The sequence below is a fragment of the Lutjanus erythropterus genome, chromosome 16 (genome assembly GCF_056507025.1).
Source record: "Lutjanus erythropterus isolate fLutEry1 chromosome 16, fLutEry1.hap2, whole genome shotgun sequence".
Classification (NCBI taxonomy): Eukaryota; Metazoa; Chordata; class Actinopteri; order Lutjaniformes; family Lutjanidae; genus Lutjanus; species Lutjanus erythropterus.
In genome coordinates this window covers 26,712,692-26,819,482 of record NC_139332.1, presented here as the reverse complement: position 1 = coordinate 26,819,482, position 106,791 = coordinate 26,712,692, and the positions used below count along the sequence as shown (strand labels likewise).

The window sequence follows — 106,791 nt, the reverse complement described above, 5'->3', positions numbered from 1 at the left end:
TGCTAACGTTCACTACACCAACCCAGCTGCTAACATTATCTACACGGTCCAACCAGTAAGATTATCTACACAAAACATCCTCTAAAGTTAGCACCTCAGAACAACAGCTAACATTAGCTACACAGACCAACCACTAACGTTCACTACACAGACCAACTCCTTACATTCATTACATAGACCAACTGCTAATGTGAGCTACATAGACCAACTGCAAACATTAGCTACACAAACAAAGCACCAATGTTTGCTACACAGACCTACCACTATTGTTAGCTACATAAAACTACCAGTAGCATTAGCTACACAGAACTATCGCTAATGTTAGCTTCACAGCACAACTGCTAGCATTAGCAACACAGAACAACCACTAGCATTAGCTACACAAACAACCACTAACATCTACACAGAACTATAGATAATGTTAGCTCCACAGCACAACCGCTAACATTAGCAACACAGAACAACCGCTAACATTAGCTACACACACGACCACTGACATTAGCTACACAGAACAACCACTAATGTTAGCTACACAAAACAACTGCTAACATCAGCTACCAACCACTTATGTACTACAGAGATATCCAATTAGCTAAAATTACTACTAATACCACTACTACAACTACTATTAGTGTTACGACTGAATAATATTTTGGACTGTAGGTGGTGATGCTGGTGATCAGGATGATGTTTGGGTAAAAACAGAAGCCCCAGAATAAGTTTATGGCAGAATACATTTTTAAAGTAACCCTCCCACTGGATACAACTAAAACAGCTTTTGTGTTTTTGTTCTCTTCTTTCATTACTTTCACCTTCCACTCTTTCCTCTCTTTCATTATACTCTTGAGTGAAATATAGTTGCTCCCTGTGGAGAAGCTGTTTTTTTTTTTATATATAGACAGACTGATGGGACTGTGTGAAGAAGCGATGCCCGTGACCACAGTGAGACTTCTCTCCCTCCAGCTCCCAATCACAAAATCTCATTAAAAATCCTTTGGGCTCACACAGGCTGGCACTTACAAGCAATCTAAGTGTTTTTATTATTCACCGCATTCCTCTCTGTGCTCTCCAGGGAGACGACAAAGAAAGGAATTTGCAATGACTTTAAAAAGGGTTCTCATTTAAACCAAACTGCAGACAGACACAGTAAATCAGGACATGTCAGGTCCATCTTCTCTGTTTATCTGCCCTGCAAAGCCAGAGAGCAGAAAAGACAGAAACACAGAAGTCGAGAAAAACAAGTCTGAAGTTTTCAAGCCGATAGAAAAGTGTGATACCTTCATTTTATATAATTTTAGACAGATTATTCTATCCAAAACAATAATTTACATTCAACCTACATATTACCTCAACTGCCATGCAGTACTTATAGGTACAGTGATGCTTTGAGCTACTGCTAACATCATGCTAACATGCTCACACTGAGCTAGCAAGCTGATACTGAGCACATACAACATGTTCATCATCTTAGTTTAGCGTGATAGCCTGTCAATTAGCACAAAGTACAGCTGAGGCTGATGGACATGTCATAAACTTTCTAGATAATAATCATAAACCTCTTGGGAAAAAAAGAATTTGGCCTGTTAATAGTGCCAATTGAAAAACCACAAGTGTCAATGACTACTCAGAATCTCAGGGAATTACCAAAGGTGTTAGCATTCGTCCTCTGGGAAGTTTATCTTTAATATAAATATATAGCCTACATTAATTTTACAGTTTAATATAGTTAAATATGTGACCTAAATATAGATTAACCACATTTAATTGACTTCCACCAGAGTTCAAAGCTGAGATGGCAAATACTTTTTTGTTTTGTTTGTTTGTTTGTTTTTGCCATTCTTTATGGATTTTCCAACTAATTTACTAAGATGTTCATTTGTTACTGACATTTTTCAATTACAGATTAGGAAAAAATCAATTAGTACATTTTTAAATCTATCTCACCAGCTAGTTTTCACTTGACATAACTAGCTCACTTTGTTTATTTAGGTGTTGTTCTATCTGTAGGGCATCTGGTGACTCTAAATAACTGAGAAATTTAGCTTGTGGTTGATTAATGCTCTTACTGCTGTTTGGCTAGCTAGTTAACTTTAGCAGGAGATTAGCTGAGTTTGTTTCTTAATCACATAGCATTGGCTAACCAGCCAAAGTACTAAGATGCTGACCAATAAAAATTATATTTTAGTTACAGATAGGAAAAATCAATATTTATTTTTAGCTTTAGCTAAGGGTAGCCATGACTACCGCACCAACTAACTTTCACATCTTGTGGCTTCAAGCAAGTGCGAAAAGCTTTTGGCTGATTAATGCTCGTGACTCAGGGAGAGATTAGTGAAACGAGAACTTATTTTAGTCCTTTTGGAGGAAATTGTCTTGGTTTGTTTCTCTGTTGTGGTTTCATTTTCCTACTTCCTCATTTAGTTTATATTCAATAGCTAACTAAATTACTAAAATGTTGGCCCATTTTCCATTAAGAGCCAGGGAGTGAATCAATACTTTGAGTTAAGCTTTAGCTAAGGCTAGCCATGGCTATCTCACCGGCTAGCTATCCCTTGACTTAGCTCCCTTTGTTTGTCTGTTTCTCCTTTTGTAGGACATCTTGTGGCTGGTATATCAATTAAACATAAGTGCTAGGGGATAGATTAAAATAGACTATTGAAATTTAATATTCTATTAAAATATATTATTCCTCAACTAGTTTAGTTGTTGTTTTGGCTTTCTAGGTCAGTAATAATGGCATGTCAGTACAACTTGTGGCTCCAAACAAGTGAGAAAAATAGCTTTTGGCTGATTAATGCTTGTGACCTGCGGAGACATTGGTGAATCAATGAGTTATTTTGGTCCTGGCAGCTCTAATAAATCCTTTCAGGCCAGAACACAGAGTCCTGCACTGCACAGCAGCAGAAGCTTCTGTGTATGTGTCTGTCACCAGGGGCAGCGTGCCAAACATCTCATAAATGGCCGTCTTTGGTTTACCACAATTGCACGACTACGCAAGGTGCTGCAGAGTCAGAGAGCTGAAGCTGCGTTTTGTTCAATCCCCTGGAGCAGTTGTCTCCACGCTCCCCGATGAGATACTGTCTGTCTGGGCGAGCTGAGAAACAGCAAACAGGTGTTGGACTGCTGAGATGGAAATTTGTGGTGATATACAAGAACAGCAGCAGCAATCACAAAGTCAGCTGCTCACCTGTCTGTGGAGTGAACAAACAGTGAAAGGTCATCACAGAGGTAATGTGCAATAACTACAGCCAACAGCTGCTGCACGTACAGAGGTGGGAAGTAACCGAGTACAAATACTTTGTTACTGTACTTAAGTAGAGGTATCAGGGATTTGTACTTTACTTGAGTAGTTATTTTAATGTAAAATTTGTACTTTTGCTTCCTACATTTTGACACAACTATCTGTACTTTCTACTCCTTACTACATTTTCAAAACAGACACGTTACTTATTATTTTATTATTTCACGTCATTGTGCGCTGCCTCAACACTGATTTCCACCTAAATGGATGAGACAAGAACACATAGAAAAGATGATTCCTTGGTTCATCCATCACACAACAGACATAACAATACAAAAACAATGTAAAAAACGTCACAAGATGTATCAAGACGTAACAAAATGGAAACGATATAACGAGACGAAATCCATCTCACAGGACACACAAAGACAGGAAAGACATAAAACATATAATAAGACAAAAACAACATGACAAGATGAAACAAGATGAAAACATCTCATAAGAAAAAGCAAGATAAAAGGTGTAATAAGATGAAAATGACAAAAAATAGCATAACATGACAAAAATTATGTAACAAGACAAAAATTACGTAGATTACGTAACAAGTCGTAAAAGACTTGAGAAGCTAAAAACAATATAGCAAGATACAACCAGACATGAGAAAACAAAAACAACGTAAAAAATGTAACAAGATAAAAACCATCTATTAAGACTATTTAAGACTTTTTACGTAAAAAATGTGACAAGACAAAAAACCTGACAAGCGGAAAACAATACAGTAAAATATAACCTGACGTAAGAAGACAGAAACAACATAAAAAAAAAAACGTAACAACAAGATGTAATAAAACATATCAAGACACAGATGAAAACCACCTACCACGACCAAAATGTTGTAAAAAAAAATAAACATAAACAGATGAAAGTGACAAAAAAGATGTAACAAGACATAAAGAATAAAGGTAAAAACAATGTAAAAGACATAACAAGACAAATCAAGATGTAACAAGATGAAAATGAAGTAACAAGACAAAACACGAAGACTCGACTGTGGACAAAGCTGAGGTTCAGTTAGCTTTGCAGCTCTGTATTTTTTCACTTTTACTTGAGTAAAGAAGATGAGTCAGTAGTCCTTTTTTAGTTGTGACAAAGTAAAACTTACTTATAAATTTGAGAGAAGTAAAAAAATTTTGTCAATCAAAAGTATTTTAGTATTAACTCCATGTCAGATAAACACTTAATAAAACTATCGAAGCAGTCTTTACTGAAACATGCAACGTTTTGTCAGAAATAAAACATATTAAATTATCAACTCAGATGTTACTATAGTGTTTGGTTCAGTGTACGTTAAAAGTAATGAATCCTTTTAAATCAGTATGATTTTATGCCCTTTATGAAGAAAAATTTGATTCAAAATATAATTAATCTAAAAAATTACACTTAAAGATTTTGTTTTGTTTTGAATTTATAATTTCTATTAATTAAATTGTGAAAATTAAAAGTAGTAATATTATTAGCAAGAGGAAAAAAAAACAAAAAAAAACCCACTTCTATTGTAAGATATTAGACTTTGAACCGGTTCTGTTGAACGGCCCTGAAAGGTCACCGTGGAGGTAACATGCATTACCTTCAGCCAACAGCAGGAGCAGAGAGCTCAGTGAGGCTCTCACTGCATTTATAAAGAGACTACTGGAGAGTCGATGTCATTTCCTTGGCTTACCACAATCATTTCCTGCAAAGTATTTGCAGGCTCTGAAATTACAGCTTCGTAGCTCAGCGGGGCCTCCATCTCTCTCTGCAAAAAAAAAAAAAAAAAAAAAAAAAAAAAAAGGCCCCAGCTGCAGGCAGAAACGCACTGAGCCAGATCTGAGGGAGAGGTGGCATCATTAGTATGAATAAAACTACGACTGAAGGTTTGCCTCAAAGTCAATTTACTGTAAGGGTGGTTTCTTAATTTTCTACATCTGTTTCCATTAGATGATGGATGGAGGATATTCTGGATAAGTGGATTCTCAACATTTGAGTCATACCACAGTGAAATGTATCAATTACTGCACTTTAAATATTTCTTCTTCGCATTTAATTAGATTTATGTTCTTGCAGCGCTGGAAGTTCTCAGATCTGAACTTAACTTTGCACTTGATTAAAGGCACAGAGGTTTCTAATTCCAAATCTATTTTTTTATACAAATAAAAGAACTCGGAATGCGGAATGTACCATTTCAGACCAACATGTATTATTGGATTCTAATTGTTGTGTTTTTTTTGAAGTGAAGTTGTATGAGACACATCCATAGTCAACAAACAGTTGTTTATTTACACATCCAGCAGTTTTACAGCATTATTTTTCATTTTAAGTCATGATTCTCGTGGATATTCACTGTCATTTTTGGTCTCCACCAAATCCTGAGGGAATGTCTGGCTCTTTAAAGGGATAGTTCAGATTATTTGAAGTGAGGTTGGCAGTCAGCATACCACCAGTTTGGGGAAGCAGCAGCAGTACTTGCATAGGAAGCTGAGCAATGTACTGCTGTGGACAGAGTCAGTAGCAAAATGTATTTTGGCTACCTAAAAACTCAGTATCAGTTTAAGTGTATGCTATATTTAGAATATTTTCACTGCTTTACTTTGCCTTCGGACATCCTTTTCTGATGAGAAACCGTCATTATACAAGCACAGTAGTGCTTTCTCCAAACCAACCAAACTCCATTGCCAAAAAAAGCAATTTTACCATGCAGAACACATAAGTTGCTGGCCTACAGTTGCCTCGATCTGTTAGTATGTTTGTGTTATTGTTTGACTTTGGTGAATCCAAAGTAACATTTTTAAACACCATAGTCACACAATAAACCAAACAAACTGATAGATCGAGGCAACAGTAGACCAGGTAAAGGTAAGGAGGGTAAGGTAAACTGCAAGGTAAAATTAACATTTTTGGCAATGGAGTCTGGTTGGTTTAAATAACTGCAGTTTCCTGTTGGAAAAGTCTATCTGATGATAAGGTAAAGCCATCAAAATATTCTAAATATAGCGTACACTGAAAAGGATGTTGATTTTTTTTTTAGGTGTACCTTATTTAAGCGGCTAAAATACATTTTGCTGCTGACCCTGTCCACAACAGTACATTGCTTTGCTTCCTTCACTCCTGCTGCATCTCCAAGCTGAGGGCGTGTCGACTGCCATCTGTCAGCTCATCAACTATGGATAAGTATCTCATACAAGCCTACTTCAAATAATCCAGATTATCCCTTTAATGTTGCAGGTGGTAGAAACATGTAGTTGTCATATACATGTAGTGCAGTAAAAAGTATTTCCCACAGAAATGTAGTAGAGTACACGTATAAAGTAGCAGATAAAGGCATCAAAATTTTACTTAAGTTCAGTACTTTATTAAATGTATTTAGTTTTTTTGTTCTCAAACACAATATTAAGTTATTACCGTGGATACAGCATAGGTTTGTGTTGCAGTCATGAGTGAAATGATCATTTGAGTTTCAAAAAGAGCTGACTGACACATAAAACGGTCTAAAAACCACAAGCTGCAGGGAAATTCAATCCATTTGAACTTTAAAAAGTGTCAGAAGTTTATTTAACTTACTGCTTTACACTTGAGTTTCTCACACTTTGCCAACTTTCCAACAATAAATCCGCATTTCTGCTTCAGACCTCACTGTGCTACTGCGTATGTCTGCAGACACAATAATTGCATCCTCGCTTTGCATTAAGCCCGAGCGCTTTAGGAATACGCTAATGACCCTCGAGGCTGAAACAGATTAAGACTAAAATGGTGTTTTAAAGATACACAGACTGAATTAGATTATACATACAGTAGATTAATTCACTGCATTGAGTTCTGGGACATTAATTCATGGCTGCAGAGCTGCAAAACTGCAGAGAGAGAGATTTCACTGCAGTCAGGAAGACACGTGTTTTCATGTCAGTATTTGTTTATTTTTGGTATTTTATTTTTATATGTTTTTGCATCTGTTTTGGTTCGTGAATTCCAGTGAAAAACAAAGCAGCTGCTCTGTGTGTTGCACAGTATTAAAGAAACTTCATGAACCCTCCGCTGATCAAAACTGAGAATAATATAAACTATTATTACTGCATTACAGTATGTTCCTTTTTATTTATAGCAGTTTCCTTTTTGTTGTCGCTTCTGATTGTCATCAAAGGTCAATGCAGACTGCTCTGTTTGCACACCGGCCCAAAATACAGCTTAATTTTGATCTAACAAACAAAAAGATCCAGGTGAAAAGACTTTACTATTTATCCACATGGATTCAGAATCAAATACTGAATAGACTGTAGAGATAAAAGAGATGAAACATGTACCATCCTGCTCAACTGTTCAGTTTTCCTCAAAGCTGTGAGACTGTAGTTTGTTACGGTGCTGTTTTCTATCGGTGCCACACTGCCACCTTGTGTTCAAACTGTAGAATAACAGAAAACACTGAAAATACACCTGTGAGGTTCGTGGACTTCACAAAGCTAAAAGACCAAGACTGCAGGACAGCAGTGTGGTGCACAAAGTCTGTCTGGAGGAACACGTCTCACCATGTCTCACCATGTCTCACCATGTCTCACCATGTCTCACCAGCTCCCAGTCGTCGAGGACATATTCAGCATATTTATATCTATTAATTAAGTAAAAGTAACTGCACCACAGTGTAGAAATACTCTGTTACAAGTCCTGAATTCACTTATCAGAATCAGAATCAGAAATCACAAATTCTTTATTCATCCCTGGGGGAAAATTGTTGATGTTACAGGTGCTCCCGTTCAAGAATAGAAATATATATATATAAGCATAGAGAATAAGAAGTACGTAAAAATATAGATAATCTACTACAATATAAAAGAGACACTACAACAATAACAGTAATAACAAGTGTTTATAATACGACGTAACAGAAATATAAAAATATAAAACTGCAATATGTAGAAAATATCAGATGAACAGAAATATAAGAATGCATGTAAGAATTATGTACAAAAATGCATCAAGCTATAATAATATATATGTTGCACATCTGAATTACTGCAGAGTTGTTGAACAGTCAGTAGTACATAGTTTAAGTATAAACAGAGAATAAATAATGAGGTTATACTGTAAAATGTACATGTATTATATAAAAGTATTTGCATCAACATATAGCTATAGTAACATAAGTAAATGTACTCATTATGCTATAAAACTAATGTTATGTTACTGGATAATAATTATTGATGCATCATTGATAACATTATTCTAATGTTGCAGCTGGTAAAGGAGCTTTATATACTGCAGGGTAGCCTCAGGAAGAAATAAAGTTTTATCTTAACCTATAATGATTAATTCTGCTACTTCCCTGTGGTGTTTCTGGTAAAAGGTTGTCAGGAGATATTGACTTTGTGGGAGTGAGACTCAACAATCGAACATATCATCAACCTGTAATTGTCTGAAGTCTCCTGTCACAGGCTGGATTTGCTCAAACCTGCGAACCAGGGCTGCGTATAAAATCAGATTTCCCAAATGGATTTGATTTGATTCACAAGGTTCTGATTTGATTCAATACTGATTTGGTTTGGGATATTTCAGTTACCATACCAATTTTGTTTGGAAATAAAAGAGATTCTCAGATAACTTATGCTGTAGCTTGTGCAAGGACCTCTAACCTGGTGCATTATTAAAAATATTCATATTTTTGATATTCTGATTTTAAAAATGTAAATCAGTAACGTAAGATAAAATTCACAATATTAAAGTAATATCACTTGATTACTTTTTGTTACTTTACCTCAGTATAGAATATGGTGAAACTGTTTAGCCTAATATATTGTTTTTAGAGATGCATGATGATAATTTTCATCATCGATTAATGGGTTGATTATTTTCTCTAATCGGTTAGTTGTTTGGTCCATGAAATGTCAGAAAAAGGCAAAAAAAAAAAAAAAAAAAAAAAAAAAAAAAAATCTAATCTAATAAAAAAAAGATTAAAAAAAAAAAAAGATTAGCCCCATTATTTAATTTCTTCATCACATTTAATCAGATGTTATTGTGCTGCAAACAACCAACGTCATGTTTCCTGACAGAATAAAACAGAGGGGAGACAAATTAAAGGAAAACACAAAAAAACATTTCATGTTTCAAATTGTCATCTCTCTGACTGAGCTTCAATTTCAATAAAATCCTTTTAATTTTCTAAAACGGCTTGTTTTCATGCCAGCGTTTGTTGAAACGGCAGCCTCCCGTCATGTTGTCGTCTGTTAGCCTCCCGCTGACTTTTCCATCAGAGGACACACGTCAACAAACAGCAACAGATCACAGCCACATGTGCAGAGAAGCAATTAGTCTCTCTCCAACTTTTTTTTATTTCTTTATCTAAAAAGCAAACTATTCAGTCGGGGTGCAATTTATTTTGAAAGTAATGCAATTACAATTTCAGTATTAAGCACTCTATCCAAATTCAAAACCATTCTTCAAACAAGAGCTGAACAATTAATCAAAAGTTTATCAATATCTCAGTAGTCTACTGCAGTTTACAAATCACAGGATGCACAATATTTGTCAAAGGCAAATACGGGTCAAAATACCATTTTAAATTTAATACTGTGGTGCTGCAGAGGAGTCCTGGTCAACACATCACGCTCTAGACATCAGAAAACATCTTTATTTAGTACAGATCCCTGAAAAAAAATAACACATCATAATTGTTCTGAGATTGAGAATAATGTTGTAAATACTATCCCTTCCTCTAATAACCCAAATCATGTTGCAAATGCAATGTCAGTCAATATCAATAATTGTAATTAGATATTTCTTTAAAAGTCATTCAACTCTACTTTTTGACTTTTCTTCACTGTGGTTGGCATGTTGGTTGTTTGGGCTGAAAAAACAGAAATGATCCAGCAGTCGAATCTGCACAAATGATGCAAAAAAAAAAAAAAAGTGCTTTGCTTTGTGCCTGAACGCAGCTCAACAATTATTTTAATCAATTAATCTGCTGATTGTGTTTTCAATCAATAATTTGATTGAGAGCACAGGAAAGCACATCACACCTTCACGCTGCAGCCAGATGTGTCATCAAATGTTTCATTTCATCCAGCTAACAGGAAAAAACCCACTGACACTCAACTGATTTGACTGAATTTACAATTGACTGATTCATGGTTATTTCTGTGTGTATATACAGAATAAAGTTAAACTGTGCAAGATCAGTATTTTCTATATGCAGTTTATGCAAACGCAGTCTGTTTCTTGTTTTTATGTACATATTGGGAGGAAATTTTGTATATTTCCTCTTGTTTATGTTGCTTGTTTACTTATTTATTGTTGTTATTCATGCGTCCTGCTGCTCTAACACTGCAAATTTCCCTGTTGTGAGACTGATAAAGGATTATTTTACCTCATCAGAGTATTCTGTGTGTTTATAACACCGGTAACCTACAGCTAATATAAAAGAGTACCTTAAACGATCAATCACATTTGGCTTCTTCATCAAAAACAAACAGGTCGGGGTTCAACGTGTTTATGACATTATTTATTTGAAGAAGAAAAAAAAATCACTGTTGATAAAAAGGTGCAAGAGTTACATGAGTTTAACCTGGAGGGAGAATATTCCATAAATATCAATGTCTAGGCCGTGGTCAGCTTTGATTCGCTCCGTAATGGAAACCGAGCTGCTGTCAGCTTTACAAAAGGAGGTCATGTAACGAACAGTGGATGCCGTGCAGACAGGCACTGGTACAGACAGAGGCACAGGGAGCGGGAGAGAGAGACACCACTCGGGCAGCAGAGATCAGCTAATAATTCATGTGTAGAGCTGCTTCTGAACACCAACAGTCCTCCAAACTTTCTCCTGACTCTTCAAGTATAAATCTATATTTAAAAAAAAAAAAAAAAGAGGGTGAAGGAGAAGTTACAAGAAAACAAAGGTCACATTTTACACCACTGGAATGAAGCCGTGTCATTTGTCATCTTCATCGGAGGCTTTTTGGGCATTTTACCTACTGGATGGTAGTCCATAATACAAAGAGTAAATATTGTGCAAGAAACAACAAAATGACAGCGTTAACATTCCTCTCATTGCACTTTGTTAAAGAAAATAAAATTGTCAGCTGTACAAATCACTGTTTCAGTTTATCTTCAGTTGTTGAAATGATGACAAGCTCATTTTTTAACATTTATCTGCCTACTTTGGTCACAGCAGGACTTATTTCTGTTAAAAACACAAGATTTAAACAGATTTAATCTGTTTGCGTGAGGTGGCAGGAAGCAGCGTACTATTGCTACTGCTCAGTACATCTACATAATCAAACATAAAGAAATGGACAGTAATGTACGTCAATGGCTTTTCCCTTTGAAACCAGGAGATCTGCCTGGTCAGTTTAAAGTGTCCTGGTGAGGAGGAGGGCTGACGAGAGTGTCCACGAGGTCCTGGTGTAGTGTCGAGCGCGGGGTCGGTGGGAGTTATCTCTGCTGAGGGCTGACGAGAGGTTTTCGTGAGTGGATGTGAAGGGTGCACAGTGGCTCGCTGGGTGATGCGTCTATGAAGTGCCTTCTGGAGAGGCGACTCTTTGGCGTGCAGGCCTCGGCCGAGTTCGTGTCGGGGCGTTAGCTGTGCGTTCGCTCTTTGATTCGGACGGCTGCGTTTCGGCCTGCGGGGTGCCGGCGTCCCCAACGAGCTCACGCAGGAACTTGAACTTGGACAGGAAGAGCTGCCAGACTACATACCAACCTGAGGGGTGAAGACGGGAAAATATATATTAAATAAACATAATTAACTGTTCTTAAAGCCCATGTCAAAGAACATGAAAATTGTTTCATTGTCTCAAGACAGCAAAGCTCACTTTCTCCTACTAACAGGTTAACAATTTAGTTAATGAGAAAACAAACCACCATTTAAAAGTTCATTTTCTCATAATAGCAAGTTAATTTATCTCCTCATCTCAAGAAAACAAAAGGCAGATTTCTTGAGATACAAAATTTATCATGTGAAGACAAAACCTGAAGTAACTCATGGTGATAATGTGTTAATTTATCTTGAGATAATCAGCTAATATTACAAGAAAACAAAAGATGGTTTCCCAGGCATAGACGATGTTTCAATGTCAGATTAAATGTCACTTTTGGGTTCCAACCAGCTGTTTATTCTAATAAAAACAGAAATAAATAAACTAAAAAATAAAGTGTTCTTAAAACCAACACAAAGGTATGCATGTGTCTCTCTAAAAAAAAAATAAATAAATAAAAGCCCTTAAGCCCTTTTCCTTTTTTGAAAGTATTTCCAAAGATCACTGAGCTGCTGTACTGGTGATCGTTTTACACTGGGGCAATAAATGTTTTATTAAATTTATGTCATGTTTAATCTGGGGTTGCAATGTCTATGAAATGTCTGAAAAACCGCGATGAACATGTCACTATTGTCACTATTTTGTAAGTCCCAGGTGATATCTTTAAATGTCAAAGACATTCTGTTTGAATGACAGGTGAATAGGTGATGAAAAGCAGGAAATCTCCACATTAGGGAGGCTGAACAGGCTCTGCAGTTCTCACTGTTGAGCCCTAAAATAGCCCCAAAGTATCGAGATATTAATTAGAAAACATTTCATCCAGCTCTATTCTCCATCTTTTTGTGCTATGCCTAATTTACTGGAGCTAATTAAGTGTAGCCAGACGAAGGAGAGATGGGAAACGTACAGTGCTGGGACTGAGTGAACATACACCTGCAGACTGGAGGAGCAGTAAAGGAGCAGCCATGTTTATGTTCAGACATCTGCCAGACTCCTCCTCTGTGTGAGATAAATATAGAAACTCCTCACTGAAATCGAAACTTCACGGTCAGAGTCATTCAATACACTCTGACCTGCCACACAAGGCCACTTTAAAGGAATAGCTGCACATTTTGTAGATAGATGGTTCAAATATTCCTATAGGAGAGTCTACGGTAATTTCACACCAAATTATTCAGCCAGTTTATCAGATACTTGCCGACTCCTATTAGCTAGAATTTAATTAAGTGACCTCAGTTGGCCTTATTGATCCTCAGTCTGCTGACAAACAGCTGCATAAGGGCTCAGTGTTTCTCAAAGTATTTACACAGTGTACCACATCAGAAAATATTAGGCTCTCAAAATACCACCATTATGACTGATGTTAAAGTACAGTAGCGTAGACTGACCCTATTTAGCTACAGATGGTTCAAGAGCCAGGTTTATTACAGCTAATGATCAATTATTTATTGACATTATGCAAAAAGAGAAAAGAAAAAGAAACAAATATCTGAATTAGAGTGAGGGAAAAACAAAGTGAAATAAATAAAACAGCTCTAACTGTATTTAGACAAAAATTACAAAAATAATGAGGCCAAATGTAAATGCACAAGTAGATAAAACAACACAGGCACAAAACAGTGTACAGTAATTAGTCTTCAGCAGTGTTGTGTATTAACACATCACTCAGTAATATAATACTGTAATGTTATTACTTTACTCCGTAATGAGCAGTGTAAGCAAATACCATTTCCAAAACAGTAATTATATTAGAGGTACTAATCAAAGTAACTCACAGCAGACATTAGGGCTGAATGATTTTGAAAAAATATCTAACTTTGATTACTTTAACTGATAATGCAATATGCTCTGCGATAATCGAGGGAATGATAACTTTTACATAGTTATTCTCATTTTCAGTGACAAACATCAAAATGGTTATGTGTGATTTTTGCAGGGATCTGCACCGAGCAAAGGTGTTTTCTTAAGTCTGTATTTTAAGAGATTCCACAGTGAACCACTCAGGAGTACAAGAACCACCAGTGAAACCAGTACCACAGTTTGAGAATCTAGTCCGGGGATCTGCAACCTGTGGCTCCGGAGCTACATGAAGCTCTTTCACCTCTCTCTAGTGGCTCTCTTTGACTTTGCAAAATATATATATATATATATATATTTAACATTTTAATTTTCATTTTTGTAGGGCCAAGAAAAAGTTGAGACAACTCAAAATAGATGTTTAAGCTCAACACAAATGAAAAAGTTTTACCAACTACTAATCCTTTGTTATAACCACTAATCTTCTTCTTTAGATACACTAATATATCAAAGTTTGTAATCCCCCCCAAAAAATATTTAAAAATTCAAGTGAAAATGAATGATGGTTTAAATTTTAATAATTTCAAGTAAACCCATTTTATTTTCAGGCACCAAAATAATGACAAATTGGGTTCACACCTCACTGGGACTAAATTTTGGAATATATTTTTTTTTATTATTTCTAAAACTGAAATATTGAAGTTGATCTATAGAAGAAAAGTAAATTATCTCAACTAAAAATCATAGGTCGGCAAAGCTTTTTACAGTTTATTTCAAAGCATAAGAGTTTGAGTTGGGCTCAAAAAAATTTATGGCAGTATGTTGTCTTGATATTTTGAGTATCAACTGTTTTTTTACAGCAGGCCAACTGTAAAAATGTGTAACCTATACACCAAATTTGACAAAAGTTTTAATATTACGTCAGCTACAATATGTATCATAGCCTACGTCCATGACTCGGTGCCTCTTCCTCTACATTTTGATGGTGGCTAGTCTTCATAAGCTAGCTATGAATGCCAAATCTTCAGGGAAAAGAGAGAATTTGATAGTTGCGACTTCAGACTGATTTTTTTCTGCTTTTTTGGCTGTTTCGATCATAAAGACTGCAGACCCCTGATACAAGGCTTAGGGAGTAAACGAGTTATATAACTTCTGAAGGTTATTGTCTGTAAACTCACCAAACAGCATGAAGAGCAGTGCACAGACCAGTGTGGCCACAATGACCAGCAGTGTGAGCCCGACACTTTGCCACATCTTAGCCCGACACCTGACAGCTCCAACAGCATAAGGAGGAGGTGGATCAGTGTGTTTTCTCCTCCGCACCTCACAAAAATGTAGCTAGCTTCGGGTTTAGCCGCCTGGCAGCTGAGTTAAAGAGCTAGCCGAGACGACAGAGAGACGAAAACAAACAGCAGCACATTTCAAACTCACACCAGCCTGTCTGCTAGCGTGTGGCTAGCTAGCTAATTAGCTAACTAGCTGGTTCACAGACGGAGCCGCTGTAGTTTCACACGCCGAAGCATTAGCCAACCTTAGCCGGTCACAGCGGGGTAAAGTCCGTCTTCTGTGTGCTACATAACTGCAACATGTATCTGCTGATTCTCACAGACGAGACAGCGGCGGCTGACTACAGTAACTGGGTTAAGACAACAAAATCAGCGTCATGAAACACCGACTCAAACTGCACATGCGCATGTTTGGCTTGACTTCTGGGTAGTGAAGTTTCTGTTCTGTTCGTATGCTTAGAGTCACGGAACTCTCGCGAGATTTGTACGATTTGACGTTTCCTAATATACAAATGAATTATTTTATAAAGTGACAACTCTGTGATTGACATCTGGATAGGTTTAGGAACAAAAAAAATCACTTGGTTAGAGTTAGAGAAAGCTCATGAATTGGAAAATAATCACTCTCGCGAGATCTTTCGCGGATCTGGGGTTCCCTTGAAGACACGACGCAATTTTCAAATTTTCTACTTCTGCAGTTATGAAGTTGAGTTATGAAGTTGAGTACTTGAGCGAAAGTATAAATACCATTGTCTAAATGTACGCTACACAAGCAAAAGTACTAAATTAAAAATATTATTTATAGGCTACTTTATTTCTCATACTGAATTAAATGTGATGTTTTGTCAATCATTTGAATTTGTATGATGACACATGTCTGCTAATATCCTGAGTTTTGCAATGTTCAATACAGTTTAAAGGAAAAGTATTACTTTATTTTAATATTATATGATGAAAATGATGAATGCTGCTTTTTTACATTTTAAATCACATAATTAAACTGACGGGATCATTTTCATATAGATTTGTCACCATTAGATCAGAAACTGCAGCCAGTTTTCAGCAACTGAGCTATGCTATTATTTTGATTTTTTTTTTTTTTTAAACAAATGAAATAAGCTGACATCTCCCTTTTGATTAGTCTTGCAAAGCCAGAACTATAAATTGATGGAGCGCTTTGATAGATCAACAGAAGATCACCACAATCCCACAGTTCTTAGCTGTAATTGACTCCACAGTGCATGTAAGCATTATTGCATTTATTCATGAGTCCAGCAGGAGGAGTTATTATCACACATCTGTAACCCAGACAATTATTTTCAGGTAACACAACTTTTCTAACAGAGCTGATGTTTTCCTGTATTGCTGCTCATGAGCAACTCGAGACTTTCAACAAAATGATTAGATCGTCTCCTTTTCATACTGCACTAAGTGAAATAACACAGGAAGCTGCATTTTAACGGTATTAAAACAAGGCTGTGAGGCAGATAACATAGTTGAGGTGTTATCAGGAGCTGCATGTGTTCCAGAGGTGAAGCAGAAAGTAGGCTGAGGATGTCGCTTTTGTGACCCTTTTCTGACCATTTTATTCTGCTAAGGCCGCACAGGAAGTGACCTCTGACCTTTAATACATTCAAGAGAGTATAAGATGATGTATAAGAAAATGTAAATGCAATGTGAACAATGTTTTTATTTTATTTTGTTGTTAGTTTTTGTTTTTAGGTCAGTGTAGTCTCTGTTAGCAGATTTGCTTGTTTCAGTTTAGTTTTTATTGTTGTTGTTGTTGTTGTTGTTAATGTTGTTTTTCTCAGCCAGCGCTGTTCTGTAGAATTAGCGTTACATATTATCTGTGCTGTAAAATGAGATGCAGTGAAAACTGAAGGATAATAACGGTGTTTATGAATGACATTGCTTGAGGGATGCATTGTATGAGGGTTTAGTTTAAATTTGTTAAAGAAGTGGTTTGAAAAGGGTTAGAAATGAAGGACGTGTATGTACATATAAAAATGAGTGTGTGTGTGTGTATATATATATATATGTTGTTGGGGGTTTTTGTATTTTGTGAGTCAATTAAAAAAAGTTTAGTTTTATAGTTTAAAAATAATAAGTTTTAGTTTATTTTTTATTAGTTTAAATGTTAGTTTTAGTTTATTATTATTATTATTAACAGTAGTAGTAATAGTATTAAAATATGGTGGGTATGGAGGCAAGGTTTAAGATGTTCAGTATAAGTATTAAAATAAAAACTCAACACTCTGTGGAGACATTTGACTCACAGTCATGTAGAAATGTCTGTCTCAATAAACATGTAAAAGCGCCGCACAATCAAAATACTATAAAATTTACAATATGGCCATTTGCAATATCCAAAACCTTGAGGCGGCAATTGATGGAAGAAAAAATGTGTCAAAAAACAACAGTATAATGAAGTACTGTAGTGTTGCAGAGACGTCCTCGCCTACAAATCTTTTCCTCCAGATGTAGGAAAACATGTTTCATACCATAACCATACCCAAATGTTACAACGTCATGATTTTAATGTCTTTCCATGAAAACGAAAGTTGTGATGCAAAAATGATCATAATGATCTAATTGTGAATCATATCGCAATCGTAAATCGGTCAAAAATAATCACAGCGTGATTAGTTTTTTCCACATTGTTCAGCCCTAATATGGACCAGTGCCTCCTCATGCTCTGAGCAAACGGACAAAGACTAAAATACATTTCCTGGAATGTATTTTTATCTTAGTTAGTTTTGCAAAAAATATTTTTTTTGGTTAGGGTTTTTTGTAAGCTAAGCTAAACTAAGATAAAACTTCATTATTTCCGAAAGAAACTTGTTCCAAATTGCTCCAAAAATCATAGTTGCATGAGAATAAGCTAAAATACAAAAAGCAGAAGTGGAAATTACATTGAAAAGTAATATTAACAGTGTTATTGAGAAGAAATAAAAAGTCATATTGAAATATTGATAATGAATGTAAAAACAGCACATGATACTAAATGGAATACTGTACATGATAATAATGAAAAGTAATCATGCACATGATATAAAAACATGATAGTTTCCACCTAAAGTCAAAAAGAGTTTGCATTTTATTTCATGTTACGACCCCTAGCTCGTGGTGGGAAAGGGAATGCAGCATAAACCAGATGTAAGTGTTAAAAGTAAAAAATTATTTATTAACAAAAAGCTGATGAATTGACAAACAAAAGAGGGAGACAAACCTGCACAGGTGACAGGGCCGACGGGTGAAAGAAAGAAAGAAATATAACGAAAAGAGGACTCACTGAAGGGGAGCTAATAACTACCTAAAAGTGACAAAAGAAAAAAAGTAAAACCAAAACTCTATTGAACTACATCACTCAGATTAAAACATAAACACAAAGGAGAGACAGCAGCTCTATGTCTGGTGCAATCTAATAAAGATCTTTAAACCTACCAAGTGTGTGACAGTTTTATCAGTTTTTGGATCTACTTCCTGGCACAGTCCCTTTCAACAATCACTAAGTGTCTCATACAACACAGAACACTTTACTCGCACATTAAAAAACATCAAGAGGCACGTGTGTCAACCTGCACAGGTAAGAGTCACCGACCTTGAGTGACACGTTCGCTGAGCTTATATAGCTTCGGCCCCCAGCTGCATCCCAGCGATTGGTGGACAGACGCAGGACGATTCCAATCAACAGGCAGGATAGAGCAGGAGCAGGTAGTGGAGGTAGGCCTCGCCGTCTGAACTCTTTTTATGACGAATCTCAAGGTTGTAATCCTGCACGATCAGAGCCCATGGCGTGAGTTTCTAATTTGTGGTTATACACGTGGGACAGAAAGACAATGGTGTTGTGATCGGTCAGGATTACAACCGGTGAAGAACTGGAGCCTACATGCAGCTCAAAGTGCTGGGTGCATGCAGGAGCGCTAACAACAAAGCAAGCGTCTCCTTTTCAGTGGCGGAGTAGTGAAGCTGGTGCTTGAGGATGGTCAACTCCATCAGCAACCTACTGCAATAGCACGGCACCTGCACCCACGGCACTGGCATCAACCTCCATTTTGAACGGTTTGGAGGGTTCAGGAGCGACTCAGATCATCCAAGTTATGCATTACAGTTTGACAAACCTGCTAATGAGAGACTGGCGGCATCTACCTCACGAAAATCAGTGATAAACCGAGGGGAACCGTCAGATTTAGCCTCCAACAGGCACGGTGAACTCCAGGTAGCTGGGCCTGGCCAATCCATGTTGCAGAAGATACGCTGCCTCCGCTTTCATCAGTGCACATCATTGTATTTTTTCTCCACTATATTACATTACATTACATTTATGCATTTAGCAGACGCCTTTATCCAAAGCGACTTACAAAAAGAGGATTAACAATCAAGCTACACAGAAGAGGCCCTAGAAGAGTATCGCTAGATCAGGACAGGAGATGCTCTCTGAAGAGCTGGGTCTTCAGGAGCTTTTTGAAGGCAGAGAGGGACGCCCCTGCTCTGTTAGCGCTTGGTAGGTCATTCCACCAGCGTGGCACAACGCATGAAAAAAGTCTGGATTGTCCTGTGCGAGGTGCTGGGACAGCACCTTTGATGACCGGAGTTGCAGAGGGGTAACATGAGCTTTAATGAGAGCATTTAAGTAGGTAGGTGCAGAACCTTTGAGTACTTTGTAGGCTAGCATTAGTGATTTGAATTTGATGCGGGCAGCCAGGGGCAGCCGATGTAGCTCAATGAACAGAGGGGTGACATGTGCCCTTTTAGGCTGATTGTAGACCAGATGCGCCGCCGCATTCTGGATGTTGTTTAAATCACTAGACTTGATCAGTTATTTTGCAGATTCTCATTATTTATGTAAGGGGTGATGTAGAGCGAGCGGGTCACTACAGAAAAATAAACCCAGACAGGGTGATGCAGGACGTCGACGCGAAGCGGAGGCTACTTACTAAAGAAATCAAAAGTTTGACATAAAATGTTGAATTAAATATGATTTTATTGATTTAGAAAATATTTCATTGCTTTCACTTGAAAAAATGGTCTGATCGTTTCTATGGTTGGAACTCTCTCCATAGCAACAGTAACTCCATAGTGCAGATGAGCCTACGTAGCATTATAACTCATATTAAACTGAACGTTTCACAGTCATGGCCCATACTGTGTTCTGTTTAGTATTTACTTCATGTCTGTCTTCTTCTTGTGTCTTTTCACCTCTTTTTTTTTTCTCTGCACTGTTTTCCTCTCCTCTTCTTTTCTTTACTGGACTGGTCAGCCAGTAACCATGAATCCAAAGTTTCATTTTCTCCAAATATATTAAAATTTAAATATATTTTTTTTCTGATGGAGCAACAGAAAACGGTTTCTTGCTGCAGGGTGTAGACGTCTTTCTGCGGATTGATATGACAGGACATGATCCGCCAGAGTCGATCAGAGTGACACCCACAGCAACGGCAGAAATAATAGACCTTAGAATGCTGTAACTGACCAATCAGAATTGAGTATTTGACAATGGCGTGTAATAAACAAATTATAAATCATAAATACTGTAAATACATCAAGCTACCAGGCAGAATATAAAGTAGCTGAAACATCAAAGCATTAATGCATCAATAATTTTGATCCAGTAATATATATTTTGCATGAGTACTTTTGGTACTTTAGATGTGATTTGATGCTAATTACTTTTACTTTTTTTTTTTTACTCATAACAGAGTATTTCCACACTGTGCACTTACTTTTACTTTTAGGTAAAGTATCTGAGTACTTCTTCCACCCCTGCTGAACTCGCACGTCATGTCTTGACTTGTGCATACTTGCAGTTGAGTGTATCCTTTCATGTAAACCAACCTCAGTATTTGCATATTATGTGTTAAGGTGCAGACAGGGCATGAGTCACACTTCAAAAAGGAATTTTACAGATGTGTGAATAGAACAGCTTGTCCAGCCAAAGTATGTCAGCGCAGGTCTCGTATCTGTGAGCCCTGAAGCAGTCACGTTTCTGTTACAGGTTTGACACCTCCACCACACAAAAACAATAATTTTAAAATAACGAAGGGTTATGGCTACGGGAAGACGTGACAATGTTAGAGGTGTTGCTCGTAGTGACAGTGTAGAGAATCGTCACCTGAAACTGCAGCTCCCAGCTTTTTTAAGCTGAAGGCAGACACAGTTAGCAACCAGCTGGTGAAAAAAGCAGAGCATGTAGCTGCTAAAATCAAGATTAAGTTTAAAATATCATGTGTGCAGTAATTACAGTTACACCTAGAAACAGGTTTGATGTACTAACTGATAGTAACTGTGAACAACAGGACTGACATGAATATAGGATTGTTTAATGTAGTCTGATGAAAAATAATGGTTGGAATATAATCAGAATATTTTAATGACATATTTCTCTGATCTCAAAAACTGTGCTTTACCAAGCGGTAGTTATTATAAATAAGAAAATACAGGAAAGGAAAAAAAAGAAAAACACTGGAACACCAAATAAATACTGTAGAAAACCTATTCAGTTGGCAGCCCGTGTGCCGAATATGTAGGCTCCAGTTCTTCAACGGTTGTAGTCAAACAATTAAGCAGAAGGAATTTAGGAGAGTCAGACTGAGTGAAAAAAAAAATGTCAAATGCAAAATCATGCATTTAACAACAAGCTACTTCTAGTCTGGGATTACACATGGGGCATTGTTATGGACAGTATTAACTGTCTGTAATATTAACTGTAGAAAAACACTGCTACACACTTCCATGTATGCACGTGAATGTGACATGCCCCCAGTTTGGAGAAGCATCGGGAGTACTGGTGTTGAAAGGTCTCTCTCTCCAAATAAACCAGACTCCATCGGCAAAAACAGTAATTTTACCTCTCAGAACACAGCAGTTTCATGTCTACTGCTGCCTCAATATTTTAGTTTGTTTGTGTTATTATGTGACTTCAGTGTTTTAAAAGGTTAGTTCAGATTCACCAAAGTCATGTAATATCACAAATAAACTAACAGATCAAGGCAGGGATAGACCAACAACTCACATGTTCCACGAGGTAAAATTAAGGATTTTGCCAATGGAGTTTGGTTGGTTTGGAGAGAGCGATTATTTGGCTTACGTAATGGACAGAACTGAGTGTCTGATGGCAAGTTAAAGTGGTGAAAATGTTCTAAATGTAATGTACACTTAGACTTAAAATATGTTTCTATGTGTCAGCCCTGCGATGACTTCTCCCCCCGCACCCTGTCAGAATAAATGGTTACAGAAAATGGATGGATGAAATGAAAAATGCCATTTCAAAAATCCATTCCATCAAAATCCTGGAAAATTAGTTAATTTTTTCATTCGTATAAACAAAATAAAATTACGTTTCAGTCAATAATATCAGGACATCCACCTGCCAAACAACCGTCAACTAGCATCTTAGCCTTAGCTCTGAAGTTAGCAGTGCAGAGCTAAGATTTATTAGCTCGCTTGTTAGCTACAATATGGTCCATCAGCTGACTCTGCAGTGTTCGGTCCCAGTCTCGCCGTGTTCACTGAGAACTTCCACCTCAGGAAGAGTGAGAAGGTCCTCGCCATGGGTCGGGTAAAAAGGCGGGGTTGGATGTCCAATTCTTCCCCAGTGAAAAGCAAAATATAATTGTTGGTTGTTCTGTTCTGTTCTAACATGAGCATGAGCAGCAGAGAACAACAGACGTGCATACTGGCTGGAATTCACCTGAGGTTTTTCTGTCGTGAGATATAGTGATTAAAACCAGACCTGAGTAAAAGAAACAATGAATATGTAATTTGTTAAGCTATGAGTAGAGGGAAAGTCCGTGAGCCGCTGGGCTAATTTATTCACTGTGAAATGCTGCAGGCTTAAGCTAAAACCATCAAGTAGCACAAGACAAAGCTCGACAGTTATACTTCTGTTTATTTATTTATTTTTTTTAATTAAACACAAAATAAATAGCAAGTGTATCTAGTGCTTTACAAACATAATAACAATAACCATAAAAATACTAAACACATACATAGATCTTAATTGATATATAAGAAATCATTTCTACCTTAATTCAGATTAAATGTCTTCTGACATTAAACCATTATACATACATACATATGTACCTTTCAAATTCTTTTCTTGCCAGTAATAACGCCTGAGAAAAGAAACAAATGAACTCAAGACCAATTTGTTTGTTTTGTTGTTGAATTGCTGAATATGTAAATTTTGCCAAGTAGCACAAAAGTATTAAATGATGCTTTCTGATCATGCTGATTAAATGTTCTTGTTGTTGAACCATGTTTTATTTGTGTTGTGCAGACAATTTCTTGCAAACTTTATACTACAGTGTTTGCAATTATTGTATTTATTAGTTTTCTTTTATAATCAAACCAGAAAAAAATGGGTGGCAGCTGCTTCCTGTCCCCTTGTTAGACAAGCAGACTGTTCTGTTTGTTTTCCACATACTGTACCTGACCTGCTTGTATAATAATAATTATGTTTCCTCAGTTATCAAAACAAAACAAGCTGCATCAGAGAACATGATTATTGATATTTACGTGTTGGTTTCCCTGTGCCTGTAGGCTGTGAGCAACAAGAGTATAATTTTGTTTCAACATTTCTGCAGGAAATGTTCAGCATTTTTGACACTTATTTTCCTGAATTCTGGTCATTTATTCGTTTGTGCATCAACTTGTAATGGCAACATATTGACTTATGTAAAGGAAAACACAAAATTCAGGCACAGTTGTAAATCTAATGCAAGTAAAATTCAGATAGCAGGGCTTTGTCGAGGATTTTGTGGCCTTAAAGAAGATTTTGTTTCTGTCCCTGAAACACTCTAACCACTTAATCACACACACTGTCCATAACAGAATGAACACATGCACCTTGCTTGTTTTCTGAGTCACCGCTGTATAAGTAGAGTGCAGATCCCTATCAGGCAACAGATGGTGAAGCACCTACTGCAATACCACCACAACTGCTAGATAAAACCATCCTCCCTGGTATTTACACCTATGATTAGCAATAATTAAAACCAGCCTAAACTCTGCTGGAGTTGTTTTGCATCTTTTGGTAGTTTTGTGTCTCTTTGTGCTTGTTCTTTCTGTCAGAAAGGTGTCTTTACTTTTTATATGTATATCCCCAGAAATATGGATGTTTTTAATTCATTTGTTTTTTGTTAATCATCTTGAAATGAATAAAATTACCATTTAGCAGATTAAAGGGTAGCGTCTTTGTAGATATTATGCATCTTTGGGTACTTTTGGGCGTCTCTGTGGTAATTGTGTAGCTCTATATAGATGTTTTGCGTGTCTTTGTGGTGGTTTTTGGTCTCTCTAAGTGGCTGTTTTTCATATTTGGGTAGTTTTGTGTCTCTATGTGGTGATTTTGTGACATTAAATAGATATTTAGTATTTCTTTGTGGTTGTTCTTTCTGTCAGAAATGTGTCTTTTAAATTTATGCATCCAAAACAAATGGATTTTCTTATTTGTCAGTCATCTTTACAAATGAATAAAGTGACTGTTAAGCAGATTAAAGAGTAGTGTAATTTTGCTGCTCTTTTTAAGTCATTATGCATCTTTCTGTGTTTTTTTATGTCTCTTTCCAGTGATTTTGTGGGTCTTTTGTGTCTCTTTGTGGTTGTTCTTTCTGTCAGAAAGGTGTCTTTCCTTCTAAACCTATACTCCCAAAATGGCACATATGGACGTTTATTTGTTTTAATTATTTTGAAACTTTCATTTAGCTTTAGAATGTAGTTTTTTAAATAATAGACATTTAAAGTGGTTTGTCAAAAAGTCCTGTGCTTCTTTGCCTGCCTTTGTTTTTATTTTTATTTTGTGTACCTGAACTCAGCCGCAGCACGCAGAGTCTCCTCACAACATCATCGGTAATTTTTTGCCCCCAAATGTTTGACCCAATTTGGCATCAATTGTGATGTATTTTTTTTTACACATCATAATATGACATCTTTACATATTTAGTTTGTAAATAAAGTAAGTATTTGTAAGGCCCTACTTTACTTTTACCATTCCATTAATCATTAATTTTTCTTTCTGATGTGTCTATTTATTGCTTTAGTGGCCTAATTTACACACAGTGATGAGTGAGGTTTTATTTAATCTCACACTATCTATATTCAGAACATTTCCTTGTTCCACAGCCTCACCCAGTCCGTGTGTGTTCCAGTAATATCATATGTATTAGAGTGTATTAGTGTGTATTCAGTCGATATCAGTTTGCAGGACTAGCAGGGAAACTACAGTAATGGAGAACTGTTTCCGTGAATGAGTCATAAATCTCTCAGTTAGAGTTTTTCCCCCAAGCAGCAGCAGCTCATTGTCTGTGTTTGCTAAACGTCCCATGACTAAACGTCCTCCTCGCTGTTTAGCATTAAATGAAGCAACCACTTAACAAAATGCTCATTATATTTGACAACGGCCTCGTGCTCTGTGGGTGAGTTCACGGAAGTTAAAGTGTGTTTTTCATGTTTAAAGCATTTTAAAAAAGGGCTGTTTCTAACTGTCAGTAACCTCCACACATTCTCTGTTATCAGATACAGACAGAAACTGATCACTAACTGATCACTAACTGATCACTAACTGATCCCGAAAACACATTTGACTTGATACATATATATATATATATATATATTGTCCATTGTGAATCTGTTTGTAGTCATTGTGTGTCTCTTTGCAGCCATTGTGTGTCTCTTTGTAGCCATTGTGTGTCTCTTTGTAGCCATTGTGAATCTGTTTGTAGTCATTGTGCGTCTCCTTGCAGTCATTGTATGTCTCTTTGTAGCCATTGTGCGTGTTTTTGCAGTATTTTTGCACCTCTTTGTTGTCATTTTGGGTCTCTTTATAGACATTTATGTGACTTTGTTGATCTGTAAGTGGTTGTTTTGCACCCTTCTGTAGTTTTGTGTCTCTGTGGTAATTTTGTGGCTAAGTGTGGATGTTTTGCCTCTTTTGTTGTTATTTTGGGAGTCTTTATAATTGTTGTCCATCTTTTGGCAGCTTTGACTCACTTTGTGGCTCTTTCTGGGCGTTAAGTGTCTCAGTGCTTCTTTTGCCTCTTTTGTAGTCATTTGTCATGTTTAAAGAAATTAAAAGGCTTAAAAAACAGATTTAAAATGAAACTGTCTCCCAAGTTTTGACACGTCATAATGTTTTGACCTGCACCACTGATGACCTAAATATATGTGCACAGACTGCACAGGAGACATGTTTTACATACGCAGGCATCGCTGCTATGCAAAGACAATAAACCTGTTTTACATGCTGTAGTACTGCTGAACTCATTTGCATGTAGTCAGTGCTGGAATAACTAACTGCCTAAAGTGCATTTACACCCTGCACTTAAATGTGAAGTAGTTGGACTTTATTGGACTATTTCCATTTTATATCACTTTATATTTCTATACCTACTACATTATACCAGGGACAATTGTGCTTTTTATTCAACTACATTTATTTTAGAGGTACCGTTACTTTAAAAAATAAAGATTTTTCTTAAAATACATTAATTGACATCATAAAACATGATGCATTGTGAGCATCATTAGCCATGAGACAACAGGCCCCTGGGAACAGACATGTACAAGGCTGCATCTCTCGTACACAGGAGCAAATTCTGACCAGTCGCTGGTGGTCAAGTCGTGGCATTGTGAGTCGCTGCCTTGTTTTGGCAAGAATGAAGAATGTGTGTAATAAAAATATTATCTCTGGTTCTGCAGCATTGATTTGCATACTTTTATACTGTCCATCACAAGTCTGATTAAGTTATGAGTGCAATGCAAATGTGTGGAGTGCTGCTTTAAAGTGATATTGTGACTTTTACTGATCTGAATATTACACACTGTTAATAGTAAATGTACCCTCTCCAGCCGGTACACATAGTAAATTACTCAAGATTCAATTCACTGTAAAAATAAGCATATTGACATGAAATAGTTGGATAAACAGGTGATGATGACTCTAATTAAGGCCTCATTCCATTTAGTGTACCAACATGCTCAGTTTAAACCAAATGGAATTGAACATTAATTAGAATCATTGACCTGTGTCAATAGACCTGTGTCTATTCTATTATTTCATGTCAAAATGACTCCTGTGAAGAAGGTGCCAGCTTGTTTAAATGCCACTGAGAGTTTCCTGTCAGTGTCCCAATGTCATTTTGGTTAATAAAGTTTAAAATAAAAAAAATAAAATAAAATATTCTTCCTCCAGTGCCTTTTTTGTCAAGGTCTTTAAGTGTCTGATAATCATATTTGAGGGATCATTACAAAATATGTGTTTGTGTGATACATATTCCTGATATTATGCAAAGGATAATGCACCAAATTCCTGACACAGTGATGCAGGAGTCAGTCATCTTCACTCGCTCCTTCAGAATCATCCTGAAGGGGTTTACTTTGTCATAATGACCTGCTCACTGACACAAAATATTAATTTAAAAATGAGTTAATGCATTTCAAAACATTTTATTTTTCTTCCAGAGTCAATGATCAGGACTGCATCCATAGCAACAGTCTGTTACACAGAGATTAAAGTCATTAGAATGCTGTAATTGACCAATCAGAATCAAGTATTTATCAAAGCCGTGTAACGAAATTCATTCCAAAACATCATTCAGAGTCTTTTTACCTGATATTGGTATCAGCATCAGGGTGAAAAAATCCATTATTGTACGGGCTCTAATTGTAAGTGCATGTTTTTCTGTATGAGATGCAAAACACCTGAATGAGTGTGATGAACCAGATTTACCTGTGCAGACAAGGACTGGGTGACACACACACACACACACACACACACACAGACCGTCACTGTCTGCACTGGGAAAAAGTAAAGGACGGATCCTGAGCCGCTGTCAACTGAAAAGTATGTCACTATAAATCACCATGACATGTAATTACAAGTCTTTATTTTTATTTCTTAACAGTGACATTCATCACCTTTATTGAAAACAATCCAGGTTTGTCCTGTTAAATAGTACAAATGTGATATAAATTAAACGCTGACAAACACTTTTGTTGAACTGTCCTCTAAAGCTCCACTTTTGTTTTTATCTTTTATTCCAAAAACCTGAACTGGTACAAAACATCTAATTCCTCATATTGACATTGAAAGATGGACAAAGTATCACGATAACAAATGCAAAAACACATTAAATAAACAAAAGCAGGAATGTAAGGCATTATAAAGCCAGTTTTCAACTTTAAATCTCACTTTCACTGAGATCACTTGCACCTATTAAGATTTGCATATTGTATCACAGTAACTCAACATTTTTATTTCATGACACTTAAATTGAAGGGTTGGCATGAGTTAATTATTACCCAACCTTACATGATAGCTGTGAGAACACGATGCACAGTGCCAATATGACACAAAGACAACCTTATGTTCAGTGTTCTGTAACGGCGTCAGCAGTAGTAATAAAAGCAGATTTTATGACAGAACAGTTATATTAAATTGCATTACGCTGTACAAAATAAAGTCATCGCTCAGTGTATCTTAAGGGGACAGTTTGGATAATTTGAAGTGTGGTTGTATGAAGTACTCGTCTATAGTCACTGCATTAGCTACAGTAGATGGAGGTCAACACAACCCCAGTTTGGAGAACCAGCACCCTGTCGACAGGATCTGCAACAAAACGTATTTTAGCCGAAGGTCCACCTAAAAGAATAAATATCAGTTTAAGTGAACGCTATATTTAGAATACCTTGCTGTTAGACAGCCTTTTTCTGGCAGGAAACCACCGTTATATAAGCCAGATAGCACTCTCTCTTGCTCAACCAGACTCCATTGGCAAAAACAGCAATTTTACCTCACAGAACGCAGGAGTTGCTGGTCTACTGCTGCCTCGATCTGTTACTTTAATTGTGTTACTGTGCGACTTTTGGTGAATCAGGACTAACCCTCAAAATGCCAACGTCACACAATAACACAAACAAACTGAACAATTGAGGCAGCAGTAGACCAGAAACCCCCGTGTTCTACAAAGAAAAATTACCGGTTTTGCCAGTGGAGTTTGGCTGGTTTGGAGAGAGTGATATTTGTCTTATATAATGGTGTTTTCTCAGCAGTGAGGGCTGTCTGACAGCAAGGTAAAGCACTGAAAATGTTCTAAATATAGTGTACATTTAAATTATAATATAGTCTTCATTTTTACGTAACTAAAATACATTTTACTGCTGACCCTGTTCACAGCAATACACTTACTTCACTGATACCCCTGCTGTTTCTCCAAACTGCACACCGATTATGAAATAGGGCCGCAACTAATCATTATTTTAATTGTAAATTAATCTGACGATCATTTTCACAATCATTCTATGATTTGTTCAGTCTATAAAATGTCAGAAAATGATTATAAAATGTTGATCAGTGTGAACCCAAAGCCCAAAATAACGTCCTCAAATGTTTCACTTCGTCCTAAACCAAAAATTATTCAGGCAACAGTCAGAGAGGAGTAAAGAAACCAGAAAATATTCATATTTAACAAGCTGGAATCAGAGAATTTAGACTTTTTTTTTCTTTGTTTTCTTAAAAAAATACTCAAAGTATTAGTATAAGTACCTCACACAAGTCCACTTCAAATAAAAGTATTCTTTTCCCATTAACTGGCTTTAAAATCCACTTTTTCCTTTCACATTTTTAAATAAAGATACAATTTGTATCAACTACATACTGGCTCTTATCTTATCCAGTTCACCTATAATATAACGCAGTTCAAATCATTCAAATACAGTTTATAGCGAGGTGGATACCACAATACAAAAATACACAAACTCATGTTTATCTTGGCTTCTGCAGCCAGTTTTCAGTCTTTCTACTGAAAGACGATCATCTCATCTCAGAGAGCCGTTCTGACTCTGCAGCATGAGGATCTCAGCGACCAGCTTCTGAGGATCCATGAGGTGAGGGAACATGTCCATAGCCATGTCCACCAGGTGGGCACTGAAGATGGCGAGGAGCTTTTTACGGACGACCTCTCTCTCCTCCTCCCCACCGCTGGGGCTTGGCTGTGTCCCCTGTGGAGGAGAAGGTTCCCAGTGCGAGCGCTCCCCTGGCAGGCTGCTGCGGGCTGGATGAGCCCCGAAGGGGTCGGACCAGTACTGCTGCTGGCGGCCAGGGACTCTGCAGTGCTGGTACGGAGGCATGCTGACTGGGTATGCACCATAGCCGGCATACTGAGGCGGGCCGTAGGGGATCATTTGATGAGATCCGAGGCTGTAGTGTTGGTTGTGTTGCTGGAAGGCGGGTGTGGTCCCCTGACAGCAGCTGCACGGTGCACTTCTAGGAGGACCGTGCTGCTGTCTGCCGTACGTCACGCCATACTGGTGATCGCTCCACGAAGCCTCCACTGGCTGACTGTCTATGGAGCCTAAACCAGAATCCAGCTGCTCCTGAGAGCCACTTTTCCGCACTGAGCCGTAGTCAGAGGACAAGTGTTGGCTGGTCTTCTCCTTTCTAGACGTAGCTCTCTTGCTGGAGCGGTGACTCGCCTTCACATGTTCACTTTTATGATCTTTCTTTAAGGAGCCACTCTCGGGTCCCAGAGTCAGTTTCTTTGCCATGTCCTCCACCAATGACAGGCTTTGTCCCGGCACAGGACTGGAGTGAACTGAGGACTGTTTCTGAGCAGTGGAAGGGTGCTTAGCCAGCTCTCGAAGCTCATCTGCAACCGAGCGGTTGGATTGTTTGGCTCTCTCTGGATGGTGGAATTTACATTTGATTCCATACGTACATTTTTTTCCTGAAAGAAGCAGCAAACAGAAGATTTTAGTCCAGCACAGCAGTACTCTGAGCTACATGCTAACACCAGCCTTTGAACATTCTCACAGTGACAATGCTAGCATGCTAATGCTTAGCTTTTACTATTATCTGTTGTTAAAAACACATTTAAGTTAAATTTGTAGTTATATGATAAAATGAGGATTAAAGTAAAATATTCAAGTCAAGCCTTGCATGAAAAACCACCTCTGTTCTGCCTCTGATTGGCTGTACCAGGGTTATATAACTTCAATAGCAAGTTGGCAAAATCCACACAGAATATTTTGTTAATTAAGGACTATAAACAGCTCTTGCAGTATTATGTAAAAAGGTTTATTCCTCCAATCCCTCAGGAAAACTAGCAGAAAACTAGCCATGACTTGACTGTTAATATCTTTTCATGTTGTATTCTTTCATTACAGCAATAGATTCATTGCACAATAAATCCACCTGGTTATTACTTGTTGCGGCTGGCAAAGTAAATTGTCAGTCCATGCCCTCTTGAACTGACAATGTTAAAAATCAATTTTACATCACTTTAGCTTTCACAGAGACATCTTTAAGGTTCTTGTTGGCTAAGCTAACGTGAGTTTCTCCGTGGCTCATCAGCTCAGAGTGCAACTCGAGGCTCGAATGAGCGAATGACAGCTGCGAGTGGGTTGAATCCTTCTGCTGTTGGTTCAGATGGTACAGTTTAAACATCTCAAAGTAGCTCAGAGATATGTAGCCTGCCATCATATCACAAACATGCCAGGCTAGAAGTTCAAAAGGTCCATATCTGGCCAGCAGGCTGCAAGTTAATAAGCTTGAGCTCGTTTCTTTCAGGGGTTCCAGGCTTCTAATAAATGCTAGCTTTGCCTCCCTACGATGCTAACTGGTGCTACGGACAAGTCAGATTAGAGAGTAGAGGGCAACTTAGCCACTGCAGCTGCTGTTTTTGTTCCCACAGCACTACAAACTGGCAGGACAGCAAGCTAGCACCTGTGAGAGTTGTTACCTAACCAGCTGGAGCAATCAGAGGCAGACTAGGGGCAGGTCTTCCTGCAAGGCACACTCAGTAATATCAGCTTTCTTCATTCAAAAGCATCAAAACAATAGTTTTACATTATTTAACCATTAGCTTTTTGTTAAGGAACCAGGGTGATGCTAACTTCAAACTTTGAGGCTGATGGGAGTGTCAGTTTGGCAGGTATTTGAACATGAATCAAAGTACTGAACATGTTCACATTAGGAAAAGTTAAGGGATGACAACAGTTATTACAATTCATTCTGAGAGGAACGATAATGTTTGTACCAAATTTCATGCCAATCCAACCAATAGTTGTTGAGATATTTCAATCTGTGGAACTACAAATAGCGGACCAACTAACAGCCACGTGGCTACTGCGGTTAAAAAAAAAAAAATCAGGCATAAGACAGACAGCATTTGTGACACCATTTGTCTCACCATAAGGGCATGGCTGTTTTTTCTGAGTCTTTGGAAACCTCCGCAGGAAATTCTCCAGCGTCGGTCCATGGCGGCCCAGAGGATCATCAGGAGGCATAAACCTGCGTCAGAGTAAAATTCAAACATTAGTCTAAAGGTAGAACTTTACATGGTCAAGCTAACTGACTAATTTATCATCTACCTGTGTAAATTTTTGGGATTAAACAAGCGATGGAAGTCCCATGTCAAGATGGCAGAACTCACTTGTTATTAACAAAGGAGTACATGAGCAGCCTCTCCTCGATGAAGCGCTTCCACTCCGGCTTGTCTCTCTGAAGGTCCCGGTACATGTCGTTGGACACGATGATGCCGTCGGACTCGTAGGCCAGCTTGACGATGAAGCAGTCGTCGTTACAGACCACCCGTTTGCCTGCGACAGGTCGAGACGGTGTGAACACCAGAATCTTCCTCTTCTCCAGGTCTCTCAGAATGTGTTGATCTGTAAAACAAACACAGATGCACATTAGCAGAGGCGTGAACTCAAAAAGTTGATGACTTCAGACTCATTGCAAGCTGACTTGGACTCAAACACCAATGAATGACTCGTGACGTCACTCGCACTTGAGCCTTTTGACTTGAAAATACTTGTTACCTTCCCCCAGGTTCAAAGATAAAAAGTATATTTTTTAAAAAGTGTGCCACAATCAATTCATTTCATTTTTTTTTGGGACTTGGGGTCAGGAGAAACAAGTTTTGAACGCAACATTCACATATCGTCATCTAAATTGGCAAAGTTATAGAGCAACATTATTATTCATTTGGAGTTGTGTGTCCAGTATAAGTCCAATATTCACTCTCTTTTAGCTCTGTTTTTGGTCTCTACCGTCTCTTGAGGGAAATATGTGGTTCTTTAGCTGCTAAATGCTTCAACATGTTAACCAGCTAATACCTAACTCTGTCTGTCTGCTGTTTGATGCTGAACAAATAGTGCACAGTGTGTTCTCAGAGCTTTTTCTCATAAAAAAAAAAGAAAAAAAAAGTTGTGGATTGGACAGGAACAGTGAGCTGAAATTCTTCAGAATAGCTGACGGGAGCTGCAGGTTCAGGTGATAATTCTCTGTAGATTCATCACAACTGACATCCATTTCCACAATACATTGTTATAATAAAAACATGGGTTATAGCCTTTTAAGTAAATCATTTATACATAAAAAGGCACATTGTGCTTCATACACAACCTTGATTATCATTCTCTGGGAAGCCACTGTTGCATTTTGATTTGGGTCAGACAGATTTAACCTGGTTACATATTAACAAAGGGCCCTGAAGTTGCATCCCGTAAAAACCTATTTATCAGCATGAACAATCGCTTCATCTGCATAAAGCAAACAAGCAGCGTGGTGTCAGCATCCGCCTCCAAATGTAGGCCACCAAATGCTGATCACATGGTTATCTTTTGGCATCGCAAACCATTGGAAAAACCCTGCATATATATCTTTTGACTTACAGCTACATAGATTACAGATAAAGCTCATTTATTTGGCATTCAGAAAAAAAAAGACCTACATGGGGTTTTTCCCATTTTGAGAAATACAGCTCGCTCGAATCAGCTCGAATCAGCAGTCGCATCTGAGAAAATCATATCCTGTTCTTTTTCATCTCAGCTCTTGTTTTCATGTCAATGTAAACCAAAAACCTTTTCAAACAGGGATAAAACTACCAGTTAGTGTGTTATCTGGTGGCAGAATCAGCATTTTAATGAACATAATATAAACTGTGCATGCTGCATGCAGCTTGAACTTCCTTACAGTTGCAACGATGATTAAGCAAATAAATGTAAATAAGACTACAGTCTGCGGCTCCAGAGCTGCACGTGTCTCTTTAGCCCTCCAGTGACTGTTTTTTTTTTTTTTTTTGTTTTTGTTTTTTTTGTTGTAGGTTGATGACAGTTCAACTCAAAATTTCAAGGCAGAAATATTTTTGAGCCACACTCAAATGTACAAGTTCTGCCAACTACTAATCTTCTGTTGCCTTGAAATTGTGAGTCATCTCAACAATTTTTTTTTTTTTACTGTGTAAAGTGCCATCTGTAAAAATGTGTAGCCTATACACCAAATTTAATAAAGAAGCTTTAATATTTCATCAGCTAAAATGGATGTCAGAGCCTACTTCTGTGGCTCGGTGCCTTTTCCTCCAAAAAAAAAAATCTAAATTTTGATGGTTTATCTTCTAGCTGTGATTGCCAAATTTAAAAAAGAAAAGTCTTCTGGGAAAAAATACAGAATATAATTGTTGCAGCTCTAGATAGATTTTGTTGTTTGTTTTTTGGCCAAAAATGTCTCATTTGATCATAAAAGTTGCAGACCCCTGGTCTGTGGCAGTTTTACAACTGTGCTTCACCCGCCCGCACCTTTTACATATATATAAGTGTTTTGTGTTGTTCAACTGGCAGTAAATCACGATTATATTTACAGTATATAGTCATATGACGCAGAGTCATTAAAGTGTTTTGTTTTCTCTCAATCAGCTAATAAATCAATCAACAAATCATTTCAGCTCCAAGTCCCCACAACAAAAAAAGAAGCACAACCTGTTCACCTGTACAATAATAAGCATAATAAGACACTACAGAGAACCCACCACACCTCGATGTTAATCAACAATGAGGGCAGTGTTGAGTGATACACGGCGCCAGGCAAAGAAGGAAGTAAAAAAAAAGCATTAAAAGATAAATTCCCATCATCTTACCTGTGATGGGACCATCTGGCCGGGGCTGCTCCTTCCTCCACAGGGGAACAAACACAGTGATTTCAGTGTGGCCTCTGTCCAGGAAGAAGTTCACAGCCAACTGGATTCCCAGACAAGAGAAAACTTCCTTGTTCCCATGGCTGAATGAACGAATGGAAACCAGGAAATGAATGAGAGACAGAAAACATTAACGTTTAACAATTAAACAAGCGTCTGTGTGACGAAAGCAAGTCCAGAAAGAAAGTCAAATAGAAGAAAATGAAGCAAAGCAACAAATTTGGCATTGCTGAAACAATGGCTGAAGCGAGTTCTCTATCAGGGAAACAAATCTGTATGTTAAATATGAAGCTGGAGCCAGGAGATGGTTTAGCTTAGCTTAGCATAAAGGCCGGAAACAAATGGAAGAGACTCGCCTGGCTTAATTCAGACATTTGTTTCTTTTCAAAAACTGAAGGATAAGAATGACAAGTTGTAGTTTTACAGGTTACGTGTTTCTTGACTGGGGCCGAGACGGCTTGGAAACCAGCGGAGTCTCAAGCTTATTTCCCAAAATCTCTAATTAGGTTGCATAAAGAGCTGCAATAATTAATAGATTAGTTCTCAACTATTTTTTATTATCGATTAATCATCTTGAGCTGCTTTTTAAGAAAAAATATACAAATTTCAGCTTCTCAAAAGTGAATATTTTCTGGTTTCTTTAGTCCTCCATTACTGTAAAATGAATATCTTTGAGTTGTGGACAAAACAAGACATCAGAGGACATTGATTAACTAATCAATTAATCAAGTGACAGGTTAAGCAATAATGAAAGTAATGAATGAAATGTTTTTTTATGCCTGAAGAGGTAAAATTAGAACATCATCATTTTTTAATTAAAATTATTTTTGTCTGTCTTGTTCTTCTCTCCTCAGTTTTATGTTGCCACGACACGAAATCTATGGCAACAGTTTCACTATCATCCACTTAGTAACTACAAATCTGTCAGCATCAATTACTGATAACATCAAACCTGATGAATCTGGAGACATAACACGGTGTCCCTGCTTATTTGTATTAGCAGAGCTCTAATATGAAAATATGAGTGTTCAGAGCCCTCTGGGGTTTTTTGGATATGTCAAGTTTAAAGCAAAGACAAACAGAGGAACGACAGACGGTAGGCTATTATGGGGAAGCCGAGGTGTAAAATGTTGTCGGGCCTGTTCCCGTTTCTGTGCGCTGGAAGTGATGCTGGTCTTCAAGGAAACAAGACGACACTCAGATGAATGTGCTCTGATTTGCATACTCAAGCTGCTTGTCTGCAACGTGCCTGAACGGGCGTGTCTGGCTGGGAAAGGTAAGCGGACACAGGGGTGTGTACGCTCTGCACACACACACACACACACATAGTTTACACACTATACATAGTGCGGTCTCATTCTCTCACACATTTTCTCTGTTCCTAACACTGTGTGTGCACGTCGAGGTATGAGGCGGGAGAATGAGGGAAAGGGTTGCTTGCACCCACAGGCAGAGTTCCCTCAATTACTGACATTATATCAGCCTAATGTGGTGCTGAAATGCCGAGCAGATAACAAAAATGGTTCCTGCTTGTCTTTTAACTCTATGAGACTGAGGGAAATTTGAGTGGGAGAGGCCACATGCTGCCATTTTCACTCAATCAGATAAAATACAACGGCTGAGTGAAATATGACCGTCCCCTCAGGCGGCGATCAATGCAAATACACAGAAAACAGACGGCACGTACTCAAATTCCTGATGAGCTCAGACCAGTCTGTCAAAAAAAAAATCTCATTCTTGAGAACTGAGACAAAACTTTTACTCTTCAATCATGCTGTAAAATATAGTTTTAAAGATCAAACTCTTGGCTGTTAAATCTTGTAACAGGCTAATCTCCCAATGACTGAGGATGTAATTAAATGCCTGATTTTCCATTTGACAAAGTTGACAAAATGTTAATGTTTTTAATTTCACATAGTCATAGTGAATAACCATTTTATTTTCGGCTAAGAGTTTTACTTAGCTTTGATTTAGAAGGGCTACAGAGTTGACACGTTATGGTTGAGAAACATATGAGGGCAATATTATTTAATTAGTTAGTTTTTTTTTTTTTTTAAACCAGGAAGTAAGACAGAAGTCCTTAGGGTATAGTGAAACCTTTTTACGCCTGATTAAGTCATGTTTTTTGTAAAAAAAAAAAAGAAAGAAAAGAAAAGAAAAGAAAACACACCTATGTTATCAGTAGGTATTGATCATTTTAGATTTTGAAGCCTTTAAGCACTTAAAATTGCTTGAAGTTGTGAATTCTTGTCTGGGACAAGGGTGTTTTCTGGCACAGAGTAAGTTTAGAAACAAAAGATTTATAACAGAAATTACATATATTTCACATATGCATAAATACACATATATATATAAATCCTTAAAGAATATATATTCACAAAGAAAAACTGGAATTAGAGTGATGGAGTTGCTTTGGTACGACATGATTTATCCCAATTCTCTTTAATTAGCTGTGCTAGCGGCTAATATTAGCTTTGACTTTTCTTCTGGCGGCAAGACTGACATTTGTAAGTTTGAGTGAAATGTTTCAACAACTTTTGGCGCCATGTTTGAACATTGATCAGGTCAGAATTTACCTGCAAAACTAATGACAATCATATCAGATTCAGCTTTACTTCAACATATTAGCATGCTGACAAGCAAGTGGTAAGAGCATGATAAAACTCATTTCACCGTAAAGATAATCATTCTGTGACCTTAGTTACATTATAGCAATTTTTAACTAATTGCTATAATGTTAGCTGAACCACTAAAACTTGAAATAATTGAATGCAGCAGCAATTATGTAATATGGTAACAAATAAATACATTTATATAGTTTATGACAGTATACATATATATAGATTTACAACAGGCCCTTTTAACAATCATATTGCTGATGTGGCCTGGGATGAAACTGAGTTTGAAACCTGTGTTTTACAGGAAGAGAGCATGATTGAATGTTGATAAAAGAAAACAAAGAAATTGTTATTTTTTTCCAGCATATATTGTTAAACAGCGGCACAATATGACCAGAGATGTGATCTGAAGGGACTAAAAGGTCATTCTGAAGTCATTTGATCTCAACTTTTAAAATGTGTTGGTCCCATCTGAAAGGTCATAGAGGGCGGTATCTCACTATCACAGTTTATAAAAAAAACTTTCTCACAAAACTTTCTACTGTATCTTCATGCATTAGTTATAACAAAAGTGAAAAACTATCAGATCAATTTGAGTCAGTGAAGCTGGAAGCTCCCCGAGCTGTCTATCAGACACATGTGCTTTCAGAGGCGTAAGTCTGTCTCCAACGCAAATGAAAAGTGAGTCATCAGGTGACTTGAGGTGAGATTAAATGTCAAAGGATTTCTTATATTTATGATGCTGTAACTTTCACCAGTACATAGTTTGACGACACCCTGGACATGTGTAAAACAGGCATTGTTCTCAGACCACAAAACCACATAAAAGGTGAAATACAATGTGGTGTATGTAGCCACTGTGGAGTGGATTATAATAACTGTAACTTTGAGCCTTCCTTAACCAGACATAATGACAGAAAGGGTTTTACTGCTCAGTACTCTTTCTGTCGTCAAGTAAGAGGCAGGTGGGGCAGAGATTACTGCAGAACAGACACGTTCTTACAGGTGTATTAGGGCTGCAGCTAATGATTCTTTTCATTTTATCTTCTTGATTTATTGATCAGTTGTTTGGTCTTTAAAAACCTAGTGAAAAATTACACGGTGACACAGTGATAAATGCCACAGAAATATCATATTTATGACAATTTTGTCCGACCTAACGTTTTTTAAGTTATTATCATGCATGACAAAGAAAATAGAGCTGCACAGTTAATCGCAAAATAATCAAAATCGCAATGTGGCCAAGTGCAATATCCAAATCATAGAACCAGAGCCAAATCGCACTGTATTGTGCAGCCCTGAAAGAAAAGCAGCAAATTGTCCCATTCAAAAAGCTGAAACCAATAAATTTCTGGCATTCTGGCCAGACCGAGTTGGCCTGGCTCAACTCAGTTTGATTCGGCCCGTCGGCCCAGCACAGCGGCGGTTTGCATTTCCATTACAACAGGGCTATCCGCTTGAAGGTGCGTCTTTTAAGTGAAGGCAACATGATGAAGCTGGAGTCACGCAGCTGCAAAGCGGTGCACAAACTGTTCATATATGTCTCTGGGATAAACACGCTGTTGCCTAAAATTCTTTACAATAAAAATCCCCCATTTTTTTGTTATTAAACACTTTTACTATGACGCAGCACAGTTATGAAATGTTTTGATTCGGGGTTTCATCATCTGTAACCTAATATGACTCTGACACAGCTGAAAGGGAGTGTGAAACTGTAAAATAAAGCGGATACCTGAAAGTACAAACAGCGACACAGAAGAGAAACTAAACTTCAAAGTACACAAATTCAGTCAGAAACTATGAAAGTACTGAGAGCTGAAAATAATGAGACCTTTAAAAATGTCATTCTCTCTGCTCTCCTGCACACACAAGCTCAGTATGACAACGCTTGTTTGAGGGGGGAAAAGGAGGCTTGTCACGGGTTGGCTGTAGTCGGCAGCTTTGGCCCCACGCCAGAGTCGGCCCATATCAGCCAATCAAATAATCGTTGCATGTCTATCTGCTGATTGATTTTCTGCTGATAAACTAATCGATCATTTCAGCAGTAGTTTCTCACCTCATGGCCACATTGCTCCCGTCTATAACGACGGGTCTGAGAGCGTCTTCGTCCTCACTGCTCTCTTCTCTGCCCTGAGGAGATGGTGATGATGATGGTGATGATGATGATGACGATGCAGTAAAAGGCAGCAGCAGGGTGGGGCCCACAGCTTGGATGTCCCCTCTGGGGACCAGCACCGACATCGTGGTCACCGGCCCCTGGTCCTGCTTGGCCCCCCGACTGGCCCCGATCCTGACCAGCTCCCCGAGAACTTTATCTGTGTTCATGTTGGGGCCGAACTTCTGCTGCACAGCCTGGACCTGAGCCGTGGAGTAGCCGAGCTTGTGGAAGAAGTCCAGCTGGGCGTCCTGGTGCTGGGCGTCTGGGGACGGGTCGAGGTCGTTGGGATACATGTTGTTACAGGAGGAACAGGAGGAGTCTGGAGCTGGGACACGTGGAGGGAAGATCCATGCAGATGTGTCGGGGTCACGTTGGGGATTTTACTCCACGGGTGAACAGATGGGAAGAGAAGAACTTCAGCATTGATCGCTCCTCACTCGCGCGTCCTGATCACTTTTCACCTGTTTGGAAAAAACATCTGACCAAACTGTAATCCCAAAAAAAAGAAGAAAAACAGATAATAATCGATTAATCAGAATCATAAACAGTTTTATTGCCAAGTAGGTTTTTGCTTAAAAATGCCAAACATTCTCTGTTTTCAGCTCCTCAAATAGACTAGGTTAAAGACCAGATAAATTGGTCAGGACTGAAATGATTCAATTTATTGATCATCTACAACTATTTTGATCATCTATTAGTCATTTCAGCCATTTAACATGCCAAAAAAAGTCAAATATTCACCAGTTTCAGCCTCTCAAGTGAGATTTTGCTGCTTTTTTTTGTCACACAAGAAAGAAAAGCTTTAGATTTGGGACTGTTCAACAGATAAAATCAAGAATCTGAACACACCCTAATTATTATAGGCATTTCTCACTTTTTAAAAAAATTTATAAACAAAATTATTAATCAATAAAGTCAGAGATGAATCATTAGTTGCAGCCCTAGTTTATTTATCTTTCAAAGACTTATGAAATATTAATTTATTTACTTCTCTCTAAGTTTATATTTATTTAGATTTTATTTTAGAGCATTTAAAATGTGTGTATTGTTTTACTGATGAGAGGAAAAAACTAGAGACAGTTAATTCTGTCTAAATACACGTATTCTGTCTCATTTAGGCTAAAATGTCTAGTGTTGTTTTCCTGGCAAGAGGAAATAAAAACAAGAATTTCCCAAATTAGGGGCAATATAGTACATCTTTCTGTCATTTTTCTAGAGCAACAATAAATCAATTAATTGATTATTAACTTAATCATCAATTAATCAGTCTGAGTCTTTTGTTTTTAAAGAAAAAAGTAAAAGTTCTCTGATTTCAGCATCTTAAATGTGGTTCCTTTAGTCCTTTATGACAGTAAACTAAATATCCTTGGGCTTTGTGCAAAACAAAACATTTTGGGCTTTTTGGCATTTTTCACAATTTTCTGGCGCATTATAGACTAAACAACTTATCAATTAATCGAGAAAATAATTGACAGATTAATCGTCAATAAAAATATTAATTAGTTGCAGCCCTATTGAGAACTGTTGTTTACATAAAACAAGGAATTTGAGCACATCCTCGTAGGTAATGACAAATAATAATGGGCCTTTTTACTAATTTTTTTTTTACATTTAATAAACAAAGGTATGAATTGATTAATTTCTGATTAATCTGTCGATTTTCTTGATTAACTGTTTGGTCTATAAAATGTCAGGAAACAGTGAAAAATAGTGTATCATACACGACAACTCTGAATGTCAGTTTTTATCCACAACCCACAGACATTCAGTTTACTGTCACAGAGGTGTAAAGAAACCAGAAAGTATTCACGTACGAGAAACTGAAATCAGAAAACGTTTTTCTTTAAAAAATGACTGGAACTGCTTAATCAATTCCCAATATAATTAATTAGCAATTCACAGAACAATTGACAACAAGCCTATTGCAGCTCTACATTTCAGTTGCAGCTCTGGTCTATAATCAGATTGTGAAATAACTATTTCTTCCTCTCAAACTCTTCTTGCAACTTACTGAAGAACTTTTTTCTTCTTTTGATCTCACAAACATTTTATTTATTTATTTATTTATTTAATTATTCATTTATTTATTTATTTCCTAGGGCTGCAATTAGTGATTATTTTCATTCTGGATAATCTGCAGATTATTCTTTGATTGGGTCATTGTTATCGCCATAACATAGCAAAAAATAAAATTAAATAAAGAAAAAAAAATAATAAAAATTACAGACTCCCTGAGCCCGATACGCCTTCAAATGTCTTCTTTTATCCGAAAACAAGAAATATTGACATAAAGACGACATAAAGTTGGCTGAAGCCAGTGACTATTTTTGCGTGTGAAATTACAGAAATACTTACAGTCTATAGTCAAATAGTTGCAAATAATCGATACATAAGATTGTAACAGTCCTGACAACTTTATCTTTCAATTTATCAACCTTAATCCAGTCTGACAGGAGTAAAAGTAGAAGTTAGATGGGAAATAATATCAGAACAGATGTATATATATATATATTAGTGTCATTCTCTCAGTTTCTAAATGAGATAAATCACAGTGAGAGTTCTCGTTTTGTGGTGGAGTCACTGTAAACACACAGGGCTGCTTTAAAACTGTGTCTGCTGCTACAACCCGGTTCAAAAAGTCGCTCCTGCTGTTTGCGCTTCAGCTTCAACCTCAACAAGTCAAAACAGAGAGAGAAACTTACCTTAAAGTCGTCGGCGAGCTGTAAAACGTGTCTTTTAGCTCCTGAAGTTTAAAAGGCGTCCGTCACAGCTGGTTATGACCGCAGCGACGACGAGCTGCTACTGTTCAATCTGTGAACCGCCGAGTTGTACAAGGAAGTACGGGTTTTTCCTTTTCTTGACATCATCAAACACCCAACAGGCGACCAGTGTGGAGGTTTGGGCGAGTCACATGTCGAGTGAGGCTGCAGTAAAACTGTGAAATTATACTCTGACTCATCCAATCCACCACTAATGATTACACAGGATTAAAAGAGAAATGAAGACTGGGTGGCACCAGCAAGGATTAATTTATAAACCCGGTCTAACTTTAATTTATGTTGCCCGAAACTTTTAAACAAGCTTAAAATTAAGAAATATTACATTTAAACTTAAGTTAAGTTTGTACTCAACTTAACCAAAACTTTAAACTCCAATTGAACATGTGATCTATCAAATTTAAACTTAACGAGGAGGTTTAACTAACTTAAACTACTGTTTTTAATCTTCTATCATCTGGCCATTTTTCTCCGTTTATTAAGCTGACAAGTTTTTCTCAAAGAGGAGATATTAGAGCATCACGAGTAGACTAGGTAAGCAAACAAACTTTTTAGCTAGAATGATGCAACATTTGGTTAGCTAGCTAGCAATCATTGTAATGTTTTAACTTTTTAGTTAGCAAATAATGTAACATTTTGTTACCTCTTTAGCTAGCAAACAGTGTAACATTTTGTTAACTTTTTAGCTAACTAGCAAACATTTGTAATGTTTTAACCCTTTAGCTAGCTAGCAAACAAAATATCATTTTGTTAACCCTTTAGCTAACAAACAATGTAATGTTTTGTTAACTTCTTATCTAGCTAGCAAACAAGGTACTGGTCTTTACAATACATAACTAGCTTCTAAATAATGCAATGTTTTGATAATTATTTAGCTAACGAGCAAACAATGTAATGATTTGTTAACTTTTTGACTAGCTAGCAGACAATACAACGTCTTAACTAGTCAGCTAACTTGAAAATAATGCAAATTTTTGTTAATTTTTTAGCCAGCTAGTAAACAGTGTAGCATTTTGTTAACTCTTTAGTTAGCAAACAATGTAATGTTTTGTTAACTATTTTGTTTGCAAGCAAAAAGGCAATGTTTTGCAAATAATTTAACTAGCTAGTAAACAATGTAACGTTTTGTTAACTCTTTTCCTAGCAAACAGTTCAGCTCGCTAGCTAACACACTCATTTGTTATCCGTTGGTGGACTCTTGATGAGGTACAAACTCACTGAGTAAAAAGCCCTTGTAAGTACAATATCTACTGATATTAAAAAAGAATATAAAACTAAATTTTTACAGAAACACTAGACACTGTGGTAAATGATTTGCTGTCTTGCTAAGAGCCAGATCGGAAGATTAATATTACTCTCATTTCTGCACGATGGATATGAAGCCACAACCAGAACCCAGATCAGGTTAGCATAAAGACAGTGCAAACAGTTAGCCTGGCGCCACTTCTAAAGCTCACTAATTATTAACACAATAAATTTAGTTTGATTAAACAAAACAACTTTATCTTCAACTTAATGGTTTCTTCAAGGAGTTGTTTGTGGTTATTATTAAGTTTATGAAGCCACTTAGTGGTGCATAACACATTTTAAGTACATTCAATTACCACAAAATTATTGCTACATAATGGAGCTGGAGGCTAGAAGCACTTACCTGCTTTGCTTAGTTGGAAATCCAGTTTTTCTGTTAGTTCAACAGCAGCATAAGCCAATCTCATGACTCCTTAAAATGAAGCAATGTCTACTTGCGACCCCTCATTACAAGTTATAGCCTTAGTATGAACATAAATTTTGAGCAGTTCTAACAAAAAGTGATTATTTTCCTCATCTTATTTTTCATTTTAAGTGTTTTTACAGAATGAAAGGGGAAAAAAATAAAAAAGTCCTAAATTTGTGTGCAGAAATGCATCTAATTTTCTTAATCACTTTTACTGCTGTAGGCATTGCTTACAAATATTAACATGTAGTTGTTTTTTTATTATTATTTAAAGACAGTTTGAAAAGCTTCAGTTGATTTACAGCACCAAAGTGGGTCATGGTTGCATCAAAATGCTCTGCATATTTCCTGCCACTAAAGAGTAATTTGATCAGGCTTGTCAGGAATTTTACACACATACACAAACATGCTTTATGTGTGTTATCAATCACTCTATTCAACACATATGTATGGAGAGTGAAAGACGAAGCTACGATTCTGTGGGAAGACGTGTCTGGTATTTACAAGTCATTATGAGAATCAGGTTTCTATGTTTTTATATTACTGTACATTCAAGATTCTGATTAATTCTCAGAATAAACCAACATCAACCTCAAGTCAGCAAATCTTGTGGGGTTTTTTTGCCTTTGACCTTTAAATTCGGAGAATAAAATCAGCAATCTGAGATAAACTGAAAAACCACTCCCTCACAGCCCTATTCCTCTTTCCTGCCACTGATTGATGAGGTTTACATATCATCGACATTTATTTGTTTTGTTTTTTTGTTTTTTGTTTTGTTTTTAAAAATACTTAGCACAATTAAACACTCATTCAATTTATGTGGATATAGATTAACCTACTGGCTACGTGGTTGGATTTATAGAAAGACACGAGTCATGTGAACTACACTGAAATAAAAGGACTGTTAAGATTGCAGTGATGAAGGAACTGACTTCTTCTGATGTCACCCATTTTTTTAAAGTTGCTGTTGCTGAACTGTAAAATAACATATACTGTATATATTAAAATTTTATGTCAGCTAATGTTAGAAAAGCACAAGCTACCTAGCTATCAATTTATGTACATTAGCTACCTACTTCCATGGTGTTTTGCTAACATTAGCTATCACATGTAATTAGCTAGGCAACGGCTGTTAGCTATTGTTAGCAAAATGCTAGACAACTGGCTGTTTAATAATTTATGTAGATTAGCTAGATAACTGGCCAGCTAACAATTTATGTAGATTAGCTAGCTAGTTCTTAAAACAACTTGAGATGTTTCTATACACAGTATATCATGGAGGAACTGACAACTTCACCCCTTTTTGCTCTGTGCTCTGATAACAGTGAGGCAGGCTTGGACCATGGTGGAACTTAAGTCAACTTTCTCCATTGTTGTTTTCTGTTCTTAAGATATGCTATGTGCTAGCCTTGTCATTGTTGAAAAGAAAACAACATTTTGAAGTAGCTAACAAATATAATTAGCTAGTTAACGATTGTTAGCTACTTTTTTGCTACAGATATAAAACGCTAGATAGCTGGCTAGCTAACAATTTATGTAGATAGCTGGCCTGCTAACAATTTATATAGATTAGCTAGCTAGTTCTTAAGCCAACTTAAGATGTGACTATACACAGTATGTACTACTTTTACAATTCCCCACACAAAATCTTCCAGCCATCTTCAAAATTTGGTTTTCTTTTCAACTTTGATGAGCCTAGCACATAGCTTATCTAAGAACAGGAAACAGAAGAGGAGAAAGTTAACCAAGGTTCCAAAAGGGTAATTCTTTTCATTGTGTCCTTTCTTGACTTAAAGAATTCTGTTTCATATTAACAAACAACATATGTGTGTTTCGTGGCACAGTTCAAAAGACTACTTTGTGTCTCGCCATAGACGTTATCATGGGGCACACTGGAAGGGGTGTGGCTTCGCCTCTCTATAAAAAGATAATCATATCATCATGGTCATGGGCATCAGCTGCGATCCTATCACATGATTAGGGTAGATGGATTTTTTTTCCTCTTTGAGTTTATCAGATAAATTGGTTGGTTGTAGTTGATTTAATGCACTGCTTTGAAAAAGATAGTTGTTTAAATCAGGGGTTTTCAAAGTATGAGACTGTGGGCCTCCACTTAGTTTACTTGCTTAATTCTGCTTAATTTCTGGATGTCTATGGGATCATGATTATGCTTTCTGATCCCATAGACACAACAAGTAATACTGTATCTCTGAACTGTCTCTAAACAAATCACACATTTCACACTTCCATCTTCCATTATCTGAGCCTCCCCTAAAAAACTTTGGAGCTCTCCTGGGGAGGCCTTCCTTCCACTTTGAATACCTCTGGTTTAGTTGTTGACCCATTCCCCCAATACATGCATTTGAAAATTAAAGAAAGTTAGTAGATTAGGTGACAAAATAATGCTTCATCTTTCCTTATAATTTATTTACTTTTTCAGGATGAAGCATCATTACATTATTTTCCGTTACAGAATTTTAAAATATAATTGTAGAATTTACTTTAGTGATGCATTTCTTGCTTGATTTACCCTCTATGACAATTACGCCTTCTCCACTGTGGTTCTGGCTTGTACACTATTTTAGGAGGGATATTAGGGATCACAGGGGGATGTAACTCAGGAATTAGCTCTGGCACAATCACTGGTGGAATTATCAGATATGGTCCATGTTCTGCTGACTCTTTCTTGTCATGATCAGATGATGGGGAGTCTGGTGCAGGTGCTGTTTCAGGCTTAGTGTGTGGCAGCACAGGATCATGTGGATATGTTGGTGCAGATGTGGCATGGGGCTCAGGTGGTGGCTCTGAAACTGGCTCAGATGTTGGTGGTTCTGGTGCAGGTGCTGGTTCAGCTGGTGCCTCTGAAACTGGCCCAGATGCTGGTGGTTCTGATGAAGGTGCCGGTTCAGCTGGTGGCTCTGAAAATGTCCCAGATATTGGTGGTTCTGGTGCAGGTGCCGGTTCAGCTGGTGCCTCTGAAACTGGCCCAGATGCTGGTGGTTCTGATGAAGGTTCTGGTTCAGCTGGTGCCTCTGAAACTGGCCCAGATGTTGGTGATTCTGGTGCAGATGTTGGTTCAGCTGGTGCTTCTGAAACTGGCCCTGCTGTTGGTGATTCCGATGAAGGTGCCAGTTCAGCTGGTGCCTCTGAAACTGGCCCAGATGTTGGGGATTCCGATGAAGGTGCCGGTTCAGCTGGTGCCTCTGAAACTGTCCCAGATGTTGGGGATTCTGGCGCAGATGTTGGTTCAGCTGGTGCCTCTGAAACTGGCCCAGATGTTGGGGATTCCGATGAAGGTGCCGGTTCAGCTGGTGCCTCTGAAACTGGCCCTGATGTCGGTGATTCTGATGAAGGTTCTGGTTCAGCTGGTGCCTCTGAAACTGGCCCAGATGTTGGGGATTCTGGCGCAGATGTTGGTTCAGCTGGTTCCTCTGAAACTGGCCCTGATGTTGGGGATTCTGATGGAGGTGCCGGTTCAGCTGGTGCCTCTGAAACTGGCCCAGATGTTGGTGATTCTGGTGCAGATGTTGGTTCAGCTGGTGCCTCTGAAACTGGCCCTGATGTTGGGGATTCCGATGAAGGTGCCGGTTCAGCTGGTGCCTCTGAAACTGGCCCCGATGTTGGGGATTCCGATGAAGGTTCTGGTTCAGCTGGTGCCTCTGAAACTGGCCCAGATGTTGGGGATTCCGATGAAGGTGCCAGTTCAGCTGGTGGCTCTGAAACTGGCCCAGATGTTGGTGATTCTGATGAAGGTGCCGGTTCAGCTGGTGCCTCTGAAACTGGCCCTGATGTCGGTGATTCTGATGAAGGTTCTGGTTCAGCTGGTGCCTCTGAAACTGGCCCAGATGTCGGTGATTGTGATGAAGGTGCCGGTTCAGCTGGTGTCTCTGAAACTGGCCCAGATGTTGGGGATTCTGGCGCAGATGTTGGTTCAGCTGGTGCCTCTGAAACTGGCCCAGATGTTGGGGATTCCGATGAAGGTTCCGGTTCAGCTGGTGCCTCTGAAACTGGCCCAGATGTTGGGGATTCTGGCGCAGATGTTGGTTCAGCTGGTGCCTCTGAAACTGGCCCTGATGTTGGGGATTCTGATGAAGGTGCCGGTTCAGCTGGTGCCTCTGAAACTGGCCCTGCTGTTGGGGATTCCGATGAAGGTGCTGGTTCAGCTGGTGCCTCTGAAACTGGCCCAGATGTTGGGGATTCTGATGAAGGTTCCGGTTCAGCTGGTGGCTCTGAAACTGGCCCAGATGTTGGGGACTCTGGTGCAGATGTTGGTTCAGCTGGTGCCTCTGAAACTGGCCCAGATGTCGGGGATTCTGATGAAGTTGCTGGTTCAGCTGGTTCCTCTGAAACTGGCCCAGATGTTGGGGATTCTGATGAAGGTTCTGGTTCAGCTAGTGACTCTGAAACTGGCCCAGATGTTGGGGATTCTGATGAAGGTTCCGGTTCAGCTGGTGGCTCTGAAACTGGCCCAGATGTTGGGGACTCTGGCGCAGATGTTGGTTCAGCTGGTGCCTCTGAAACTGGCCCAGATGTCGGGGATTCTGATGAAGTTGCTGGTTCAGCTGGTTCCTCTGAAACTGGCCCAGATGTTGGGGATTCCGATGAAGGTTCTGGTTCAGCTGGTGACTCTGAAACTGGCCCAGATGTTTGGGATTCTGGCGCAAATGTTGGTTCAGCTGGTGCCTCTGAAACTGGCCCAGATGTTGGGGATTCTGATGAAGGTGCCAGTTCAGATGGTGCCTCTGAAACTGGCCCAGATGTTGGGGATTCTGATGAAGGTTCTGGTTCAGCTGGTGCCTCTGAAACTGGCCCAGATGTTGGTTCAGCTGGTGCCTCTGAAACTGGCCCTGTTGTTGGGGATTCCGATGAAGGTGCTGGTTCAGCTGGTGCCTCTGAAACTGGCCCAGATGTTGGGGATTCTGATGAAGGTTCCAGTTCAGCTGGTGCCTCTGAAACTGGCCCAGATGGTGGGGACTCTGGCGCAGATGTTGGTTCAGCTGGTGCCTCTGAAACTGGCCCAGATGTCGGGGATTCTGATGAAGTTGCTGGTTCAGCTGGTTCCTCTGAAACTGGCCCAGATGTTGGGGATTCCGATGAAGGTTCTGGTTCAGCTGGTGCCTCTGAAACTGGCCCAGATGTTGGGGATTCTGGTGCAGATGTTGGTTCAGCTGGTGCCTCTGAAACTGGCCCAGATGTCGGGGATTCTGATGAAGGTGCCGGTTCAGATGGTGCCTCTGAAACTGGCACAGATGTTGGGGATTCTGATGAAGGTTCTGGTTCAGCTGGTGCCTCTGAAACTGGCCCAGATGTTGGGGAATCTGGCACAGATGTTGGTTCAGCTGGTGCCTCTGAAACTGGCCCTGGTGTTGGGGATTCCGATGAAGGTGCTGGTTCAGCTGGTGCCTCTGAAACTGGCCCAGATGTTGGGGATTCTGATGAAGGTTCCAGTTCAGCTGGTGCCTCTGAAACTGGCCCAGATGTTGGGGACTCTGGCGCAGATGTTGGTTCAGCTGGTGCCTCTGAAACTGGCCCTGATGTCAGGGATTCTGATGAAGTTGCTGGTTCAGCTGGTGCCTCTGAAACTGGCCCAGATGTTGGGGATTCCGATGAAGGTTCTGGTTCAGCTGGTGCCTCTGAAACTGGCCCAGATGTTGGGGATTCTGGCGCAGATGTTGGTTCAGCTGGTGCCTCTGAAACTGGCCCAGATGTCGGGGATTCTGATGAAGGTTCTGGTTCAGCTGGTGCCTCTGAAACTGGCCCAGATGTTGGGGATTCTGGCGCAGATGTTGGTTCAGCTGGTGCCTCTGAAACTGGCCCTGATGTTGGTGATTCCGATGAAGGTCCTGGTTCAGCTGGTGCCTCTGAAACTGGCCCAGATGTTGGGGATTCTGGTGCAGATGTTGGTCCAGCTGGTGCCCCTGAAACTGGCCCAGATGTTGGGGATTCCAATGAAGGTGTTGGTTCAACTGGTGGCTCTGAAACTGGCCCAGATGTTGGTGATTCTGTTGCAGGTCCTGGTTCAGCTAGTGACTCTGAAACTGGCCCAGATGTAGGCGATTCTCTTGAAGTTGCAGGTTCAGATGGTGCCTCTGAATCTAGCCCAGATGTTGGTGATTCTGTTGAGTGTGCTGGTTCAGCTTTTTCAGTTGTTGGTTCTGAATCATGTCCAGAAATTGGTGATTCTGGTGTAGGTGCTGGTACAGGTGTTGGTTCTGGCTCTGGTCCAGATGTTGGTGGACCTGCTCCAGGTTCGGGGAAGAGTTGGGAATCCTCGTCAGGTTCAGTAGTCCCAGGTGTTGGCTCAGTTGTCATTTGAGGCTCATCTACATCATGTTTTTGTCCTTTTTCTGCACCTTTACCACAGTTGCATGGTTTGAGCTGAATTATTTTTTTAATTAAGTCAGCACTGGGGAAGCTCACGCTTAATACACCTAAGCAACCTTGGTTTGAGGAGCTTTCTTTATGTTGCACCAAAAAGTCATAAAGCATCTTGTTATGTACCTTTGCCAGACTTTTAGGATTTTGAGCAAATGACGCTTTGCTGTCAGTTAGCACAATGTAATCGTGACAGAAGCGCACCTTTTTTTGCTTTATTTTATTTTCAACATTCTTTAGCTCTTTATATTCGTCAAAGAAAAATGATTTATGGTTTTCTGCTCCAGTATGGAATGTTTTACTCCTGAGAAAAACAATCTTTCCCCTTGCCTGTTTCATGCTTGGTATTGATAAGTCAGTCCATATTTTATTTTTAAACTTTTGAATCAATGCCTGTATCAGTTGTACAACTTTCGTCTGGTATATCCAACGTATTTTCACTTTCAAAAGCACGGTTTCACTGCTATTGTCTTCTAAGAAATTTAAAATGGTCTTCAGGACTTCATCAAATTTAATTTCATACCCAAATAACCAGTGACTTTTCAGGATATAAATATGTTTTTTAAATGGCCAATAAATATGAGCATGCACATCAAAATACCGTATTCCTGCTTGAAGTTGCTCTTTCAAATTCCATACTTGACATTCTCTAAGTGGTCCTCCATATAACGATAAGCTTTCATGTGTTCCAGGAATGGAGATAGCAGATACTGGAGTCTCATCAGGTATAGACTTCATCCAGTTCAGGTTATAAAACCTTTTATCGAGGCCTTTCTTGTCACTGAAACCTGTCCCTGAACCCGAACAGGAGGTTATTCTGGTGGGGACAAGACAGGATTGCAGCTAATTCAAATATTTCTTCAGAAATTTCAACATTAGAAAAATGTTTAAATCATTCTTTACCAACAGGCAAATCAAAAAAACAGGAAACTTCAATATGTTATCATACTAAGTGGTGTGATAAAGCACATTCTTACTTGTTCATGCAGAATAGGGAGAAGTGGTGAAAACAGTTACAGCAAAATACAATTAGCAATATTAGGTTCAGCTTACATAGAGAGAAGCCAGAGGCAATGATGGATCTCCATTATTGGGTTGTTGGCCGATCTGTGGTCCGGTGAGGTCAATCAGGATGTTTTTAGCGCTCTATCCCAGATGCATTCACATTTCAACTCTCAATTTGTAAAAAGAATTTAACTGACTAGCTCACAATTGTGTCAAAAGGGCAATTGTCTCCCTTGGAGTGAGCAGCTGTAACAGTGAGCATAAAGATAAACTTTCATTTGCATGTTTCTACTCTCTAATCTTCTTTTTTGGACCGAGAGGTAGAGAGAGAGAGAAAGAAAGAGAGAGATGTGGGCATTGTAAAAGTGCACACGTCGTATTATGACTGTTACGTCAGTAAACTGTGGCTTCAGAGACAGTCATTGACACATAAGAGTGAATTCAGCTACAGCTATTCTTTTTCACTGCATGTAGAATTCATCCAATACCTAAACTAAATTATTATAATATCAGATTTTTTGAGGATAGTCACTTATATTACTACAAATATCAGTATGCAATATCCATATAGACAGCTATATTTTGCACATAACTTTAGTGCCTCTCTCATGTCTCATGTCAAGCCAGTTATCTTAGCATACACTGCAAAGATGGAAAAAGGGGAAACAGAGTGCCTCTGTGCAAAGGTAATCGAATCTGTATACCAACACCTCTAAATTCATCTTATATCTTGTTTGTTTAATATGTTCATAAACACATCTGTTAAAATTAATGTTTTTGTTTACAGGGGTGGGGGGTGCGCAGGACCATTTCATGACTGGGCGCAGTGACTGGCTGGAGAATTGACCCTTCACTATGCCCCGCCCTCTTTAGTAACTGTTGCTAAACCTGTCAAGCTTCCCATTCTTCCACTGCACATATGCCTTCACATTGATAACAATATATTTCTGTTATCAATGTATTGATTCAGTAGATTTTCTTAAATTGAAACATACAGTATCTGTTCTGTGATTGGTTGCACTGTGCTATCACGTCATCCTTATCCTGGCCAATGAGCTTGTCTCTGCCTACTGCTGATCCTCTTCCTGGCCACCTGTTGCATCTTAGTGCAGCAGGTTATCTGCAGAAGCATGATCAGATAAGACTTAACATGGACAATTTGTTGCCAGTGGGAATTCTCAAAAGGAACAATCAGATAATGCCTTTGAAATGACAAGAGGGCTTTTGATCTGCAAGTGGCTCAACTGCTTCTGACGCCTACTTTCTGCACCAGATTTCTCGCCCGTAGCAGTTAATCCCGTCTTTGTCTTTGCAGGATGTCTGTGAGGACTCTCCCCCTGGTTTTCATTAATCTCGGTGGAGAGATGCTTTACATACTGGACCAACGCCTGCGAGCGCACAACACGTCTGAGGACAATTCAGAGAAAGGTAGAGATAGGCCAATAGACGAGTGACAGGCTTGGTAGGTGTGTGCGTGTTTAGCCCTGAGTCATCCTTCCTCCTCCTACTGACAAGCTGAAACTGTCATATGTCAGTTTATAACCTGAACATGTGCATCTCATATGTCTCACATGCTGCACACCAAATCACAAGGCCATTTTCTTTCTTTTCTTTTTGTGAAACCTAACTTGGATGCAGGAGTGTGGTCAGAAAATGACAGAAAAAGAGGTATCCATGCCTTTTACTTCAGCATATGTTTAGTTTAGTTTTAGTCAGCTCCGTCTACCCCTGTAGTGTTTAGCTGTAGTGCTATGTAATCTGATGCAGTTACTAATTACACATTAAAAAATGCAGCCAGTAACCTAATCCATCTATCACAATATTAAATCAATGTGTCTTGATCACTCACTGAACTAAATTGTCTTACTGATTTTACTGTAACTGTAGGCTGTGTATGGACGTGAGGCTGTAGCTAATCCAATTGTGATGGAAATAACCTAGCTATATTCATGCTAATGATCACTGGCTTAGCAAAGGAGCTAGTTGTAACTGCAGTGTCAGCTTCACTGAAAACTTAAGTTCAAGTCACTACAACCAGCTATAGAAACAACACATTACACACATAGCTCTTCTGAGCTATTTGATTTCATGTACGGTACCAGTTAACCACGTTTCTGTTTTAATCTCCCATCCATAGTTATGAATGACATCGTTGGGACCATGTTCAGTAAACAGTTTATGGATGAACTTCTCAAACCTCAGCAGCTGTACTCTCACAGGACGATGAAAACAGTGCTAACCCGGTTAGCGCACACCTCCATCATGAGGCTGAGCCCGGCCAGCATGGATAGGGTACGTATACGATGAATGACAGACCTGGAATTAAAGGGATAGTTCACCGAAAAATGAAAATTCAGTCATTAGCTACTCACCCTCATGCTGATTGAGGGTCAGGTTTAGTTTTTTAGTCCACAAAACACAAGAGCTAGGTGCTAACTAGAGCCATAACCACTTGGATCCCTCTAACTAGAACTCAACATGAGTGTTATGCCTAGAACCATCTGTTAAAGCTTTTACCCAGGAGAAGGTTCCGCCTATGAGAGGTTCTGCAGAGAACCCTTCTATGGTACAATGTTTCTTCCAAAAACCCTCTCTGGTGTTCCTTCCGAGCCTTTCTACCTGCTAAGGAGGTTAACAAGAACCCACTGAGGGGTTTTACTGAGAACCTTTTTATATTCAAAGGGTTTTATCCAGAACACACTCATATAGAAGCCTTGACAAACTCTTGATGAAAGACTTCATCAAGGTTTTAATAATCCTTGGAGGACTTCTTTTTATTAAAAAAGGGTTCTTTGGATGAAAAGGGTTCTTAATGGAACCCATCATCCTACAAAGAACCTTTGACAAATCCTTTCTTTCAAAAGGAGTTTTTCAGAAGCAAACGAAGAACCCTTTTGGAACCCTTATTTCTGAGAGTGTATAAGCGTATGTACTAGTGCACCACAGCGCGACTCTCTTCCTGCTCTTCACAGCAACACGTACAAGGAAAGAAACAACTTACTGTTTTGCATTTAATGCCATTTCACTTCCTCACTCTGTATGCAAATAAACAGGTTTGCAAAATGCATTGTTGTTTTTAACTGGTAGCTCAACAATCGCACAAATAAACACACACGGGAGAAATGGAGACAATCTTTTAACACAAAGAAAGAAATAACTTAATATAAAACATTTGCTGAATTTACGAGACGGCCCAAATAATTAAGAATTTGTCCATTTTAGATGCCATTTCACAAAGTTTCCTCTCACTCAACAACTCTCAAACCTGTGTGATTTTTTTTTAAAGAGAGTTTGGGGATATTGTGGTTACCACTGTGTTCACTAACTCGCACTGACAGCAAAAGAGCCCAAAGATGTAATTTACAGTACAAAGAAATGATGTACTTACAGGACGTCAGCTGAGAAGGCGGTCCTTCACTGCGACCCAGGACACACAAACTGTTGAGAGAATGTCATCACATACGACCTGGACCACCTCCAAATGTGGTCTGAGCGATTGGATCTCAAATGCCTTGTAGGTGCGTTCACACCCGTATTTAGGATGCTTTTTAATAACAGGTCTGAACAGACCCAAAGAGATGTTTTAAGGTATTTTGGCAAAACCTGGATGCCCCTGTCTAATTGGGTCATGGGATAATTACCAGATCAAATTCTGAAGCTCTAATGGTTTAAAATTTTTAAGGTCAATTCTTAAGAGAACAGATTTTGACTCAAGTCCAGTCTTCAGCATTTTCACTGCTTTTACACTAGCTGTACTTTACTAGAGAATTTATTTTTCTGGCAACTTTTTACTTTTACTCCCTACATTTTAATGAAAATATCTGTACCTCTACTCCTTACATTTTCAAAACGTACTCAATACTTTAGTTTTAATACAAGACGGAAAAGAACGTTGATGTAACAAGACTGAAATTACTTAAAAAGACGAAAATAACGTAAATGGTGTAACAAAATATATACAATGTAACAAGATGAAACAAGACAGAAGATGATGTAAAAGATGTAACAAGATGAAAAGGATGTAAAAGCCACTTTTTATTTTTATACTTTAATACATTTCAGCCAGTACTTTCTGTTCTTTTTCACTTTTTCAGTCTTGTTCAACACTAGTATCTGTATTTCTACTTCAGTACAGAATGTTTGTACTTGTACTGCATCTGGTTTGAAGTCATTATGGAATAACAGTTTCAGAAAGATGAAGGGAAAATATATGTTTGATTTCAGAAATGTTCATCTTGTCATTTCTTCTTTCTTCTTTCCTCCTGTAGCTTTATGAGCTGATGATCATGGCGTTCAAATATCAAGTCTTCCTCTGTCCACGGCCAAAAGACTTGCTGCTCATCTCTTACAATCACATAGACACCATCAGGGAATTCGTGAAAGACACTCCTGTGGTGGTGAACCAAGTGGACGAGACACACAGGAAAATCATAGAGGTACACTGAGAGCTGATATTAAACCAACCATGAAATACCGTCTACCACCACTGACTGACATCACTGACACCGATGAGACACAGCACCATCTGTGAAACCTGTTTTTGTTCCTCTCATTGCAGGTTTACTCATCTGTATCAGAGGGTGAATTCCAGCTTCTCAGACAAACGCTGCTCATATTTTTTCAAGACATGCATGTTCGTGTAAGTTATCTGCTTTGTACTCATCTCCAGGATTTAGCAACCTTTTTTGAGTGGGGATTTTTGCGGCATAACACGTCTGATTTCTGGGCAGCTTTTCTAAAAACAAGTGCGTTTCATGTTGCAATGATTTTAGGCATTTTTGCAAGTGAAAATTGTAAAAGAAAAAAAGGTGGGGGGTCTTTTTGTATAATTCATTGAAAATCAAAGGCAACTTGCAGGGAGAATAAAACTACACTCTGTTCTGAGTGTTCTTAAGTAAACTTACTTAAAAGTCTCAGGATTACAAAAAAATTCTAATAAAATACACTTTATGTATAAAGGAAGAGGTGCAATGGGGCAATTCCTCAAAGAAGCTAAATCTTTTTACAGTTTAAACTTGGTCAAAATAGAAAACACAAAATTAGTAATTATAAAAGTGCATAGAGCATTAATAGATGTTAATTATAGTGACAAACCTTTTGTTGTTTTCATTACCCATCATGCATGCCTAGTTATAGTCAAAAGTGGGTGTGTAAGACTAATACCAGGTAAGGGGAGGTGTGGCAAGCGACCTTTACGAGATATGACTTTAACAGTTCGTTACGTGTCTGGAAAAACAACTCTAGAAACACAATGTCATATGTCAACAGTCTTATAATCAGTTCAGCGTCAATATAATCCATGAAGATGATCTGTATTTACATACAAAGATTACATTTTGGATTTTGTCACCTGAACTTGTTACCGGTCTCCGTTGGTGAGAAGACAGTGGGAATGAAAGGCAAACTGTTTAAAAAATAAAGATTTCTCAATAAAATATGTGCTAGTTGTTTGCCGTATCAAACACAACTGTCTACTGTGTGTGTGTGTGTGTGTGTGTGTGTGTGTGTGTGTGTGTGTGTGTGTGTGTGTGTGTGACAGTACTCAAGGAGGTTTTTCGGACTTTACGAAAGTAACTCCCTGGTTTGCTGATTCCCGTTTGGTGCTGGAGAGACCACACCTACCTTCTGATAATATTAATTGTTTGATTTTATTTGAGTTATGAACAATTTTTGATCTAGATTAACTCAAATGTTCAAAAATAACCAAATCCATTCTGTGATTTTTTTTATTCCCTCCTCGTAGGTGTCGCTTTTCCTCAAAAACCAAGTCCAGAATCCCAACGGACGTTTTGCTCTGTCGACATCAGGCCCGGTGCCTCATGGGATAGATGTTCCAGGGCTAATTAGGTAAGCAGGTGACGAGCAACAACATGGCATTGAATGTTTTCTGATATTTATGTTGAATGATGATATATTGGGCTGTAGCTATGTTTTACAACTGTGACATAGAAAGTACATGATCCAAAGCCCTGACCCTTTTTTCTGACTACCATCTCTTCCACTATCATTCAACAACTGCAGAGTGAAAATCTGTGACAAATATTAGATATATTAATATTAATATTTGCCAGTAGGGTTCAAAATTAACCTTTTTGTCAACCAGTCAAATGGCTAGAGAATATTAAAATTTCATCAGTCACTAAATGGTCAATGCCAGAATATGAGATAATGTCATTGTTCTAGTCCCATAGTATCTGTCATGTCTATCCTTTTGCATCAAGATTTAGAGAATTATTGTCTTACTTTAAAAAGTAATAGCAGCAGTAAAACTATAATTCAGTTTAGCCCACGGCTCAAATGAACCTCACGGGTCGACTGTGTTCCATTACACCACTAAAAATTTCACTCTATCCCTCAGGAAGAGTTGTAATGATTTTGTTATTTCTTAACTTTTCATCCAGTACGGTTTATAGCTGCTTTTAGATGTCTGATGCAATGGGAAAGGCTCCGCTGACGAGCTGACATGTCTTCATGTGAAATGTTTGCAAACGCAGTCTCAGCTTTCATCTGACTGCTTGTAGGAAATATTTCAATATTCCAGAGTGTCGTCACCTGCTTCCTGTTTCCGCAGGACGTTTGACATGAGGGGCAGAGAAGTGAGACGAAGCGAGTTCCCCACAGGAGGAAGTTACACCAGCCCCATCAGAGAGGGATCTTTTGACCTGCATGGAGACAGAGTCATCAGACTGGGCGTGAACATGTATGAATGAACTTTATGTCACTACGCCACGATATTTATGTAGATAAGAGGATGACACTGGTGTGTGTTTCATGAATTAAAGGTACAATGTGGACCATCCAGAGGAGACACACACAACCAAGGCTGGTTCTGTCAAGGTAATGATCAGCCTTTTTCTTTAGCTCGCTGGTAAATGCTTTGCTAACATATGATATCAGATGTAGAGTGCTGAAATACTTCACTACAAACAGAATACTCCACTACAAGTGGAAATACCATCGCATTACTGAAATACTATTCAACTACAAGTTAATCTACAGGGGCTAAAAAAAATAATAATAAAAGTACCCCCCCAAAAAAAAAGACTTAATTACAGTATTCAGAGTATTTTTACTGTAAATAGTTACTTCCACTCCTGGATGTAACTAGCTAGCTTATGAATGTGAATTAGCTAGCTAGTTAGGTAGAATTTTGCTTTTAGCTTTTAACACTAGCTAACGTAAGATGTGACTATATATATAGGCTTGCTTAACTGTTATTGGAGCACAGAGCAAAAAGGGGTGGGACTTAGGAAGGGTCAATTAGATAACTTGTTTTGATTTCATTGGTACAGAACAACCTGAGGTATATAAAGTAACTATTATTTGACACAAATACATGTTTGCAGTAAAATAATTAAATGTAAAAGTGGCTTGTTCTCCTCGACACACACAGTGGACTCCAGGCATCTTTTTTGTTAATGTCTAACCTTACTGTGTCCCTCCATCCTGCTGCAGAGAGACGACACTCCCAACCTGCTGGCCAAAGAGGAGCTGAACCTGCTGGCTCGTCTGATGGGCAGCATGAAGGCTGAGAACAAACCCCCGGGTGAAACCGGTTTTCAGATCAACCTTTTTTCTACGGACCAAGAGGAGGAGGAGGCGTGAGTGCTTTTCTTTTCTTTACTCATTCTCTGCATTTACAACCCTGATTCCAAAAAAGTTGTGACACTGTGTAAAACATAATTTAAAAAAAGAAATGTTATGGTTTGCAAAAACTTTTAGACCTATATTCAATTGATTACAGAACAAAGCAACACGTTCCAAAACAGTTGGGACAGGAGCATGTTTATCACTGTGATACATCACCTTTTCTTTTAACAGCACTCAGTAAGTGTTTGGGAACTGAGGACACTTATTGCTGAAGTTTTGAAAGTGAAATTCTTTCTCATTCTTGCTTGATATACGACTTCAAGGTGCCCAACAGTCCGGGGTTTCTGTTGTTGTATTTTGCACTTCCTAATGCACCACACATTTTTAACAGTAGAGAGGTCTGGACTGCAGGCAGGTGAGTCTTGTACCTGAACTCTGTTACTATAAAGTCACACAAATATCACTTTCATTTTGGTTAACAGGGGAGCTTCAGGCGGAGCTGAGGAGTCCTTGTTTGGAGTGATAAATATTCAAGCAATGCAGGTACAGTAGGATACTTTAGGCTGTTCTGCCTTATAAAGGCAGCAACTTAATTTTTTAGTGTAAATTAGTCAGTCATTTTTGTGACATTTAAAACATCGACATTTCGATAAATACTTCTCTCAAATGTCTTTTATTTTGGAGAAAATAGAAAGTCATAATTACAGTAACTACAAAACGCCATAAGGAAACCACAGCAGTACAGTATTCTAACATGTAAAAATATATGCAAGAAAATAAAGAAATATCAGCTATGTACATTATACTACTATGTATAGCAACAGTACAGAAAAATATTAAGATCACAGAGTCATAACTCTCAGATTCACCACTACGACACCTATGTGGCAGGTGTGAAAATGCACTGCATTAAAATTAGGTAATTATTGTCAGACATTATCAGAAAAGGTTTGTTGGTATTTAATAATTTTTTTCTCTTGCAGCATATTTCCTATTATATTTAAAACCCCAATTTTATTTTATCTGAATATAAATATTCAGCATTACAAGGATACCGTCGTATAATAATAAATGTAAATAAATAATGATAATAACAATAAGGTGCAATTTCGTTTTATATCATTATCACACTAAAGGTTTTATATTTGTTTTTGTACTTCTTTTTAAAGCTAAAGTGGTCAGATAAAATATGGTATGACCCAATATCTTTTAGTAAGTTCTGCAAAAAAAAGGCAGAATACAGGAACTTCCCAGGAAAAAAAAGGGCAAAGGTCAAATCAGACGTCAGATTTAATACGTGGAAAGAATTACTTGATATACAGCAAAAACCTGCCACAGATCCAATTATCTGCCTGCAGCTATTTTGGTTTGACAACAAGAAAACTTCAGTCATTTTTCTCAGTTCTGCACTCTGGAAAGTCACTGCCTTTTTCCTTTGTAGTGCAGTGCTGCCAGTAAGTTTTAGTTATAAACTGTCTGTGATTAACTTCTAAACCCGAGAAAGGACCTGCAGCACGCTAAAAACACCAGGCACAGATGTAGAAAAGACCGTACATAGATTAAATCTGATATTTATTGATCATGAATGTGTGAAGATTTGACATAATTGTTTGTTTAATTTAGGACGAACAGGCTGCGACTGAGCTGGCTCGGATCGCCGGAGAGTTTGCAGAACAAGAAGAGCAGCCTGAAAACCGCAACAAGGGAGACGACCTGCTCGCCATGATGGACGACCTCTGATCCCGTCGTGTAGTTTTTTAGATACATTTACTGTCTACAACTTCACTGCCTCACTGCCAGACTCTTTATCTCAGGTAAAAATCACATTATCTGTCACCGTGAGCTCATATTTAACCTGTAAACTATGCAGTTATTGATGTGTTCAGTTCAACACTTGGTTGTTTATTATTAAATTAGATTGGAGAGTATTTTCTAAATAATTATTTTATGTTTTCAATAAAGCATTTATTCATATTTTTTGGTTTGTGTTCTGTTTTTGTCAGTCATAATTACAACAGAAACAAGAGAAACAAAACAAAAATAAAATAAAATAAAATATATTTTAAAAAAGGCAGGTAACCAAACAGAAATTGATATGATAATGGTCATTATTTCACTGTGGCCATTAGTGCATGACAGTAATGTGATAATATTGTATTAAATCTGCAGATTGTTATCAAGGTCAGGTCACATGTATATCCACCATTCTTCCTTCACCATGTTGTTTTTGCAGTTCAGTCTTCCCGGCAAATTTTCCCATGCAACCGTTTCCATGATTTGTTCCTTTCACATTTCCAGTCTGGGAGTTTTAGGTCCTTTTCAGCGTGAATCATCTGAACACCATCCAGTTATTAATACTCTGAATGCAGGTTTACTGAACTGAGGCGCTGCAGTTTTGTCCCCAAGACGACACAACATCTGCGATGTCGGCAGATCACGTTTAAACCAGTCATCCATAAATTCCAGAATTTCTCCATAAGGGAAATGCCCCGGGGGCATTCCCAAAATGTGTGCATATATGTACCATGTTCTGTCATCACATTTCTTTAATTAGACTTATTTTATTTTGTCTTGTTTGGGTGTAATAATAACTAGGAAGTACTTTGACAGGATTCCAGGATTCTTACTTTTTGATTCCTGTAATAACTTTGCTTTGTTTTTTTTTTGCTTTCTCTACCTCTATATGCTTAAATGTATTTTATGAGTGTTAATTTTTCTTTTTTCTAAAGCACTTTGAGCTGCATTTTGTTTATGAAGGTGCTATATAAATATAATTTATTATTATTATTTATTATAAGGGTCTTGACAGGACTCTGGAATCAGAAATTATTTGATTTTTCATTCTTGATTTCTCTCTCTTTCATTTTTTAAAGATGATTAGAAGCCTAATTCACTGGATCTGGAGATTTAAGCAAACATGGCGCACACATGCAGAAAATATCATGTATTTTGTTTAATTCACTGTGATTTTGTCTTATATATTGTTGTACTGTATGTGCAGCTCCTATCTTGGTCAGTGCACTCCTGAAAAAGAGATTTTTAAACTTGATGACGCCCTTTCTTTGTCAAATAAATGAATATCAATACTGTGTATAGCATACAAAGTAAACAATATTTTAACTATTTTAATATATTAACTTGTTTACATCATTATTATTAATTTCGTTCTTTACAATCGTCTTTAAGTTCATAATTATGCTTTGGCAACACTACCAATATTACAGTTGAAAAAATGAATTTAATAACAACAGATTAATGTACTTGTATCAAATGTAGAGCACAAGTTCTTATTTTGCATTTATGATGTACAGAGTTTTAAAATATTGAGTATGTTATATTCGTTTGTTTTCTGGAGCGGCCTGCAGAGGGCGGCGTTGTTCCGTATTGAAGCAAATCTGCGACGCAAAGTGAAACGTCATCACGCAGCGCTTCCTGGTTCGGAGTTCTCGCGGGAAAACGAGCTTTTTGTCACGTGTGGACGGTTTCTCACCACCTGCAAACATTTTGCGGGAGTTTTCGCATGAACTGAGGGATTTAACTCATGCAGGTAAATGAAACACACGACAGATGTTACATTAAAGGTCTAATACGAGCTCTGTAGAACTGAAATGGGTCGCTGCTAAAGCTAACGTTTCATTTTCAGGAAGAGATGCATAAATTAAACGTGTTTTTGACTCTTAGAAATTCATTCTGTGGTTAGTTTGACACCTGAGTTAATGTCAGGCCCACAATTAGCAATATATCATTAATAAACATGTTTTGGACTAAACCAGCGCTGTTTTTTAAGGCCAGTATTCGTCCATCAATAGTTTATGATAACTTGGAAACTTCTTGTAAACCCTGATAACATACAATAAGCCTGGCAGACCTTTTTGATAAGACCTGTTGCCAGTAAGTTGAGGTGCGGGGAACAGTACTTAAAATATTATTATCTTCAATATAATCAGATCTTTAATTACTTAGAATAATAGTATCTGTCATTCTTTCTCGCCTGTGTCCTCCAACAGTATTTTTACATCTCTGAGATGCTTGCTGACGCTTAATTGGTGCTTAGTATTACTAAATACAGATGTAAGTAAAGGGTCAGATCCCCCAAATTATATACATATTATAGATATGTTTTTCTACTTACCTACTACCTACTTACCCATTTCATAACCAGATATCTTGAAATTTTGGCATGTGAAACCATAACTGTTATGATTTGTTGTGATTTGCATGGACCAGAGGAGGGAGATTTGATTTAGATGACAATTTTTAGGACTTAGGGGTGAAATAACATATAGATACACTTGAATATCGTGATATTATGATACATGTGACTACTTGTAGCAGTGATTCATTTTATGTTGTGTTTAAACATCCAGCTACTAGATATATAGTCCTGATTGCCTAAAAAAAGGTAAACTTTTTATGCATATGGTAGTGTGTTCTTTATTCTTTGACAGTTTACTAAAATTACATAACAAAAAAATCGCAGTATATCACTTTGGTAACTGTATTGCAGTGTATGGAATCGTAACCCCTGTATCCTGTATGATTCGTATCATATCACCAGATTCATGCTAATACACAGCCCCAGTATTCATGACTTAAGACTTATGCACTGTGGGGAAAAAAAAGCTGCTTTAAATGTTGAAACTGGGAGATCATTAGAACTTCATTTGACCTGATCAGTGGGAAAAAAAACCCCTGAAGATATGCAGTTTACTGTCATAGAAGAGTGAAGAAGGATATAAAGAAGAAAATATTCACATTTAAGAAACTGAAATCAGAGAATTTTGACTTGACTATTAGAAAATTATTCAAACCGATCAATCAATTATCAACATAGTTGGCACTAAGTTCATTTATCAATTAGTCATTTCAGTCCTACATGTGTGAAGTGACCCTTGTAGTATAATGTAGGCCATGTCCAATTTATCAATTTTAAAAATTACTATAACTTATTCCTTGTTGTATTTACTAATTTATATCATTTGAAATTTAACAGTAAGTGTAAAAATGAAGGATGTTTGAAGGTTCTTCACTGGCAAACTACTACAGCAGTTTTCATATTTTTCCCAGTTTTGGTTTCTTTTCATTTCAGATTCAAGTTGTAATTAGTTTGGAATTTGTTTTCAGGACAGAATGGGAACAAGGCCTTAGTTCAGTGTCTCACTCAGCAGCATAACAGAGAGGACAAGTTCCAATCCGGTCCCCACACACACTCCCCCTCTGTGACAGTAGAGACACGCTTACAGCTTTAGTGTCTCTTAATCCAACGGGAACAGGAACATTCGTTGTGATGGAGATTGTACATGAAGAAATATTTATCTAAAAGATAATCTTGCACATCGCAGTGACAAACATGTTGGTCTATGGGAAATGACATGGCACACATTACATTCATGGCAGAGGAAGCTTGTGAAAGGAAAAAGTATTGATTGAATAAATAAAAACTCACTTCCACGCATCTTTAGCCACATTTTGTTGTTTTGTATTTTGTTTGCCATTCTTAGTCTGATGTTTAGGACATTGTTTTTTCCACACTTTCCAAATTTTAAAACAGGAAATCAAGTGAAATCAAATCAAATGAGTTCTTTCTTTTTTCTTTAATCTCTTCCGAACAATGAATAAACACTATTTGTATGGGTCCACAACATGTTTGTTCAAAAATGCAATGTAATTTCATCATGTGTGCACAAAAACAGTCAAATCAAATCAAATGTCTGTTTGAGGTCAGGAAACAGAAGTAAAATTTGTAGTGTTGTGGCGTTTCCTCTGTCCTGAACATAAGAGATGCTGCACCTTGGAGGAGTGTGGTTTGTAAGTCTGCATCGATGCAGACCCTCCATGCAAACATGGGGTCTGTACCAAACAAATACGTTCTCTACGTAATCCGTTCGATTTTTAGGCTAGGGCGTCTCTGCAGGACTACAGTACTTCATTATAATGCTGTTTTGTCACATGTTTTTCCTTTTACAAAAAAACATGTGATCTCGTTCTGCAATTTGGACAATATTCTTGGCCATGATGTGATTAATTGTGCATAATTTATACTATAGACAAATATGGGTACGACACATTCCAATGTAAACAAGAATTTGCAATATTGATAATTCACAGTTTTGTTAATGAAATGTAACTTCTGCCTGTCTGCAGGTTTCTCTGACCTCCAGACCTCCTCTACATCAGAGTCCATGGAGTCACAGGGTAGTGAATCCCCTCCGTCGCGCTCGGCTCCAACAGAAGTCGTCAACTCCATCCGGGAGCGCACGATTGCCGAGAACAGCATGGTGGTGCTGCTGCAGGGCCTGCAGGGAGAGGTGACCACGGTGGACCTGAAGAACGAGAGCACGGCGCGGGGCCGCGTGGTCAACGTGGACGCCTTCATGAACGTACGTCTGGAGGACGTGCTGTACCGGGACAGACGGGGTCAGCTCACCCGGCTGCAGGACCTGTTCATCACGGGTAGGAACGTCCGTTACGTTCACATCCCCGACCACATAGACATAATGAAGACCATAGAGAGCCAGCTGGCCAAGATCCACAGGGTCCGCAACTTCGCCAGCCACGGAGGAGGCAGGAAAGAGTTCCCTAAGAAAACAAAATAACTTTATTGTCATAGACGGATATAAAACTCTGCTGGGTACAGCTTGTGCAAGATTAAGACCAGTCCAAAAATACTTGGAGACAGCAGGCAGTTTTTTGTTTGTTTCTCTCAGATGTGAGGACAAGAATCAAATTAGATCCGCAGTTTTCTAACAAAGGGGTCAAAAAAGGAATCGACAGGATAAGAACAAAACAAACTTGATGACTTTTCTCCTTTTTCTGTTGTGAAACAGAGAATATTTTCACCTCCTCAGGCCTCTAAAAATGAAATTGGATTTTCTTCCTATTGTTTTCATTACTAATTATGCTGTTGACTATGTTCTCAAATTAATTAATTAATATTTGTTTACACAATGTCACAAAACCATGAAAAATGACTTTTATATTTTAGCAGAGCCCACTGATGTCTTCTAATGTCTTATATCTGACCAACAGGCTAAAACCCAAAGATATTGAGTTTGCAAAGACGTGAAACGAGGAAAAGGAACAAATACTGACATTTGAGAAACGAGAGAGAGACTGAAAAATGACTCCAGTGATTAATTGATTTTTTTAAATCGTTTCTGATTAGTATCTGTTCTATTTGACTGTTAAATAATTGGGATCAATGTATGTACTGAGCAGAGGGATGTACGACAAAGCAAGATTAATGGGAAAGCGAGGTATGTTGAGTTTAGTTTTAGAGAGAACCATGCAGGGTTCAAAATGAACTTTTTTTGTCCAACGGCCAAATGGCTGGAGAGTGTTTAAATTTTACCAACCACTCAAAAGATTACCTTTGTGGTTTTTTTTTTTTTTTTTGGTTGGTAAGTGAAGAAGATCGAAAAGCTCTTTGAATATTTTACCAGCATTTGGTTGGTGCTGATTTATATCAACTTATGCTGCAGACCTAACCTGCTCCAAATAGGGTGACCAGGTAAGAACAGGTGAAATCTAGGACAGTGGAGTCAGAAGGATTAAAATAAAATAATTTGGATTAACATCAGACTGTAACTATGATAATTTGTTATTAATATTCTGTAGATCTGTTGCATGTTTTGAGGGTGATGCGAAGTGTCCTGAAGATGCACCAATCATTATGCACAATTTGACAGGTTTGTTAGTTACTTTAACTCCTTTTCAGCAGGTAAGATTGTCATTAAACTGTAGGAGCTTACAAACTCATTTTTAAAGATATTTTTATCATTAGTTCTCCCGCAGCGGAGGCTCTCTACATCATCTTGTTTAAAACAGGTCTAATCAATGAAATGGAAAAGTAAAGACACATCAATAATACTCTGTTATAGTTTGCAAAAACCAAAAAAAAAAAAAACTTTTTAAATATCTAACAGCAGGAATTTGGCCTTTCTGATTTGATGATTGATTTCTTCCAGCTATAAAGGCCGTTTATTAGCCCCATGATACAGCTGTAAATCATCTCTGTTCAGACAAATGATGTGTTGGTATCCATGGCAACAAGTCATCAGGTCCTTCAGTAAGAATCTATGGAATAAGGTGCTCATTTCCTATGTATTCATTATTCTGTGGGTTATAAGTATCTAAACCCAGCAAGACTTATCTAACAAGGCCAGCTGCACATTAGACACAAAGCATTCAAAGCTAGACAATGTCATATAGGCTACAATGACAGCTTTTTTCACACAAATACCATCATATACGGTAAACCCAGGTGAAATGTCACGAAGGCATGAAAAAAAAAATAGATATCGCTCAAGTCTAGTTGGCCGTGTCGAACTTGCTTTGTAGTGCACCCCTCAGGACATTTTACAGTCGGAAAATAACTGCCAGTCCTCTCTGGTAGACAAATGGAGACGCTAAATTACCTCAAATATTCAGTATCTCTGTATCTCTTGTTACTTTTCAGCCCATTTTTCAGTCGGGCTCTTTTTGGAAAGCACTGGACTAATGGGTCGAACACAGTGTCTTTGTGTTCTCGTAATTTGGTTTGAGGTTTGTAGTTGACATGACATAACTGTCCTCTTTTTCTTTTGAAGACATCGGAACAATTTATTTGAAACGCACGGGAATGATGAATAACTCAAAAACGTCTCTGTCCCAGCTCTTAACCGCTGTATTATAATTAAATGGAACATATTACAATTAGCAGTGGGTGCAGGTGTGGCCCTCAGTGTATTTACTGCTCAGTATTCCTGGCATGCGCCACAAAGCCCATCTGTGTGTGTGTGTGTGTGTGAGAGAGTGTGTGTGTGTGAGTGTGTGTGTGTGTGTGAAAGCAGCCCAAAGTTAATAACTGCCCATATGCAGGAAAACATTAGTCATGATCAGTGCCAGTCTGGTGGAGGGAAAAACAAGCAGTCATGTTTCCACAAACATCTCTGCAGCGTGCACCGGTGAGCTGTCACTCACTCTCCGCCGGGATTGGTGCTGTGACGTCCAGCCGGGCACGACGGGTCTCTGCTCAGCCAATGGAAACGAGCGGATCGGGTGAAAGGAAGAGAGTGTTTCGTTTGGAAACTGCCGCCCCAGTGTTCTCCCCGATACACAAATACGATAGGGAATTTGAGGAATTTGCAGAGTGGTATGTTATTCCTACACGGTGTCAGGAAGAGGACAGGCCTGACATAACACAGGCGGCGCAGATAAACCCCGACACTGCAGAGAGATGGGGAGTGAATTCACCATTTAAGCTCAGTGGAACGCTGCAGTAAATTAAGAGCAGTGTGCACGCAGGAATGTCCCTCAGCGGTTGGATCATTGTTTTGGCCGTGGCCGCACTGTGTTTTTAGGGACATATTTTTCTCTTGACTGCTTTAAAAACCAACCTTGAGAGCGTCTGAATGACAACAGCCCACATAATGACCGCTTACCGCTTTGCTAAAAACACAACCGAGTGCCACATCAACACTCACTCAACTCAGAATAGCACTTTACAGAGTCTCGACCGCATAAACAATTCTTTTACCATACATAACGCAGCCTGGTGTAGTGTCACACACTCCAGCAGTGGTTAAAAAGATGTGCTCACATCCTGTACTGAAGTAAAAGTACCACAAACACAACAATGTAAAAATACTCCATGCAAATCAAAGTCCTGCTTAAATAGAGGAACATAAGAATTATCAGCAAAATGTACTTAAAGGGTCAAGAGTAAAAGTACTTTACTCAAGCTCTGTACATAAGTGCAGTTCTGAAATATTTTACTTAAGTATTTGTAGTTTATATTTTGCCTACTTTGTGCCTCCAGTCCACCACATTTCTGTGGTAAATTCTGTACTTTTTACTCCACCATATTTTTCTGGTTGTTGGCCCCAACTAGACACCATTTTTTAAGTCAGAAATGTGGGGAGTCATTCGATTAATCTATAAGGTATCTTATGATTTAATTTACTTTAATTCCCTTTATTTAAAAGCCTTGTTGAAATTAAAATAACTTTTTCAAGAGATAAAAACCATAAAAACATTGTTACAGCAGTAAACAAACATAGACGATATACGATTAGGATGCATTTAAAAAGAATAGACTAAAATGGTAGTAGAGTATGAGTAGAAGCATAAATTTGTACCTAATTACAGTACAGGAGTAAATGTACTTAATTACTTTCCGCCAAACAACAGCACCTGCTGGTTCTGGTCTGCGTGCGGCTCCACTGTTTGCTTAATAAACTCTGTCTGCACTTTTTTTTTTTCCTCCCCTCCCTCAACGCTGAGATTAAAATACAAAGAGCTCAATTAATCCGCGAGCCCCTGAAGCAGCGCGGCCCGGTGCCCATGGCAGCCGACGAGCTATTTCCTGTTCCACCCTCCTGGCTTAACAGTGAACAGAGCCCACTGTGGTGCGTTTGTGGCGAGCAGAGGAGAGATCAGCTCCCTCTGGTCAGCAGTGGAAAGAGGCAGGAGAACTTACAGGAAAGGAGGATTTCTATTAAAGTGAGGACTCTATTGTGAGCATTTTGGGGCTTTTATTTTGTAGTGGTACATGCATGAGTTTCAGTTATCTGTCAGGAAAAGGAAACACCTCCTCCTCCTCCTCCTCCTCAACAACAACGAGCTGTGGTGGCTGGTCCTCCTCCTCCTCCTCCTCCTCCTCTGAAGGATGACAGGGAGTGGATCATAGTGGAGGGCTGCTCCCTCTCCTGCTCTCCAGCAGCTTCATCAGCTCGTCTGTCACGAACGCGGACTGTCCAACGGCGTCTCTCTGCGTCTCCGTCCACATTATGGGATCTTATCCAAGCGCTGGCTGATGGATCAGGTCCACATCTGGATCTAAAGTCTTTGTTTTTTCAGAGGAAACTTTGTGTTCGTCGGCCGGAGCATCCAGGACGAAGGTGAGCGATGATCTGATTTATGTTTATCTTTTTACGCTTTTCCTTCAAATGTGTTTAATTTTCATGTAAATCAAAATTTTATTGCAGATTACAGAAGTTTTCTGTCAGGAAAACTGTCTTAAACAAAGATTTTTAAACATTTTCACCCTTTCAGGGAATTCTACCTAGCACCCAACATGAAGGGTCACATCTCGAACATCTGTGAAACGTTCCACCCAGAACCCCCTAAGAGATGTTCTACAGAGCCCCACTCTTTTGTGTAATGGTTCCACCCGGAATCCCTTTGAGGGGTTATATCCAGAATCTTGTCAGTTCAAAGGGTGTTAAGAAGAACCTCTTTTATATTCCAAGGGGCTTTATTTAGAAAACACTCAGGTTGTTCTAGAGAGAACCTTTTTATTATTTAAAGGGTTTTATCTAGAAAACACTCAAACAATTCTAGCAAACATTTTTGTATTCTAAGGGTTCCACGTGGGACTCTTCAATGAGTTTTAGCAGTTTAAAGTTCTACCTGGAATCCAACATAAATAGTCACTTCTAGAACCATCTATGAAATGTGTCACACAGAAGCCACTATCAGTGGTTCTACAGAGAACCCTTCGATGGTATAATGGTTCCAACCAGAAGCCTTTCCAGAATCTTTCCAATTATAAGGGTGCTAAAAAGAACCCAACAGAGAACATTTTTTATTCCAAAGGTTTTGTCTAGAACGCACTGAAGAGATTCTACTGAGAACATTTTTATATTCCAACACTTTCAGAGTGTTCAACCTAGAACACAGCAGGAAGGGTCACATCTAGAACCATCTGTGAAAGGTTCCACCCAGAACCCCCTATGAGAAGTTCTACAGAGAACCATTCTATGGTGTAATGGTTCCACCCAGAACCCTCTTTTTTTGGTTCTGTTTAGAATCTCACCACCTTCTAAGAGTGCTAACAACAACGTCAGTTCTCTACTGAGAACCTCTTATATTCCAAGTGTTTTATCTGGAACCCTCTTATATTACAAATAACCTTTGATAAGAGTTTAAACCATCTTTGAAGAGCTCTTGATTCCAGAAAGGGTTCTTAATGGAACCCTTAGTCTTACAAAGAACCCTTGACAAACCCTTTCCCGATAAATGGGTTCTTCAGAAGCAAATGGCTCTGGGTTGAACCTCAGCCCTTCAGGAAGAACCCTTATTTCTAACAGCGAAGGGTCTGCAGCACCATGTTCTGCACATGACCACAGACCATAAAGCCGTTTGTTGGTGCAGCAGCTACAACCTGAAATCATCTCCACGTTTCACACAGATCCACAGAGAGAACTCGGCCTGTTTCATGTATTTTTAAACGTTCTTTTATTCTCCGTGTTGATTAAAGTGTTTTTGACAGCGACTCCCCGTCTGAGAGACTGTAAACATCAGACGTTAGCAGGGTGGACTACTGTAAAATAACAAGTCTTATTTTCACTGGTTTCAGGTTTCATCTTTTGACTTAAACGGGATTATCTGAGCAGGAAGTGTGGGAGGGTTGAACCGGAGTGCGTTTTATGGGGTTACATAAACAGCTACAGCTGCCGGGCTTTTGCATGCGTATAGTTAACGTTGAGAAGTTATTGGACTTGTCTGGAAATGTTAGGTGTTAAATTTGTCTGCCCAAGACTGCGGCTGCATAAAACGGACATTTGTCTCCCTCTGGTATTTGTGTGGTGCTTCCAGCTCGGACAGACTTCACCGCAAACTGCCTGTCATCAAGTTCTGTGGGGCTCTGCGTAAAAATACATGTTTTTGTTTTATTCTGTAAGTGAGAAAACAGAAGAAGAGTGTGGGTGTGCTCCTGCAAGGATCCAGTGTTTTACTTTTACACGTTTTTACGTGTTTACAACTTATTAGTGTTGTTTCAGTCGACTGTGGCACGACATCTTATTCCTTGTGTCTGATTAAGACATAAAAATCTTTTTTTTTTTTTTTTTTTTGTGTGATGAGAAAAAAAATCCTGTAAGTCATTATAATGAGAAACTTTCTAAAAACAAAATCCTTCACCAATATAACAAAAAAATTCCCCTAATATCCAGAAATTAGTGTCTGGAGGTTAAAATGTTAGATAAAGAATAAGACGAGCAGGAGAATCAAAAAAGAATGGAATTTGATTTATTCGTGCTGCACCGGCAGACTGTTTCACTTCTTTTAAGAAAGTGATTCTTGCACTTTGTCGCAGAGAATTGGACGGGACGAACGATACCATTCTGCAAATATGAAGCCACAGCCAGTTAGCGTAGCTTAGCACAAAGACTGGAAAAGGGGGGAAACCGTTAGCCAGACACTGTCCAACTGTGACAAACATTGACTACAAACTCTAAAACTCACTAATTAGCATGTTATAGCTCATTTGTGCAATCTGTGTAAAAAAAAAAAAACAAGTATAAAAACAACATTTTGCTGTTTTTTGAGAGGTTATGTGCTAAATTATTTCTTGAGCATAGCAACCAGTACAAGATACATTTTAAAAAAAAAACTAAAACTGCAAATTATTGTTCTTACACTTCAGTTTTAATCAACTTAGACACAACATGTTAATTAGTCAGCTTTGCACTGTTTTTACACCAAAATTAGCAAATATATGCAGGGTTTTAATTGCAGGTAAACCTTCAAAAAAATAGCAGATTGACTCCTTTCACATTGACTGTAGGAGATTTTGTCACATTTTACATCATGAAGGTGCCACAAAACAGGGTTAGAGAGCAGCAGAAAAGAAGTGACAGTGTTACAGTGGTTACGTTTTTATATCTTTTACTTCTCTTTCAAACTCAACATGATTAATATGGAATCATATTTGAACGCTGCTTGAACGGAGGCAGAGGGAATTTGCGGCTGTGATGAAAAAGAGGTGACAAACCGTCATTGCCTCTGCAGGAAAAGGCGTAACAGTTAGCTCATCCATCCGGTTGTCATGTTTACATCACTGCCGATCGGACTGGAGCCGATAAATACCCGTGACTACGGCCGGCAGGGTCATTTGACACAGGAGTCAAATCTGATTGTACTCTTTTTTCCACTGAAGATAAAAGCCAGATGTTAGAGGATGTTATTATGTGGGTTTGTTAGATACTTGATTCTGATTGGTCAATTACAGCATTCTAAGATCTGTTAATTCTGTATAACAGACCGTTGCTATGGACACAGTTCTAATCATAGACCCTAAAGGAAGAATAAAATCATTGTTAAATCACTTAAGTCATTTTAGAATTAATATTTTGTGTGAAATTATTGATTTTTTTTTTTTGTACATAACCATGTAACAAGGAGGATAATGTACAGTGAGCAGGTTACTTTTGATTTTAAAATTAATATTTTCTGTCACATAAATCTGTGCCAAATATTTATTTATTTACTTTTGGTAAGTAACCATGTAATAAGCTTGATAATGTACAGTGAGCAGGTCGTTATTGTGAAATAAACCCATTCAGGATGATTCAGTTTCACAATAACGACCTGCTCACTGTACATTATCAATTACTATTTGATAGTAGGTTGATTAAATTTACTTGATCAATCAGCTTCTTAATGACTGATTAATTGATCGCTGATTAATCATTATCACCCCTCCTGTGGATGGAGGCAAGCTAGTCATTTCCAGTCTTAATGCTAAGCTATGCTAAGTGGTTGCTGGCTGTAGCTTCATATTTAGTGCATTAAAGTGGCGTCAATCCTCTCATCTAATCTCAGCAAGGAAGCATGACCTAAAAATGTCAAATTAATTCTATTATTAAAAATATTCCTTTCAAGACCTAAATTAGAGAAAATCTGACTTGATAAGAAGGTGATATCATTGTGACGAATGCTACACTTTGATAAACAGTCTGATAATTTGTAGAAGCACTGGGTGTAAAGAGCAGCCTTTAATCCAAACAAACACTGTTTGACTTTACACCAGCTGAACCGAAACACTAAATTGCCCACTTATGTTGTTAAGGTCTGGGGGCTGCAAATTGAGGGTGCAGACGGAGCCTTGCTTCTTCTGTCTGTGAGCTAAATGTCGAACAGACGGCAGAGCTGGTTGAGACCCATCAGTTCCCATGAGTCAGTGGACCCTGCGTCACCCACCAGAGAGCCTATCGCTGTAATTACCACCCAAAGAAAATAAAAAAAAGAAGCCTTTAAGAGTTCACAGGCCCTGCCAAGACTCACCAGGATAAAGATCAGGGTGGGAGAGTGACTCGAGGCCCCCTGTGGCAGCGACTGGAGCAGGGCATGACTTGGTTCACCCTGGAGAGAGAGAAAGAAAAACATTCGACTCCCACGCACATTGTTGTTATAATGACAGGGAATGTGAGGGGGTGGGAAATATCAGTCATCATGTTTACATCAAGCTTTACTGTAACCGTGGGACCATCTGCGACCAAATCCCCCACTTTAGTCTCATAAACCCTCAGTTTCTCACTCTCCAAAAGGATCTGGTCACCCAAATTACAAAAAAAAATGTTTTTAAGGGACTTTTTTGCAGTAAGAATGATCTCCAGTGAGGTCTGTGGATTATCCAGAGTAACCAGAGGCTTTGTTTCAGGAAAGATGTGTTAATGTTACACATGGCTCTAAGGATGTCAGCGTCCTTGTCTGTAGGTTCGTCTACCCAAACTTATTTTTTTAAAGATCTGCGTCTGATTTTTATTCAAGGTCAGAGGTCTTTAATGATTAAACAACTCACATGTAACTTCTGAGCAACATATATTCAAGTTCAAGACAGACAAAACAGTAAAAATACATCAGAGCCTAACAGGAGAAAAGGCGATTTAGGAATTATATTCTCCAGTGTAAATTAAAGGACTAAGCCGTAATAAATTTACTGTAATAAATCATAAAATGATCATGACATACCATCAGACATCAAGGAAACATTATAAACTGAAGTACTTGCAGCTTCTGTTTTAGTTTACCTGTATCACATTAATTAGAGTTCAGATTAATGAGTAAGTGTCTGTTTATGAGTCGTAAGAAATCAATAATCTTGTAGAAGGACTCCACATTCATAATGGTTAAATTGAGCAAAATGTTAATGGAGTTCTGGCAGGTATTTTTTCATTTTCAGAGCAAGGGGCTTTTGTTTTCAGGATAACGTGCTTTTGTTTACATTGACAGACAAGTGACGATTATAAACAGCTGATCAACACAGTGTAGGACTCATCCTCACTTGTTATTGTCAAACTATAATGTTGTGCTTGTCTTGCGCTCCTGCAGTGTTCCTGCAGCCTGCCTGAGCTTCCACGAGTCTGGGGAGGAGGTGGCAGGAGGAAACAATGTGCTTCAACCAGAGACTGTATATTAAATAGAATTTCAACCTATTTAATATTTCATCTATGGTACCAACTTGCTACTTAGACTGTAGTACTCATTTTTGGGTGTGCAATTACTGCGTATTGCTCCTTTAAGCAACATGCATTTAAGTTTAAGACAGTCAAATAGCTGAATGTCTACTTAAAGGAAAGGCAGATTTTTTTTTTCCTCTAGTTCCACTTTCTTTTTCTGTTGATTGCTAACATTAGCATGCTAACACACTGTGTAGTGAACATGGTAAACACTATACGTGCTAAATATCAGTGTTTTTAGTGTTGTCATTGTGACTGTTTTGCAGGTAATCGACAAAAAATCAACATACTGAACCATTTTATCCGAACAGGAAATTATACTTCAGTGTGAGCACTGATGCATCTCAGTCAAACTGCGACTTTGAATGTCGCAGCCAATTAAACATCGCAGAAAGATGATTATCGAAATGGTTTTTCAAATTCAAATTGTTATTTTTTGTTTTCTGAGGTGTCCCTGGAGCTTTTTCACCACCATCCACAATTAGTTTTAATTTTTTGCAGCTGTGAGAAACTCCTCTGCGGAGAAAAATGGTATCTATCAACAGCACACACAAGAATCAAGCTGATTTAGTATGAGCACCGACTTTTTGGAGTACGTTTATTTTCACACACTGCCTGCCCCAAACCTGATTGGGTTACGTTTTTGTCTTGTTGATACAACATTTTGGAAAGATTTTATAACAATGCCCCTTGTGTAAACAGTTTTTATAAGAATCTGCTGGCTGATGTTTTTCCTCTTTAGTTCAACAAAAGAGCCGCAGGACATCTGCAACAAAATACATTTATTAACAAGTTATTGAACATTTACAACCACAGATGTGATGTTCATAAACAAACCTTTATAATCCTGTCTTACTAATATTTCTATATTTACTATAGACTTAATTGTTCATCACAGTTTATTAATGGAATGCCAGTAATCATAAATGTATATTAGATGGAAGTGATTAATCAGTTGTCAACTATTTTAACAATTGATTAATCACTTGGAGTAACTTTTTTTGAGAACAAAGTCTCTGATTTTAGCTTCTTAAAGGTGACTATTATCTGGTTTAATGTATATCTTTGAGTTGTGGACAAAATAAGACATTTGGGAAACACTGATCAACATTTTTCACCATTTTTCTGACATTTTATAGACCAAACAACTAATCAAGTAATCGAGAAAATGATCAAAATTGAAAATAAGTGTTAGTTACAGCCCTGTTATTACTAAACAGAAAAGATCAACACCTGCTAAAGGGATAAAATAAAGCCATGAAGTACAACTTATAAACCTGTCATAAAGAGACAGACAGAGCATTCAAATGTCAGAGACTCAAAACCTCTGCGAAATAAAAGAAACCCAAAATATACTTTGTTTGTAATAACAGTTTGATTAGCTGGGGTTCCTCCCAGTGGACATGTGATTCAGTCCAAGCAACATGTGAAATCTGTCTTCTGTGGGGAAAAAAAAAGAGGAAAAACTATTTCCTGGACACCGGAAAAGCGCCTCCTCAGACCGTGATGTCATAAATATAAACATCCCTATCAGGGCCTCACGTTGTCCCGACCACAGCCGGAGTGTAAAACACTTGCGAGGGACACAACGTCCTGTCTGCTGACCTCTGACACCAGTTTACATCACAGGACTGATGATGGGCGGAGGACACATTTGGCATCTGTTGATGGTTTTAAAGTGACACCATTTGTTCCTTCATCAAAGAGGACTGTGTCAGATTAAAACGTTAATGCTAAACTGACTGTCTGTCTGTGTTTTTGTGTGACAGGACCTGTCTGTCTGTCTGTCTGTCTGTTGGTGGACAGTCCAGGTGTTCAGCGTGTGAAGTGGAGGAGATGGTCGATATTTGACCCCACAGTGAATCAGGATGGAGCCTGTTAAGAGAGACATGGAGCTGCTCAGTAACAGCATGGCGACCTACGCTCACATTAAAGGTAAAAATTTAAGTGTGTGGTTCCCAAGCTGGGGCTCTGGGCTCCCTCAAGGGGTCACAGTATTAATCTACATGGTTACAAGTCTGTAAAAACTATTAATGAAAATACACTTATGCTTTGTTCAGACTGCAAGCAAATCAGATTTGTTGTGTAAATCAGATTTTTAAGACAAACTGTCCACTTTGCTTGGACAGTATTTTTTCATACCTTTATTGCTTCCCAACAGTTCACCAGTCTGTGCGGCATGTGACGGGATTTATTTGAAAAACCAAATCATTAAATGCTGCTGATAGAAGTCGTCGTAGCATATATGACATTGTCAAGCTTACAATGCATTTAGCCACATTAGACAAGTATTAACGGGTTTAAATACTTAGAATAAATGAATATGTAGGAAATAAGCGCCCTTATTCCATAGATTCTTGCTAAAGGACCCGATGACCTGTTGCCATGGATACCAGCACATCATTTGGCTGAACAGAGATGATACAGGTGTGTCGTGTAGATAATAAACTGCTTTTGTAGTTGGAAGAAGTTAATCTCAATATGTGGCAATACTTAAATGATTCCATATCTTGTCATATTTAATTAATTAGCAAGGAGTCTGAGGCTATAAAGCAGAAATGACCAACCAGTTATTTCTGGGTTTTTTTACCGCTAATTTCCCTATTGTAATAAATTCATTTAATTTTATATTTTTATTTTCCATCAATTAAAATTTATGTTTCGGATAACTTCATTCACAGTGACGGTACTGAAAATCATACCTTCAAGATTTCTAAATACCCTGGTATACTCTAATACTTTGATACCTCTTTAGCCTGTACTGTCCACACCGTTTTTAGCAGGTAATCAGGTTGGCTTTGTGTGTCTAGACACCCCCAGCCAATCACCTTGGGTTGCTGTGGTAACCATACAGGCATCACTAGCTACTTATGCTGATGAAGTGGCTTTCTAACGCAGTTTGTACAGACACCTCCTCCCAAAGTGGCAGCAAACAATTTATTTCTGTCCACAGACTGTTGTGTTGTCGTCTATGCTGCCCTGCTGGTCGCAGCATGGATTCTGCTCGGCCACTCAGATTCACTCCTGTCACTCTGGATTTGACGTTGTCGCTGTGTGTTTCATTGCAAACGACACAAAAGACACTTTGAAATCAGATTTGAGCGGTCAAAGCATCTGAACTGAAGGAATTCATTTGGAATCGCATTTCAAACAACCTCCAAATGTGGCTTGGTTCTGATTTCAAAAAATCACATTTCATGTGTTTTTTTGGTGTCTAGACTTTGTAAAATGAGTCTGAACACAATCTGAATTTGCCAAAAAACATATATGAGCTGGCAGTCTGAACAAGGCCAGTGCATTTCTTGCTGAGAGTTAGATGAAGGCTGATACGAGTCTCTCATACACCAAATATAAAGCTACATGCAGTTAGCTTAGCACAAAGACTGAAAACACAGGGAGCTGCTGTCCTGGCTCTGTTCAAAGGCGATAAAACCTGACTACCAGCACCTCTTAACCTCACTAATTAACACGTTTTATCATGTTTCTTAAATACATACACAAACTTAAGTTAACCTTTGGAGAGAGTCGAGCTGTCTCCCTCTGTTTCCAGTCTTTTTGCTAAAGGGTAACAAGAAATATCCACTGGTAATCAGTGGGGCAGATCTCAAGAGAAGACTCGAGTTTTGTCTTTTCAGAATTCATTTCAGAGTCTCGCCTGAATCAGTTCCAGGGACTTCAGTGTCCTGTTTTCTTTGGCTCACACCACTGCTGCACTTTGACAGGGTTTCTGCTCGCTCTGTTGAACCTCTGGGGCTCAAAAGTGGGCAGTATTAAAATAATAGAGAGTACAGATTTTTGTTCTGTCTCTGGTCAGGCAAACTCGCCCACATACTTGAAGTTCTTGCAAAGGAGAAGGGATTTTTTTTTTTTTCTTTTAACTTGATTATACATGTTAGAACACTGTAGCTGAAAACTTGTGAAAATACTGAGAACTGTGTAGTAATGAATTCTGTTGTTGTTCAGGATTTTTTGGGACGGACCTGAAACATGGCCTGGTGACGTGCTGGAGTCATGGTCCCCCAACACTATAAAAGCCCCACGAACGGACACACTGCCTAACACTGCCTTACAGACGCCCCTTCAGCGAATCTTTCGGTCCAAATCAGCCCAGCAGTTCACTTCAGCTCACCTCAGTTCCGACAACCTGCCACAGAAGAGAAAAACAATACCATCCTGTCACTGTCCTCTGGCTCTGGTGGCTCAAACATGTCTAATAATGCTGCTAGACGGAGCGTCCATGTTTCAGGTCGTTTTCAGGTCGTAGGGATGTTTGATACTGAGAGTGGACATGCCCCAGTGTTTCAGAGCAGAGAAAACTTGATTTTCCTCATGATTTTTGGACCGAATTTTTCAAATCATTCAAAATTCTCTGGGTGGTTTGTAACACTTGTAATCATTGCAATGTTGACGAGCACAGCTGTCAAAGTTCACACCACTTCCTAACTGGAGGCATTGCGAGCTAGCGAGCGAGCGAGCAGCTGATTGCCTCAGTTTTCCTAAATGAGGACGTCCTAACCTGTTCCATGCGTCAGCGAACAGGCTGAGCGACGTAACGCTTCCTTGAAAAATCATTTGCCCTCACTCTGTTTCAGCAAAGTTTCGCGCACCTCCAACCTGTTTTTCACCTGCTTATTTTTTGTTTGGTTGTCTGTTCATATCTAACCCGTCCATTGTGTTTCTCCACCCTCACAGCCAATCCAGAGAGCTTCGCCCTCTACTTCATGATGGGCGTCTGCTTCGGCCTGCTCATGGCGCTGTGCCTCATGGTGGTCGCCATCGCCTGCAGGGCTCGCCGCCCCAGCAGGCCTCCCCCTTCCCCCGAGCGGAGACAGCTGAAGGAGTCCAGCGAGGAAGAGGAGGATGAGGAGAGCATTGCGGAGGAGGATGACGAGGAGGCGGAGATCCCTAAAGTGACAGTGGGGCCCCTGAGTGATCGCAGCAGCCAGTCTAACGGTACTCTGAGGAGCGTGAACGTGTTCGCCTCGGCTGAGGAGCTGGAGAAGGCGAGACGTCTGGAGGAGAGGGAGCGAATCGTCAGGGAGATCTGGAGGAACGGACAGCCGGACATTCTGGTCACGGGGACGGGGACTATTGGACGAGTGCACTACCACTAACAGACACTTTGACTGTGACAGGAGATGTGTGAATTTTTCATGTTGATTTGTATGGAGACCAAAACTGTTCAATATTAATATAAGGGACTGTACAAAAATAATACAGGTGGTGCTTTTTTTTTTTTGTACAAAACAACAAAGCCCTGCTCAGGGTTTAAATGTACAATATGCAGCATTTTCCAAAAACAAAGTATAGGCTCATATTAACATAATCCCTTTCAATCATCATCTCATTTTCTGACCCTGTAGAAGTGTGTGGAGGTGTCTGTATCTGCAGAGACTCTGCCCTCTGTCTGGATTTTCTTGTTTCTCGTTATTTTGCTTCGGAATTAGGTCGGAATTATTTTTCTTTTCCATTCTGCCAAATGACAAACGACCACACGCTCCCCACTTTCTGACCTGCTCTCATCCCCAGTAATTTTCATGCAGTCGCTAAATAAATAAATAAATAGGACATTATGAGGTAAATAATCATATGAATAAATACAGACACAATATGTGCAGTATATCCATGGTGTTTTAAAATTCATTTTTAAAACTCAGCTCACAGCTATTAGATGTTATGTCATCCTGCTTGTTTTCACAATGTCTTTATTGCTCAAGGAAAGCCTGTTTGCTGAAAAGTGGCATTATTGGAGAGGGGGGGCACTAGGACCCAGGCACAATTTGTCTAATCAAATTGAGAGCACCTGAGCTGCAGGTGTGTCTGTTTCATGCCTGCTCTTGTGATCACTCCTGTGCTCAAGCTTCCATGGTAAGCCAAACAACACTCTCTGTGCACCCTGAGGTATTGGATTGTGTGTAAATGTGGAGTTTGTGACAAAATATGAGTCTGCCTAAATTTATTGTTTCTTCTGTAATTGGTTAAAAAGTCCAGGAGTAGTGGCAGTGGCCAGATATGAGAATGTGTCGTTAATGTTAACATCTGAGATGTGGTAAAGTGCCGTTTGCACTGTTCATTTTACATTGTTTTATTTCTTGGGTTGTTGGAGATTGAGTATAGTGTGCTGTAGTGTTGCAGCTGGTGCAGTGAAAGTCCACCTGTTGATTTTAAATGATATCATTTAAGGTTTTCAGTGGCACTTGTAGAAGTTGGAGTGTTTTTCTGTTGGGGGTCAAAAGAGGTTTTAATTTGTGTGTAGTTTTGATGATCCACTGACAGCACACTTCTAGTGCACCACATCTTCTACACAACTGATGTTAGTGACCCTTATTGTAATAAAGCAGCGTCTTATGGCACTTTGAGATACACTGACTGTTGAAGTTCACCTGTGTTTATATCAAAATTTAGCTGGGAGTCACATAATGAAATAAATCTGTTTAGGAAAAATCTTATATTAAAAAAATCCATCAAATAATTCTGGAATTTCAAAGATTTTTTTTAAAAAAATTCAAAATTCTGTGTCATTTTGTTTATATTTATTCATATGATGATCTTGTTCAATTAATACTGGACAATTTTGGCCTCCACAGATCTGTATTATATTGCTTGTGACATAAGACATTTTTGTATGTATCATATTTGGCTTTGTCTGTATTTTAACATCTTTGCAATGTGAATAATTAAAAGTTTAACCACTTTTTAAATGAACAACAGGACAATTATTGAATGTAGTAGTCCCCATCTGTATAGGTGTTATTTACTTTTGATGCTGATAATTAGATCACAAAACAAGAGTGTCTGAGTAAGTATGAAGCATTAGCTCAAGTCAAGAGACTCCTAGCTAGATTAGCTTAGCACAAAACACTGGAAACAAGTGAAAACAGCGAGCCTGGCTCCGTCCAGTGGTCTTGCCAAAATGGAAACCATAGATTTGCGAAACTCTCGCGAGATTTGTCGTCGTTTATTCTTTGTGGATGTTGTATAAACTTAACTGTTTTATAATGTGATAACGCTGTGGTTAGCATCTGATTTGGGGACAGAAAACACCACGTTAAGTGTTGAGAAAGATCATGGGTTGGGTTAAAATACTCACTCTCGCGTGATCTTTTGCGTGTTTGGGGTTCCCTTCTAGACACCACCCTGCCCGAATATAACAGACGTCGCCGTGAGGTTGCCAGGTAACCAGGCGAGATTCCAGGAAGTTACTGGTCCCGCCCAAGAGATAGTCGGAACCCGTAAACCGCCAAGTTTAACTTCAAGTATTTTTTCAAGCAAAAATGCTAAACGTTACCTGCTTTCAGCCTTTCAAATGATAAAGCTTTACTTATTTCAATCTAAGAGTGAATTGAATATATTTGGATTTGATTTATCTAAAAATAAGACTCAACGAATATGCACCAAAGTAGAAATAAAAGTAGGTATAAAGTTATAAAATGTCATGAATTGATATTAGTTTTAATTTGATTATGTGTTATTCACCGCTGTATTAATCCCCCTATTAATTTAGTTTCCCAAATAATGTTGTTTTATCTATTAATGTTAAAATGTTTATATTTGTTTCTATATTACATTCCTTTGTGCATTTCAATCAGTAAATCCTCACATTTTCTAAACTTGAATCAAAACATTTTTTTTTGTCTTTGATTTGATAATTACTTGTTTATATATTATCCAATTGCTGTTTTTTTTTTTCCTGTTCAAATTAACTAATTGGTTAATCTACAAATTATTTCAGCTATTTGAACACAGTATCTTTGGCTCCTCAACATTGTGATTTTCCCCTTTTAGATTTTATTGGGCTTTTTGACCACACAATCATTCAAGAAAATAATCTAGACATTTATTAAAAAGGAAAACAGTGATTAGCTGCAGCCACAGTGTCAAACTGCTCCCATGGAGGAAGTCTCATGGTGGTTTAATGTGAGCAGAGAAGTCAGTTTATTCCCACAGAAGCCCTCCTCAGTCTTTTCCCATGAAGCCTCTAAATTGACTTGTCTCTCTGACCCCATCACTTCCTGTGTTCCAATTTCCACAATTCCCAGTACCTCAGTTCCCTCCCAGTTTCACCTCCAACACTGCAGCTCTCTCTGCTGAAGACGTGTCTGTCCGTTGCTATGAAAGAACCATTTTACCTCAGCATACTGTAGATTTTACCAATGCAAAGCTTCTCAGAGTGGATCCAAGTGACGTCTCAGGAGACGGTCTTATTTTCTGTTGGCTGGATGTTCCCCCTCCATCCATGAAAAGCCTGATTATGTTACAACTGGAGCTCTTGTGTGCTGCGTCTGTTAAAGAGCCTGAATTGGAGATTGTTTTCAGATTTAGAGAAAATAACTCTCAGTTCTGACAAAATGAGACGCTCATGACCTGCTGGCGTGAGCTCATTCTGTGACTAACGGTCACAACTGTTTCCCACCTTGATACTTGTGAGATTTCTGGATTGATGAGAGCTGCTTAGAAACATGAATTTGAACTGAAAATGATTAAAAATATAATGGATTTTTAAGTGATTTAGATTTCTAATTGGTGTTGGAAGAACCCACATTTGTCGACTACTAATCTAAAGTTCATGTTCACATTTCTTGTTTTGTCTGACCAATAGTGTCAAACAATCCTAAAAACAAAAACACAAACTAATCCTTACTGCTCAAAAGCTGTACCTGTAGGGAATATCTAGTATTTCTGCATGAAAAATAGCTCGAGCGATTGATAGTTGCCTGTTAATTCTTTATTGTTCAACAAAACCAGGGTCCAGCAACCTTGACTAGCAGTAGACTTTTTTTTTTGGTCAAAAGAGAAAAAAAATTCCGTCTGGAACCACAACTATTAAATTCTTTATTTTCCTCTTAGACTTTATTTTTTTAATTAGCCTATGACATGTTAATCGACATAATATATTAAAAAAAAGAATGAAAATAATAACCTTTAATCATTTCCATATATTTTTTGTCAAAGCCACAGGAGAGGTTGCTGACCCATGAACTAAATGATTAATTGTTCCCGACAGAAAATTATTTTTCAACTACTCAGATAATCAACAAATATTTATCAACTTTTAGATATTTTTATTTACTGGATTTGTTTGTTTTGATAGAAAAGTGAAAGTAAACTGAATGTGTTTTGACCACTGGTCCAATAAAACAAGCTAATCCATTATGATACCATCGTCACTACTTTCTGACATTTTATAGACAAAACAATAATTAACAGACTAATCAATAGTGAAAATAATCGTTAATTATAGCCATACAGTGGTTGTTTCTGGTATTTTGTCATCTTCATGAAACATGCACGCCCAGTTTGGAGCCAAGCTAAAAGTTACCACTTCAATACTTTTATACATATCAGGTTTTAATAAGGTCAGAAGAAAAAAGTTGTTTGATATTTCAACTATTAATATTTTTTTACACAGACTGTTGTGGGGTATGTGAGACCCCAAACAATGAAGTAAATCACAAACCATTCAACACAGTGGGCTGGCTAACATCTCTACAGTCTGTTCATTTGTAGGTCTCAAAAAAAAAAACAAACAAACAAAAAGTAAAAACCCACACACTCACAGAAACGCCCTGAATCAAAGACAAATCTATTGAAAATTAACAGACAGGTACTTAAAAGCTCTTGAGGACAGTAAAAAAGTTTCCAGCTTCAGATTAAACAAAAAGAAACAACAGTCCTACAGTTCTGTCGAGTACATGCAGTATGTACAATCAAAAGTGGGACGAAGCAGCACAGTGAGAGTCACAAATCTAGTTCTGCTAGTTTGTGTCAACTCCTTTTTAAAAAATATACATTTTCATCTTCGACAGAGCGATTTGTCACACATTTTAGGGTTTTTTTCACGTTAAGGTTCTCTGATAGAAGATTAAATCGCAGGGAGGAGATAACTGCAACTGTTGTACAGGAAAAAAAGAACCATAATCTATTTTTTTTTTCTCTGCCCCAGATGTTAAGATTACAATAATTTAGGTCTTATAATTCTATACACATATTAGCCTTTTTTAAATTAAAACAATCTAACCGGTAGTTCTTGCCTAAATTGATATGACAGAGGAAGAAAAACTTACATGTGTTTATCTGTCTACAAATCAGGGGATTCTGGTGCCAATTTACACTTTTTTTTTTTTTTAAACTGAAAACACTCACAATCAATGAGAATATACTGTAGCACACACACACAGAAAAATGTCTTCACTTCCTAATGAGAAGTACAGGTGAAACGGATAGTTTGGATTATTTGAAGTGGGGTTGTATCAGATACTTATCCATAGTCTGTGTATCACCTCTGCTTCTCCAGACCGGGAGAGTGTCGACCACCAGCTATTGCAGCTAACACACCGACTATAGATAAGTACCTCATATAACCCCTCTCCAAAAAAAAACAGAAGTATCCCTTCAAGTGGCACTATATGAAAAAGCTCAGATAATATAAGTGACAAACGCCAATCGTTCAGGGGTTCGATAGACTTTCGCGTGTTAATTTGACGATCAGGAGCCCTGAGCCCACTACTGATTGGTCCCGTGGAGTGAGGCGAGGTATGAATCAAACATTTCATGCAGTAACATCAAAGATTTATCACAGCCCCAGAAACAAACAGAAAACATAAACAATTAAATCATCTAATGCCTTCCTACACTGACACACAGGCACAGAACAGAGTTGTACCTCTCATGGCCGCGGCTGTACCTTCACCCAGATTACTGTATTATTATTTTCTAAGGCACAAATAAATTTCTTGTTCTTTTTTTCCTCGTGCTTTCAGAGAATATTAACCTTTGAACTTTGATGCCTCAGTAATTTCTCCCTTAAAAAGATACAATTAAATCGACCAGCTGCAAAACAAAATGTTACCGTCACATTAAAAAAAAAACAAACACTCAAATTAATCTGAAACCTCACATAAAAAAAAGTAACTGAGTGCTGCTCTTCATTCAAGTCAGTTCTTTCTTCACTTTAACTGCGAGAAGGCTCAAACTCACTGAACACATTTAACCATTAAATGATGGGATGATGTGGAGGGGAAAATAAAGATCAACCCCTTCATCATCACTGTAACTGTTCTGACGCTGAGGCGCTCATGAACATGTAGGTGATGGAGGCGAGTGGTCTACTGCTTCATTGCGACGGCGTCTCCGGCGATCTTGGGTTCTTTGCGGTCTACTTCTATGTTGTCATCTCCCATTTCCCTCTCTTCTCCTCCCTGGAACATGTCGTGGGTCCACTTCGGGCTGCTGCCTCCCTTTCGGTAGACAAAGCGCCCCCGGCGAGCCGGGAAGGAGCCCCGGCCCCTTCCACGGTTGTCTATCCAGGTTTTCTCGCCGTCACGATCATCGTGCTGGAAGGGGACATAGCAGGCAACAAAGAAGAAAATCAGAAGTCATTTACACAGCTGGATCACTGAGCCACAGCTCAAAACTGAAAACTTCTTTATTTATTCACACATTTTAAGCATTGCAGTGTTTAAATAAATAATATGCAAATTTTACAAAAAATATTTTGAGTGAGTCCATTTCTGAGTTTAAGTAAAGACTACAGCCTTAACTCTGGGGGAAAAAAATCATTAGATACTTAACAATAAATTGTGATTCTACAACACTATATAGTTTGTGAAAGCTTTAAACTGGCAACAGTTCAGGTGTTTGTTCATGGAAAAATGATCAGTTTCCCTGTGATGTAGTTTATGGCAGCCATTCTGAACAACTGGGTCGTGGCCCACTGCCTAATGGTAAGATTAAAATTTAATTGTTTGAGTTAATGTACAAAGCGATTGTTATATCTTTTTATATCTAAATGTGTTCAAGAATTTAAATACATAAAAAAAAACAAATTAAAATGCATAATGGAAATGACCAGGTTTAATATCACCAAAATCTCGACACATCATCGGGTAGAGACAAACTTGTTTTCCTGCTGTTAGCTACCTGACGTTCTCTCAGATGCAGTCACACAAACTTGATCAGTTTTTTTAAAAGAAAAAGTAATGTGGAAGACGACCTTGCACCAGTAAAGCTCCAAAGCGTGTGGTGAGAAAATATGACCCTAAATAAATGACAGTAAAGTTGGATTCATACTGCAGATGCAACAACGGTGAAACACTCTTTGATTCAAGCTATAAGTGCTCATTCAAGTTCAGTCTTTATTGTCCTGCCTGAAATGCAGCTTTCAGCAGCAAAACCAGACAATGTTCAATGACTTTTTCTGTACCTTAAATGTCTGTGTGAATGAGACTCACCAGGTAGTACTTCCTGCTCTTGGGTGTGTATTCAGGGTCCCACTCCTCCTCTGGAGGGCGCACTGGAGGATTCATATTGGCAGGGTTTCCATTGCTGTTGTTGCCTGGATAATTTCCCCTGTTCCAACCTCTGCCTCTCACTCTGGGGAACTGGAATAAAAACAACAGGTGGATTTGAACCTGCACTCAAGGGACAAACACATTTTCCACAATAAGATGGATGATTATTTTATAAACTTTGTCCAAGTCAGAGTCAAAAAATGACCCAGGGACAATGAGAACAACAGAACACAAATAAAAAGCCACACTGATGGAAATCAGGCATTTGTTTAGTGATGAGGTGAGGTTCCACTGATTTGCGCTACATTACCTTAATTAAAATCAGGTAGTGCATGGAATATGTATGATAGTGTCATCATCATTATCATCATCATCCACATAATGTTCCTTAGCATTAGGAGGAAGGAACAGAGCAGAGAAGCGCAGTCTACTGTGATGCCATTAGGACAGAGAATTGCAAGAAGATGAGATGTCAGTACCTCAGTGAAAATAAAAAACAAATACAGCAGAAGAGATGAACGAAGCTCGGACAGGAACTTACAAATCCACGGCCGCGGCCTCGCTCTGGGTGGCCCTCGTAATCTCGAGGGCCTCGTTCTGGGGGTCCGCTGTAGTCCCGTGGAGGATAACGTGAGTGAGCGTAGCCCTCCTCCGAGTGCTCCATCCCCTCACCCATGTACTCTTTACCTCTGTAAGGTGGAGGATAAGGGGATGGAGAGGATGAAGAGGAGGAGGAGGATGGAGAGCGATCCCGCTTCTTTTTACCCTTCCTGTGAGCACAAACATGAAGGTTGGAGGTGAGTGGCACAGATAGGCACTTTAACAGCCAAAATTATGTTGAAACAGTTATATGCAGATTGGTAGAGGGGTTACCATGGTTACAGGAGACATGACTGATGTTTTCAACTCTTCCTCTTTCACACAAACACAACGCCTTGTCTACATTTAATTAAGATGTGCCAACTGTCATAATTTAAATGTGCAAGTCAGTTTTGCAGTGTTTGAGTGTCACTGTTTAATGGAAAAATTCTCTGATTTCAGCTTCTTAAATGTGAATATTTTGGGGTTTTTTTTACTCCTCTGGCAGTAAAATGGATATCTTTGAGCTGTGGACAAAACAAGACATTTACAGATGCCACCTTTGGCTATGGGAATGATCAATAGAGTAACTGATAATGAAAACAATCATTAGTTACAGTCCTACCCTGGCCAATACTCAATACACGAATGTACTGAGAAGGAATCCTTGTTGCATCTGAAACAAGCAAGCCAAAGACAACAGGAAAACTGAGAAAAAAAAATAGCCTCCAGCTGAAATCTTAGACAGTTTTATTTTGGAAGCACAAACACCTTCAGCCAAAAGTGTCTCCTAAGTGGGGAATCTACTTGTCTGCCCACACAGACATAGTATTGTTTGTTTTAGCTGTGTCGTCGTGCGCCAAGCTGTAGGCGTTTCGACTGAAGCATCACAGCAGGTGGGTAACAGCGCTGACCTGCAATATTAAGGCCATGTTTGACAGCAGACTGGAGTTGTGGTGCAGCGGTGGTGGTGTAGTGAGGAGTTCTGACCCTCAAAGTTTTGTTCCACTCCTAAATTCACGTTGGAACTTAGAGCTCTCTCCCCCTTTCCTGTCATAAGTTCAGCTGTCCTACTGAAATAAAGGCATCAAAGATCCCCCTCAAAAGTATTTCTTATTAATCAAATGCTTTTGTTACAAACAACAGTACTAATATGACGCGTTAACTACCCTACAGCATAAGAGGCACCCACCTCTTTGAAATGGTAAGTTTTTGAAGTGGAAACAGACAACCTTCAGTCCTACAGAGTTTCCAAGTGGTATCAATTTTTGTGCAAAGACAACTGGTGTTAAAATCTGTTTCCTTCCTGTCATATTGGTTGAGTTGCAGACCAATATGCACTGTGAAAGTGAGGCTTATAGGGAACCAATCTAAATGCAGATGATGTCATTATTATCATTATGTCATTTATGGCCATTACACACTGCTTTAACTTATCATTATGTAGTAAATGTTAATTGCACAAAGTTAAAGTCTATTTCCACTTTAAATTACACTTAACGTGAAAAGAAGAGGAGATGATGAGACAATGTTTGTGTTGCAGCTCTGTTATCAATCGTCCAACATGTCCCCTCTAACAACAGTAACCACTACTCCAACATTTCTCATGTCAAGACTGGACTGTGTCCACCTCTAGTGGACACACATGAGACAACAGACTGGACGTACTTGGATTTCTTGTGGTGTTTCCCAGATTTCTCAGAGGACCTCTCTCTGCTCAGTCCTCGGGAGCCTTCGGGGCTCCTGACCCCTTCACGCTTGTAGTCTCGCTCCTTCCCAGCGAACCTCTTACGCCTTTCAATATCCAGGCGAAGGTCCATCACGTCACCTTTGAACTTTTGACTTGCATCCTGCAGAGACATGTGTTTGTTAAGCACAACAGCAGATGTTTGCAACACTGGTACTGGAAATTTTTTTGAATGAAGAAATCAAGCGCACATATTCCCACAGATTCAAAAATGCTACACTGGTGACAGACAGATAAAAAGCTTGAAACATGAGTATCTGCAGTACAATAAACATATAAAAGCAATGTGTTCCCACGTGTGGTTAAGACAAAATGTGAAGTTATTACAGTTATTAAACATTACATGGAACACTATGTGTAGCAAATAAAGAAAAATACAAAATGCTTGTTTCTTAAAAAATGACTTTTCACAGTTCAATATAAATGTATTTGTGGAAACCAGCAGCATGCATGTAGCTTATTAAAATAAATTTCACAGTTTTTTGTGGCTTGATTTTTGTCTTTTTATGAAAAATACTTACAAGGTAAAGGCACTGATAAGCGTCCCTTGAGTGGCTTGGACTCAGGATCTTAATTCACTTCCTTTTAGCCTTTGCTTGGGTTCGTACATACCCAATCAATAACCATATCTCATAGGCTGGGGGGGCTTGCTTGGCACTTACAAAACACAATTGGGCTCTTTTGATTTAGAAATACGCATCCTTTGAAAGAAAAGCACAAAGCTGAACACTGCTGCTTTGGATCGTCTCAAATTTGCTTGCTCCAAAATACGTCAAATTTCAAAAGGGCGGGTCACCTTGTAGCTCGTCTCGTCCATATCCTCAAACAGGTGAGAGTGCCTCTTAAAGGCACTGGGGGAAACATCGATTCGCCTGTGGAGGGAGGAAAGGCTCTGATGTCAGGAGGCAATGATTATAAAGAGACTGCACAACCAAAATGCTGAATAAACTTCTTATAATGAGATATTAAGATGTTTGTAGGTACCTGTGGATTTCTGGGCTCTTCCTTGGCTTCATCATTTCTACCTCTGCAGCTTTTCTTTGGTACATGGCAAACCGCTCACTTAAAGTCATGTCAGAGGAGTGGAAGTGTTGAGCTACAAATAAAGAACAAAAAAAAAATAAAATTCTACATACAGCAGCACCAGCAAACTAAACATATTCAGGTAATGAATTATGCAGAGGGTCTAGTCAACTGTCCAAACACCCGCTGTCTCTTGATGGGACCAAACCAGCGCAGATCATACTGTACCTTTGATGTAGTGCACAATTGAGACTATGTGCTGAGCGAACAGCTCAGAGGGGCTGCGACGGAGCTGTGCTGACTGAATGTGCTGGAAAATGGAACGAAACTCTGGATCTTTCTTATTGAGCAGATCTCGGGGCAGGAGGCGATCTTTTGACAGGGAAGAGCTGAGAGGACAGAAGAAGCGAGGAGCATTGACTAAACAAGTACAATAAGGCTGTAAAGTAAAGCAATAACAAATATTAGCCCAGGTATAGGACAAGGGGTGGTTGTATTTCACTGCAGGACTTTTATTGCACATTCATGTCATCAAATAATCTTTTTGAAAGGAGTTATACTGTTTATAATAACTGGGTGGTCAGCTCCTACAAAATGTGTTTCCAAACATTTGTTTTATGTGCAAACACCTGTTAAAATTGACCTTGCAATGTAAACAAAAGTGAAAAATAATTTGTCTCTTCCCAACGATTCGGATCTACTCCTTAATTTATTTATTAATTAACCCTTCCTGAGTCAAAAACATAACCTCCTTGATGGAAGTAAACATCTGTATATATTTTCATTTTACTACCTGTTTGCTGAGCTGTTTCTGTCACAGTATACATATTCATGTGCATGTCTATAACCTGTTCTCATAATCGATGTATACATACATGCATATATACACATCATTTGTCTACAACAATAAATTTTATTTTATATTATATTTATATATATTTTATTTTAGATGCTGAACTATTTAATGTCTCAGATTCTAATTAGATTTTACTTTTGTGACTTTTTTTATACATATTTGTATGAGCACTGGAGGGAGCCTGAGCTTTACTTTGCTGTGAATGTTGTGCATGTGACAATAAAGAACTTGAACATTAGTGGATGGAAATGCACATTAATTCATCTTTTGCCAACCATCTGGAGGTTCAGTTGAAAAAATTGTGCTACATTTGAATGGAAGCTTGATTAGCCTACAGAAAGTGTTGCATTATTGGCCATTTGTAGCTTCAGTGCTGAAAGTCAGTTTATAATGTGTCTGTTAAGAGTTTAAAAGTTTTAGTTGGCCCCTATTTAACCTAATGAGTGACAGTAAGTCAAAAGCGTACTGTAATGTCCTTACTGCAGAAACACAACTGAGATCATTATGCACAACAATATCACCACATCACCAGTTACCAGCTGATGAAGGCTTAAAATGAAATATCAGTATCTGTGGGAAATGATTTCTGCCAAAATAACAGGCTGCATCTTTAAAAAGTCTCTCACTTTGCGGGAAGAGGAGGTCATATTATATACCAGCCAATACAGTAATATAGTAGTGTACATTATTATCACATTACTCCACATACCTGGGCAATTCATCTAAAGAACCTATTTTTTGTTCAAATTCCTCTCTTGATGAAGTTAGCCGTCGTACAGGCGACTCCTCACGAGGAGGGAAAGCTCCGGGGAACAGCGGCGGCCGCTCCTTCTCTCTGGAAGGGATGGGAGGGGACGGACTCCTTCTGGACTTCTCCTTTTCTTTCTTCTCCTTCTTCTTGGACTTCTCCTCTTTCTTGGAGCTATGCTTGCGGCTTCTGTACAAATCCTCATCCATGTGATCTACAGACTCTGACTCTTCGACATCTCTCCGGCTTTTCTCTTTAACCGACGGGTAGGATGTCGAATAGCTCGGCTCATCCCCCCACTTGCCAAAAATGTCCCGAGCCGTGAGGGTGGTTTTGACCTCGCCGTCCTCCTCTATGTCCCTCTCTTTCAGCCCATGAGACTTGAGGAACTCCTCTTCTCCAGCGTCAAAGAAAGGCACGGCTTTGTCTTCCTTGGAGTCACTGAAGGAAGCGGACGAAATGTTGAAAAGGTCTCCAGACTTGCTTCCTTTCTCCAGTTCTGTGCTCTGCTCCTTTTCGCGACCGTTCTCCTTCTCAGCAGGCTGCTTTTTGTTTTTATTTTCAGCCAAGAATCTGAAACAGAGAACCAAACTGAGCTTCAGTACCTGCAACACCTGGTACACAACCAATATGTTTATTTTAATAACAATATTTCAGACTGAGATGAACAATGTATGAGGGAAAGAAAGACACGGGTACAGCATATTTTCACAAACTGAAAAAGGAAAATGTAATACACATCAGGGATGGGCACGCTTACAAAAACACTGCATTTATAATTTAATTTATGGGATTATTAAATATTATCAACTACATTTCCTGAAACTATACATATTATGACAGAGTTTTGTTGTCAACAGTTGCCTCAAAACTAGTAAACAGACCAGCAAAATGGAAACTGGAAAATAATATGTTCCCTTTAAATAAGGTAGCATGACCATACTGTGACCACAAGGCATTTCAATGTATTTAAACTAGAGTGCCTTGGAGTTTTTTGTGATTTTTGTGGACATATGTGCACTTATCCAAAAAGAACCTCAAACAAATGCATGTTGAGTCCAGGAAGCTCCTACACAAACATTTCTTGAAGACACAATATTATATTTTGTGATACATGCAAAGATTCATTTTTTTGTGTTTAAACCAATAAACAGTGTGTCTTTATCCATCTACACTGTTTTGACTGCATAAAAAATAAACCACTAACCTTAGATTTTATGTATTTGGTGGTGTGTGTGCTCATAATATTATCAGATTCTTACCAATACACAGCCCTAGTGTAGATGCATGAGTTTGACATCATTGTTTTGTAATGCATCATTGTCAGTTTTTCCATCCATAAATGGAACTGATAAGCTCAGAAGCAAACAATTCTGATGGATCAGACAATCTCGACATGGTTCTTGGTTCCCATCCCAAAGAGCATATTTTCACAGTGCCAAAAGCTTTACTTGTGTTTGTGTATTTAAAAGAGGAATATTGCCCTATAGATGCTAGGACATTTTATAACATTTTGTCATGACCTTAAGTCTAGACAGACTCTAAAAACTTCCAAATGACACCGGTTGACCTCAACAAGCCGATTTATATGAAGTGTATTTTTTTTTTAATAGCAATGGGGTCCATCTTTAAAATCCAGCCACTTCTATTTCTCCAGTCAAACTAATCTTAAAGATCTCCGCACAGATTTTTTTGTAGCAGCAGACTGGCTGCTGGTTTTAATTTTCTATCTTGATGAAATCTCTTGAGTTGATAATTTAAAAAAGCCCATCCCTAATGCAAACAGTACAGACCAGGACTCAAATTGCAACAATGATACTCACGTTAACCACCACCGTTTCATACAACTTCCTCTCAGCGCACAGAAAAGGACAACAGCCGGCTACATTTTCAATGCACTTAAAATCAGGAGTCTTATGCTTTCCTTTTTAACCTGTATTCTTCCAAGGATCTTTGACAAAGGCTAAACAAGTTTGAAAAAAAAATAACGTTCATAATTTGTTAGGAAAATTAAAAAGAAAACAATGTAATTACATTCAAATAATGTAAAAAGTAAAAGACATACTTTTTGAAGGCAGCAGAGATCACTGTCTTATCTCCAGTTTTGGCATCTTCCTTTGAGAAGAAACCAAACCCGCTGAAGGAGGTGGTCTGTCCTGACTTTGTGGGGCTCTTTGCTGGAGGGGACGATGCACTGCCAATTGTTTTCCACAGAGGACCGCCGCTCCCAGGCCCTTTGCAATCAGGACCGGTAGATGAATCCTCTTTCTTAGAGTCTGGGCTGGTTCTTTTCGGGCTGGTGTCGTAATCGATCCATTTACCTCCAGACGCCTTCTCGATGGCGCTGCCGTCTGCGGCTTGACCCGATTTCTCTGCTTGACTCTCTGTTAGCTTGTCCTTAGTGTCCTTCGAGCTGGGCTTGCCTTTGCTACTGCGATGACGTGGTGATGAGGAACGGGACCTTGAAGAGTAGCTGGAGCGCCTGGAGCGTCGCGATCTCCCTGAAGATGAGCGGTCAGAGTAGCGGGAGCGGCTGCGACTGCCTGAGCGTTTTCTAGGTGTGCGTGAGCGTGAGCGCCCCCTCCTGGGGCTGTGTGAGTGGTGGTCCTGGTCATGGTGGCGATCGTGCCAGCCTCCACCGCCACCCTGCCAATTGGCCTTATAGCCATAGCCTCCTCCTCCTCCTCCCCTGTTCTGGTAATGGCCACGTTGATAATAGCCCCGGCTTCTGCCGCGGTAGTGGTAGGGCCTCCGGTAGCCTCGGTTGTAGCCTCTGAAGCCGCCTCTGTTGTTCTGATAGTCTCTGGTAGGATAGTTTCTGTAGGACGGAGAGTGAGAACGAGAGCGGGAACGAGACCTTGAACTGATGAGAGAGAAGAGAGGAAACAGAAGAAAAAAAATAATGTTATTGTTGGCAAAACATGTGGTGTTGCCTACAGACAATTTTCAATCTTTCAAATCAAGCGCCAAATAGTCTTCACAAGTAAGCAACAATAAATCTATTTTGATCATGATTAATCATTGCTGACCATAGCTGGTCAAATGGACCTTTTTTTCTTACAAGTTATAGGTAAAACAATGAATAAATTAATCCAGAAAATATTTTGATGATCAAAAGGCAATAAAACTAATTTAGTTGCAGCTCTATGTTACACTATACACTTGCAAGACACAACTTTAAAAGACAGGACTAAGGAGTCAGCCAGCAGATGGAGCCCATGATAAATGCTGGTTGCAACAGTGGGGAGAATGAAACTCTAAGTACAGCCCCTTTTACTGTGGTAACAATAAATAAACTCTTCATTTTTACTGGATCCCAGCCTGTACACAATGGCCCTTGGTAGTCTCAAAACCACACACTGGGAAACCTTGACAGGAGACAGAGACCTACTACTGCCCTGGTGTATATCCAAGTCCAAGTCTCAGTGATGATCTCCACTGAGCACAACCAGTTCATTCTGACAACAACAGTGTGTGTGTGTGTTGCTTTGTCATTCGCTCTGAGTGACATGAATGTAAATGAGAACTTTAAGATTAAAGATCTACACAATGTACAAATGATTTAATGTGTTTTCAACTTAGAGACAAAGGCAGCAAACTAATCATCATCACATATTTGCAACTGAAAAATAACACGTGACAACGACCACAAGTAATTTCCTGTGTAAAAACCTGTTACAAAACACAATCTTCAAAGTCCAGAGAAAAGTAAAGCAGCATGTAAATTCAGGAACAGAATGACATAAGAAATGGGACATTAATTTGAACAATATTAAAGGGATTAAAAAAAATATTAAAGGAATGCTGACTGGCATCTACTGTTCTTGATACACTGACTACCAAAAGTACCTCATAGAACCCCACTTAAAATAATCTGAACAATTCTTTAACACTGCATCTGTGCTGATTTCCTGTAAAGTCATGGACAAAACTATCAAGATTGCAAGTACATGAGAACTACATTAATGCAAACACAGAATTATCATCCCTCTGCTTACCCCTTGCACTTTTTCATTGGGACAGACAGTTCCTGGACAATGCTGCAGTACAACTAAAGGGTTGCTTGTGTCACGTTAATGTATGTGATGGCTGAAGGTTACACCCAGGATACAACCTGCTCTAATCTGGGCGGGAGACAGTGAAGGGGGAGGGTGATACAGCAAGGCCAAGAGTACTCCCTCTCTATTCCTTTTTTTCCTTTGACAATCATTGACATGCAGTGTAGCAATGCTCTTCAAAGAAAAAATACACTCCAACAAATCACTGGTGCTGAAAGTGCTCAACCTTTGAGCTTCAAACAAACATGGATTGACAACAACAAGGCAGCCAGCGTGGGAAGCACTCCCTCATTTATATGAGGAAACAACTTAATATTAAATAAATATGTTGAGTATATTGGTTGACATCTTAAAACTGTAATACATGTTACAAACACAAATGATGATGGTAGTTTCCTAACAAGAGGATGAGCTGATGCAAATAGTTTCTGCTGTACAGGAAAAACTTTTATGCAAATTCAGAGAAAACCTAGAATGAGTTGGGCCAAGGAAAAGAACAACAAGGAACTAAACTTCAGGACACATTTGAGTTTAACTAGCGATGACTAAAAAAAACTCTGACCATTGTTATATCACACAATCAAGTATTTGGACTGGTAACTCACTTACCATTAAAAAAAAAACTTGTGAAAAAGCATCTGCAGTGGGAAAATTATATGCTAAACTCGTCACTGTTGTTCCTCAGTTACTTCTCATGTTTTGTCAGGCACTAACTGGTTACTTGTCCTTGAACACACAGCTGTTCTTCCTTTGGAAGAAAAACTTCTGATAATACTATCGCATCCTGACTCTCCTGATAAGCACTTCAGGACCATCCTGACCCAACCTCCTTTGTCTCCTAACCCTATAAGACAGATTTATATTCTTGACTCAGTATCAGTTCCTTTTACACTTTCTGTGTGACTGTGTACTGATCCTTTGCAAAGCTTTATTAAAACAACACAAAGACAATCTTGGTCATGGTGTCTGCCTTCATTTTCAGATTTTCCAACCACACATTGCATCATCTTTTTTGGATTACACACATTCTTCCTCTTCATCAAAATTGGCCACTTACATTACCCAAAAACTAACTAGACTGCTGACAGTTAAATCAGAGACTTGGGGGTGTTATGCTAGTAGCAGGATATACATCATCTAGCTGTTAGCCTCAAGCAGAAAATGCCTTGTACAATGTCTTTTTCCACATATGCACGGACAGTCAACACCTTATCAGAAAACTAGGAATAGGATAAACTCAGGATAAATAAGAAACCAACCTAGGCACTCCAAAATATTTTTTAAAAATGGTAACAAGCAGAAGAAAATATTAAAAAGCTGCTATTATTGTGGAGAAATCATTAAAAGAGGCAAAATGATTCGGCCACTATAGGTCTTTATCAGGGCTTTAATAATTTAGCCATAACAATAAACCCTTTTTAATACATTTCCTTCCTCATTTGTTACTATTTTTTTCTCGTTTCATTGGAAATTGGAAATGTCTGTCATCGTGTTGAGGCAAATGGTAATGGGAGTAAAAACACAACTGAAAGATGAGCCGACCATTTCCCATTGCTTTGCATTGTCTAACAGAGCCGAACAGATGTAGCTCATGTACATGTCAGTGTCAGCACTGAAAAATATCACAGACCAAAAACTGCAGTCTGTACATCATAAAATCTATGAATTTATACAGAACAAATTAGCTGTTAAAGCAGAGATTAATAGCCACTAATGAAGCAAGTGAATGTCTATGAATACTAATTACCACTGCTGCAATTTTAACAATTGCTTGGAATATCAACGAGTGATACAACTAGTGGTGTCGTGATATACTAGTATTGATTATACTCGTGATATCTGAATATTGACATAATAGAAAATATGCTTGTATGATAATATCATGGTAGGGCAGTCATCCCACACATTGTCTAATACAATTGTATACACTCCTGATCACCTTTTTAATCACCTGATCACTGGGGGATGGCAGAGAAATCGCTAACTGTGGCATCACAAAACTGAAATGTTAGCAGAGTCGAGAAATTTAACAGCTATCGCATTCATGTTTCACACTATAAACCAGCACAACAATGACTATTTGTACACCAGCATGTCTTGAACAGACAAATTATAAACATTAACACAAAGTAACAATTGCATTTTTGAGGATAAAAAGCAAACTTAAACTATTCAGTTCAGTCCAGCTCAAATCCACGGCATTATGGGAAATATGAGCTGTCGCTACACTTCCCCTAAGGCAAGGCAAGACAATTTAATTTATATAGCACCATTCATACACAAGGCAATTCAAGGTGCTTTACAAGAACTTGAAAGGAATATTAAAATTGAATCCTCTCGCGTTGATCAAGTCTCCTGTCTATTACCAAAAAATGTGAGTGTGTGTGAGTGTAGATTATGTCTATTACTGGCAATAATCAAACAGGCCAGCGGATGCTGAGAGTCTGTGGGATTACAGTGGAGCTGCTCTGTCTCTGTCCAGAGAGAGCAGTGCGCTCCATCTGGGTTGCAAATTGTAGATAATATGTTTGTTCACTGCTTTTTTTTTTTATTGACCATCAAACTTGCATTTATGAGCACACTGTTGAGAAAATAGACTTGAAGCATAAATAAATGCATCAGATCATGGTCATGCCTGTAAGACACACAGCTGAGCCTGTGGAAGCCAAAGCACACAGCTGCAAAGATGAGCCTGTTCAGTCAAAGTCTGTGTCTGTGCTTAGAGCGACAATATCATAGCATCATGTCCCATTTAACATTATCATCTTATCTTAAATATCACAGTCCAAATTATACCAATAACAGTAACTCCTCTTCTGGAGTGCAGAGCAAAGTTTTGATGAGCAGGCAGTTGGAGAACATAGATACAGGGTGTCAGATCCATGGAAAAGAGATGACAAACTGTAATTAAAGATTTAAAATTCACTTGTCACTCGTACTGATTAATGAGGCTCAGCAGGAGGACATGTTGCACCACAAGAAAGATCTCTAAATACACAGTAGGAATAAGTAGATTATTTTATAACATCTGATAGTAAGTTATTTAAAAATCACCTCTGGCATAAGCCTATATCATTTAAATAATACTGTGCCTATTTTAAATGAGTTATAGTTATGGTTGCAGACTCTCTCACCACCTCCCTACACTTGAATTTTGAATGTAATTAATTTGCCAAAAAAGAGACAAAACATCCAATAAACAAAGTTTAAAATTAATTTGACTGATAGCATTATTTTTTCTTTTTCAGTTTTTCTATAGGTATCACAATAATATATATATTTTTTTTTATTTAATTGTGAAGTGAGAAAAACAGCACAACTTAATCACTACTAATTATAAAAAATATTTATCAGAGGACTCTATTATAGACATATAGATCTTTAATAAGTAAAATTTATTAAAAGAACTCTCCCTTCCTATTAAGCAGTGTAGAGAGACAGCTGTAGGACCTAGTATTTTTAGCATTTTCTATTCAGGCGATTGTATAAAGGTGCGAGTTTAACATATAATATGTAGTTATAAGAAATGATATTTAGTTTACTGCCATAGAGGAGTAAAGAAACCAGAAAATATTCACGTTTAAGAGGCTGGAATCAGATAATTTTTTTACTTTTTACTTAAGAAAATTCCCAATCAGTTAACGATTTATCGATTGATCGTTGCAGCTCTACCGATTGCTAATACTGGTTGTGCAGGGGAAGTTCTGTTCACTGTTATATTTAATTAAGAGTTCACTGAGTTTTACATTCTCCAGTCGAATGTTTCCACCAACTACTTGCCTTTAAATTACCTTTCAAAACTTACACTCAACACCTGCTGCATATATTCACCCCAAACACACAAAAAATAATGATGTAGGTTAATGTCAGGAACAGAAAAAAAGTAATTGGATTTACCTATAGCGACGTTTTCTGGATCTTGAGCGGGAGCGGCTTCTAGAGTGAGATCTGGAATAAGATCTGGATCTGGATCTTGAGCGGGAGCGGGACCGAGCTGGAGAATCCGGCACCTTTGACATCTCTGCACTTAAGCCAGGATATAGCCTATATTCTTTTCCTTAAAAAATAACATGAAAACAAGTTAATTTTAGTGGTTATAAGGTGTTGTTCATGCAAATGTTTTGCACAAGATTTACTAACTGGCAGATACCAAAGGTTATGATGAATAAATATTCACTTCAAAAGAAAAACATCACATTTAATTCAAACAAATCTCCCATCCATCAGTATTGTGCAGCTATTTCCAGACCTGCTGACAGGCAGAGACTGGACAGCTTATGTGACACCTTGGCGTCCACCACCAAGATGCCTCCATCTACTGTCGATGCTTTCAAACCTGTCATCCACAGGCCCTAAAGCCTCACATGACCTTGAACTGTCAGAGAAAAATAAATCGAAGCCAAAGCAGAGGTAGCACACAGAGGCCAACAGGTTAGCTTTAAAACTGTAACAGACAGCTGGAGCAGCATGTTAACATGAGCCAGCAGCGATGTGAGACAGGTTGAGCTTCTGTTCAGCAAGATGTGAAGGCTGCTGCTCAGGAGGAGTGACAGCTGGCGCAACATCAGACATGATTCGGTTGAAACGGTACAGCTATCCAACAACGACGTGACCAATCCAACAACTGGATTCAGCCAACAACATGGGATCAGATTCTGAGAATTTGTCGTCTTTACAACAAAAGGTATCCAGCGAGTCCAGTTAAAGCTAGCTTTGTGGGAATCTGTTTTCCGTGTTGTTACTTTCTGAAAGCAACCACAAAAAGACTGCCTTCTTTTAAAATCTTAAAAACGCACTTCTTTAATTGCTTTCTCTTGAGTCAGTTATTCTTTTGTTTTTACTTGTTTTTATTGTGTTTCAGTATTTGTGCAAAACTGGAATAGACATTTTTCACTATTTTCAGACATTTCGTAGGTATTGCAGTCTTAACCTCTTCGGGGTTCAGACATTGACCATGAACCACTACAAACCTGGTTTGAATCTGGCCAAGGGCCTTTCTTACATCTCTCTCATTTCCAGTCATCACTCTACTATTCATATCTCAAAGACTATAAAATACAATTCTGATCCCAAAATCATCAAAACATTCATGATTAGTAGTAATCTTAATACAGCTGTATTCAATGCTCTGCTTATATGGTCTGACAAGAAGATGTTAAATAAGAAAATAATAACCTAAAAAAGGATTTAAACGAATTGGTTGCATAAATGTATTATGATTTGTTTTTTCTTGAAACAGTAACTACAAAAAAAATATTCAACTTCATATCTTCTACTGGATGACTTTTTACTGCTTCACCGTTGCGTGACATCATTCTGTAAAATACTTAAAACATAAATCTGAGGTAAACAATCAGTGTTTCATCTGAGTGGACTTGACCCCTTGACTAACTACTGAATCAACACTGACCGAAAATGACAACCTGAGAGGTGAAAGATTAAAAAGGACACTGGAGAGAACATGGTGCCACTTATTTTGTCCCAACCTTTCAGAACAAGAAAGGTGACTTTCTTTATCTATATGCTAGCTTCTACTAGGAGGGGATACGCGGATATTACATGCACCAGACAGACTGGAAATTCTACCAACTAAAAGAGCACATTTTATCAATCCTGCTGCCTACTTGCCAAGATGCTCAAATAAAAACCTCAAAATATCTTTTCTCTTCATGCATCTCTTAAACAAAATGGAGATCAGAGCATCAGAGTCTCTCTAACAAAATAGCAGCCCTGGAGCAGGTAGTGCTGCTTTAGTGCAGTCAGGCAGGGAGAATGCTTTTACTACCACAGGGACGTCTTAATGATGAAAAGGCAGTGTCTCTGGTACCAGTGACGTCAATCTGCTTTTCCTTTGGTTTAGGCAAAGTCTAAAGCATTTGCATGTTATTCAAGATTCCCTTTACGAACCCAATGAAATACACAACAGGGGTTTTCACAGAACATTGTCAATTGCCTGTTTTTTGTCATGTTTGAAGGGACAACAGTTGCTATGTGCCAAACAATGGTTGCTACGTGTTCATACAGGGTTTTAGGTGGTTTTTTTTTACTGCCCGGGCCAATCTGTAGGACAATGAGCCCTCATTGCTCTTCCACTGAAACTCACACTTTGAATACACATAATTACGGCAAGCAATACCTCTTTGTATATTACGTTCCCCTGTTTGATAGGTATCCAAACCATGTAAGTCCCATGTTAAGCTAAAGAAAAACCTGTCTCAATGCTCATCATTTTAAATGTAAAATTACCAGCTAAGACTAAGAGAATAAAAGGTTGAACTTACCCACTTTATTTTTAATCTAACCATCTTAGTGAATTAATTTTCTCACTCCATACTGTTTCTTTAATGTCACATGTCAATGGTTCAACTGAACAACAGATCTGTTAAATGATTGGCTGTTTCTGTCACTTCTGGCACACTCCATTATTACTGGATATGATAGGCTGTTAATTAGCCAAGGCATGTTCGTTATGTGCCATCATTGCAGTGTGCATTTAAGTGAACATTTTATTGAGTAATTTCCCTATTGCTACTGGTGACATGTCTACTGGCAATACATATCACTACTGCTTTATTGTATTGCATAAGCAAGCAGTCTAAAAACACAGAGAGGTCACTCAAAATAAAAAGTATGGTTAACAATTAGGTCTTTTTTGAGAGTCTGTATTCAGAGCATCATCTCTGATTCTGCTGTTCTCTGGAAAAGGCCCTGCAGACTTCATGTATGCCCTGAATGATAATTACAGCGAGATGCATCAGTGAGTTGACTTTCACCACGTTATCTACTAAATGCGACCAAAGCCCAGCTCACCGTCTGACATCAAAACCATACAGGAAGTGAAACTGAGCATGAATGATTTCAAATTTCTCCATTTCATCACTGCATGCTGACTCTGACAGTTTTGGAGGCAGCCTGTACATCCTGCAAACGTCCAACATTAGCATTTGCATGAAGTGAAATATTCGTTTCTGTATCCATGCTCTGGTGCAGGTAGTTTGATGTAAAACTGGTTCTAGGTCAGTCTAAATAGTAGCCAGTCTGGTTGTGTGGGTTGATGGTAAACAAAGTATGTGCATCATCCAACCACAGATAGACACATTATAACTGTGGAGGGAAATACCTGTGTGTCTGAAACTCAAAACTGTACTGGCCAATAACGGTACCCTGTAAACTGGTTTAGAGTTGCTCAAGCCAAATACAAATCAAGCCTAAACTGAGTATTTTGATAATGGTGCAATTCCCTAAAGTTAAAGTCAAACTCTTTTAAGTGACAATATTTCAATATTCATTCCTGTTGGGTAGAGCTTTGATGATTAGTCAATAGACTGACTGAAAGAAAATTAATTGCAAACTGTTTTGATACCAATAAATTATTTCATATTTCAATCATTTCTCAAGCAAAAATGTCATACAATTGTCATACAAGCCAGGGTGAAAAAAACATTTACCAACACAAGCTACACTTGTTTAATGGTAAACTGTGTTGTTTATTTCGTTAATAATCGACTATTTGAGGCCATGTGCAAAGAGACAGCATATTGCCAGGTTACCTATACAACAGCAAAGAAACGGATATGAACAACTACAGACAAAAAAAGTCTAAAAAACATTTAACTAGTTTCGTTTAACGTGCAGCTGAGGGGATACAGCACAGTGATCAATACTAACGTCCGATCAAACTGACCAGAGCTATCGATAATAATCACTGACGTTAACAACATGCTGAACATTTTTTACCAAAGCTAAGCAGTAACTTAGCTCACTTCAACTATCAGTCCAGCTATTAACCGAAACCAAGTTGCAATTACCTTTTTCCCGTCTTCACACGACTGGACGAGGCTCTTTTTTGTGAATAAGTGTTCGCAGAAGTAGAGCAACCTTTAAGGCCAAGCTGCCTGATCGTCTGGTCCCTCCTTCCTGGTTTTACAGTAAGACGGATGTTAGCGACCTAGCTGCTACAAGCTAACGTTAGCTAGTTAGCGGCGGTTAGCAACAGTTACAGACACACCGTGCTTTTAGAAGAGGCTAAGTGTTCGGATTACGGTGTCACTCCCCATTAGTTGTATCTGGGGGTGTTTCCATGTAATTGTAAACTGTGCTAAACGACTGTTTTTAAAAGTATCGAGGTTTAACGGCAACTAACGATCGTCAGAAACTGTTAGCTAACGATGCTAAGTTCGATCCATATCGCTAACGTTAAGCTCAAATCCCGCGAGACTTTTTTGATGTATCTTGAATGAAACCCCAGACATACGAAAGATCTCGCGAGAGCGAATATTCTAACCCAAACCACGATCTTGCTATAAACTTGACCGATTGTTTTTTGTCCCTAAAGTTAAGCAGATGTTATCCACAGCAGTGGTACATTATGAAACAGAATTAGTTCGTATAATGTGCACAACGAAGAAACAGGGCATACAAATCTCGCGAGAGTTTGTCAAATCTACGGTTCCCTTCTACACACGTCGATGTCCAGGGGGGAGAAAGCATTTGGGAGAAAGGGTCAGATTTCCTCTGTGGGTGTCTACCATTGAGAGTTTAATGTACTAGATCTCATTATCTAGTGCTGTTTTCGTCTCGCTGTAACACCTGTGGCCCTGGCACATAGCTGAATTAATCTGCCTGGGGGAAAATGAGCTGCTGGGTCCCTAAGAACCTTCCTCCCTCTCTGTGTATTTGACTAAACAGTAAACACAAATTGCTTTAGGAATAATGCACCGATGTTAACACAGTACCTGACACACTGTCTGCTGGTCCAAAACTAGATTTTGACACAGGGCCCTCTACAAGGGGGTCCACTCTGCCAGGGGGTGTTCATGTTTAAGGTCAGCCCAAAAAAAATCCTAAAATCATGACAGCAGTTTAACGGTATAACTCCAGAATTCAGTGATACATAGTTCTGTGTTTTCACATGTTTTCACATGTATAATGTGATTAGAAGAAAAACTCCCTTTTTCCTGTAGACAGACTTTTAACGTTTAAAAACTGAATGTTACATCTATTTATGTGAATTTTTTCCAGATTGTAAAATGACATTTTAAGACCGTTGTAGAGATGATGGAGCTGAACCATGTGATGAAGGCTGCAAAAAGGGATTCAAGATGTCCTCCATGTGTCAAATTAAAACACTGCCATGAGTTTCCTCATTCCTTATTTCCTCTTTTTCAAAGTGTTGCACCATAATTGAGGATGTACTGTGCCGGTGTTAAGGGCCAAAAATGAATGTGTTACCTTGACACAGCGCTATAGAGGAATATATGCAGAAAAGAAGGCATTTTATTTATTATGAAAAATAGTAATTTCCAGCATCTTTTTCATGATTTTCTGTTGGGAGGAACTTTTCAAAATGGGTACATATTGCATTTGAAAATTTAGCTAACAGTGAAATGTTTATTCATCTTATTTATCCAGATAAATAGATGAGATTAAGATACTTGCAGCTGACCGCATACAACATGTAGATCAGGCTCTTCACACACTAATCTTTCTTTTTGGGTAATTACACCATTGAAACAAAAGACAAGCAACTGTTTACTATCTCCTAGCACCCCCAAACACACAGCTGTCTCAGAGCTTGAAGCTACTGTCAGTAGGGTCTCTGCTGTCTGTAGTACCGTGCACTATTTTTATCAGAGACTAAAAGCCTCATAACGCCTCCTATCACAGACACAGATTCCATCCTTAACACCACTCAGAGGCCACTTGGCCTCGGCCAAACACAAATAAACACTCAGTTTGTTACTAAAGTTATATTCTGTCTCATCTCACTGACATGTTTTCTATTAGAGGAGTGTGAGTCAGCAGGAAGTAAATAGTACCACAAAGTGGAGGAATGTGTAGCAATTTTTCATTAAAATATAGAGTATAGGACGGAGTACAAACTGAATTACTGGCTTCCTTTCCTGCAGAATGTATCTTCTTGCTGGGTTGTGCACCACCTGTTGACCTCAGGGAACATTTAA

The 106,791-nt window shown here is 38.6% G+C and overlaps 6 protein-coding genes across 8 annotated transcripts; 3 read left to right on the top strand and 3 right to left on the bottom strand.

Annotated features, from left to right (window-relative positions):
* Positions 1 to 11,489: 11,489 nt before the first annotated feature.
* Positions 11,490 to 15,494, bottom strand: smim13 (small integral membrane protein 13). The gene is made up of 2 exons (XM_084739764.1): positions 14,991 to 15,494; positions 11,490 to 11,960 (listed from the first exon to the last, which is right to left on the bottom strand). Exons 1-2 carry the CDS (start codon positions 15,064 to 15,066, stop codon positions 11,770 to 11,772), a joined length of 267 nt encoding a protein of 88 aa, XP_084595890.1. The 5' UTR covers positions 15,067 to 15,494; the 3' UTR covers positions 11,490 to 11,769.
* A 13,732-nt stretch (positions 15,495 to 29,226) lies between these two features.
* On the bottom strand, positions 29,227 to 40,606 carry zc3h12ab (zinc finger CCCH-type containing 12Ab). Its single transcript, XM_084739392.1, has 5 exons — positions 39,743 to 40,606; positions 35,012 to 35,151; positions 32,528 to 32,762; positions 32,285 to 32,385; positions 29,227 to 30,820 (listed from the first exon to the last, which is right to left on the bottom strand). Exons 1-5 carry the CDS (start codon positions 40,135 to 40,137, stop codon positions 29,913 to 29,915), a joined length of 1,779 nt encoding a protein of 592 aa, XP_084595518.1. The 5' UTR covers positions 40,138 to 40,606; the 3' UTR covers positions 29,227 to 29,912.
* Positions 40,607 to 52,816: 12,210 nt separating this feature from the next.
* Positions 52,817 to 61,279, top strand: oscp1a (organic solute carrier partner 1a). Of its 2 annotated transcripts, XM_084738941.1 has the most exons (11): positions 52,817 to 53,143; positions 53,354 to 53,383; positions 53,853 to 54,007; positions 55,984 to 56,151; positions 56,274 to 56,354; positions 57,459 to 57,562; positions 58,287 to 58,415; positions 58,498 to 58,552; positions 59,171 to 59,316; positions 59,788 to 59,848; positions 60,929 to 61,279. In XM_084738941.1, exons 1-11 carry the CDS (start codon positions 53,032 to 53,034, stop codon positions 61,043 to 61,045), a joined length of 1,158 nt encoding a protein of 385 aa, XP_084595067.1. In that variant the 5' UTR covers positions 52,817 to 53,031; the 3' UTR covers positions 61,046 to 61,279. The 2 variants fall into 2 exon arrangements, with proteins under 2 accessions (XP_084595067.1, XP_084595068.1); XM_084738942.1 differs by lacking the exon at positions 53,354 to 53,383.
* A 1,471-nt stretch (positions 61,280 to 62,750) lies between these two features.
* On the top strand, positions 62,751 to 66,169 carry lsm10 (LSM10, U7 small nuclear RNA associated). The gene is made up of 2 exons (XM_084739128.1): positions 62,751 to 62,852; positions 65,450 to 66,169. Exon 2 carries the CDS (start codon positions 65,488 to 65,490, stop codon positions 65,899 to 65,901), a length of 414 nt encoding a protein of 137 aa, XP_084595254.1. The 5' UTR covers positions 62,751 to 62,852; positions 65,450 to 65,487; the 3' UTR covers positions 65,902 to 66,169.
* A 3,733-nt stretch (positions 66,170 to 69,902) lies between these two features.
* On the top strand, positions 69,903 to 80,956 carry eva1bb (eva-1 homolog Bb (C. elegans)). The gene is made up of 3 exons (XM_084739889.1): positions 69,903 to 70,185; positions 77,298 to 77,463; positions 80,221 to 80,956. Exons 2-3 carry the CDS (start codon positions 77,397 to 77,399, stop codon positions 80,640 to 80,642), a joined length of 489 nt encoding a protein of 162 aa, XP_084596015.1. The 5' UTR covers positions 69,903 to 70,185; positions 77,298 to 77,396; the 3' UTR covers positions 80,643 to 80,956.
* A 3,899-nt stretch (positions 80,957 to 84,855) lies between these two features.
* Positions 84,856 to 105,029, bottom strand: thrap3b (thyroid hormone receptor associated protein 3b). Of its 2 annotated transcripts, none has more exons than XM_084738612.1 (11): positions 104,638 to 105,025; positions 100,727 to 100,886; positions 94,837 to 95,634; positions 92,733 to 93,344; positions 91,396 to 91,556; positions 91,129 to 91,240; positions 90,941 to 91,016; positions 90,066 to 90,247; positions 88,360 to 88,588; positions 87,759 to 87,908; positions 84,856 to 86,861 (listed from the first exon to the last, which is right to left on the bottom strand). In XM_084738612.1, exons 2-11 carry the CDS (start codon positions 100,846 to 100,848, stop codon positions 86,634 to 86,636), a joined length of 2,670 nt encoding a protein of 889 aa, XP_084594738.1. In that variant the 5' UTR covers positions 100,849 to 100,886; positions 104,638 to 105,025; the 3' UTR covers positions 84,856 to 86,633. The 2 variants fall into 2 exon arrangements, 1 of the variants encoding a protein (XP_084594738.1); XR_014772020.1 differs by lacking the exon at positions 84,856 to 86,861 and adding an exon at positions 88,129 to 88,248 and having other exon boundaries at positions 87,888 to 87,908; positions 104,638 to 105,029.
* Positions 105,030 to 106,791: the final 1,762 nt, after the last annotated feature.

Bases quoted from the DNA above. Each gene is read 5' to 3' on its own strand.
- eva1bb (XM_084739889.1), top strand. From the start codon at position 77,397: ATGGAGCCTGTTAAGAGAGACATGGAGCTGCTCAGTAACAGCATGGCG. The intron at 77,464-80,220 runs GTAAAAATTTAA...CCACCCTCACAG, and splicing joins GACCTACGCTCACATTAAAG to CCAATCCAGAGAGCTTCGCC.
- zc3h12ab (XM_084739392.1), bottom strand. From the start codon at position 40,137: ATGTATCCCAACGACCTCGACCCGTCCCCAGACGCCCAGCACCAGGAC. The intron at 35,152-39,742 runs GTGAGAAACTAC...TCGTTCATTCAG, and splicing joins GGGAGCAATGTGGCCATGAG to CCATGGGAACAAGGAAGTTT. The intron at 30,821-32,284 runs GTGAGACAAATG...TGCTTCTTTCAG, and splicing joins AAAACAGCCATGCCCTTATG to GAAAAAAATGTACGTATGGA.
- oscp1a (XM_084738941.1), top strand. From the start codon at position 53,032: ATGTCTGTGAGGACTCTCCCCCTGGTTTTCATTAATCTCGGTGGAGAG. The intron at 53,384-53,852 runs GTATCCATGCCT...TCCCATCCATAG, and splicing joins AGAAAATGACAGAAAAAGAG to TTATGAATGACATCGTTGGG. The intron at 56,355-57,458 runs GTAAGTTATCTG...CCCTCCTCGTAG, and splicing joins TTCAAGACATGCATGTTCGT to GTGTCGCTTTTCCTCAAAAA.
- smim13 (XM_084739764.1), bottom strand. From the start codon at position 15,066: ATGTGGCAAAGTGTCGGGCTCACACTGCTGGTCATTGTGGCCACACTG. The intron at 11,961-14,990 runs GTGAGTTTACAG...TTCACCCCTCAG, and splicing joins ACTGCTCTTCATGCTGTTTG to GTTGGTATGTAGTCTGGCAG.
- thrap3b (XM_084738612.1), bottom strand. From the start codon at position 100,848: ATGTCAAAGGTGCCGGATTCTCCAGCTCGGTCCCGCTCCCGCTCAAGA. The intron at 93,345-94,836 runs GTATGTCTTTTA...TCTCTGTTTCAG, and splicing joins ATCTCTGCTGCCTTCAAAAA to ATTCTTGGCTGAAAATAAAA. The intron at 91,557-92,732 runs GTATGTGGAGTA...CTGTCCTCTCAG, and splicing joins TCTTTAGATGAATTGCCCAG to CTCTTCCCTGTCAAAAGATC.
- lsm10 (XM_084739128.1), top strand. From the start codon at position 65,488: ATGGAGTCACAGGGTAGTGAATCCCCTCCGTCGCGCTCGGCTCCAACA.